The sequence below is a fragment of the Ochotona curzoniae genome, unplaced genomic scaffold (assembly GCF_017591425.1).
Source record: "Ochotona curzoniae isolate NIBS_2020 unplaced genomic scaffold, NIBS_Ocur_1.0 contig_2927, whole genome shotgun sequence".
NCBI classification, from domain to species: Eukaryota; Metazoa; Chordata; class Mammalia; order Lagomorpha; family Ochotonidae; genus Ochotona; species Ochotona curzoniae.
The window spans coordinates 1,614,422-1,755,494 of NW_024465654.1; the positions used below are offsets into that span (position 1 = coordinate 1,614,422).

Here is a 141,073-nt window from a genome sequence, read left to right on the forward strand (position 1 = left end):
AGGTGATTCCAGACCTGTCTCGTGTGTGCTCGCTAGTATGGGGCCCAGCTCTGTTCATCACCCACAACAGCCTATGCACACAGATAATTGCAATTACTGGCTCAGTTGTCTCCAGCCCTGTCTCTTACATAAACCAATGGATGCTGCGGCCCAGCCCAACCCTGCCCACCACACAGTTGGCCCTCATGTGAACCAGCAGGTGCTGCAGCCTAGTCGGAGTGACCCCCCCATTAACCCTTATTCCTGTGCTTACCAGTAATGCAGATTGGTTCATTCTGTCCCACATCCCACTCAGCTCTCATACACAGCAATGGGCACTGAAGCCTAGCTTAACCCAGCTGACTCCACTATCTAGCCAACAGTCTTGCCAGTGAGTGCCACCATCTGTGTAGCCAGGTCCACCCCCAGCCCTGGTTCTGATGCTCACAGGTGAGAGCTGCAGCCCATTCGAGAGGTGCTCAGTTTCTCTATCAGGTCCACTCCCTATCCTGAATCCTGCATTCTCCAGTTGGTCCTTCAGTCTAGCTTGACAGGATTTTCCAAGAGTTGGATCAGTTTCTTGGCCACTTCTCATCACTCTATTCTGCTCCTAACTGCACCGCGGACTCTGAATGTCAGTCGACCTGTGAGCTGAATCAGTCTGCCGCTGCTTGACACTATCCCTGCCCCTGACAACAACACAGTCTCAGCACAGACTCCGAGGGAGGAAAAAACAAAAAAAGAAAACCAACTGTCTTGGTATAATCACCAAGCTCGCCGACAACGAATCTGTCTGATGGACATTCTGCTGGGGAAGATGCCTCCTGACTGTTCTCAGAGCACTGCAGCTTGGACACGAGGAAACCAGGACACTGAGTTATGCAGAGCACTGTGTTTGGACACTGCTTTCTATATAGCTTACTGCATTGAGAAATACCAATAGAGTGTGTGCTTCATGTTTCTGGGATCAAGCTGTGCCATGTCATCACAATGCTAAAAACCCTCCATTTCATCCTTTTGGCTGACCACCACGTCTGCACATTGGTTGGATGAAACTGCTGCTTTTATGAATGTCTGTGTGCATCTGTCAATGGCTTTGTTTAACGTCATGGTGAGTCACGGCGGATGGGTGGAGGAAGGGGTGAAGGAGGGATGCGTCGTGCCTGGGAAGGAAGCACCAGAGAAGGGAGGGAAGCTGCAGAGACAGGAGTGGGGACCCGTGATCGCAAAGAAACGCAAGGAGAGAGAGGAAGCGATCCGAGAACGCAGGAAATAAGACAAGCAAAAATGATTCTCCTTGTCCAATCGCCACAATGTTGACGAGGACTCGAGTGCGGCCAGGTGGTGGTTTAGAATAGCTTTACAGAAGGCCTGCAAGAAATAACACTATTTTCCCAGCCCATGCGATGCTATTAATAGACCAGAGCAGGACACAGAGGGAAGCTGAGACACAGGTAAAGAATCCAAAGCCTTTTCTGCTTCTAACTTACAACGACCTCGGAAAGCAGAGACTGAAAGCACGAGATTCAAGGAGGACAGTTTAAATCAGCACGCCTGTCTCACACATTTGCTTCGACAAGATTTCCACGAGAAGTCTATACTTACAAAGTCTATTTTGGGATCTTTAGATTTTGATTTGGCAAATGAGAAAGGCAGATCTTGCATGCATAATAGCTTGCACCTGACATAACTCAAGCCCATTAAAAAAAAAAAAATTCAAACGTCTCTCCAAAAATGCAGCCAACAGTTTCCCGATGCAGGTGTGTACCTGGCTGAGACACTGCAAGGCGGAATACATACCAGTGTTCAAGGAGGGGCGGTGATGGTAGAAAAGAGAGGTTCTTTCATAAATAAATGTGTAAGATGGGGACTAAGCCCGGGTCCCTGCAGGATGGAAAGCTTCGGGATGCGGAGCAGACATGGGGTGGTGGTTTGATTTGTGGCTCGGGCTGGGTGCCTTTCTCCTGACAGAAGCCTGCATAGCTCGAGTTCCTGGAGAGCTTCGCAGTCCTGCTCTGCCAGCACGTCCACCTCCCAGGGCCTAGTGCTTGGATGTCAGCGTCAGCGTGGAGGAAACTCGGAAGATCTGGGGCAGCATGTTGCTGAGCTGGTAAAACATCTCTTCAGAAATACTCTGTATGAGGTTTAAAAAAAAAGAGTGCATTTGTTAAATCACCACACACTTTTTTTTTTAATGTTAGAAGTACTTTAAAATACGAACTTCGTTCCTGAAAATGGAGTGCCAGCCTCGGGATTTATCTTTTCCGATGGATTCAGTAGCATGGCTGTGGACTTGAGCTGTTTTTCTGGCTCTGTCCTGAGAGTTTGTTTGCTTTCTGTCAAGTGAGACTGATTACTACAAGAAAAGTCTCTAGGGAACGCTAGTGCATCCCTGATTAAAATACCAATCGTGTGGCTAAATTCTAGGCAGCACACAGACACAGTCTTTGAGAACACCCTTAGTTATGACGCTGTATGATCCACACAGCGTATGTGAGGAGAAAACCCGGGCACAATCAATCAAGCTTGGGCGGGGCTGAATGAAAGATCCCTTGACAGTAAACCAAGTGCCTGATGGCATCCAAACGCTTCTCTTAAAAATACAACGAGTGTCAGCCACTGAATGTTGCATTAGGGATCCGGGGCAGTATCCACAGCTGTACATGTAGGAAACAGTCTAGAGAAGACGTTGAACTGGGGAGAGACACGCAGGTCACACACCTGTGGCACCAGAAACTGCACCGTCCTGGAGATGCCGCCATCCCACGAAGCCATTTCCATCATGAATCCTAAAACAGAAAGCGAGTTTTGCTGCGTTGTGGCTTCTGGCCATCACACCTGCCAGTCAGGTTTTGGGCTAATGTGAATATTTACACTGGGGGGTGATTTCGAGGCTGGCCCTTTTAGGCAGCTGCTGGTCACCGGGAAGGCTCCTCCTACAGGACATACCAATCCTATGGGCCACAGATTTTTTTTTTGTTTTGTTTTATTTTGTTTTTGCTAACTTTTTTTTAAAAAGAAATCATTTATTTATCTACTTTGGAAAGTCAGATCAGATTTACAAAGAGAAGGAGAGACAGAGATCTTCCATCCACTTCTTCATTCCCCAATTGGTCATCATGGCCAGAGCTGAGCCAATCCAAAGCCAGGAGCTTCTTCCAGGTCTCCTATATAAGTTCAGGGGCCTAAGGCTTTGGGCGATCCTCCTCTACTGCCTCCCCAGGCCTCAAGCAGGGAGCTGGAAGGGAAGTGGAGCAGCCGGGACATGAACTGGTGCTCACATGGGATGCTGTCAGGGGCAAGGTTTTGATGCAGCCATTGAGCCAAGGTGCCAGGCCCTCCACAGAGGGTTTAACAGGGCTTGGCTGGCACACACTGGGGATTTCCTATTTAGTGCAGAATATTTAGGGCCTGCTAAGTGAAGGGGCTGAGATTATTAAAAACTAATTAAGGACATGGCACGGTGGCCTAGCAGCTAAAGTCCTCACCTTGAATGTGCTAGGATCTCATATGGGCACCAGTTCTAATCCCAGCAGCCCCACTTCCTATCCAGCTCCCTGCTTGTGGCCTGGGAAAACAATTGAGGATGGCCCAAAGCCTTGGGACCCTGCAACCGTGTGGGAAACCTGGAGGAAGTTCCTGGCTCCTGGCTCTGATTGACTGGCCATTGTGGTCACTTGGGGAATGAATCATCGGATAGAAGATCTTCCTCTCTGTCTCTCCTCCTCTCTGTATGTCTGACTTTACAATAAAGATAAAATCTTTTTTAAAAAAAGCTAATTAAATATGTGCTCACTATTTTTTGCTTTTGAAGAAAACAAAAGCCAGAATCACAGCAAAATATACAAAAGAAAACAAAACCTCTTCTTCATTAGTACTATTTTAGAAGGGCTAGAGATTTACTTGTGATTAAAAAAATAAAAATAAAAATAATTCTGAAACATTTTCTTGCTAGACATGTTGGTAACGTCGCAGAGGGCAGATATGACATCCACAGGGCTTCTTCCAGGCTGTTTTACATTCAGCATCTGGAAGAAGGCATTGGTGTTGTGCTGCAGTGGGTTAAACTATGGCCTCTGAGTCTACAGTGCCAGCATCCCATGTGGACGCCCACTTGAGTCCTAGCTGCTCCACTTTCAATTCAGCTCCCTCTTAACATGCCTGGGAAAGCAGCGGAGGACAGCCCAAGTCCTTGGGCCCCTGCACCCACATGGGAGACCTGGAGGAAGCTCCTGGTCCCAGACCTGCTGGGTTCCAGCCTCCGCAGTTACTTAGGGCAGTGAACTGACAGACGGAAGATCTCTTGGTCTTTCCCTCTCTGTAACTTTGCCTTTCAAACCAAATCAATCAATCCTCCCTGTTGGCAAGCAGACGCTGCTGGTGGTCGCTGAGCAGAAGGGTACTCACCTTTGACACACTTAAACACAAGCTCGGCTCTCCTTAAGCACCAGGGGATGGTCATTTCCTAACAGCAGAAACAAAACAAATACTTTGTAAAAAACGAAACAGGGTCAGAATGGGGCTTGCACATCCCATCAATGGATTCCTGTTGCTCCTTGCTAAGTGGGTCTGTCTTGCCTCTAGCTCTTGGATGAGATGTTTTAGCTGTTATAACACATTCGTTACAATGCCAACCAATGCGATTAGCCCAGTAAATATAACCAAATATATATATATATATATATATATATATATATATCCTTAAAACATACATCATTAATTCTGTAGGCAAATGTAAGTGACATGCGGACTTGCTTACCACATTTAGCAGCTGCATTAGTATTTCTGGATAATAATGAAACAAAACGCTTGCTCTGTATATTGTATGCTATTAAAAAATGTAATGTGAATAAGCAGCTCATCCCAGTTATCTCACAAACCAAATAAATTCATTTCTCTACACTTCTTTCTAATGTTTGCCCAGATGTGGGCACCAATGTCCACATGAGACTGCAGACATACTTTTTATAGTTATCCACAATATTAGTGGTTATGTCATTTTAAGATTTACTTCTTTATTTGACAGGTTTTTTTAAGGATTTATTTATTTTTACTGGAAAGGCAGATATACAGAGAAGAAGGGAGACAGAAAGATCTTCTGTCCAATGGTTCACTCCCCAAGTGACTGCAACGGCCAGAGCCGAGCCAATCTGAAGCCAGGAGCCAAGAATCCCCTCGGGGTCTCCCATGCGGGTGCAGGATCCCAAGGCTTTGGGCCGTCCTCAACTGCTTTCCCAAGCCACAAGCAGGGAGCTAGATGGGAAGTGGGGCTGCCGGGATTAGAACCGGTGCCCATATGGGATCCCGGCGCGTTTAAGGCGAGGACTTTAGCTGCTAGGCCACACCGCCGAGCCCTAAATTAATAAATTTAAAAAAAAAAAAAAAAAGATGCTGAATTCTATGCTTGGTGCATGCTTGCATGAAGGAGTCATGGCTGAATTTGAACTGTAATACTGCAAATCTTCAGAACGGTGACTATAAAGTATGATTATTATGATTATTATTTTGTGGTGATTCTTGGGCGGCAGAATCTTCTGTACTCTTAGAAATTAGTGAGGTGTTTTGTTTGGTTGGTTGGGTTTTTTTTTGTAATGATGGGGATTGTGTCTCTTAGTATTTAATGCATGAGAAATTAAAACTGAGCCTGGCACAATGGCCTAGCAGCTAAAGTCCTTAGCTGTTGATTAGAGTAACACTGAAGTACAGATAACACGTACAATGGGGACTTCACTGTATGTCTTAGGGGGAGCAAAGTCTGTCTTTGTTTATCATTTTCACGTTCAAGAGCAACAGAGTAGGTACAACTATCTTGGGAAGGAATGGAGCTATATCCACCAGAACTACATGCGCACACACCCTGAGGCCAGCAGAAACAGCAAAGATACACACTAGAAGCAACATGAGCCATAAAAATCAAAATCTGAGAGCTACCCAAATGTGCAAAAGTAGGAGAATATCTAAATAACTGTGGCTTAATCACACAATGAGATAATACGCAACCACGAGCGTAGACACTGCACGGCCACACACGACATAGATAAACCTCATGGATAATCCTCAACAGAAGGCCAGGAACAAGATCAACTGCAAAACGAAGCCTAATGAACTCAGGCTTTTTGGGGTGAACCAGTGGCCATCTTCGCAGAGGACCTTCCTGGGGTGCTGGGAACGTGCTGCTTCATGACCTGGGTGTTGGCTGTGCAGATGCTCAGACTGCTGACAACGGAAGCTGTGGACTTCTACACAGCGTGTGTGCGTATGTGCCGATAAAAAGTTTGAAAACAACCACACAACCAGAAGCTTTAAGCTCTGACTTCCTCAGCCTCTCAGTGTGAAAGCCAAAAGGAAGGGAGCACGTCCGGATTCCCGGCTTGCAGTGTCGCTGCTCTTAGATCACACGGATTCTGGTAAGACAGTTTTCTCCAGATCACAAGGATGTACAGTGATAAAACTGGTGTGTCTTTCCTCTTGCCCATAGCTTTCTTCCTCACTTTCTTTTAAAATGTAATTATACCCGTCCACAGCTCTTTTTCCTATCAGAGCACATGAACTCTTTCAGACACTGTCATTATCTTACAATAAACAAAATGTGGTAAAATACACGTCCGGCATTTCTGCTTGCTGGAGGAAGCAAGCACCGCCGGAACGTGCTCTGTGATTCTTGCACGGAAGTGAAAACAAATACTACCTCTACATCCTGCGTAGTGTTTGTCCCTGTTTGGAGAATAAACTTCTTGACCTGGATGGATGCTTCAATACAAATATGGGCGCATGGTGGCTCAGTAAACTTCTGTCTGTTGAACTAGACACTTAGGCAGGGAACTTAATGTTCTGCAGCTGGCTGTCCCTATTTAAAACATGTAACTTTTGCAACATTGTGGGAGACGGAATGCTAGCAGGATCAGATGTCTGGAAGTGAAACCCAACTTAGTGGCTTTTGGAAACACTGTTTTTGAGGTTGTTTCCCACCTACATATGACCATTTTTATGAACCGGTTAACCAGGAGTCCAGCTGCATGGATGGCTGGAAGCTCCTTGGGGCAGAATTTGTCACTCTCCAAATTCCCTTTTATAGATTGAATGGACCAGTGAATGATGATGTGACAATGGCTAGAAATTTCTGATGAACTTCAGACTTTACTTAAAATCCTCGCCTTGCACGCCTGGGATCCCATATGGGCGCCGGTTCTATCCCGGCAGCCTCACTTCCCATCCAGCTCCCTGCCTGTGGCCCGGGAAAGCAGTCAAGGACGGCCCAAAGCCTTGGGATCCTGCACCCGCGTGGGAGACCTGGAAGAGGCTGCTGGCTTTGGATTGGCTCAGCTCCAGCCATTGTGACCGCCTGGGGAGTGAATCATTGGACAGAAGATCTTCCTCTCTGTCTCTCCTCTCTGTATATCCACCTTTCCAATAAAAATAAAATAAATCTTTAAAAACAACTATTTAGTTTTGTTTTTGTCACCTAATACTGTTGATTAGGTAGGAGATACAAAGAAACATTCATTGATTAAAAAAAAAGTTGATAAAAAAATGTACAGGAGATCATTATATAATACTAATATCCAGAATATTCAGCCATATTGATAAATCCATAAAATCACAGGAACGCTCTAGCTACTTACCTCAGACATGTCATGCACCAGCAGGAGAGGAATGCTTATGGTGGTGACGTCATGGGTGCAGCACACTTTGAGGATATTTCGCAGCCCCATGATGGCCGGGTCCCGAGCAGTGATGTTCCCCGATTTGACATTGTCGTCCACACAAAGGTGAAAAGCGACGTGGATTTCGGAGAGATTAGAATGCCGGGTGATGTAGAACTCCCCTGGGGAGGACAAGCGCGGGCACGGTGTATAGTGGCATCCTTCACATCCCCCTGTTGGACCAGCGGGGGCGGCAGCAGGGCCCTAGGGGGTGAGAGAGCGCCCAGGCCTGCTGCTCCTTTATTTTCGGAACGAGGGGGAGAAAGACAAGCAACAACGACAACTCCCTCCGCAGTCGGTTCGCAAATAGCCCTGAAGTGACCAACAGGTGGCAAACGAACAGAAGCAGCACCCTGGCCCCAAAGTTTGGTTTCTCTATATCTAACGTGAGCCTGTTGGATGATTTTAAGTGAGAGAATTATTATACAATATGATTTATATTGAAGTTACTGTGGCTACAGCTAAGAAATGGCTTACAGGTGGGCAAGGAATGAAGGCAAAGGAGCCAGTGAAGAGAATGTTTCGGGGTGGAAGCATGAGCAGGCGTGACAGTGGTAAAGGTAGAAAGCTCAAGTCTCACTGTTGGCAGTGGGACTCAAAATACCCGGGGCAGTGATTGCATCGTAGGTGAGGACGTGGGCATTGAGGACTGGGGGGGGGTAGGGTGAAGGGCGGTCTCTGTGTTTCCGTCCTGAATAACTGACTAGAGGAAGACCATGAGGAAAACAGGCAATCAAATGAAAAGTTCTGTAGGTTGAGTGTCACAGTTGAGAGATCCCAGACAAAGGTCTGAAAAAAGAGAACTGGACAAACAGAAGAGGGAAATTAGAGGAAGAAATGACTAAAACATCAACACATTGCCAGTTCAACTTTCTAAGGGAAGCTGCGCCCAGAAGCCTACGAGACTGAGTGAGACAAGATCCCCCTGGGCCCGTGAAGTGCATTTCTCTCCGAAAGTCTTACTGATAATTCACGCGGCACAAGCCGCTGCATTACACAGGGCTGTGCTCCGACAGTGAGGCAGGACGACTCAGTGAACAAGTCAGGTGCTCCTAACCCCCGGACCGGCACTGCTCTGTCTGACCTTAAATGACTTGCCTCTTGGCCTCATTTTACCCAGGAATAAAATGGGCATCACAGATTCGGCAGTGGTGATCACATTCAGGTAACAGAGTAGAAAAAGGAGTATTTAGATGCTAAGAAGTGCTGGCCACTGGCATTTACTGGCTGAGGTCTCTGGGACAAATACATTTGATTTACTGTTTTTGTTGTTGTTGTTACTTTGTGCATGAAATGGGAAAAGCAATGCCTGACTGCTTTCCTGGTAAGGTTGTTGTGACAATTAAATGACATCATTGTAAATATTCAGCTAATGAGAGTAAGCCACTGCTGGCTTAACACCATCAATCTTTGGCTTAACGCCATAGGTAGAGCTTTTTCTGTACAGCGACAAGTTTTAAATAGTTTGTGCTTTGCATCTTTTTACATTTCTTTGAGCTCTTGGTCGTGTCGACATTCTTTAGTTAAGTGAAAGTTCAGATGTTATTACAGTATCTTTCTGTGAATAGTCTAATACTCCTTTTCTAACAGACACACCCTCCTGATTTGGCAGGTGGTAATGAAACACTAATGAGCACTTCACCCCCAAAGAAGAGCAAGGAAACAAACCCAGTCATCAAGGGCTAAGCTGTCATAAACCTGCTCATCGGGATCTCCAGAATAGGAATAAGACTGGCACATTTTAAGAAAGCCACAAAATATGGATGATTGAAATTCTGGATCTATGAGGAGAAACAATAAATCCTTCACTGCAGGTATTTTTAGACGGAGAGGAGGACGGTTTCCTGTTCCACAAGGCAGGCTACCTGCAGGCGGGAGGGAGCTCGGAGGCAAGCACCGCCAGCCGGCTGGCTGCGACAGATGGGGTGAATACCAGAAATGGGTAGAAGACTCACTTACATGAAATGTAATGCGGCCCACATGACAAAGGTCTGGGGAAGGAAATGGAGGAAACTATCTTAAAGGAGAACGGAAAGCTATCCAAATTCTGTAAAACGTACGATTCACTCTAAGAGACTTACCATGTGTACAGCACACAAATAGGCCTTCCTTGGTATACTCCGTTACACAAGCACGACTAATGGTCAACGGCGTGAATTAAAGCAGAAAAAGGGTTGACTGACCGAAATTACACTTGTTAAATAATACATACCCAAGAATAGAAGAAATGGAAAGCAGGGTTTAGATGGGAACACCCACGTTCTCCTACAAGGTCAAGTAATGTGTCATTATCTGTATATAGTTTTTGACCTATTCCTTAGGAAACTAAGAAACAATATAGCAAAGAAAATATGAAAGAGCAAAATAATTACATTTATGCAACTTTCATTGTTTTTTCAGTGAAGCATTTCTTCTTGTACAGAGCTTGGAAGAAATACAAGAATGAAAGATTTACATCAGAGAATATCTGATGGAAGCGCACTGTGTAATGCAAAGTGTTCCTTCAGACTGACATACTGACATTTTACAATGTGCATCATAAGGATTTCTGTTTCCAACCTAAGATCTGAATGAACATGATTAGGAGAACATAGTCTTTTAAAATAAATAACACTTACCAGGTAAAATATTTAAATAGTTTCTGTTAGTATTCTTGGATTTCTCGTCGCTTCCTCCGTTATGGTTTCCGGCATCTGTTCATGAGATAATGCAACACGAAAGAAGATAATAACATGAAAGCACGTGACGACTTTTGTTTCCAAAACAATCATGATGACAGCAAGAATTTCTGAAGGACTGCTGTGGGCCAGACACTGAGCCATAAACTCGATGTGGACGACCAACAACTTTTTTTACGACCCCTATAAGCAGGACCTTGTGACGCAGGCACTACCGCCACCTTCATTTTACCAATCAGCAACAGAGGGCCCGGTGCCATGTTTCAGTAGCTAAATACTCCACTTGCAGCTGCCAGGATCCCACATGAGCACCAGTTTATGTTCTGGCTGCTCCACTTCCCACCCAGCTCCCTGCTTGTGGCCTGGGAAAGTCACAGGGGATGGTCCAAGGCCTTGGGACCCTGCACTCATGTGGGAGACTTACAAGAAGCTCTTGGCTCCTGGCTTTAGGTGGGCTCAACTCTGGCCACTGCAGCCACCTGGGCAATAAACCAGTGGCCAGAAGTGACTTCTCTCTGTAAATTTGCCTTTCTAATAAAAATGAATAAATGCATACATCTTTTTAAAAAATGAGCAACAGAGGCTCAGACAGGCTAATAACCTAAGCAGCGATGTACAGGTAAGTGGTGGAAGTCGACCTGGGCTCACATACTCAGCTTCTAGGTCCTGTGGCCTTCACCTCTTGTCAGCACTCCTCCACCTGAGAGATTCAGGGACTAACTTAAGTATACACAGAATGACTTCATTAGATAGTTGCAGCGTGGCCAGTTCTATTCTTAGAATCTGAGTCACTGTTGTTGATAGTACGTTGCTCAGGACTACAAGGAATGGTTCATAGCATCAGGAGCTGCTTCGTGGTCAGCCCATTCCTGAAATTTATTTTTTATCTGATACTTTATGTATTCATTTAATCTCAGAGAGTGAGATTACTTCTAACGGGACAAACTGTTCAGGTATTCAATAGCTTTTCTTATTTTTTTCTTTTAAAGTTATGTTTCTTAGAAGGATAAAGATTGGTAAAGTAAGTATTATAACTGAACATACATTATTAAGGCTGAATATAAACTACACACATACATACATACGCTTTCACTAGAAGACAGATCTTAATTTCAGAAGAATCCCATTAGAATCCATAAATGCAAGATGAATATTAACTTTCAAAGTAACTATATATGTGTGTACATATATTTTTATTATAATATATATTATATATTTTATCAAAATATATCATAGTCCGTATAAAATTTGACAGGTAGATGAGATAGAGAGAGGGAAAAGGGAGGGTAGAGGGGGAGGGAGAGAGGGACAGAGAGGTCTTTTGTGCTCTGGTTGCCTCCAGAAATGCCCCATAAAGCCAGGACTGAACCCGGCCAAAATTAGAAGCCAAAAACTCCACCCAGTTTCCCACACTAGTGGCAGGAGACCAAGCATTTGGGCCATCTTCCACCGCCTCCCAGGTGCAGATCAGAGGCTGGATCCAAAGTGGAAGTGGGACTCAAACTCTGACATTTGGACAAGAAATCTTCATCTTCTGTCCCCAACCCCGCCAATGGCTGCAATGGCTGGAGCTGACTGGTCTGAAGCCAGGCCCTAGGAGTGTCTCCAGGCCTCCCACATGCGTGCAGGAGCCCTAGAACTCGGGCCATGCCCTGCTGCCCTCCCGGGACCTGCAATGGAAGTGGAGCAGATGCCACTGCCCACAGGCAGCAGCTTATCTGGCAGGTCGCAGTGCCAGCCCCCTGCAATGGGATTCAAGCAGCTGCCTGGGAAGTGAGCATCCCACACTGGAAGTGTCTGTTTTGATTCCTGGCTGCTCTGCTTCTGGTCCAGCTTCCTGCTGATGCACCTGGAAAGGCAACTGCTGATGGTTCAAGTACTTGGGCCTCTGCCACTCTACCCTGGGTGAGGTTCTGAGTTCCTGTTATGGGCATTGGGGAACAGGAGAATGGAAGATTTGTTTCCGGCCTCTGCTTTTCAGACAGACAGATAGATAAAATCATAAGAAAGAATCTCTGTTAAATAAATAAGAGCAGTTTATAGTCCGTATTTTAATCATGATACCTTATTTGGTAAGCAAAGAAGATGGCAACTTTTTTTTTACTTTTTCCCAAAACAGGTATACAGAATGTGTACAAAATACCTTCTAACATGCACTATAAAAATATAAAGGTGCTAAGACAACAATCACAGCAAGCAAAGCAATGGAATGTCTTAGAACAAACAGGTGTTTGCATATTAGAATGTAAACATGCACAACAAACATGCAAGCACGAACAGAAAAGGAAAAAACAGAGGCAATGCTCTCACAGAGTTATTTAACAACACCAGTTTCCTTTGAGAAAGTCACCTTTCATAAACCGACTTGCTTCCCTGACTCACTCAAACCACAAAGTGGTTGCTTGAACAAGAACAAAATAATACTATGGTACACATGCACTGCCTCAACGGCATGTGGGTAAAAACTTCCTGCCATGTACTGTGTACTTTCCATCGCTCATAAATATACTTAGAATTACCCTCTTTCCACGCCTATCATGATCTCAATCTTGATGCTTGTAATCGCCACTAAGAAACACAGTGACATGATCACACCACTGCTGGTCTTAACGAGACGGAGGAAGGGAGACGCAAAACAAGAGGGCAGGCTGGGACGCTCTGCGAGGCCCTTTATCAGAACACACTTGCTTACTGAATTTTCAATATTTGGCCTGGCTTTGACACTTAACAATGTAAATGACTACAGCAAAGTTGGTCATCTCTAGTGTGATTCAAGGTGGTGGGGTCTTCACAGAGAGCTGCGGCTAACACCATGCAATGATCAGTGCACCTGCCTTTCAGCCCAGGGACTCCTCTCTAGGGATTGGTTCTGTGTCTGGCATACTGCTCACAGGGGAAAACAAGGATTACTCATGCACTGCTACTCAGAACACTAACAAAATAAAATTAGGAATTGCTGAAACATTTATGAAGAGAGGGCAGATTGCTAACAGGATACTCCACAGTGGACTAGTATGTGACAGCAAAAAGGTATGACAATGGTCCTTACGAGCTGATATGGGATGATTTCTGAGATAACGTGTTCAGTGAAGAAAGCAGAACACAGAGTGGACCCACACTAACCAAGGGCTGGGCAGGAAATGGCCGAGTGGGCAGGAGTTGCCAAGTTCAAGTTGTAAAGGATGAATAAGTTGTGGAGTTCTAACCTCCAACAGTACAATCATATTTAACAATATTATACTGTTTGTTTAAAATGTGATAACATTGATGTGCTTTTTTTTTTCCCTAAAAGATTTCATTTATTTGGAAGGCAGAGTTAGAGAGACAGAGTGTAAGAGAAAAAGAGAGACAGAGCGAGCGAGAGAGAAAAAAACAATTCTGAAATCCACTAGTTCACTCCCCAAATGACTGCAATGGCTAGGATGAAACCAGGAGCCAGGAGATTCTTCTGGGTCTCCCACACAGATGCAGCGTCCCAAGGGCTTGGGCCATGCTTTGCTGTTTTCCCAGGCCACAAGCAGGGAGCTAACGGGAAGGGGAAGAGAGAGGACCAGACTGGTGCCATAAGGCAGCAGCCTAACATGGAATGAAACAGTGCCAGCCCCAAGTTCTAGGCACACACAAAACAGTAACCGAGATGATACATCAGTTCATGAATTCATAGGGCGTGTGTATGCTGAATCTCCAAACTGCACACTTTAAGTACACAGACGTCAGCACTCAAAGTTGTACATTTTGGAGCAATTGCATTTCAGATTTTCAGCTGAGGGCTGCTTGCAGGAAAACATCCAGGAAGGATTCCAAAATCTGAAACGCTCCTGGTCCCAAGCAACTCAGGTAAGGAAGGGATGCCCGGTGTGAATTTAGTGAGGAAGTTATATTGCAGAAAGACATAGAAAAAACAATCATTCAAACACATTGTGATTTAAAACAAAAAAACCAACTCTCATCATTGAGGCCATACTACTTAAAGATGGAACACAGAAAAGGATTCATTGAGCCCTGCTTTTTGGGGATCAAAAGATGACCAACTTGCCACTGAGTGCCTGCTTCTAGCTTTACTGGAGGACTGAAATCTAAAAGTGATTTTCACTGGGAACCCGGACAACAATTACCCCAGGAAAGGAAAGGAAGAGCAGAGTTCCATCTTCTGATGGTTTAACATTGTGCTCTTAACTTCCTCCTTCCAACTTCCAGAAACACCATTTCCCATATATGATTTCAATGCTGACTCTATTGAATTTGAACAGTATATACCGGAAGGGAAATTTTTAAGAAGTGGAATTTTACTGACCATGTGAGTCCTTCAGTTTACTCCTGCGCTGGGTTCTAGCATAAAGGACCACCTGCTGGACTACTTCCAGTTGCTCTTCAATCCGGGGGAAGTGGAAATCGGTACACTCCTGGCAAACTGTGGCAAAATCTAAGGGACACAAAACATTTACAAACTTCTAAACGTGAACTGTCACACGTGCGGTTTGTTTCTTACAGACATGAGGAACAGAGGAAATACAAAAAAAACCCCACAAAAGTAGGATTTCTTATACTTGTCCTTTCAGTAATATTGCTTTTAATTAGGGCGTAGTAATTTTACCTTTTTAAAAAATGTATAAATATTTATTTATCTTAATAGAAAAGTCACATTAGGTTTATAAAGAGAAGAAGAGACAGAGAGAAAGTAGTAGAAGGGCTAAATTCTGATCAAAATAAAATTACTGGGCCCAGCATGATGGCTCAGTGGCTGAATCCTCACCTAGCATGCACAGGAATCCCATATGGGTGCCGGTTCTAATCTATGAGGAACTCTACAAATGCCGAAATATGAAACAAATCTAAAACAGCCATGGTTGAATAGAACTATGATTGGTCTGCCTGAGTATCTGAGGTGATTACACTGTTTTTCAGTTTTTCCATACTTCCTTTCTTTGTTCGAATGGTGGTATAATTAGAAATTTGTGGAAATAGATACGTATGATGTTAGCTTACCTCTTTTAATACCACTGTATGAGTTAACTCGGTTATCTACTAGTAAAACCAGGCCACACAGCGACGTGGAATAGAGCGAGAGCGCCGTCTGGAGCCGATGCAGCTTCACTCCAGTCCGGTGCTTCCTCTTATGCTTACAGAAGTCCAGCATATCTGCTCTGAGCAGTCTCAGGTTATGCATGGTCTTCAGCTGGGCTCCTGCAAGGGACAGACGACAGGCTGAGGCAGACAGCAAGCAGTGCAAACATTCAGTACGGCAGCATACAGGTCTCTGCGGCGAGGACAGACAACCCGTGCAACACTTCAGAATTAAAAACGGGCTCATCGCCATTGTAACTTTATCTGAAAAAAAAAAAAAATGTAAACTACAGTGGGAAACCTACAGCGAACAAACCACAGGCTTGTTGGAACAGCACAGAATGAGAAATTTAAAACACAAACAAGGGCACACTCGGATGCAAGGGATTTTTCCGTTACAACATAAACTGTATGACAAATCAAAGCGGTAGAGAAGGAAATGATACGCTTACCTAAATGGATGGTAAAACTTTCCTCCAGCTTTCTCTGTTCCTCATAAATCCTTCCGGTTGCTTCTGCAGATTCTCTGTACTGACTTGGTTGAACTTTAATTTCTTCACTGAAATTAATAAAATTATTGATAATGCTTTGTTTGCATGTTTGTAAAAAACTTTTCTTACAGGAAAGCAAGACTTCTAGTAAAAAGACAGAAAACTGAACAGCTGAAAACAGTGCTGAAGTGATTTGTAAACTTTCCTTCCATCTATGGTGACAAGCAAGACTGTAACAGCAGGTTCTAGAATGCCTGCTTGCTCTTTCAACTCCCTACACACAGCAGGTAAAGTGGAGCATTCAGGAATTACAATACGAATCAGCACATGACCACATAATACTTCTTAGTGTCCTATGAGAATGAGTATATAAAATGACTAACTTATTTTAAAATCAGTTATGTACATTATAGCCACACAATTTAACTATACCATGTCTAACTCAGAAGACAGATGAAGTGATAACAATGATAATTTAAAAAGTCAGACAAGATAGCCAGAACGGATGGTGTCCTTGGATGCATACACATCCACTTCCTGTGTCTTAGCCTCCAACATTCCCCTCCCACCACATGGCTCCTCTGTCTGCCTTGTTCTTCAGGTTTCCATGGAGGAGTCAAAACTGTACAACTGTGCATATCTAAAAGATCTCTATAGCTGAAGTTCAATGGGGCAATATTACTATCTTAAAGGAGCCAACAATTCCCCACGTGGCCCTGTCTGCCACCCAAAACAATTCACATAAAAGCAGTAGGAGAAAAAGCGTTAAAAGAAGCATAAAGTGTTCTGGAATGTTCATTGGATACTCAAAGAAAATACACAACTGTTAAGGTTAAATTGTTCAATAACTACACTGTCATTAACATGGACTTTCATATGAATAAGAGCAAAACATGAATGCTTCTACCTGAGGGAGCTGTTGTTGGGGTTTTTAAGGTCTTGGTGAAGTCTAATCACCCATTCCTGATACTCTTGTTTTTGGATGGCCGTTGACTGTTTTAACTCATTCGACCATTTGTTCTCTAAGTCCTAAAAGAGACAGCATGACAAATGATGAATGTTTCACAAAACTAAGCAAACACACAAAAACGCAATCATGCATCTACAAGTCACTGTATTTCACTTACTTGCTGGGATTCAAAATGCTGAGCAGCCAGCGAATTTACATCTTGATCCGTCAGAGATTTTCCCAATTCCTGCATCACCTTCTCCATTTCAATTCCCTGTCTGAAACATAAGTAATCAGATGTATTCACCAAGCTTTCAAAGCCCAGGGCCACTTCACAGCCATTGAACAATCTCTACAAAGTGAAAATAAAAACACTTATCTTACATGCATTACATGCTGGAATGGAAAATACAATAGCCTGAAATCACTTGGAATCCTTGAGAGTGGAGATAAAGCAATAACAACGATAATGTCACGGAATATTAACAGTTGTACAGAATTTTTTTAAAAAGGTTTTATTTATTTGAAAGGCAGAGTTAGAAACTTTCCATCTGCTGTTTCAGCTTCCCAAATGGCGACAACGGTCAAGGCTGGGCCAGGCGCGAGCCAGGAGCCTGGAGCTTCCATGCGGGCAGCAGGCCTTCCCTGCGGGCAGCAGGGCCCTTTGTACCAGGGGCCGTGTTCTGCTGCCTTCTCAAGTGCACTAGCAGCAGGCTGCATCAAAGGCAAAGCAATGGGGACTTGAACCTGCGCACACATGGGATGCTACCCTTGTCATACCAACATGCTGGCCCCTGTACAGCTGAATCTCAATCTAAATTGAATACATAAATTAAAATAGTCATAATCTAAGTGAACTTGCAGATATCATAGCTAATGTTGAAAAGTTCAGACCTATTTTCTTTTTTTTTTCTATTTATTTTATTTTTTTATTGTTATTAACATTGTATTCTGTGATACAGTTTTATAGGCACTGGGGATTCCCCCCACCCCTCCCATACCTATTTTCATCTGCAAATTTCCTCACATTCTACAACTCCAGCTTAAACAGATTTTCTAGTTATTTGTGTAAGTGACTACAACCTCTAAAAGTCTGTTACATCTAGAAGCTGTCTGTGTGGTTCTGTAAGTGAAACTGTTACTAAGTCAAAAAAATTACCCTTTCCAGAGGCTTGTAAAATACGGCCTGAACACGTGCTATCATTCTACATTCTTCATTTACCCAAATAAATCATATACAGAAATTTGCAGGAAGAGCTAACCCATGATGTGAGAGGTATAGGTAGTGATTATTTAGGGAGGAGCAGGTGTAGGGACCAGGAGGGCATGACATATGTTTCTGAAGTATTCTGGAACTACTCTCTGTCTTGACCCAGACGACACTTCCGTGCGCATGCTTGCTTTGTGTAAACTGATCTGCATACACTCAGTTTGCTGCCTTTTCTGCATAAATAGTATATTTTCCTAAATAAGCTCATTAAAAATTTTTCCAATTAAAAAATCATCTTCTGACATAAATTTATACAAAGAGCTTGTTCTCAAATATATTCTAAAGAAACCAGGAAAGAACAGAATGCAGACAAAAACCAAAAGGATTTTTACTCTCATTCTGGTCAAGAAAGTTGTTCTTAAAATGAATTGATATGTATAACTAAGACGCTAATAAACACACAAGCAACAAAGCGCACTCAAAGAAGCTGTATACACATTTCTAAACACACTTTCCGGCCCTCAGTAGCCAGCACCACTTAACCTATTTATTCCCAATGCAGATGATCCTCTTAACTCTAATATCGACCACAGGTCAAGTGAAGATGACTCTTGCAAGTCAAATTTTTACTCACAGATGGAAATAACTGTTCAACATTTATAAGTAAAAACCTATATAGCTATGTGTCAATATTATACATGACACATGTTCCCTCTAGTGGATAAAAAGTATTACTGTCATTTGGAAAGGTAAAAAGATACAGAGAATCTGGTTCGCTGAAAAAAAGCAAATTTCTTCTGAGGAAAGAATAGACAAATGAAACACCATGAGCATCTCTTTCAACTTAATGTGCCCAAAATGCAAGCAGCTTAGACCAGCAATGATGCAGCTTCCCGGTGACCCAAGGGTATGTTATCATATTTCAGATAAGATATTGGCTACAAACTGGCTCAGTGTGTCAGCTGTCACAAAAACAGAGGAAAAAAAAGATCGTTGGGGCTATACTGATGTCGTGCCAAGAAACTGTCCTCCAAAGATGCAAAATGGCATTAAAATGGAAGGAGAAGAAAATGTTTCCTGCGATCAGGAATTACATAAGTAAGCACCGATTCTGCGGGAGCCTCCACGGGCGCTTGTGAATTCCTCCTTTGCAGTAAACAGTTCCCACCTGAGGAACGTAAGCTTTCCCTTGGCAAGCCAACAGCTCAGATCCATGAAAACAAACTAGAAAAATGGTTTTTAAATAGATGCATCTGTGCATTGTTTGTACATTTAGAAACAGAAAAAAAAAAGCCCACAAAGCTCTACCAAGAAATTTGGCTAAAGGACACTTCCAACAAGAAACCAAAACATATCCCTATTAAAACACTTGATAGAAGGGAAAGGAATTCAGAGCTGGGGGCTGAGGATGTGGTGCAGTGGGCTAAGCCATAACCATGGCTTGTGATGAGGGGCCCAGCTACCCCACTGCTGACCTTGCTCCCCTGCTGATGCATCTGGCACCCAGGCCAGAGACCAGGATGGCAGTTCTGGGTTCCTGACCTGCGCCTGGCTCTGCCCCAAGCTGTGGCCATGCAAGCAGCGAATCAACAGGTGATTCAGCCTCGCCCTCTCTCTACCACTCTATCTTTCGAATGAATAAAATCTTTTTTTTTTAAGAATTAAGTATTGGTAAATACAGATAATTAGTTAAGTCAGCTTTCCAACAGATGAAGAATCAGAAAGAACAAGTGTCTTCTTCTGATTTAGAAAAACAGAACCAGCATGGGCTACTGATACTGATAGCCAGACATGGGAACTGGCTGCAAATCCAGCTCGGAAATTCACCGGCTAAATCAAGGTGCTGCAGAGGCAGCAGAGGCAGCCAGGACGGGGATGTACCGACATGCTCCAGGAAGCAGAGTGAGTGTAAGACTCAGAGAACAGAATCAATGCAAGGACATGTTAATAAGGCCCAGCAGAAAAGTCAAACAGATGAAATTTAATGGAAAGCAATTAAGTGTGACAAATTACATATTCGTATACTTTTTAAAAATCTAGTTCTTCATTTTGCTCTTTAAGAAAAACACATTCACAATTTTATTTTGCCACATAACAAAGAGACAGAAAAAAAAAACACTATAGCTTCCTCAAGGACAGTCCTCAAGCAGTCGAGGATGGCCCAAAGCCTTGGGACCCTGTACCCGTGTGGGAGACTCAGAAGAAGCCCCTGGCTCCTGGCTTCGGATCAGCTCAGCTCGGGCTATTGCGGCCATTTGGGGAGCAAATCAGTGGATAAAGGTCTGTCTTTTCTTTGGAAATCAATCTTTCCAATAAAAATAAATAAATATTTTTTAAAAAATAACAACAGAAAAAAAGAACAAGAAATGACATTATATAAGATCAACTGCTTCAGAAGTTCTCTAATCCTACAAGATCTTTCCGGTTGAAATGATAGAATCAAAAGTACCATACATCTAATTTCCAACACTAATGACGTTCTTTTATCTCAACTTTTAATTTTGTAACAAACTACAACAAGTCATTCCAGTAAGCCATCATGCTCACACACATGGCATGGTGTGTCAGTGCCAGCAAGGTCAAGTACCTCTCTCTCAACTTCTTCAGCTCCACGTCTCTTTCGCCAATCAGTTCGGAGATGCTGACGAAGTAATTGTGCTCCAGGTTTAGCAGTGTCTCAGAGGCGGGAGAGTGGATGAGCTCATGGTACACGTCGGCAAAATCCTCATCCCAGCTGGGCTCCTCCGGCCGCGCGTGCTCCAGGGTGGTCTGCAGGGTGACAAGCGGCATCCTTGGTTAACACACTAGGGACAGGACCAATGGGATGCTTTGCTCAGAACTGAAGGCCAGGAGACAGGAACTCGACTCAGTCTCCCACTTGGGGAAGAACCCAATGACTTCAGGCAACACTGCTGCTTCCCCGAGCCTGCATTTTCAGGCAGCCTGAGTCAGTATCTAGAGCCAGGAATGACACCAGGTACAGGACTAAGGCCTCCTAAGCGCTGTCTTATTATGCCAAATGCCTGTCTTGAGCATGCTCGGAAGTACATGAAAATGGTTATCGCCTCAGTGCTGCCAAGGCCCCCGTGGAGAAGCTGAGCTCAACGGCAGATCTGAGATATCTAAGCGGATACAAAGCTATTTCAGCAAGGCGGACAATTAAGTGTGTTGTTGTGGGTGATGGTGCTGTGGGTAAAACACGTCACCTGATTTTCTACAAACGCGTTCCGGCTGTTTCTAACAACTACACAGCCACAGTTCTGCCTGGTGGAGAGCCACACGCTCCTGGACTTTTTGATTCTGCAGGACAAGAGGATTACGATAGATTACGGCCACCAGTTATCCACAGGCAGATGTATTTTTAGTCTGTTTTTTCGCTGTTTCTCCATCCTTATTTGAAAATGTGGAAGGAATGTGGGTGCCTGAGAACACCCACCACTGTCCAGAGACTCCTTTCTTGCTTGTTGGGACCCAAACTGATCTCAGAGAAGACCCCTCTACTATTGAGAAGCTTGCCAAGAACAAACAGAAGCCCATTACCCCAGAGACTGCTGAAAAGCTGGCCCGTGATCTGAAAGCTGCCAAGCATGTGGAATGTTCTGAGCTCACAAAGGCAGGCCTAGAGAACGTATTTGATGGGTCTGGTGATGTAGCAGCTAAAGACCTTGCCCTGAATGTGCCGGGATCCCATAGCAGCACCGGTTCTAATCCCAGAGGCCCCGCTTCCCATCCAGCTCCCTGCTTGTGGCCTGGGAAAGCAGTCAAGGATGGCCCAAAGCCTTGGGACCCTGCACCTGCATGGGAGACCCGGAAGAAATTCCTGGCTCCTAGCTCCAGATTGGCTCAGCTCCGGCCATGGCGTTCACTTGGGGAGTGAATCATCAGATGGAAGATCTTCTTCGTCTCTCCTCCTCTCTGTACGTCTGACTTTGCAATAAAAATAAATAAGTAAATCTTAAAAAAAAAAAAAAAAAGCATGTATCTGATGAAGCAATTTTGGCTTCCCTGGAGCCAAACAGCCCCAGGTGCGTGCCCTATGAAGACTCTCCAGGGCCCTTTCTGCACAGCTGGGGTCGGCGTGGCACTGAAAGCAACGCTGAAATCAAACTAAAGATCAAAAATTAAAATTCAGTTTTGCAATAATGACAAATGCCCTGCACCTACCCACATGCACTTGTGTGAGTCAAGGCCCATAGGCAGGGTCCCTTTCTCCTCTAGTATTAGTTAATTTTGAATAATTGTGGACTGTCAGGAAAGTGATCAGTATACTAGTTTATGTTTTGTTCTTCCAAAACAAGGTGTGTTTTGTTTGTTATTTTAAAAGCAAGCCATGCTTTGTGATGACTCTGTAACAGACTACCTTGAATTACTGGGGCTCCTCCTCATTCCTCACTGGAGTGTAATCTGGGACACCCTAGCGGTTCAGCTTAGGGTTTTTGTTTGTTTTTTCCTTTTCTCTGCTGGTGCTCAGGACTCCACTCCTTGCAGCTGTCAACCATCCCACGTTCAACACAAAACCAACCCGTGATCCTGCACCAACACTCAGCAAGTGCCACAGCCTCCTCTTTTCTATAAACAAACGACTCATCGTGGCTACTTCCACACACTTTCTTAGGGTCCCTGAAATCTAGTTGTTGTTTTTTTTTTTTTTTCACCTACACTCCACAGAAATTTATTCTGATCCTTTCCCGAAGCATTGAATTGATAAGCCAAACTGATAACTGGAGTCTTAACTTCTAGGCATTTTATCAGTTTATCTGGTAATGTTGTTCTTTCTTCATAAATAAAACAGTGATATGCATTAGAATCAGTGCCATTCTAAGCCTTTATGAAAAGGGGTTGTTTAAATAGAAGAATGATGGCATCATATAAACAATCCTAACAATGAAGATAAGTGAGAGGATGAAATTAATCCAAAATTTAAAGTGAGCTACTGTTGATTTAGGGCTGTTAGATAAATTAGAATTCCAGACAAATCTTATATAATTGTTTGGTATAACTACGCACTGTGTAATATGTGGAATTTCTTTACACTAAAACTTACTCATTTGCCTGAAATTCTAATTTGGCTAGGTGTTCTGTATTTTGCAGCCTCTCACAAGTGTTAAATCAGATGTGTGTTGGCTGGGGTGCTCACCTGACCTCGCAAGGAGGGACATCAGCCGAAACATGTGTGGTCCATGACCGGGGGGTGTGCAGAGAAAAAAGCATGCTACTGCAACTACAGCATTATCTTAGCTCTTAAAAATATCCTCGTCCAAGTCCAGCATATCCTCAGAACGTCCAGTCTGACCCATGTCCTCACCTCGGCGTATGCTTTGGCCCACGCACTTGCCAGTTGGTGCAGGTCCACTTCCCCCGACTTCACAGCATCCAGGCAGGCTTCAGACTCGGTGTCGTAATCTCTCAGGGATTCTTCCTCTATGAACTGGCTCAGAGCTTCTTTGAGGTCTGGCACAGGGTCAACAAAGTCATCATGAACCAGCAGAATACATTATACCCAGCTAAACAATCCAACAGGAAATTCTACTTTGTTCAGACTATTAGTATTAATAGAATCTCAAAACAAAAATGGGCTTACAGGGTCATTTAATTAATTATAGCATTATTTTTCTCTACTCTTATAGGTTATGGCATGGGGAAAGGTAAAAATCCTTTATCCTTATGTGTAACTGGATATTAATTAGATAAATTTTAATAACTTAAGTCTGATTTCAGTTTAAAGCATAGCAGGTGTAAGTACATAAAGGCAAACACACATATTTTGAGGGTCTGAAGATTATTGTACTAAAGTGAATAAATTTCCTGTATAACTTTAAAAGGTTTCTTGATGGGCCTGGCACAATGGCTCAATTGGCTTAATCCTTATCTTGCAAGTGCCAGGATCCCATATGGGTGCCAGTTTGTGTCCCAACTGTTCTACCTCCCATCCAGCTCCCAGTGTGTGGCCTGGGAAACTAGCAGAGCACGGCCCAAATCCTTGGGACCCCACATTCACATGGGAGATCCAGAAGAAGCTCCCAGTTCCTGGCTGGGGCTCAGCTCAGCTCTGGCCCTTACTGCCATTTGGGGGGCGAAGCAGTTGATGGAAGACCTCTCTGTCTCTTCTCTATAAATCTGCCTTCGAGATAAAAATAAATAAATCTTAAAAAAGTAATAAAAGGAAAATTGCTACCTCTCTTGAATTTGAATGAGAAACTAACTAGCATTTTAAAACCGATTTAGTTCAAATGATTCGTGGTTTCAATTAAAGGAAAGAGCACTGCAAAACAGAAGTCCTGATGTCTGAGTTCTGGCCGTGGCTCCATCACTACTACTGTTGACTTCGGACAAGCAGTTTACAACTTTCATGTACAGTTATCCGAATGCCCTAGAGTTATTCCACTCTGTTACAACAGGCTGAAGTGCCACGCCCAGAGGTCCTGGCCAATCAGGAATGAGTCGATTCACAACTGCCATGCTGTTCTCTCCCTTTCTTTCTTCAAAAAGATCTTTTTATTTAATGTAAAGGAAGAATTACAGAGAAAGTGGGAGAGACAAAAAGATCTTCCATGCAATGCTGGCTCACCCTTCGGATGGCCACAGCAAACAGCACTGGGCTAGGGCAAAGCCAGGAGCCAGCAGCTTCATCCAGGTCTCCCCGGGGTGTGGCAGGGACCCAGACACCTGGGTCATCTTCCATTGCTTTTCTCAGGTTTATTAGCAGAGAGCATCCGGATTGGAAGTGGAGCAGCTGGGACAGGAGCCACGGTGGCTTTCCCCATGACACCACAGGGTCAGCCCCAGAACTGGTTCTAACAGTCCACAGGTGATGCTGTCGCTGCGGAGTAGCAGACCATGTTTTTGGAACTCCTGCCTTGGGGTAAAGAACTGAACCTCTTTACACCCCAGCTTCCTTCTTGGTACGGTGATAACCGTAGGAAGTTTCTAGGTTCCCTTTGAGTGCTAAGTCCCTATCCTCAATATTAATTTTTTTCCTAGTCTGTGAGAGAACACAGAGCTTTCTAAGTGGCGCATCACAGATTGCTTCACGGGCTCATTCAGGAGAGATAGGTCTTCTTCTATGTGACTTGGAAACTTGATGAACAGAACACTCAAAATGCAGCCAACCAAAGCAAGATAATTCTGTCATGTCAGATTAGTTAAAACTGAAACTCCTCAGGAATCGCCCCCAACCAAATTCAGAGGGTAAGTCCCCCACCCCAGACCTTGTAGCTAATATTTCATTACATAATTTTTATCCTCAATCGCTTTACAAAGAATTGCAAGGGTTAGAGGAGAAACATTCAATCAGACAAAGGTCTGGGGAAGCTTCCGTGTTCTTAGAAGCAGTGAAACAGTTCATATTCCGTGGCTTCTCAGTGCGCCTTAGGTTTAGGCTGTCCAATACAAATCACCTAACGAAAAAAACTGCAGGAAAATAGGAGCGCGCTGTTAGTTAAGAGGTCAGTCCTCACCATTTTCTACGAAGCACGGCAAGTTGTGCAATGGCATCAGGCGTCCATGAAGGTGGCTGGCGTTCTCTTGAATGGGGAATTGGAGGGGCACCCTCAGTTCTAAGCATTCTTTTCCTATTTTGAATTCATACACAAATTCCCTGTCTTTGTGGCCGACTCTTTCTCTGCTTTTCTTCATCGTTTGTGACGGCATTTCTATACATGAACAACAACGACAAAGCAATGGGTTACAAGCACATAAAGGAACCACGATGTTTCAGTATTGCTATAGGATTTCTAAGAAATGTTTCACCATTCTTAGATTTAATCTGCGGGACCCTGATTCAATTATCCTACTTCCCCTGCCCCCTCAAATGGTTAACACTGCCTTTTCACCTTGTGATAAAATAAAGCACTACTTCTTAAAAAAAATTCCTTTAAACTTCCTTTGAGGGAAAAACAAACAAAGCAACCATGCCCACAAACGGCTGCCCTCTCAGGTGGAGGGCTCAGTGCTACAGGAACATGGAGAGGAAGGCAATGTGGATTAGCAGGCAGACGTGCAGAGATGAGGCAGGCATGGAGCTAACAGATCAGGGGTGTAAACAAAGTTAGAGAAATGAATGTGTGACCTTGCGAGCACTAGGGGTGGGGTCATGAGAGGCAATTGGTGAAGGGCCGGTAGGAAAGTGTTAGAAAGACCTGCACATAAATAGGAGAGAGAAAGCAGAGGATGCTCCCCACAAGGCAAACTGGACACTACTTAAAGGGAGTACAAATCAATCTCGGCTAAAGATGTATTCATCAGCATCCTAATGGGAGACTGTGTAGCAAGGCATCCATTCCTTCATGAAACCAGTTCTACAATGAAGTCACCGTCATCCTCCTAAAAATAAATCAGTCCACAACTACAGTCATCTCATCTCATGGTTCATCGACTTAATGTCTTTTGATGGCATCCAGCTGTTCTCAGGGGGAAACGCAAATGCCTTAAGCCAGCTGACCATGTCCCTCCTCGACTCTCCAAACCCTGCAGCCCTCTCCTCCAACACACAAAGTCACACAAGCTAGGTTCTACCCACACTCAACTTCAGCCAACTCCAAACTCCCCGTCCCACCTCCACTTTCCGATTTCCTCTTTACAGCACTCTCACTGGTCTGACTTCTCCCGGATGACAAGCACTTCTCCAGGCATTCAGCTTGTAGGCACCCCACACCGTCCAGAAAGCCGCTGTCAACTTTCACAAACTGGACTGGGTCCCCATTGCAAGCTCTCACATCACCACTCTACAGATCTGCATCACGGCTTCTCTGGCAAGCCGTCTCTCATTCTTGAGGGAACAATGTTTTCCAGTGGTATATTCTTTCTTCTTGAACTCTACTGTGTTAGGTAGGATGTTGGGAATACAATGGTAAGACCCAATAAATACTTATTTAATTCTGCAATGTTTTCATTTTCATGATACTGGGGGAAATGAAGAAAACAAGTATTCTCACTCTTCTCTAAAAAGAAGCCACCTCTTGGGAACGCAGTAGAGGATGACCCAAGGTCTTGGGACCCTGCACCCACATGGGAAACCTAGAAGAAAAAAGAAGGGCCTGGTGCAGTAGCCTAGTGGCTAAAGTCCTGGCCTTGCACATGCCCAGGATCCCATATGGGCGCCAATGTGTTATCTCGGCAGCCCCGCTTCCCATCCAGCTCCCTGCCTGTGGCCTGGAAAAGCGATCCAGGACAACCCAAGACCTTGAGACCCTGCGCCAGTGTAGGAGCCCCAAAAGAGGCTCCTGGCTTTGGATCGGCTCAGCTCTGGTGGTTGTGACCACTTGGGAAGTGAACCAGTAGATCAAAGATCTTCTCTCTCTGTCTCTCCTCCTCTCCGTATATCTACTTAACTACCATTTGTTAAAGGCAAAGCAGTGACAACGTGTACACCAACACAGCTACCAAAAGCAGCTCCTCCATTCAATGATTCAGAAATTCCATTCTGAATCTTGTCTGAATTCCATTAAACTGTCAGACTGATCTCTTATGGCCAATGGAAGCACAACCACCTCTCCATCTCTCCGCTTAAAACGCCGCCCCACCTCCTAAAACTCACTGGGCATCCCAGGCGCCCCACCATCTAATGCCTGCTTGCACCTGTAGCTTCACCTCTACTAGGCTACACCCAGGGCTTCGGTCACTGTTAGAAAGAAAACAGGGTTAGCGCAGAGAATAGGCCCCTGTCATTCAAGCAGTTTAAATTCCGCCGCTACGGTCGACTTGCTTTCTCAACAACTGTCAAATGGAGCTACCGCCATCAACACGCAGCCCTGTCTAAAGGATCCAGCAATACACATAAAACACCTGACAAACTTAATATCAGCAAGTGAAGACAGAAACAGTGGGCACACATCCGTCTGAAAGCCACGGCTCCCCGAGAACACAGAGCAGAACCGAACGCTGTCGCCGGGAATCCAAAGTTCCAGAAACAGAGGCTCCAGACCTCACCGAGCTCACAGAATCAAAGCCACCAGCTCTGGCTTCCACCGGGTCAACATTCAGGCTTGCACGGTCCCTCCTACTTAAATGGCTCGCGGTATCTTTGTGTGCCCTGGCCTCCCCTTGGGCAGCCGTGAAATCATCCAAGGAACGAAAGTGGGAACGGAGGAGAGGTGGACCTAAGGAAAGAGCGGAGTCCGCGGCTTGCAGGGATCAGGGAGACGCGCTCGCCTGCCGCGGGGCTCCCCGTCCGAAGCGGATCCCCAGCTCCTAGCTCCCGTCTCACCTCGCACTGGACCCCAAGCAGTCCGCACCCTCGGAACTGTCAGGAAACCTGGGCAAGAGGCAAACGTCAGCTGACCGCAATGTTGTTTTCACAGCCAGCACATCAGCCGCGGCAGATTCGCTCACAGCTTTTCCGATTTTCTGGCACCTGGTATCAGAATCCTCGATTCCTGGGGCTCCCTTTTGCTCCACAGACCTAGATTCAATCATAAGGGGAAAAAAAAAACCGCAAGCATGTGTATTGCTACTGCTGGAGTGGCTCTCGCAGTGACGAAAGTGCAGCGACAGAGCCTCTGGCTGGCCGGATGCGGAAGGGCGGCGCCTGGGGACGGCGGGCAGCGCGCTCAGGGCGCATGCGCCGCGGCGGGATGGCCGGTGCGGATTGGCGGGCTGCAGGCGGCGGGGCGGGGAGCCGGGGTCTCTGGCTTTGAGCGGGAACTGAAACTGCCGCGGCGGACTGGAAGAAGCGGACCGTTGCTGGTGCCCTGCCTGGGGAAGGGACCATGGTGCGGCCCGTGAGGTGAGTGGCGTCCAGCCTGGATGCGGACACGGAGCAGGAGGGCGCTGTGGACTGGTTCTGCACATGGATGGAGGGACAGGCCGGCGACGCTGGTGGAATGGGTCCTGGTTTCCCGGGAAAACCATCTATCCTAGCGTCCTAAACCTTCCCCGACTCTTGGCCCCACTTCGCGGCTGTGGCCATGTCCTCTGCTGACCCCCTCGGAAGGAGAGCATCTCCCAGCGTTTGGAGAGCGCGTTACCAGGGACCGAACACCCGCCTGGGTGTGACTTCATTGGCACGTCGCAGCTAATGCTTCCATATAGTGTATCGATCTTCCTCTTTGGTCGACTGACAGTTCCTAGGTCCGCGTAGCTGTTGTGGGTCGCACAGCTTGTCACTAACTCAGTGGTCAACCCTGAGCCTCCGGCTCGGGATGCTCCGCGCTTTGCATGAGCTTCCTCACGATCGGATCGTCCATGCCTTCAGTGAGGTTATTGGTTATATCCGCTGCGTCTGTGTTGCCCCTAGGTGCTGGAGGTTACGTTCTCAGGGGTGGGGGAGACGAGAGGTTAGGGGGCCCGAAATAAGCGTTTACAGTCCAGAAGAGGAAAACCGCGATGCAAATAGAATGGTTAGGACGTGCTTTCTAAGGGTAGAGTACGTGTGATCGATAAACAGGAACCAAGAGGGGGAACTTGTCACGTCAAAACAGGGGACACTTCAGGTGACAGGGGGAGTGGGGCCAGGCAGGCTGGATTGTGGCGTTCAAGTGGGGGGTGGGGGGTGTCGGGGATTAGGGTGGAGAACAGCAGGCGTCTGAGTTGGTAAGATCTCAGCGTCAGGAAGTTTCGATTTTATCTCAATTCCCATGGAAAGTCAGTAGAGATTTTTTTTTTCCTAGGAGGAGAGAGGAGTTTAATTTTGTTGTTCCAACGATTCCTGGCAGCTGCTGGAGAATGAGGGGGAGGGTGGGGTGACCTGCGTGGGAGCAGGGATACCACTTGGTAGGCTGTGAGGAGTGGGGGTGGTGGTCTGGAGGGGGTTCTTATTGGTGTATGTGGAATGGAACGTGAAGTTGGGGTAGATTTTGCTGATGGAACCTGGTCGTGAAGTGGAGGTGGCAGTGATCTTTGCGATGAGATGAGGGGGGAAAATCAAGGAGGGTGGCTTAGATTTCTAGTCTGAGACACTCGGTGGATGCGTTTTGTGTGTAGGGTCGTGGGAAACACGAGGAACACGCGGTGTGGGAGAATCACAGCCGTTTTCAATTTGAAATGATTTTCAGACATTCCCATAGCAAAGATTCAGACTCTGAAAAAAAAAACACAGTTGTGAAAGTGTATTCCTCGCACTCCTTGGGGGCCTTGAAAGTCTCAGGAGGTCTTTGCGGTTAAAACTCTTCTCAAAATTGTATCCAAGCCTGACCTGCTCCCCGCCTCCGCTGTTCTGTCACCTGCAAAGCCAGGCTGGAAGGCAGCTGGCACTCCGCACAGGCACCACAGTGGCTCTGCACACGCATGACAGTGGCCTCAACGATGAGCTGTGTGTGATTGCATTCCTGTTTTCTTTTTTTTTAAAGATTTGTTTGTTTTTCTACTTAGTAAAGTTACAGAGAGAAAGAGGGACAGATAGAGATCTCCCATCTGCTGGTTCACTTCCCAAACGACTGCAACAACCAGAGCTGAGCCAGTTTGAAACTGGGAGCCAGGGGTTTGTTCTGGGTGTCCCACATGGGGTTGGCAGGGGCCCAAGGACTTTAGCCATCTGCTGCTGCTTTCCCAGGCCATCAGCAGGGAGCTGGGCTGCAAGTAGAGCAGCCAGGACTAGAGCGGGCACCCACAGGGGATGCTGGCACTGCAAGCAAAGGCTTAGTGTGTTAAGCCACCTTCCGGGCCCCTTCATGATTGCATTTTACTTATTGAATCTCAGAATATCTAAGACCGAGGACTCCACATGGTATGTGCCTGATTTCTTGGGCTCTGCAGAGTAGGCGAACAACCTGAGCGCTCTGTTTTACTGCTGAGTGTGAGGCAGTGGCAGTAGCCCTGAAGCCCTGCACCTGCAGCAGACGGGCCCCAGGAGTAGCACCTGCAAGGTGGGTTGTCAGTGGAATGTGTTTCTTTGTCATGGAACATCATTATTGCGTGAAGGAACAGCCGACCGGCAAGCTTGAATATTGACACTAGAACATTTGCACCTTAGAAAGAGATAGAGACCAAGACTAGAAGACCCTGTCATTCAGCGCTTCGACGCCCGGATGTGGGAAATGCAAATTTTTTCGTTCCAGTTTTAGTATATATGCTGCCGAAGAGAGCACAGATATACCTTTTTGTTTTTTTAATTGTAATTTTTTCTAATACCCTTTCGTGTGGTTTAAAGATTCGTTTCCATTGGCAGGAACAAGGTCACTTACCATTTGAAGAGCCCACTGCATGATGAAAGCAATATTTTGTGGACAGATGAAAAAGAATGGATTGTCATGTGCACAAATTTGTATCTAGTAAGGATGATAGAATGCATATAAAAAACAAAAGTGTTCATTCGAGAGGAACTTACAGATTCCCAGTAGCAATTAAGCAGCATATAAATTGTAGTCGTTAATTGTTAATTATATGGATTTTTCTTACTTTGCCAAGTTATCCAAATGGTTTTTCCATGTCCGGTAAGTCAGGTATACCTTACAGGATGCCTCCAAAAGTGGATGGAAAATGCAGATTATGAAAGAATTCTGCATGGAGTTAAATTTTCATTTTGCATCAAAATCAACTTATCTTTTCAGCTCCATTTTTTCACATAAGCTGGGAGATGCTGTCCTTCCGAGGGGGTCAGCGGAAGACATGGCCGCATCCGCGAAGTGGGGCCAAGAGTCCGGGGAAGGTTTAGGACACTAGGATAGATGGTTTCATGTACTTCACCCTTTGAACTAGTTCGGCTAATATTAAATCCCTGTTGTGAAAATACAGGTGTTTTTGAGGTAGGTATTTTTTTCAGAGAGTTTGAACACATTTTTGATTATTTGAGACTGTTACTTGTCATAGGGAGTGGGGTGCAAGTGAGGGAGCCATGGGTGTTAACGCCTCACTTCTCTCTTGTTCCTAGACAGAAGAAGCCGGTCAACTACTCACAGTTTGAAGACTCGGACAGTGATGGTAAGTGGAACCTGTTGTTGTGTAAAGATGTACAGTTGCATTTCCTCGGAATGTGCAACATTTGTAGCTCACAGATGAAAGATTCTCCGACTGCATTTGAAGTTAGTCTGGCGAGAAGAAGGGCCCTAGGATTGTGAGTAGTGGTGCTGATAAGGACACTGACAGGATGGTGCCCGTGAGTGACAAACGAACACACGGGGCCTGAGCTGTGTTCTCACGCTGTTTCTCGGATTAAATTTCACCTCCTGCTTTCCCCGGAGAAGGAACTGTGCCTTTATGAGATGCAGACGTGTTAGAGGATTTTTTATAAGAATTTCCACTACTTGCAATATAGAACAAGACCAGGAAGAAAGGCTGGCCTTCAGCTTTGCTGCGTGGGTTGTGTGTTTGCCCGTCTCTGCTGCCAGGACGCTCAGAGGGTTGAAGAACTTCACAGTAGATTACATCATACTTTGACGTAGATATTCTGGTTCTTTCTGATACCTGTGGAGCTTTCTGTGTGTAAAATATTTAGAAATTTCTGGGTTTGAAAGAATCTGCTTTTGCCCGGGACACAACCTTATGTATGTACGCCTAGAGCCTGGAAGAAGATACTGTGCAATGTCATTTCTAGCTGTTTGTTACTGTCATTAGTTTGTCAGCAAATACGTGTAAGTTGCCATTTACGTTCCAGACACGAAGCATTGCTTGTGTTCATTTGTCACTCAGTTAAATTTATGCCCCTGCATGGGAAGGCACGTAAGAGGAGCATGTATTAATAATAATGATTAAGCCTACCTTGGCCCTGAAGGTATGGTGTGCTCACACGGATCGTATATGTTTAAAAGCCACAGCAGCAATTCTGCATTGAGTATCCAGGACTCATTCCGAGGACTGGTGGGACCAGCAACGCAAGCCAGCAAGCCCGTGAGAGACAGTGCCGGCCTGGGAACAAGCATCTCTGTGCCAGAAATTAGGAGAAATTAGGAGCGTAGGAAGATGAACAGGGAAGATGCTGCTGTGTAAGACAGGAATTCCTGCCCCTTCCTCCTGACGGGCCTTGCTTCCCGTGGAGAAGCAGGGAATGGGCCTTGGGAGACGTCGGACTGCACTGGGAAGCTGCCGTAAACATAATCTCCTTCTGTTTTGTTTAATATGATAAGATGCCGCAGCCTTCCTAAGGCCTTTGCAAGTTGGTGCAGGTGTATGTTTTACATGCATATGCTACCCTAATTGCCTTTACCATTTTTAAAGTAAATTGATTTTTGATGGATTGCTATTTTTCAACAAGGCCGCCAAAGCACCGAGAGGCTAAAACAGAAGAGTTAGAATGCAAGACAAACCGAACAATGCTAGCCATGATTTTTGAATTGTAGAAAGTATACTTGAATACCCACTGAAACGAACTCAGCTGCTAAAAAATCAATCTTTATTTTCACTTCTTACATAAATAGATGATTTCGTCTCAGCAAATGCACCTCTGCACAAGAAATCCAGAACAGCCCCGAAGGAGGTTAAACCAGACAAGCCAAAGTCAAACGTGAAGAATCTCCAGGTGGAAGACATCCCACCCCAAGAGAAGACCCCTAAAAAAAGGTGAGAGGTAAGACAGACAGGATGTGGGGTTAGAGGCATTCGCTGGGCAGCGACACCGGATTCCAGCTGGCGGTTTACATTAGAACTCATGGAAATGCAGAGGTCTTACCCTGTGTATGTAGGAGAACCTGCCAAAATTTACCCCTTCTGACCAGCTGACTTGAAACTTGAAAAAGGGAAACATAGACTTAAATATTCAGACAATAATCATTGCAAAGCTTACAAGCTGTGCAGGGCTGCCACAAGGCCACAAGCCTGTCTCCAAAGTCCTCCAATCATACCAGAGCGCGTGCTTTAAAAGGGACAGTTCTAAGGACTGAGGTGCGGAGCTTTCTGCAGGGAAATGGTAGTTTTCTTGTTATGTGAGTTTATCAGTGAGGCGGTCTTGGAGTTTCCAGACCAGACACAGAATTTCTGTGAGGGAGCTGAGAGGGCGAGATCCCCAGAGATCCCCAGAAGCGTTGCAGGAAGAGGAGACACGGCAAAACAGGAGTGTAAGTGGGTTATGAACGTATAGTGTATCATTGCATTAGAAGTTAATTAACATAGGGAAACTTACCCTGGATCATGCTGTTGTCTTTCCCCCTCTTTATTTTTAAGACTCTTGCACTGAGTTTGGAATATAGGGAAAAAACAACCCAAGGGTGACAAAATCTGTACAAGTAGTAGGAAAAGAAAATGAGTCAGTATGAAAACATGTTTTTGTGCGGGGTCCGTGCCACTTGTAAGGCTGCCAGCCAGTGTCTGAGTGCCCGTCTGAGTGCCAGCTGCTCCACTTCCCATGCTGCCTCCTGCTAGCGTGGCTGCCAAGGCAGTGGAAGACGGCCTAAGTGCCTGGGTCGCTGCCACGCGCGGGTGGACACAAGCACTTCCTGTCCCCTGCCTGCTCCCTGTCCTGGCCCTGTCATTGGAGCCATTTGGGTGATGGAGTGGATGATCTCTCTGCCATGCTGTCTTCAAGAAAATAATTGAAAAAATATTTTCTTTTAATGTGATTAGCAACTCTTAAATAGTTATCTAGAAAGATCTGAGACTGGGCCGTTCAGCTAGCTGGATGTCTTTGAAAGCCCATCGTTATTTGTATTTCTATTGCAGGATGGCTCTGGATGAAAAACTCTACCGGAGGGACTTGGAGGTGGCACTAGCTCTGTCCGTGAAGGAGCTTCCGCCCAGCACCGAAGATGTGCAGAAGTCTCAGGGGAGAAGTATGCTTTTCTCTGTTGAACTTGGAAACTGACCACTTTTGGGTCTTCACAAACTTTGGAGCCTTAGGGTTTAGGATAACCAGTTGGCTGTGGCTTCAGCTGGATTCCATTGCTCATCCAGCTGTGCATGTCTCGTAACCATTCACGCCTCTCTGCTTAACGCTCAGCTGGAGGGGCTGGACCACGAGCCCACTGTTCAAATCCTGTCTGGATACAGAATAAAAATTGAATTTCTTGGCCAGATGAATTGATCTATCAGATCCTAACCATCTGCCTCCTTTTTCTGCAAATCCAAATTAGTGGCACATGTAACAGTAGTAATTTTTTATTATAACATAAAGATTAGAGGTGCTGGTCGATCTCAGAGCCCAGTTGAGTGACGTCTAGATGTCTGGATTTTGTTGGTGTTCCTGGCAGCCGGGCAAGGTGGTCAGTGCTGACACTGCGCACACATCAGTATCCCGAAAGCACGACTCGCTTTTCAGATGAAATTGTTTGGGCTTAACTTCTTCTTATCTAGGAGGAAGATGGTTTAGCCCATTATTCAGAGGTATAACTTGCGTTTTATACTTTTTATTTTATTTTTTCTTTTGGTGTGTTTGTTTTTCAAATCAGTACTGCCTCATATTTACAAATGAAACAGTTTGATTAGCAAGACGAAAAGGGAAGAAGTGTTGAACACTAACCTTCATGTGTCACATCCACAGTTGAGATGTTGAATTCTGTTCCTCTCTTACAAAGACACTGTAAAAACTACAGTAGGAGTCCCTTAGAAGTATCACTACTCGAGCCTGGCGCGGTAGCCTAGCAGCTAAAGTCCTTACCTTGAACATGCCGGGATCCCCTATGGGCACTGGTTCTAATCCCGGCGGCCCCACTTCCCATCCAGCTCCTTGCTTGTGGCCTGGGAAACCAGTCGAGGACAGCCCAAAGCCTTGGGACCCTGCACCCATGTGGGAGACTCAGAAGAGGCTCCTGGCTTTGGATCGGCTCATCTCAGGCTGGTGTGGCCACTTGGGGAATGGATCAATAGATGGAAGATCTTTCACTCTGTCTCTCCTCCTCAATATACACGTCTGACTGCCCAATTAAAAAAAATAAATAAATCTTTTAAAAAAAAGTGTCACTACTGGTTTAATGACACTCTTTTTGGCACTAGCATTAGTACCGATGATCACAACTTAAATGCCCCTACAACACTTCCGCTTGTGTTAAGGTTATTCTAGTGACTGGGGACTCTTGTTCAGAAAAGCATGAACTTGCCTACACAGCAGTGATTGTTAATATTTATCGGTTGTTTATAATAGGCAGTTTCCACATGAGCTCAATGTTTCATCTCCCATAATAACCTAAGTGGTTTTAATCTCCATATCATGCCTGAAAAAGTCAAGTCTAGAAAAGCAACTTGCTTATGGTCACATAGCCAAGGGTCACGTGGGCGAGCCTGAATCGGCCCCACGTCTCTCCTTTTAGGGCACAACTCCCCACAGGCTGAGCTCTCCAGGGAGGCTCAGGGGCCAGTTGTGCGTGGGAACTGTATGTCTGTGTCTAGATGCAGTTCTATTCTAACACTAATCTAACTTCTAGGTCAGAGGTGGGGAACCTCTTTGTTTCAGCCAAGAGCCATTTGGATATTTGTGACATCATTCATGGGCCATGAGCTTAAAAATTGGCCTGCCACAGATGACAGATGTATTGGATTTTGAGCTTTGTCGGGGCCAGGCTAAAGGAATCGTGCAGGCTTTGTGCGGTCTGTCTGCCAGACGTCCCCCACTCCAGTACATCTGAGTTTCTTTTCTTATTCTTCATATATAGACATGCAGAAATGCAACAGCGATGAAACAGAAGCAATGCTGAAGCCTCCGCGTGTCTCTAATTGCAGTGTGACCAGCGATTCCATAGGTAAGTAGCTTTTTTTATATTAGTAATTATGTTTTCGACAGTGCTACTTTCCTGACTTGGATTTAAAGTCCTGAAGCTGTGGTTAGAAACAGGGGGGTCTCCTTTTCGGGGTCTCCTTACCTGCGAGCCTTTGTGTCTCGTGTGCTGGTCTCGTTCTCTTACACGCAGACTTGGCCTCCTCCCAGCTGGGGGGTTGTAGCTGTCCTGGCTTCTGCTCTGGAGTGGTTGACCCCAGAAGAAAGGGCATGCATCTTCCCAGTTCCGGTTTGAAACTTCCTGAGCTACAACTCAGCGTTGGGCTTGGGCTAATCTTTCAGACCAGCTTGTGTTGCCAGGGTACCGATGTATGACCCAGACTGGGCTACCTAGGTGTGATTAAAAGCAGAGGAAGGGGCAGAGCTTGGCAAAGAAAAGCGACAGATATGTGAGAGTCCATTCTGCTGTTCCCGAAATGATTGCTGCTGCCAGGAGCCTCCCGTTGACTTCTTCTGTCTCTCCTGAAGATTTGGATACGATTACTGAGGAAGACGACGTCGGTGGGGCCGCCAGGAAACGCAAAGCAGCGTCCAGCGCTGTGCTGCAGCAGAGGAAGACTCTCGAGGAAGAGGGTGATGGCGACAGTACAAGTGACACTGAACCAGAGTTTGCAACCAGTAAGTCATATCCTGATTTTTAAAAAAAAATGAGCTCCGAGGAACCGGGAGAACATTCCCCGGAGTTATCGATACACTTAGGGCACCGTGCTGCGCCTTTGGGTGTGCAGAGTGGAGAAACACACGGGACAGGTGGATTGAGCTGTGTGTAGGAGGCACCCTCCAAACCAGGCCTTGAACAGGTGAGTCACATTGAGGCAGACGGAAAGGCTGGAATAGCATCTCGGACTGCTCGAGGTACGCAGGGGAGCAGACAGCACAGGTGCAGAGAGAGGAGCCTGCTGGGGACGAGCGTCAGAGAGGAGGCTCACGCCGGAGGGGCTTGGACCCACGCACAAGTCATCCTTACAGCTAGTAGAAACTCATGACATTTGGCAGCAAAAGTGTTCTGTCTCAGTGTTCAAAAATCAGGTCAAACGGGCTCTTTACTGTGCAAACTGCAGGCTGACGTCAAAGAGTCAAGCAGAGGCGCCGTAGTCTCGTGTGCTTTCTGATAGGATCCAGTATAAAGTACAGGCACTCACCCAGGAGTATGTTCTCACCTCAGAAAGGGCAGGAGTTCATCTAATCAAGCCTTGAGAGCAAAGCCCCAGCCCACAGAAAGTGCAAGATCAGCTAGAAGCAGGAAGGGAGAAACAAAGAAGGCAATGGAAAAACCTCCAGTGGAGGCATTCTGTAGGACCGCTGAGCTGGTTACTTCTTGTCGGAGTCACGGCGAGGGGAAGAAGGTGTTGCTCTGTGCTAGAAGCTGAATGCAGACTACGTAGAACGTGATGCCAAGACCTGTCCATCATGTCGGAATGCCATCGTTGCATGAGAAAGTGTCCGTGTTTTTTTAGAGATTCATTCTATTCTAAAGTATGTGGAAATATAATAAGGTGATGCTTTGGGTTCATTTTACTATTCTGCAGAAGAGAGGAGAAAGAGTGAAAGAAATGGAGGCAGGCCCACTGGCAGGGCCGGACGTGAAGCAGGGCAGTGGAACTTGAATCCACACCTGTGTGGAATGCAGGCAGCGGCTTACCGGCTCTGCCACAGCCGCGCTGGTTATTGCCAGTACTTTTTAGATTGGCTCGATCTGCACAACAGTCCCATTAATGTACTTATCACCACCCTCCCTTTTTAAAAATTTATTTTTATTTGAAGGGGAGAGTTACAAAGAGAAAGAGAGATGGAGAGTGGTCTTCCATCTGCTTCATCCCCTAGATTTGTCTGTACCAGCTGGAGCCGAGCCAGTCTGGAGCTAGGAGCTTCCTCCAGGTCTCCCGCATGGGCACAGGAGCTGTCTTCCACTGCTTTCCCAGGCCATAAGCAGGGAGCTGGATGGGAAGTGGAGCAGCTGAGATATGAACTGGCATCCTTATGGGATACCGGCACTGCTGCATGTGGAGGCTTAGCCTACTGTGCCATGATGCCAGCCCCACTTGTTCTGTCTCTTGAGATGAAGAGGCACAGACACAGAGGAAGATGTAGACCTGTGTGAGGGCATGCCACAGGAAGTGGAGGGGCTGGGATTCAAACCCCGGGTACCCATGCTGTCAGCCCCTGCAGTGCTGTGCCCAGCACAGAGGCGTCCAGGAGCGTGGTGCAGATGGTGGGGTGATGGTGCGGTGTGGAGAGCCGTGCTCTATGGCGCCAAGGTAAGCTGTGCACTCTCGTGTCGTAGGTGAAGATCCCACAGATGACTCTGATTATGGAGAGAGTGAAGATAATGATGAAAACTTCACCGTGAGAAAAAGCAAAGTTAAAGAAATTAAAAAACGGGGAGTGAAGGCGAAATCCCCAGGAGGAAAGAAGGAGAAAGGAAAGAAAGAGAAGAAATCTAAATCCAAGTGCAACGCTTCGGGTGAGCTCGCTCCCAACTATTTAATGTTAATGTTATCAGGTCGGCTTGGTTTTGTCTGGCACGTTCGCAGCATCCGTCTCAACCTGGCCTGTGCTCCTTGCGAGTTCAAGTGCGTACAGGGAAGCAGGAGGGCCAGGCAAGGGCAGAACGCAGAGAGCCGGAGCCTTGCTCCTGGTTCCTGTGCGTGGTCCTTCACATCTCACAGCCTCCCCCTGCTGGCTCTGGCAGAGCAGCTAAATCATTTGAGATTTGAGAATTTTAAATCTGCTGTTTGAACCCAAGTGTGTCATTCAGAGACGAGCTCCAGCCGCTGGACCACGTTTTCTCCCGTCCCCACCTTAGTTCAGGCCCTCAGCACGCACTTGTTGGATTCCCATAGTGGCCCGCAGAGTCATCTGCTTGCCCTGCCCTACCACCAGATCGATGTTTGCAAAAGGCAGTCACTTCATGTCTGGCTGGAACTAGCTCAGACTCCTTTTCTAGGAGTCCTGAGTGATCCACGATCAACGAGACTGATGGCCTGCCGTCTGCTCTCACTCCTTCCTTGCTGCAGCCGCACTGAGTCCGTACTGCCTCTGCAGCTTGTCTCGTTCTTCAGTTCTGCGTGCTCTACTCCCCCTGGCCGACTTGCTCAGCTCAGCCACGTGATTTCAGCCTTGATTTGGCTCAGACCGTGCTCACATCTCCCTGGGACTTGTAGGCATAGACTAGCTTCCTGTCCCCCTGGGCATGCCCCTAGTGTCCATCGTTTTTCTTAACACACTGCACTGGACACATGTCTATTTTCTTATCCTTCTCTCTCAAGTGACCGGTCCATAGAACCTCCTTCAGAGCTGGATCCGTGGGTTAGCACGATATTCTGTCATTCTAGCATAGCATTTCATTGATGCCTACGAATGAGAACACGATTATGTAACGGTTCGAGCACAGACTTTGCAGTCAAATCTGATTTCTAATCCTGGCTCAGACATTTACCAGCGATCACACTACAGGCACTTACGTTAGCCCCTCCATTCTGTGCCAGCATCGTCGGAGCGGGTGAAAGGCAGCGTGTTCTTATCACACCGCCTGGCATATAAATGCTCCCAGAGACGGGTAGCGTTGGGCGCTCAGCAAATGTCTCCACATTTGTGATGCTGCCTTTTGAATTTGGGGTGAGTTTGTGTGATTCTGTAATGCTTATGCATACATGCTAGACTGAAAAACTCTTACCTTCCAATCTAACAGTCTTCTATGTGTATTTTTCCAAATAAGTGACTTCCGTCAGCTCTGCTGCATCTGCCATCAAAACCAGTCAGTCTCCGCCCAGGCAGCCTCACCTCCCTGCAGAGGCCGCCAGGAGGCCGCTGCAGACCCACAACGCTGCAGCCGAAAGCAAGAGGCCCAAGTGGGTGCCCCCAGGTACGGCGCGTGCGTGCGGTCAAGGGCAGGGACCTCTGGCGGATCTTTTTTTTCTCCCTCCAGGTGTAAACCCAAGTATCTGAGCCATTTCCCCAGATTGTTAATATTGTTTTAAAACCAAGCTTTAAGTTGCTAATCTTCACTTATTTAGCCATTCCTTCTTTATTATTATCCAAATTGTTTATTTTTTTCCCCCAATATTAAAAATTCTGAAGTCTAGTCCTTGGCCGAAAGAAGCGCTGTGTCAGAGATCCGTGAAATCCGTATGGTATTTTCTGTTTTGAGCAGCGTTCCGTGCTCTTGGCATGCGTGTTGCACCTGTCATGGTTGGCCTTTTGGTGCCGTAGCTTGGCTCCCAGGAACGAGGACAGATAGACAGTGGTGCTCGCCGGGGCTCTCTCCACTCTTCAGATCCAGTTTATTGGTGAATGTCCCCCAGAAAGCAGAGTGAGGCTTACCTCTGTGTGTGTGTGTGTGTGTGTGTGTGTTGTCTTCTGCTGCTTATAAATTAATGAGGAGGAAGAGGTGTCAGACATGGTCAGTGTCACTTCCTGCTCTCTTTCAGCGGCGTCTGGATGCAGCAGCGCCAGCAGCAGCCCGCTCGCAGGAGCCACGGTGAAGTCGCCAAACCAGAGTCTCCGCCTTGGCCTGTCCCGCTTGGCTCGAGTTAAACCTTTGCACCCAAGTGCCGCCAGTAGCTGAGGGAGCTGGCAAAGAAACCTGCGACGCAGAGGGTCCCAGCTCTCCCCATGTGTATGTACTTGATTTGTGGTCATCTCCGTGTTTGAGGGGACATTGCACCATGGCGTGTTGTGTTGTATAAACGTTCTCTCCGTCGGTGATTCTGTTCTCCATAAAGCTATTCAAGCCTCCAGGAAGAGGTTTGTTTATGACTTACCTGCTCATGCCACTTCCTCCTGAGGAGCACGTGCTGTCTTCTTGCACATCAGAAGTCACTGTTGGTGTGTGGCCTCGGTGTGACAGGGAGGGAAGTCGCATCCCGTGCTGTTCCAGTTACATCCTGTCTGTTCCAGCCAGTGCGTGACACCTTCGCTCTGCCTGGAGCTCCCTGGCCAGGGAAGCATCTCCATGGCTTTCAGGAGACATTTCTGATAGTTTCCAAACTACTTAAGCTTCATTAATGGTCAGTTTTATTGCAAAGATGTTTTGTATTCTACCCAAATCACTTTGCAGTGAGTATCTTGCAGGTCACAGTGATTTAAGTAGTCTGTGGATCCTAAACGGATGGTCACTGTGTAGCGAATAGAATTGACATTTTATGAAGTCGTCTTTGTCAAAGCCTTTAATAAAAGTGAAAGTGCTGTTTTGATTGATCCCTTCTCAGGTATCTGTGAATGTGTGCATTTCCTGAAGTCCTTGCAGGGAATGTGAGCCTGTTGCACACAAAACGGGCGGGGGGGGTGGTGTTTCATAACCTCGTGATGTTAAGATAGCACTCTGAAGAGAGGCTCCATGTACTCGGTCATCTGTGTTATTACATTAGGGAGCACACCTCTTCAGGAAGCAGAGAGCTGAATCTGTTGTAAGAACTGTAATGTGTATTTTGTATTTATGGTAAGAATTTCAATGACCCCCAGTGTGGTAGCCTAGTGGCTAAAGTCCTCACCTTACATGCACCGGGATGTCATATGGGCGCCAGTTCTAATCCCGGCGGCCCTGCTTCCCATCCAGCTCCCTGCTTGTGGCCTGGGAAAGCAGTCGAGGACGGCCCAAAGCCTTGGGACCCTGTATCCATGTGGGGGAACCAGAAGAGGCTCTGGGCTCCTGGCTTTGGATCAGCTCAGCTCCAGCCGTTGTGGCCACTTGGGAAGTGAATCAGTGGATAGAAGGAAGATCTTTGTCTCATTTTCTCTGCTTTCCCCTCCCCCACAAAAAATAAATATAGCTTAAAAAAAAACCGTATTATCTAGTTACAGAGTCCTGAGCTACTCTCTGGTCCAGCTCAGCAGTACACATCAGGAGCCTGTTAGGAGCCGATGCATTGATTGGTCAGCTGGCATCAGCCTGACGAGCCGTTTCTGCCATCTTGCTGCACATTCGTTTTTTGTGATCAAAGCGGCCCGGCTGAAAGGAGCAGTGGTTCCTGTGGCCGAGCCTGGTGTCCTTTGTTTCCAAGCCCCCCTGTCCATCATACCCTGATGGAAGCATCCTACTTCGGGGGTCATGTGCCCCCTTTACAATTTTTCTTCCCACGTCCCTGCCTGCTCATTGCTGTTTGGCAAGTTTGTATTCTTTCCTGTCGCCGCCTACACCCACTTTCTCTACGGTGTGCGCTTCCACTTCCTTATGCGGAAACATCCTCACTGGTTTGTCCCAACAGGTGCAGTGCACACACATTCACCTGCCTGCCTGGCTGCCAGGCTGCAGTGCGGCTGGCTGGCCTCCACCTGCTTCTTCAACCTGATCGCACCTGCCCACGTGCACCTTTGACCCCTTGCCCCTGAGTGCGGGCAGCAGTGGTACCCAGCGTTCTTGTGTGCTCTGGCTCTTCAGATTTGTTCTTTCTTGCATTCTTTCCGTGGCTGACCACTATTTTCTTTTAAGATTTATTTACTTTTATTGGAAAGGTAGATCTACAGAGAGAAGGCCAGACAGAGATCTTCCATCCACTGCTTCACTCCCCGGAAGGCTTTAATGGCCAGAGCTGAGCTGAGAGGCCAGAGCTGAGCTGAGAGCCAGGAGTCTTCCGGGTCTCCCTCATGGGGGCGGGGTTCCAAGGACTGCTTTCCCAGGCCATATGCAGGAAGTTGGATTGGAAATGGAGCAGCAGGGACGTGAACCGGCATCCACATGGATTGCTGGTGCTTCAAGGTGGAGGATTAGCCTGTTGAGCCACAGCGCCTGCCCACTAGGCTCATGTTTAAGGGTGCTTTATTTGGGACCGGACCAGAACCTAAGCCCTTTCAGTCCTAAGAGTCACAAAAAGGGCGGAAACCGTCTCCATGGCGACGGGCAGGGGGTGTGGCCTCCACCAACCAGGTCCCATGACTTGCCCTAGCGCCCTGGGCGGGCGGTCTGCGCCAGCCTCATGCAGCTCCTCCCACCCCCGACGCCCACCGGAACAGAGTAAGGGCCTGGGAGTGGGACGGGGCTTGGATGGGTCGAGCGCTCAGGCCGGAGCTACCTGGGGCCCAGTGAGGCCTTCGGACCAGGGTAGAAAGGCCTCCGGAGTGAGGGGTGGAAGCACGGAGAGGGGCGGGCTTACCTGAGAGCTTCCCTTCAGGCTCGCCATCCTGGGGCGCGCCCCCCAGAACCTCCCTCGGGCCGTCCCCAGTCAACAGAATGTCGCCCCCGGAGTTAGGGCATTCCTCGGGAACTCCTGGCGACCTTCCTGGAACCTGTGCTTCCAAGCCTGACCGGACACTTCGCACGCGGAACTGCGTCCTGCCACTGGGGCCTTCCGTTCACGGGTTATTCACCAGCGGGTCCACGGCCACGGGCCTCAAGGTTCGCCCACGCGCCCGGGGCAGCCCGCTAACGGAGCAGGCAGAGGCGCCCGGGGCACCCCGCTAACGGAGCAGGCAGAGGCGGTGCGTGTTCCACACCCAGCAGCCACGCGCTCGCCGCCTCCCGCTCCGCGGAGTTCCCAGCCTCAGCAATGCTTTCACTTGGAGAAAACCAACCCGCCACAGCATCCGTCAGGGCTGCGGGACCCCTCTGACTGACCGCGTCCCCAGTCTTCAACGGAAAAGACCCTGCTGCTGAGGCTTAAAGCCCTGGCAAAAGGTCGGGCCCATTGGAAGGGATAAGTGTGGCATGAGCCGGCGTGTGGTGGTGAGTATGTGCTAACGAGGCGTTCCAGGGAACCCTGCGAACCTGCGCAGAGGGTGCTGGGTAGCGGACCCACCAAGCCTCTTCCTCACTGAGCCTTCTCCTGCTTTGTATTCCTTGCAAACGGGCTAAATGCACACACTTCTTAAAGCTGCAAAGGACCCACTGGCGGAAGTTAGAAGTCTTAGGGGTGTTTGTTTGTTTTAAGATTTATTCATTCTATTGCAAAATCAGACATACAGAGAGGAGGAGAGACAGAGAGGAAAATTTTCCGTCCGATGATGCACTTCCCAAGTGACCGCAACGGCCAGTGCTGAGCCAATCTGAAGCCAGGGACCAGGAACTTCTTCCAGGTCTCCCACATGGGTGCAGGGTCCCAAGGCTTTGGGCCATCCTCGACTGCTTTCCCAGGCCACAAGCAAGGAGCTGGATGGGAAGCAGGGCTGCAGGGATTAGAACTGGCGCCCATATGGGATCCCAGTGTGTGCAAGGTGAGGACTTTAGCCACTAGGCCACTGTGCCAGACCCAGAAATTTTAGTTTTGAACCCCCATGAGTATGTTGTGATGAATTAAAAGGGCAGAAGTTGACATCGACTGTATTAATGAGTAGATAATTAATAGTTAACTGTAATAGTTAATTGATTTGTAATTAATAGATGGCTAATAGTAACAGCTAATGGAGTCTGGCAAGTTTGTCAAAGTCTTATCGGCTGACTTAGCACTGACTAGAACATAAGCTAGATTCTAGAATACGGTAGCTACTTTAAGAGAGGTCGTTTAGAGAGTTAGAAATAGAAGCAGTCTGAACCTGGCCCTCGGTCAGGCCTGGATTCTCTCTCCCAGGAGGGTATGAAAAGTACAAAGCAGAGAAGCCCCAAGAATGCCTGGAGACGAGCAGGTGCAAAGGAGGGAAAAACACTTTTTACTGTTCAAGTTCCGAGCGTTCTAGAATGCTCATGTAGAAGAGCAGGTTGATAGCAAGGAGTGGAGTGGGATGCTTTGCTCAATAAGGTTTTCCAACACACATTTTACCCAATACCAGGTGTCGTTATTAGCAGAGTGGACAGTGGGTTGCCCAGGAAAACAGCACACTGTGTCATGGAAGTATTCCTGCATAGCCAGGGTCATTGCCCAGGGTGCCGTCAGGAGGCCCACTGCCGTGGGAAAATGAGTAAAATGGTCCTTAAAACCTCTACCTGCTCAAAAGAGTGTGCGGGAATTCTCAAGCGTTTCAGAGCCTTGTGCAGTGGGGGCCAGAAGTGCTTACAGGCTGCTGTGTGTGTGTCAGTTAAATGCATGAATGCATGGCCCCCCAAGTGCAGAAATGCAGGAGGGATCCATGTATGTCGTAAATGGCCACAGCGTGTGCCTCATGGCAGCCCCAACGTCACGACGATCTAATCACAACAGAGCAAACTCAAGAAACCCATTTCCTCTCTGTCATGGAGGTCCTGTCTCCCTAGAAAGGGCATATGTACGGATTAACATGCAGCATGGCGATGTGGGAACACTGTGCGTGTGTGCGTGTGTGTGTGTGTGCGTGCCTTGCCCCAGACTTCCAGCTCCTTGCAAACCAGGATGATGTGCACGGTAGTTCATTCTGTCACAGGTTTTGATTAGTCTCAACTATTCAAGATCTCTTTCTTCAGAAGAGTTGTACAAAACAAGTCACTGTCCTCACTCTTGGAAGACATTTAAACAACAACAACAGACCCTCACAGGACAAACCAAGAAACCAATCAGATTAGTTTCTGCAAAAAGACAGTCACCCATTGATGACCTTCCCAGTAAGCTGAGACCATCAATTCCTGCTTAAACATTAAGCCTGATCCGTTACTGTGTGTGGAGGTTTGAGCCACAGAGTATTCTTAAGGCTGGGGCTAGGGAGGGGGTGTGATAGCCTCATCTCTGAGCATGTGTGATGGCGTCAATAATCATATTATGCAAGCATTTCATATCAATTGCACATGGGAACTGCAGACGTATGAGTTTACTCAGCTTATCAGAACTCTAAAGATTGCAACTCGAAGTGTTCCAATGTTTTTACTTTACAGACTAGTATTTAAATAACCTAATAATCATTTCAAGTCACGCTTGTCATCTTTACCTGTAAGATTCCAAATCAAGGTGAAACTAAAATATTTGCACCCCCAGGTAATTAAAACTGTTGACTGGCAAAAATGAGCTCCGGAGATACACTGTGCTATGGGATTCTGAAGGCTAGAGTTCGGTGTTGAGAGCTAGGCAAACTGGCCTGCGTGTTAGATAAAGAAAATAAGGAACTGGAATTTCCAATGCAGTTCAGTTCAGCTCTCCACAGCAGCACGCACGGGAGCTCTGACACTTCATGTGCAATCCTTCATGCAACAAGATACAAGCAACACAAAGTATTTAATTTTTTTCTCCCATGTGGTTTACCACACGTAAAAGATAAACATTTGCAAGGCTGTGAGCAGGGGTTAAATGTTATTGTCGGAAACCAGATTGATTGTGCCAAGGCACACTCGGGAGTGTTGGATAACCCCAGAACCAGCTGTGGTAGGAAAATGTAGTCCAGCACAGTGATTTCCCCCCCAACCCCCCAAGTTCTAACAATCTTTTCACAGAAGAAAGATTACATTTAGAACTGGAAGGGACTTGAGAGGTTTTCTGGTCCATTCTTATTTTACCATTGTGAAAACAGTTCAGAGAAAGCAGTTGACTCCTTTAAAACGGAGGCAGTCTTTGTGGGGCAGCCCTGAGTCTGGCGTCCAAGTCCAGTGCTTGCTCCTTCTGTTAACCTACAAAACTGCCAGAACTGAACAAAGAGTTCTGTTGGGATAAGTGCATGTGGACTTTTACGGGCTCCCACATCCGGTGCAGCAGCTTCTAATACAGAGTCTTGTTGCATTCGGTTTCCTCTGGTGTCTCAATGGCACAACCCCATGTCCATTCGATGGCCAAAATCCCAGATAAATTCCTTCACCTGCCCCAGTCCTGGACCTGCCTTGGCAGCTCTCCCGGTGTCCTCTGTAAACGCAGCCATCGCTAGCATTGTAATGCTCTGTTACCAGGCTCCTCCTCTCCTGCGTGCCCAGTTCTGGAACGCAGAGACTATCTCAGCAAATGACTGTCAAAAGAAGGGCAGCAGGGAAAAAGGAGGTAGAACTGTGTTTGCTAGCAAACAATGATTATTCCCGTCAGTTTTGTGTACAGTTTTCCATTGTGTATGTGCCGTGCCTTCGGCTTCAATTCGACCTTCCCTTTCACCTCTCCTGGCCCCGCTCTGGCCTGTCGCAGTGTGTTTCTTCCAGTGCCTCCTCTGGACCACATGCAAGCCCCTTACTTTTATTCAAGAAATAATTTGGGTAATACCACACACATTGTCCTACTGTGCTTGGTCAGTACATCGGAGTGTAGATTAAGATGAACCTCATTTCTTAACAACTGTATCTCTTTTATAAATCTCCACTTCAACTAGATTGCATAGAAGGCTGCAAGCTTTTTCATCTTGCTGTAAGTTATTTGCAAAGCTGTCTCTAAATGAGTGTGCGAAGACAGCCAGATGAGGTCCTAGCAAAGCCGTCCTAGCAACCGTCCCACTTTCTTTTTCTATAAACACGAGGTCATCCTAGTAGCCAGCTACTTCATGCGTAGGGTAGGAGAATATCCTCACAGCAAGAGGGTGAGGTTTATTTGGCAATTAGTTCAGGGGAAAGGGGGTCTTTTGGGCTTGACATCTAACAGCTGACCTCCTAATCACCCCTCTTCCTCCTGTCACTCCCTCTGCTCTCCAGCCTCAACCGCAGGCAGGGCGGAGGACAAGTGAAACTCGGCCTTCATTTTAGTCGAGCCGTCTTGCTTTGTTCAGACCAGCCCAGCTTCCTTCCACCTGTGTGCTGGAGGGGCATCAGTCTTTACTCCCACTGCTGGACTCATGTTTTGACTCTTCCCTCCCACAGGACTCAAATGGACGCTAAAAAGCCACTGAAACAAAGTTTGACGACCCTCCCAATTTTGAAAACCAGGAAGAAACAAAATTTCACCTCTGTGAAGGTAAACGTCCTTTCATTTCGACTGGGGAAGAGAGGTGTCCTCATGAAAACTTGAGAACGCCAGACCGTGGGGACACTGCCGGGCCCCAAATATCTCTGGGGACTGTGTGAAGGGGCCAGCTGTGGAGGACCATGCTGGTTGGCAAAGGCAGGTCTAGGCAGGCAGGAGCCTGCAGATGCTCAACTGTGGAACAAGACCTTCATCTAACAGGTGGCTTGTATGTGAGGAGCCCCTGTTGCTTCCATAGTGTCTTTTATTTCATTTTGTTTATTGGGACCACACCAGAGTACAAGAATAGTTCTCAACAAATATTATTTAAGAACTCTCCCAGGAAATGTCAGAGTTTTGTTTGGGTGCATGGTTTTTGCCCAATGCATACATCCTTTTTTTTTTTTTTTTTTTTTTAAACTGCGTCTCAAAAACTATGAAAATGTCAAATGCCAGAGCCCCAAAGGTCAGATAGTGATGTGGTCCTTTTGTGTTTATCAATCTATGAGGATGCTTCAAAAAGTTCATATGAAAATGGAATTAAGAAACAAACTTATTTGAACACAAAATAAAGATAAGAGTCTTTAAAAAGTTCATGGAAACACAGATAATGAAAAAAAAATTATGCATGGGTTTAAATTCTTTTTTGCACCAGGAGAAACTTATATTTTAATGATATTTTCCATAATCTGAAGTATCTTCCTTTAAGATCAACTTCTTTCTCTCTCATCGTTGCCCAATTAGACTTTGCATGGGTTAAATAAGTTTAAGGAAGGAAATGCAAACATAGTGTTAACTGCCCCCCTTTGAGCTCAAGTGGACAATTATGCTATGAATTGGAGATTGTAAATGAATGGTATCAATTATGACCTCTTCACCCAAAAGACTGGAGTAAAAAAATTAATAATCATAGCGTTGCAACTGCCCAGTCTATTTTTAAATTTTAAATAAATTATTGCTGATTTATACATTATCATAGTATTTAATATTATGAATTATTAACAAAATTTGTAGTAAACATCAAACATTTAAATATCTTAACCGGATCTGACATGATAGCTCAACTGGTTAATCCTGTGCCTCCAAATGAAATCCCATCTGGCCAGCGGTTTGGTTCCTGGCTTCTCCACTTGCAATCCAGCTCCTTGTTTATGGCCTGGGAAAGCAGAGGAAGGTGGGCCAAGGCCTTGGGATCCTGCACCCACTTGGGACACCCAGAGGAAGATCCTGGCTTCTGGCTTCAGATAGGCTCAGCTTTGACCAGTTGCAGAATGGATGGAAGATGTTTCTTTCCGTCCCTCCTCTTTGTAAGTCTGTCTTTCCGATATAAATGAATAAATATATTTAAAAAAATACCTTAACTATGGATCTTAGCCAGAGACTTTCGAACATGATTTTTAAAGGCTGATTTCACTTGCTTGTTAGTCCACAATGTGGTCCTCTCTCTAGTAGTGTGGGATTCTTTTCACAAAGCATCCATTCATTTGGCTGGGTTCTAAAAAAAGGGAAAAAAAAAAGTTAAAGTACAATCTACCTGTGAGTGTTCTATGTTTGCCCATGGAGATTTCCCATCCTTGCTGTTTAGCCAGTGGGGCTCTCAATGCCCTGCAGGGGAATGCTCTGTATTGGAGCTTATCCTTCCTGTGTGGCCCTCTGGCCTAGTAAGTGACAGGGCATCTAGCTCCTTAATGTTTCCAGTAAGGAGAGCAGTACCCCCAGGGACCCAAAGAGCTAGTGGCCATCCAGCACCTCAGGTTAGGCCATGCTGGCGGGATGCCCTGGAGGCCTTGGAGCTGGAGGAGAGAGCTCTGTTCGTTCAGGCTTTCACTTTACAATCATCTTCCTGACCATGAGCAGGTGCTATAGAGTGTTTCTGGAATCTAGCCAAAGAGTCATGTTGTGGGTCAGCACAGGACACAAAGGGACTTTTCTCTGTCCATCTTCTTAAATCTAAGTCATTCAACTGCTAAATACCACTTCTTTACCTAGGCCTTCCTTTCCCACCTTTTTAAATTATAGATTTGTTGTCTTGTTTAGTACCTGCCTCATCTTCCAGAACCGTCTGTGTAAACAGCCCTCCACACAGGCCTGTGGAAGTTCTGGCATGTGGCCCACCTGGATGGAGGCTGTGAGCATAAACACCGGAGTTCAAAGACAGAGTGTGAAAACAGTGAATGACAAACCACTTACAAGCAACCCTTTCATGGGGTGCATTTTATCAATGTATACCTTAATAAAATTGAAAAAGTAGTCTTACGTAGATCTATGTGAAAAATATTCTGCAGATGGTGTGCTCAGTAGATAAATGAAGTTGATTTCACATGTTTATTTTTACTTCTGTTAAAGTGGTTACTACACAATTTTAAATTACATGAGTGGGTTGCTTGCCTAATGTTTCTGTTGGAAGGTGCTGTTCTAGATTGGTCGCTCCATGGTGCTGATGGATGGATGGCTCTTTGCTGAATTGTCAGCACCTCGGACAGTGCCTCGTGTGACCCAGCACTTGCTGTGTCTTTGTGGAATGAAAACAATAAACTTGAATATTCGTTTGTCCCCTCTGAATATTTATTGAATGCCAACTTGGTGTTTTTTTTTTCTTTTTAAAGATTTATTCATTTTTTGCAGTTCTTTGTGGCTAAATGGGCACAACTGGAAACTATAATGCTAAGGGAAATGAGCGAATCCCAAAAGATTAGATACCACATGTTTGCCTTGATTTAACCTGTAATTTTTTGTTTGGTTGTTTGTTATTTTTTGAACCTGTCATTGATACTGTCTCAACCCAGATGATTCGAAGAATGGAACTTGCATTATTTTTAACATATTGTTTACCCAATACTATGTCAATTAATTCCATAATGTTGTATATTGATACTGAGGCCTTGTTGGGGCTTTTAACTGACCGGATCTTTACGCTGTTAGACCTATCTTCAGACCATAGAAGGTCTCCCCAAGAGGCCACTGAACTTATCTGGACAATAAGACGCTGAACTTTATGCTAGGCATGTGTTTGCAAGCAATGAATCTCAACTGAACTTGAACTATGGTTATGCAACAAGGTGGAGGAATCCACCATGGGGGGAGGGGTATGGGAGGGGTGGGGGGAATCCCCAGTGCCTATAAAACTGTACTACATAATACAATGTAAGCAACAATAAAAAAAAATTTATTCATTTTTATTGGAAAGTCGGATATACAGAGAGGAGGAGAGACAGAGAGAAAGATCCTCCCTCTGCCAATTCGTTCCCCAAGCTGTGGCAATGGCCAGGGCTGTGTCAACCCAAAACTTAGAGCCAGGAACCTCATCTGGGTCTCCCACATGGGTGCATCCTCGACTGCCCTCCCAGGCCACAAGCAGGAAACTGAATGGGAAGTGGGGCAACCAGGACCAGATCCTGTGCCCATATAGGATCCCTGTGAGTTCAAGGCAAGGACTCCAGCCTCCGGGCCAGGATGCCAACTTGTTTTAAACATTTTCTGTGTGCCAAGGATTCACTGGGCAACCCTCCCCCCCAAAAAAAAGCTTTGATGTATCTTAAAATAGAGATTCTTTGAAGAAAACTAAATGTTTCAGTTTGATGCCAAGCATAGTAATGCCCGGCCCTCATTGTCCATATTGCTAGAATTGAAAATGAATAACTTAGTGGATCTTAACCTGGTTTTTATATTTAGAAGAGGCCAAGGAAAATTTCAAAACCAGAATTTCTAGGAGTCATGGACATTGTTTTTCAAAAGCTCTCTGCTATCATGTGGGATCAGATGTCTTTTAATACATTCATTATGTCATCAACTCTCAAGTATTTGCTGGTTGTAAGACTGGGAACTGTGCGTACATCCCCTGGTGGTGGTTCTGTTAAATGAGGGGTGAGCGCGTGAACACGCGGCTGGCTGATGCTGGGGCCAGTCAGTACTGATTCCTTTGACCTTGTCTTACTCTTTATCTCCCTCCTCTCTTTCCATATAACAAAAAGGGGTTTCCTATAACAGATGGGCTTCTAAGTGAATACAAAAGAGCACCCTTTCTGTTATTTCATCAACACTCCATATTTAAAAATCACAAAACCCAAGCTGACCACTTGGTATTGCAAAGGCATGCAAATTGCAATCAAAGCTGAAGGGAGAGGCTTCACTAGCCAGTATGCTCCAGGTTTTCAAGGTGATCCACTGGGATTTATGATTATTAACCCAACTTTCCTTTATTTTTTATTAGACCTATTTTTGTTTGGAAAGCAGAACTACAGAGAGAAACAGGGGAAAGGTGAGGGAAGGTGAAGAGAGAGAGAGAGCTTCCACCTGCTGGTTCACTTCCCAGATGACCACAATGGCTGAAACCAGGAGCCAGGAACTTCTCGGTCTCCCATGTGGGGCGGCAGTGTTACAATCACTTGGACCATCTTCCATGAGTTTTCACGGGCCATTAGCAGGGAGCAGTACTGGAGGTGGAGCAGCTACAACATGAACTGGTGCTCATCTGTGATGCTGGTATCCCAGGCAGCAGTGTAACCTGCCTTGCTACATCATCTGCCCCAAACTCACCTTTTCAATGCATGTGGGGACTCAAACTAGAAGAACATGTAATGATCCCATCAGTAAAATGTTAAGGCCTAGACTGTATAACCACAAGCAGCCAGTCTTGGCTCGATACCATTGACGGCTCAATGACAAGCGTGTTGTACTGTGAGGGGTTTGTGTTGGGGTGGCTTTGGAGTGCTGGAGGGAGCAGAGTGCTTACACACTTTTTCTCCTGTTCTCTCAGGACCCCGCTCTTCCTCCTGAGATCTACGTTGTAAGTACCGATGCCCTTGCTCTGCCATCCTTGTGCGTGTCCAGCTTTTTTTGCATCTTCTTTTAATCATGTTCTGAGGAGCTTATCACCCCATTTCACCAAGGTGACACTGAGGCCCAAAAGAGAGGAATCAGAGTGCCTAAAGACACTCAGCTAGTACAAAGCCGAAGTCAGGATTGTGATTATTTTCTGCAATTTTGGATGCTTTTTAAAGTTTGAGGTTTTTTTTGTTATTAAATATTGAGTATGTAGAAAAGAATACTTAAGATCTATACCTAAGGTATAAGGAATAATACAGAGGTGAGTGTTTGGCCCAGGGAGTAAGACAGTCACGTCTGCTATCACAGTGCCTGGGTTTTGTTCCTGCTTCCAGTTCCCAATTCCAACTTCTTGCCAGTGCAAACCCTGGGAAGCAACAGATAAAGGCTCCAAACCAGACTGACTTCCTCACCCCCGACGGCTGTCTGGCCGAGCTCAGTCCTTTGCTGGGCGTAAGCCAGTAGATGAGAGTTCTGCTTGTCCCTCTGTGTCACATATATCATATGTACAAGGAAAACAATGAGCACTGGAAGAAGTTCTGTGTGTACCTTCCCCTTGTCCTACTCATCAGCTCTCTGAGATAATCAGCTCTTGAACTTGACTTCTATTAATCCATTGTTTTTCATGGTATGTTTCTCAACCTCTTAAATGATGATCTGGTTGATTTTTGCTAATTGGTCAATATAGATTTGCATGGTATTCAGGGCTCTCTGCCCCTTGTTTTCAATGCTCAGGAGTAAGCCGGCACTCATGAGCATAGCAATTGGCTACCTTTCATTTGAATTGATCAGGTCTCTGTGCTAACCATTATCTCAAAGACTCCTCGCTCTGAGTGTTTAGTTAGTATGAATGTCATCTCTGCAGTTTGATTGCTATGGAGCATTGTATGGGCACACCATGCTTTTTGTCAGCTTAAAGTTGATGGTCATGCTGAGACCAAGGTTGGGAAGTAGTGTTTTCCTACAGTGGTCATCAGTCTGGGTTCCCCAAGAGGCTGAAAGCTGTGTGCAAGGGATAATCCCAGGGTGAGCTGAATGAATCTTTGAGACTGATGAGACTTGGGGGAGGGTACACCCTACCCAACCCCCAAGCCAGGAGTATTTCCCACAGTATAAACAGTGGAGAGCACACTAGCTCATGGGAACTCCTTTTCTATTTATAGACAACGCTGAACTTTTGAGTTGAGCTAGACACTCCTTCTCTTTAATTTTTGCACTTTGATTTTCTTCTGTCCTTTGGACTAGGCAGAATAAATTTATTATGTCACTAGTGAGAGCCATTACTCAGGAGTTTTTTTTTTTTAAGAATTATTTATTTGAAAAGCACACACAGAAAGAGGGAGAGAGAAAGTGAGAGAGAGAGAGAGAGAGAGCACTTCCATTTGGCTCACTCTCCAAATAGACTTTACTTTTGAGAACAATTTTAGATTTGCAGAAAAATTGAGCAGATACTGCAGAGAATTCCTATCGACCACTCCCTAACCCTCTACCCATCTATTCACATATTAGACATATTAGTACAGTGCATTTGTTACACGTAAAGAGCCAATATCAATACTTTATGGTTACTTTTAATGCCTATGAATTTATTTTAATGTACCTGAAAGGCAAAGTCAGAGAGAGAAGAGAGAGGAAGAGACCCTGTTTCCGCTTTGGGCAAATGTTCGTCCTTTTCTTAGGAGTATTCTGGAAGAAGGAAGCCTGTGAATTCTTTTTTAAAGGACAGAAACTAGGATCAAACCACAGCCTGTTTGCTAGACTGGACTCATTTCAGTGCCAGCTTTGTCATACCCTTATGGTACTCAGCTTAGTTTGTTTACTTAAATTGTATCCTTATACTGAATAATAATAATCAAAATTACAATTTAGTGTGCAGGCTGTAATTTTTAAAGTGACTATTAAAATAGATGTGTAACCGTTAGAAAACCATCTATGTGCAGCCCACAATTGTGCCTCCTTCCTCCTGGGTGTGCTCAGTAATACCCTTCAGAACACACTGCTCTAGGATCGGGGTTTCTGCTCCCCAACCCTTTCTAGATGTGAAGTTTCTTCTGATCAACCTGGGGTTCTGGCAGGTTCTCCTTCCGGAAGCTTTGGAGTCATCCTGAGAGTGCAGAGGGTTCTGGGCAAGGCTGCGAGCTTGTTCTGTGCTACAGAGAAACAGCCGCACAGCTTTTATTCCCTCCATGCTGAGGGAGTCTAGATTTTTGAAAAAAAAAATTACAGCGATCTTTTTAAGCATGAAAACCATCAGATGAGCAACACCAGGACTTTCTTCTGGAAAGATCTGGAAGGAGCATTTTCCTGAATAGTTATTCCTTCGTACTTTATTGAGTACTTCTTTGAGTCTTTTTTATTTTTTGGTTCTTTCTAGCTTGGGAGTCAGGAGAACTGCTTTCAAGTATATCTTTATTGTAATGAAACAAACAAAAAAATCTCATAACTTGGGGGGAAGCCATGCAAAGAGCTATTACAGTTCTCATACTTGATCTTGCTTGAGAGTAAATCTTTGACCCAAGTCCCGAAACCATCTTCTAAGATGAAGAACATCAGAATGGCTCAATCCGTGAGTCGGGTGTTACCTTAGTTCAGTCTGCCGTTAGCAAATATCTGGGGCTGAGGTGCTTCATAAAGAGATGCATACAGCCCCGAGTGTTGGCCCCACCTGTTGGCCTCTGAGCAGACCCTTGTGGTGAATGATATCACAATGGTGAGTGTGTGAACCCAAGAGGTCGCATTGCCACAGAGAGGCAGCTGCCAGATTGTCACTTTGCTTTTTCAATATCAACCTGCTATTGCAGGAACTAACCAGAGTCCTGTGAAAGCTGCTTTAGTCCTTTCTCAGAATGGCTCCCCCGCAGTGACCTAACTACCCTTCATTAGACCCCGTTGCTCAAGGGTTCCACCATCGCCATATTGGGGAGCAGGCTTCCAATACGTGAACCTTTGGGGAACACACTTAAACTCTATCTGGATCCTAGCAGGTAGGAAGCCATGGTTAGTGCCTGTCGCTGCAGGAAACCGAGGGCAAGTGGATGGCTAGGGAACCTTTTACAAGCTTTTTTTTTTTTTTTTTTAAGATTTATGTTTTTTATTGGAAAGGTAGATGTACAGAGAGGAGGAACTTCGTCCGTTTATTCACTCCCCAAGTGGCCACAATGGCTGGAGCTGTGCCAATCCAAAGCCAGGAGCCTGGAGCCTTTTCCAGGTCTCCCACGCAGGTGCAGGGTCCCAAGGCCTTGGGCCATCCTCGACTGCTTTCCCAGGCCACAAGCAGGGAGCTGGATGGGAAGCAGGCCACCAGGCTGGAGCCCATATGGCATCCCGGTGTGTGCAAAGTGAGGACTTTAGCTGCTAGGCCCACAAGCTTTTCTTCTTCTTTTTTTTTTTTTTTTTTTTAACTTAGCATCATCCTATGATAACATTCTATTCTTATCACCATACAGTGTCTCCACACAGTTTTGTTATTCATTAATGGTCAGACTATTTTTATTAATCAGTTAACCAATCAATGCAGAAGGGCAAAATTTGGCGGAAGTGGAGCTTATGTTGCACCAAAGAATGTTTGCATCATAAAGAACTTCCCCATGCAAGGGTGGTGAGATATTGGAATGGTAATAATAAGGATTCGCTGTGGAGTACTCCACACTGCCGTCTTCCCTGATCCAAAAGAAACCTCATGATCAGGTTTCCATAGCTGCCGTCCTTGTGGTGATGGAATAAACAAGGCACAGGGAAGAAGTTGACATGACCTCTTCGAGGTCTAGAGATTGTCATGGTGGGGCACAAATTCCAACTCAAAGTGCCCATCACCTAGATTATTCTGTTCCCTGAAACCTGCTTTTCTGAGAACATTAAAAGCAGATTTGAGCCCAGATTTCAAAGAAGATCCATCTTTCCTTTACTGAGAGTGTTAGCAGGTCTAACACCCGAGGACACTTTCTTGCCTGAGAGTTCCATAACTTATCCAATTTCTCCCCATGTAGAACAAAAACACCAGCATTACCTCACTCCCTTTTGTGGATACCAAGGGGAAGAAAAACATGGTTAGCTTCCCATGCATCAGCAACAAAATCCTGCTGAGGCCACCCCTGCTTCATCAGGTGAGTAGGCTGATGGACCTGCCTCGGCAGTCAAGTGAAAGACCTGGCTTTGGTCTGTAACCAGGTTAGAAAGAAGGTGAGCTTGACTGAATACGTCATGGACCTTCGTGTCATCCACAGTATGGGTTCTCAATAAACCACGAAGACTTATTGAGAACATCTGGTATATCAATGATAGATCGACATACAATATTATTTTCCTCCTGTCATTTTTCCTTTTTCTGTGCTAGGACCAAATGAGACATTCTAGGGGGAGTATCAAAATAAAGAGGTGGCATCAGCTCCTAAAATCAAGCTTTGGTGTCGTTGGGCAAGTCAGCTTTATCTCGTGGGGAACTAGCCTTCCCAAGTGAAACCTCGTTGCCCTCTCTGCCTGCAGTGACATATTGCTGAATTTGTCCACTGTATACTGTGATGTACCTGGATCTCCCGGGGCATAATGTAGGAGTCAGACAAACACTTTGAAAAAAAAAATGGAAGATTGAACAAAATTATTTTCTTTTAATGTACCTGGATATGTGTATACTGGGCCAGATAAATGATTTGTGACCAACCCCACCCCACCCCAGAGAAACTTCAGTAGTTCTCTATTGCTAACTTTTTTTTTTTCCCCTTTGGACAGGAAAATCAAACTCACAATCACGTGCTGGCCTCTGAGCTCAAGGCTTTAGAGACATCTTACCACTCTGGCATTAAAAAACAAGATAGCAAGTCAGAGCAGAAATCGCCGAGGAAGCACAAGGTGCCACTGACAGCAACAGGTATGCTTCTGGGACAGCAACAAGATGTGTGCATTTTGGGGTGGTTATGGGTGGTTGAGTTGTTCAGAGCTGAGCTGAGCCGAGCTGGAAAGGGCTAAGCTGCTGGGTGTGAGAGTTGTGAGAGCAAGAAAAAGTAGAAATTAAGTCTTCAATCTCTTCCTGGGATTGTAGAAGCAGCAGTTCAACCAAGAGAAAGTGTCAGCTCTGTACTGCCTTGGGCAAACATCAGATGCATGGGCACTGACTGGCTTCCCAGGGAACTCCAACAGAAGGCTCCTGCCACCTCATAGACCTAGGAACTAGGGAGAAGAGAGAAGGGTGGGAAGTGCAAGTCAAAAATAGAGAAAAATGCCGCACTTTCTCCTTTTGTAGAGGAGGTCTTGGCAGAAATGGCTGAGAAAGCCTTTAGTAGGGCTCCTGGCCTAGGAATAAGGGCATGGACAGCTTAGGGGCCTAGTGTTTGGCTGGAACCCACTTCAGAGTGTGCCATGCCTTGGCTATACACCAGATCTGGTGAGGGAATGGCAGCTGAAAAATATCACACATAGGTGCGTGACTGGGAGGCAGACCCCCTGTGGGAAGCTGTGAGGATCCAAAGGAAGAGACCCAAATCCATGGAGCATCTCCATTGTGAAATTGAAATTTATTGTGCTGCTGCTGGTTAGATAAGAACAAGAGCTGCCCATGACGGCCCACTTCCAGTTCTGAGCTAGTGCCAGGTGCTTTTACAAAATTGGTATCTACCTCCATGTTCTTTTGTGTGGGTTCTGCTTTCTTCCTCTGGGAGAACATGATGGCTACGTGACTGTGCAGCTCCCATGGGAGGCCAGGGGTCTTATCCCTCTTGAATGTTATTGCTTCTCCTCGAGGTTCCTTCTATAACTCTCCAGGGATTCATCAGTCACATGATCATGAGTTCTCTTCTGGGAACACTCCTCTATTTAAGTATGAATTTCATCCCCAACCCTTCACCCCTCCGGCTAAATATCAACATCCTGCTCTGATCCGAGCAATGCAGAGAAGAACCGAGGCAACTCCTTCCTGGTAGTCTGAGCTTCCCACTAGCTGATCTACTGGTCTGGATGGGAGCACTTCCTGGGTCTTCCAAGTTGCGCTTCTGTTACCCGTTTGGTCTTTGAAAACGATCATGGCTTCCAGACACTCTCGGTATAGATCATTTGTGTAGCCTGGTTCCACATTAGCTTGAGCAGATGCCTCCTTGAGAGTGTAGGAGAAAATTTCACAGACTTTGCATGCAGCAGGAACTTAACCTAGCAGCTAAGATGCCCACATAGCATACCGCATCATAATACAAGGATTTAAGTCTTGACTTCCTTTCCCAGCTCCAGCTTCTGGCTAATATAGATGCAGGCAGGCAGTGGTAATGACTCAGGTAACTGAGTTTCTGTCCTGTAATTGAGTTCTTGGTTCCTGGCTCCAGCACTGACCCATCTGTCACCCTTGTGGGCATTTGGCAAATGAAACAGTGCGTGGGAGCACTCTTGGTGTCTCATAAACATACCAACATTTAAAAGTAGAATGTGTGGAAAATGGGATTAAAACATACATTTATTTTGGTGCAAAATGATCTTGAAATCCATGCATGTAGAGGTGTTCAAAAAATGTCAATGAAAATGCATAGTATGAAAAAAGTATGCATTGATTTAAACATTTTTATACTGAAATAAATGTATCTTTTAATTCCATAAACAATATGATATATGCTCAGACTATTGTTGATCCTAAGTTTACTTTTGATTTTTTTTTTAATGCATGCTGCTGCAACCCATAGTTCCTTAAGGGTAGAAATGACCCCTTTTCCTGCCTTTGGGTTTTGCTGAAATAAGCACCTGGCCTTGAGCCTGGTCCTCGTGACGTTGCCCTGTATGAGGTTCTTGCTGCGTGAGTCTCTATAAACCACCTAGCTGAGGTCAGGCTCAGGAAGAGGCAGGGAGGCAGGCCGTAATCTGTACCCCAGGCAAATCCCTTCATCCCCTCAACTGACTGACGGCTGTAGTGTTTTTCACACAGAGGCCCTAAAGTTTTTTAAGAACCAGCTGTCTTTTTATGAACGAAGTGAAATCCTGGGCTATACAGAGCTATGGTTCCTGGGGCTTGAAGCTGACAAGCTCAACATGGCTCCCGAGAAACTGAGCAAGACAAGTTTTGATGATGAAAATGGCTCCTACATGAAGGTAATGGGGGAAGTGGATTGTGGGAAACGCGAGGGCTTGTGAGCAGGGTATTGCCTGGAAAGGAATAGTATTTCAGGGTAAGAGATAGAAGGGACCAGTAGGTACTAGACCAAAGAAATGCCATGTTTAAACATAGAAAGGTGTGCAAAGTAGTATGCCAAATGCATTATTGACAGAACACTGATTTTGTTGAGGAGTATCTGGGATAACAGGTGCACATCTGGATGACCTCTCACAGGCAGAGCACTGCACTCACTAGGAAAGACCAGGTTGGAGTCAGATGATCTCCCCAGTACTTGCTTTGTCATTGCCTCCATATAATTCCACACTGTGTGATTAGATGCACACTCTTCTATTTTACAGTGACTCTCCTTCTCTGCCACTCCCAGACAAAAACATGTTGGTCCCTGAAGTGCCTAGTGTTTAGTACTTAACTTCAGGCTGCTTTCCAAAACCTGATTCCAGCAGCTCTTCTTTTTGTCTTGGACTGTGTCTCTGGGGTAGCATGAGGTTCCCCAGGGATAGTGCAGTACCTCTTTCCAGCCTGAAGATGAAATCTAGGCAGTGATTTCCATTTCTGAGAGTGTCTGAATGTGTGAGGCTCGGTTCACAGGCTGTCAGCTCTGGGAAATTTCCTTTTCGGCACGTTTCTTCACAGGTTGGTTTTAAGAGTCAGCATGACTTTGTCGAAGAGGTGGATTTTCTTAATGGCATTCAGAGGCACGTTTCTAAGGCTTCACTAGTACACACACCACTTGGAGGACTTGTTAAAACCGGCAGGTGTGAAGGGACAGCTGGGATTTAGTATGTCCAAAAGGTTTTCCAGATGACGTCTGGATTTTCAACTCTTTGAGCCACACTTGGAGGAGAACCAGGGATTTTGTCACCTACCCTCCATCTGCAGCCATGGTTCTCAACATTTTTGAGTCAAAGATTTTTTGGGGGGGAGTCTATAAAAACTACAGAGCTTCATGCCAGAAAAGGCAACCTTCACATACAGAAAATGTCATAGAGTCAGCAGATCCTTGCTTTAGAATCCTCAATAGAATCCTGCCCTCCACTTTAGACACACTTAATCCCTTCATCCCTGCTGCATCCCTCACCCCAACCTACCTGAGCCCGAGCCTCTAAGAATTCTCTAAGGATGTCGGTACTGCCTTCTGTTAATTTACTATAACTCAGTCCCTCAATGTCCAACCTTAGAGAGCTGTTCTTTCCAGCGGGAAGAGGGGGATCATGGATGCTTTCCATAAGCCCCAATTCTCCGTCTGCATTGTATTTCAGAGCACACACACGTGCATACTGCACATCACCACGTTCTCCTGTGTGACTAGATCCCAACCGCACATTTATACTCCCATCTTGAGAAACTGTGCACAAACATCCTCCACACCCCCAACTTCCTGGGTGCAGTGCTAGCCATCAGAAAATCACAGAGCTTGAAGATTTTAAAGATTGTCTTATCCAGATTCTTTAGTTTTCAGATGAGCGCTCTGGCCACCCATGGGGACTAAATGGCTCATCTGAAGCCACCTTGTTTTTGATCAAAAATGACCTGTGAAAAATTTTTGACTAATCAATCGCCTGTTCCCTAGGAGAGAAATGGGTGATTCTGGCTCTTGGAAAATATTTTCCTTTTTAACCAAGAAATGTCAAAAAAAAAAAATTGAATTACTGTCTCTGGGATAGGGCTAAATCTGATTGAGCTTAAGCGACAACCAAATCTGATCAAGAAGCAGCAAAGCAGACATAAAGTGTCTTGATTTGGTGACACATCAAAGGTCAGAAATAGAACTCCAAGGCCTGCCCTGTGGTATAGCAGGGTAAGCTGCTACCAGAGACACTGTCATTCTGTGTAGGTGCCAGTTCAAGACCCAGTTCCTCCACTTCTCGTTTAGCTCCCCAATAATGTGCCTGGGAGGGCAGCAGGAGATGACCCAACTGCTTGGGCCCATGCTACCCATTTGGGACACCCAGATGGAACTCCTGGCTCATGGCCTTGGGCCTGGTCCAGCTGTGATTTGTGTGGACATTTGGGGAAATGAATCAGCAGATGGAAGATCTCTCTTACTGTACTTTAAAAAAAAAGCTTCCCTGCTTCCCCTCAATTGGAACTCTATTCAACTTTAACAATCATGGAATTTCCTAACAGGAAGATACCTTCAGAGCTTTTTTGTTCAATCCTCTTACACTGTAGGTCCTAAGATATGGAGAAAACTAGAGGAATACAACTTGAATCCAAGTTTACTGAATGCCATGTGAAGTGCTTTGCATCCTTGGCCATGGACAAGCCTGTGGGTAGTCTGGGGCCAGGCAATAGCCGAATCATTGCAGCAACAGTGAGGTGAGGGTGAGGGTGGTACAGTGTCCATTGTGGTTCAGAAAACTCCCCACAGGCATGAGCCATGAGCCAGCTGGGGATGGGTCCCCTGAGTCAGGGACTCCCCAGGTCCTGGAACTCTGCTCCTCACACCTGGCCTGGCTTCCACAGGTCCTACACGACCACATCGCTTATCGCTATGAGGTCCTGGAGATGATCGGGAAAGGGTCCTTTGGGCAGGTGGCCAAGTGCATGGATCACAAAAACAATGAGTTGGTGGCCCTGAAAATCATCAGGAACAAGAAAAGGTGTGGGCTCGGTGGACAGTGTAGGTCAAAGATGCGGGGACCCTGCATATGGGCACCCTTTTCCTCTGGTCTTTCTCTTCCCTTTCATCTTTCACTGCCTCTGCCTGGATGCTTCCAAGAAGGGTCAAAGAGTAAATGAGAAAGTGGCGAGTTTGTGATGCTTTCTGTTACCCTAGACCATCTTATTGGGATCTCAGGGAAGAACTAAGGACCCGGGCTCAGAGCTAAGGCATAACTTGATACCTGTATTTTCTGTCTCCATGTCTTTTTTTCCCTCTCCCACCCCCTCTGCCATTGCCTAAGATTCCACCACCAGGCCCTGGTGGAGCTGAAGATCCTGGAAGCTCTCAGAAAGAAGGACAAAGACAACACCTACAACGTGGTGCACATGAAGGACTTTTTCTACTTCCGCAATCACCTCTGCATCACCTTTGAACTCTTGGGGTCAGCTGCTATGTTTAATAATTTGCTTCCATTTGAGAAGTTACTTAAGTGACAGATGGGAAACTTAGAGGTCAGGATACTGGATTTTCCTGGGTGTGACTAGCATTGGTAATGAGTTAGAGTGGACACAGGAGCTGCTCACCGATCCAGAAATTCTAGAAGTAAGGATGCTGGGACCAAAAAAGTTGCTGTCTCACCTGGTCCTTCTGTCTGCCTGTCCTGGGTATAATGGCCTTCGATGTGCTTCCCTGGGCTGGATGCTGACTCGATGAAACAGCCAGAACAAGTTCTGGGCTCCCAACAGCTTAACTGAAATATGTGGGAAAACACTTTATTTGTCTGCCATTGGCTTCCCAACTGAAGAATCTGGATAAGACAATCATTAAATTCTTCAAGCTCTGTGATTTTCTGATGACTAGCACTGCACCCAGAGCAGAGCTTTAAACCCTAAGAAAAATGCAGCTAGGTATTCAGAAAAAGGGTTTTGAGCCTCACCAAATAAGGACAACTGCAGGTATTTTTAGTAAAAGGGTAGAACGCTGATAATTAGATGGCCTGGTCTGACTGAATATTGAAGCTGAAAAGTTAACACTAACTGTGGAGGCATGCTAATTTGATGACTTCTCTCTGAAAGGGTTGCCCGCTGCAATTTAAATAAAACCCAAAAGCCAGAGTGCATTTAGCCAAGGAGAAGAATGGTGGGTGAGCTCTCAGACGCCAGTGTTACTGGATTCACTGAGCTCTCGCGATGGCATTGCTGATGGTGAGATTACCTAGCCAAGGGAAAGCTGGCATCTCACCATTTCTGTTGCTTACAAAAGTGTGGTTGATTCTCCAGTGGGAAAAGGTGAATTATCTTCTTGCTGACAAACTGGATAACCCAGGTTGCCCTCCTAGGCCCTTCATCACAGTGTCCAGATGGTTCTCATGGTACTTAAATGAATTCTGAGAGGTCCAGATATGGGGACAAGAAACTAAATTCCAAACAGGCTGATGAGCCTCCCCGGGGTTACAGGTCAGAATGGAATCATTTCTCCAGTGCATCCCTCGCTAAACCCTGGAGGTCAATTCATCATAGAAAATGGAAGGCTGGGAGGAGCCAGCAGGATACAACACACAGGATCATTTCTGGGTTCTGTTATTTCTTGCATATCCCAAACTGACAGCTCAAAATAAGGCTTTCTTTTTCTCCTGTGTCTTCCATTAGCATGCAACAATTGCAAGGCAGAGGTCTCTTTATAATATCTCAGACTCCAGCCACCCTGGAGAGCTGGTTCTCTGGAATGAGCAAGCACCCTTTCCTGGACAGCCATGCTAGAACAGGATCCAGCAGCTGTGCCTGCTTATGTTGGGGCAGGAGCTCTGCATCTTGTCTCCATCCCATCTTTCCACTGTCTTGCTCCTTGTCCACATGGCCTTATTATCTGGGATGGGGGTAGGGGGTGCTGCTGGATCAAGTGACATTTATAGGCTTCCTAGATTTGTGCCAGAGGCCCGAAGAATGGCTAATATGACAGAAGTCTGCTCCAACCTCTTGGCCCACAAGCATAGCCCTGTGCTTGTTACATAAGGGGACATCTGAGAGGCCAGCCCTGTTGAGCTTCATCCTGGGCCTGCCATGAATCAGGAACACTGAGTAAACAGGACATAAAAGGCCTATCTTCCTGTTGAGTTGACTCTCGAGGGAGAGCAGGTGGCAGGTGCGAACTCAGTCCGATCCTTTGGACACCTGTAGCATCAGCTTCTCTCTCTTTTCCCCAGAATCAACTTGTATGAGTTGATGAAGAACAACAGCTTTCAAGGTTTCAGTCTGTCGATAGTTCGGCGCTTCACCCTCTCCCTTTTGAAGTGCTTACAGATGCTTTATGTAGAGAAAATCATCCACTGTGACCTCAAACCTGTGAGTACAATCTCCATCCCACCGCGGGAACACATTCCCTCCATTCGCTGGCGGTGGCTGGAGCAGGCAGCATGGCTGAGATCCAGACTGGAAGCCACGCAGTCCTACAGATGGGTTCTGTCAGTCCAGTGGGCTGCAGGGAAGCCACAGGCCCAAATCCTGAGCAACAGAAGAGAGCAGGGCTGTCATGGAGACAGGGGTAGCAAGGCCTGAAGGTTGGCCTCCAGAAGGGTTACGGAAGTCTAGCAACCTGTTTTCTTGACTGCCTTTTGTTTTCTGTGAGAAAATTGACAGTCACCAACAGCCCTTAGTGCTTGCTGGGTCCTTGGGTTCTCCTTTTTGTCTAACTCCTCACCAGAGCCCTCTGCCGCAAACCCCACGCAGACCAAGGTCTGTTCTCCAAGTGTGTGTGTCCCTCCCACAGCTGTCCCTACAGGCCCACTCCCTTGCTTCCTTATCTGCCTCTCCCATGGCACCACCACGAGCTCCCCCAAGGTCACTCTCACGGCCCCTGGATCTCACACAATACTCAGTAATAACAATGATAAGCAAACACGTATTAAGGGAGTTCGTGGAGGTGTGGGCATTTGGTCTGTTCTCCAAGATTGATGTATGTTTATGAGAGAGTCGCAGGGAGAAGGAAGGAAAGAGAAAGAGATCTCTCCTGTGCTGGTTCATTCTCCAAATGGCTGCAGTGGCTGAGGCTGCGGCTGGGCCAGGCCAAAGCCAGGAGCCAGGAGCTTCCTTGTATCTCTCGTGGGAGTAGCAGGGACCCAAGAACTTGGACTATCTTTGACTGCTTTTCCGAAGACATTAGCAGGAAGTTGAAACTGCTTGTTTGACTTTGAGATCCTTGAGTACATGAGAGCACAGGCAGAATATTGCCTTCTTATCCACGACGATACTGAAACACTTGGTTTCACATTTACCCATAATCAGCCCAGGAATGGTTGCCTTTGAGACATGAGGAGTCTTCTGCTGTCCTAGCAGTATGCTAATGAGGGCAGATAATGGAAGCATTAAAGAAATCTAGGCAGTGGCATTCGTCTGTCCTTATAAGAGTAAGATGCAGAACCAGATGTCAAAGCTAAAGCCACTGTCTTCAGGAATTACGCAACTGCTAAAGAAATGCAGCAAATCAGTGCTGACTGGGTCCCAGTCAGGGGTACAGATTATGTGTCAGTTGGGTGTCAGAGGAAGGGGAAGATCATGAGATGTAGAGAAGATGGGGAAGATCTTTGGAAGTGGCCATGTTTGAACTGGGCTCTGAAGGATGGACAGAATTTGGGTAAATAGAGTTAGAGCAACCTAATCCAAACTTGATGAATGTCTTATCTTGTTTCTAGGAAAATATAGTGCTCTATCAAAGGGGCCAAGTCTCCGTCAAAGTTATTGACTTTGGATCGAGCTGTTACGAACACCAGAAAGGTAGGCCCTATGCCAGTGCCTCGGTCTGAGTCTTCCCTTCACACCTGAGGTCACCTGGTTTCTATGCTCAGCAAGAGTGTGTGATTTTTGAACACAATACTTCATTTGTTTAAACTCAGGTTTATTCATCTATAAACAGAAGGTTGGGTTCAAACAGCTCGGAAGCTCTCCTAGTGTGTGGGTTTTGAATTATCTAAGAACACTGGGTCCTAGAAACCAACTAGATGTGTATCAGAATCATTCAAGGACTCTGACAAATCCTAGTTTTCAGGGTCGCATTCCAGATGTTCAATGTCCAAATATGTGGGAGTTTGGGCTGTAGAAAGTAAAACCATTCTAAAGTTTGACTGCTTTGGCCTTACCAGACTTTTAAGATTTTTAAATTTGTTCATTAATGTGAGAGAGAGGATGGGGAAAGAGACAGAGAATCTGTCCACTGGTTCACTCTGAAAATGCCCTGGGGCTGGGCCAGGATTTCCAGGACCTTGGGACTTCATTTGCATGTCTTCGGTGGGTGGCAGTGATCCCGGTACTTGAACCATCACCTGATGCTTCCCAAGATGTGTGTTAGTAGGAAGCGAGATCAGAAGTGGAGCATCTGTGACTCAAGCCAGGTATTGCAGTGTGAGGCTGTGGGATGTGGGCATTCCCAATGCTGACTTATCTGCTACACCACAACACCCACACCCAGATTTAGCAGGCTTTATAGGCTTTGCCAGCTAGAATTCAGCGAGTAGCCCTGGTGGATGAGGACCACAAGACCACATTTCCACAGGCGTAGAAACAGGAACTAAATCCAGCAATCAGACTCCAAAGTGATCATTTCATTTCATTGCTGTATTTTTGTGTGTGTGCATTTCTAAGTTCACTGCCACATAGCAGAGAAAATATTCAATATTTGTCCTTTTGGGACTGGCTTCTCTCTCTCTGTAACTCTGTCCTTCAAATAAAATAATCACAGCAGCCTCTCTAAGCTTTTAGAAGGACCAGATAGATGTTTCCAAGCACAGTGCAAAATCGCGTTTGAGGATGTGTCACTTTTTTCTTTTGTGTGTGGATCCTATGAGAAATCCCAGCTAGAAAACATTGCCCCCCACAGAGAACTGCGGTGTTTATTTTTCTCAGGTTCTGGAAGCTGTGTAACCTGCTAGACAGCATTCGTTCTGAGTCCTAAGATACTCAGATCTGAACACTATGCTTCTCTATGAGTTTTCTGAATTCCCTTTTGATCTTAAATAGTGAGAGTTTACCTTTTTAAATATTTAGTTTTTATTTGAAAAGCAGACTTAGAGAGAGAAGGAATAACAGAGAGGGTCTTCCATCTGCTGGCTCATTCCCCAAATGGTCTCAACAGCCCTGAATGGAGGTAATCTGAAGCTGGGAACCAGGAGCTTCTTTGGGGTCTCCCACGTGGGTGTAGGGACCCGAGGACTTGAAACATCCTCTGCTGTTTTCCCAGGAAATAAACATGGAGCTGGATAAGAAGTAGAGAAGCCAGGACTAGAACCAGCGCTCATATGGGATGCCGGCACCACAGGTGGAGGATTAGCCCATTGAATCACTATGCTGGCCCCTGACTTACTTTCTGTATAGGATGTGGCCACTAGCATTAGATTGTCTGATTTTAAATTTTGGCTTTTGGGCCCAGTGTGGTGGCTTAGTGTCTAAAGTCCTCATCTTGAAAGTGCCAGGATATCCCATATGGGCGCCCGTTCTAATCCTGGCAGCCCTGCTTCCCATCCAGCTCCCTGCTTATTGCCTGGGAAAACAGTCGAGCATGGCCCAAAGCTTTGGGACCCTGCACCCATGTGCGAGACCTAGAAGAATTCCCAGGCTCCTGGCTTTGGATCAGCTCAGCTCCGGCCGTGGCGATCATTTGGGGAGTGAATCATTGGACGGAAGATCTTTCTCTCTGTCTCTTCTGCTCTCTGTATATCTGACTTTGCAATAAAAATTAAGCAAATCTTAATTTAAAAAAGAAATGCACTTCTAAAAATAAATAAATAAAAATAAGTTTTGGCTTTGTCACGTAGACCCCCTGTCTCCCCAGGTTCCTCATCTACAAGATGGAGACAATGATAGTACCTGCTACAACTACGACAACTCAGGGTTATTGTTGGGACTGAAAGCATTTTTGTATATAAAGCATTTGGAATCATTAAATGCTACATAAATCCCATTAAATTCATAGTTCTAGAGCCCAACACAATAGCCTAGTTGTTGATGTCCTCACCTTGCACGCACTGGGATCCCATATAGATGCCAGTTCTAACCTCAGCAGTCCCGCTTCCCATCTAGCTCCCCGCTTGTGGCCTGGGAAAGCAGTTGAGGACGGCCTAGGGCCTTGGGACCCTGTACCCATGTGGGAGACCTGGAAGAAGCTCCGGGCTCCTGGCCTCAGATTGGCTCAGCTCCCAGGGATGGGTGACAGTCCTTTGATGATGCCCCAAGATCCTATGTAGGGAAGAGTCTTCTGAGGTGTTAATTGGTGGTTTTGTTGCTCCAGAGTTGAGAAAATCTTTCCAAAGAATATTGGTTGACCAGGTCCACCTCAGTGTATGCACCGACCCAGACACTTGCTGCAAAGCTCGGCCAGGAGAGTTGTCCAACCTGTTCTGCTTTTCATCCTCTGATGAGGAGCTTGACATCTGCTGCTGGTCTAGATGAGCTGACCGTCATGTCCCCCATGTGCATATGGACATGCTGTCTACTGCACAGGTATCAGCAGCTGAGGAGACCTAGTCCTGATGCATGCACTCCAAGGGCAGACCACTACATATGATTTTCCCTGAGGCTGGGGTACATTCTGTTTTATTTCTTATTTTTTTATTAATTAATTTATTTTATTATTTCATTATACAGTTCCCTAGGCTCTGGGATTTCCATTTCCCCTTCCTCACTAATTTTCCCCATGTCATTACAATATCATAGTTCTCCACAGTCAGTCATAAGTCCATTTTTCTGCTATTTAAGTGTATCCTGACATTGTAGGCATGGGCAATGACAGAGTCGAGCATCCTATTCTCAAGATACGTTCAGCAGTTTCATTAAGCGTCCATCTTTGATTTGGAAGTAGTGATGTACACTGCACTATATCTTCACATCTTTATGTGATAGTCTATACTACACAGTTACTAGACATCCCTTTAAACAACAAGCCATGAAACAAAATCAACAACAGAGAGAAAAATAGAAAACTTACAACATGAGGTTAAATGACCTGCTACTGAATGTGTCATTGAAGAAATGAAAAAGAAAAGACTTTCTTGAAGCAAACGATGCAATTGTGTGACTTATGACACAAGAGTCATTCAATAGCGTGTTAATTTAACTTGGCCGACTTAGTTTCGCATCTCTGAAATGGGTGCTCCTTTGGAACTCCTGTTAAGTGGGAATAACATCACTGAGTAATCAAATTGCTAGGATGGTTGGATGTGACATCTCCCATGTGACTCGTGAATTCTGACCTGAGGTCACAAGTCTCTCTAAAAGCTCATAGGATAAAACTGGGCTGCAATCTAAGTTCTCGGTCACCCTCCACCATGAAGCTATCCATGAGACTAGAGAAGAATGTTCTGGGAAAGGAGATTTTTTTTTCCATGTGAGTTTTTCTCCCTCTTAACTCTCTCAGTCTATACCTATATTCAAAGCCGGTTCTACCGGTCGCCAGAAGTGATCTTGGGCCTGCCCTACAACATGGCCATCGACATGTGGAGCCTGGGCTGCATCATGGCGGAGCTGTACACCGGTTACCCTCTGTTTGCCGGGGAGGATGAAGTGGAGCAGCTGGCCTGCATCATGGAGGTGAGGAGGTGGGCTGGCCACTAGCATGGTGAGGTCTGCACCATGGCGTCCCTCAAGGGTTGGCTTCAGCACACACCTGCCGAGGGCTGGTCTGGGTTGACTGTGCTCTCTGGTACATTATTGAGTTGGCCTGTAATATTTTCACTGAGAACTTAAGTAACCGCAACGAATGTCAGTTGCACCATCATCATCTAAATAATGACATTTTAAATTCAAGCTGTTATATATGTATTTCACAAGAAAAAGTATGTGTGTGGGGGTGTGGCAGAAGCTGATAGAAAAACTCAGAAGTATGTGAACAAACTCTCCTTTAAGAGTTGGACCTTTCTTTTTCTTTTTTGTCCTCGACCTAACTTTCATTTCTATTCGACTTATTCCATGTGGCATTCTTCCAGTTTCATTTATATTTTGAAGTCTACGTATTACTGAAACATAAACATTTTCACATCACCGTACACTCCACGTGTGAAATATTTGCTTCTGGTGAATGATTAAAATACAAGTAATGTGCAACTCTTGGTAAAAACAAAAAACTTACCAAACATAAAATATGAAAGTTTATTGAGTGGAAAAAAAAAAAAGGTAGGCCAGCTTTTCTCTTTTTCCACCTGATTCCTGTACCAACAGGTGAACACTACTTCTGGTGGGAATCAACAGCCGTAGGAGTAAGCCATTGCAGTCAGTCAGCCACACAGATGGGAACCCTGGAAAGAGACCTACTCAGGGGGTCCCCTAATTCTGTCACTCCTTTTGAGTTCCATGTAAACAACCAAAGGATTACATCATCAAAAATTCTTGTATGACCTGTCAGCTGACAACATGATCTTTTTGAAAACAAATAACTGGAAATTATCTTCTTTATAAATGTATTGTTCAGTCATTGACTATTCACAATCTTTATGAGTATCAACTCTGCTATGAAATGATGCATCAGATGGCCTTGACTGGTAACTCTTGCCGTTCAGTTAAACAACTTGCTGTTGCAAATGTTACGCTTTACAGTTTGCCCAGTAAAGAAAGATATTTTGACAGCAGAAAGTCTTTTTGTATGTAAGAGACTATTTTGCAATATTTGTGAAAAATGAAATGAAAACATACCTAGTTTGGTGCAAACATTGTGGAAATCCATGTATATAAGGAATCTTCAAAAAGATCATATGAAGTATACATTGTGAGAATTCTGTGCATGATTTTGACATTCTTCGCACCAAAATGAGCTTGTCGTATTAATTAAACTTTTCTGTTAGCTTTTTGAAGTTGCCCAGCATTTATCTTTGTATATGAGACATTTCTGTTATCCGGATTGTGACAAGAGACAAGCATACCCTTGAAAATCACCTGCTCTGAGTAATTTCACTTATGGATGAAACGAACAATAAAAGATCAAAGGAATTTAGGTACACGTAGCCTTTCCACAGTAGCTGCATTGGATTGAACACTAATCCAAGAACCAGCAAGCCTGGGGTCTAGCCCTGGATGTGTCTCTTTGGCAAGTTACTGCCCCACCTTGGGCTGTAAAATGAGAGTTCAAAGCAGGTAGCTTCCAAGGTTAGAAATGAGTGATTCTGAGAAACATCCATGAGCTGTTGTTACTCCCCTAGCCGGGAGGCGAAGTCTGGCCAAGGTGCCGCCTAGCTCTAACAGCCTTTGAATCAGTGACTCCACAGAGAGTGAAGCAGCTTTCTGTGCTTGTTGAAGGTGCTGGGCCTGCCGCCAACCAGCTTTATCCAGACGGCTTCCAGGAGACAGACGTTCTTTGGTGAGTTCCAAGATCTAATTCTCTTTCCTGTTGTGTCCAGTGGGGGAATCATAAGCCTTCAGGACATTCCCCTATTCCTGGGTAGTCACCACTCCACACCAAAACAAGCGATCATTAGGAGCTCCTCCAAGAAACGTCATAATAATAAATATGTTGAGAAATGACACCAAATAGGCATGGCAGAGATGGGGTGCAGTTGGGATGGGGGGCTGGGATCGCATCGGAAATGAGGACCCAACAATGAACAATGAAAACGCACAGAGCAAGCCGTGGGCAACCTCATGCCCAGACAATTCATCAGCAAGCATTAGGAAGTTGCTCCCCTTCCCCAAGCACCTTGCCCTCCCGCACTTTGCCCTGTGCAAAAAAAGCAAGAGCAGAAGCTTGCTTTCAAGAGCAGTGGAAAATTCCTTTTTTTAAAAAAAAATTTGTTTATTATTTTATGATAGTTCTATAGGCTCTGGGATCTCCGCTCCTCCTTCCCTATGTTTCTACCCCTTCCCCCATTTCCCCTATAGAAAGATTCCATTGTTACATGCTGTCATTAACAGAGCACCCATCTTTCACCCCAGACCTTTACTCCCAGGTTCCTTGCCTCCCTGCTGTAAAACATGTAAGCAATGGCTAATGAGGATAGTTTTGCTTAGATGTGTTGTGGCCAGTGGATAATAATCAGGCTACCTGTTTAATTGCTGGAATTAGGCCTCATTTATAGCCTCCTGCTGCCCCTCTCATTATAACTTCCCGAAGCAATAGATAAAGTAAGTCCCAGGCTTAAATCCCTTTGGAGAACTACAAGAAGCTGAGGGATCTCTGGATAGAAAAGGGGCCAGTGGTCAGGTGGAGCAAAAGCAGACATGAAGAAGGGGACTCCACAGATGGCAACTCTTGATCACCTGGAACAATACTGCTGAGCGGCAGCTGTTGTCAGCTTAGCTCACAGACACATCGAGCAACCCCAGTCATTCCTAACTCCATTACTTCTTATCTCCAACAAGGGAGCTCTCAGAGGCAAATTCTGTCATCTCTTTCCACTTCTCCATGAATACAAGGATCAGTAACATCCCTTATGAGGATCTTCCAGGAACGTCCTGTGGGGTAGGGAGTTAAGCTGTAGATGACTTGGTCTAATTTGGTAAAAAGCCACAGCCTGAAGTCATGCCACAGCTGCAAGCTCCCCTAGTCCCACTCTCAGGAGTCCTTGGACCTCCCATGATCCTGAAACTAAACGTTGAAGGCCCACCGACTCCACGATTCTATTTTCTTGCTAAGGCTGTCATGCACCCTGATGAGCCATCCCATGCCAATCTAATGGTTGAATCTTTTAAAATCACCCTGTAATCATGGGTGGGGCTTTGAAGACCTTGCTTCTGGGCAGGGCAGTGTCCAGGTTGCCTTAAAGCCATGCCTGCACACGAAGATTTCAAGCAGGAGTGTAAGATGGGAAGCATAGGAACCGGCTGACTTTTCAGGATAACTTATCACAGAGCAATGCGACTGCTCTGTTGATCCTCCATGTGCTTTCCCCACTCACGACTTCAATTCAGCCTTTTGAATTTTGAAGGAATTGGTGGTGAGAAAGCCTAGCCTGAGGAAAAATCAATAGCTCAACTTTTTTTGCACCAAATCCTTCATTGCATCTCAACAGGAAATTGAAGATAGGGACTTCAGTTGGGAATATGAAGAAAGTCATTCCCCCCAAATAACTCTTTTATTCTACACCGTGGGGGTCTCCAGTTCTTACTTTATTGGACTAGAGGAGAAAAGAAAGGGCAAACTCAAAGACAATCTGAAAATGGACATTATCCTTTTTGTTCAAGGCTGAGTGTTTCTGTCGCTTCAGATCTATTTTGTTACCTGGATTAATGTGAAACAATATAAATGGTTTTATCTGGGGAGAGGTAATGGGATGGATAGAGAGAGCGTAATGAATTACAGGGGAGAAGTGTCTCCTAGTTTGTCATATATACTGATTAGTCTGCATATGGTCATTTCAGACTGAGACTCTGCGTGTGTGTGTACCATAGACTGGGGGTGGGAATGCCTGCAGGAGCAGGCGAGGGAGGCAGAATGCCTAAACACTGTAAAGCCACTCCAACTCCAGGGGGCAGCTGGGATGTGACCACGGATTACCTCTGCCTGGAACTAAACACAAAATGTTGTCTCTCTCAAGATTCCCAAGGGTTTCCTAGAACCATAGCCAACAACAGAGGGAAGAAAAGATATCCAGATTCCAAGGATCTCACGGTGGTGCTGAAAACCTACGACGCCAGCTTCCTGGACTTTCTCAGAAAGTGTTTAGTGTGAGTTTGTTGGCCTCTCTTTGCCTCTGGCTTTCCGGTTAAACACTGAAGTCTCTCACACCTCTGCCTGTGGAAGTCTGAGGCTGGAAGAAACTTCAGAAAAGTGTAGACGATAAATCCTGATAACAGAGTATTTCAAGTCACCCAACTGCTGTCACAGCTGCTGTCTCCCCACACGGCTCTCTTCCTGTGTGCTTGTCACAGCAGATGATCTTCATTTTGCCAAAATGCAAATGGATTAGGTAACTTGTCCTGGATCCCACAGTGTGTGGGGGAAGTGTGCCATCTTTCTGGCCTCAAGCTGCATGGGCTCAGTGGCATCGTGGGCAAATCCTAGATGCCTTCTGTTCTGAGATCCGAAGCCAGTGTCTTCAGCGTGCCTCGTCACCCTTCTCACACACACACCCAGTGTCAAGTGGATTTGGAGCTTGTTCTGTTTCTTCCCAACCTTCCCACCCTCCCCCCAGCCAAGGATTTTGTGTTCCACTCTTGCATTGGGGAATTAGAGAGGAGAGTAGGCTGTAAACCATTTGTTGTGTACAGCTTTTTACACACTGTTTTGCATCTAATCAATTGTGTATTATGTCTTTGCAAATTGGGTCCTGTGCCTAATGTCAAATCTTTACTGGTTAGGTCCTATGCGTTAGTGAAGTCATGCCTTAGTGAAGGAGAAAAAAAAGGATCTGGCATATAGAGTGCCCAGAATAATGCCCAGTATAGAAGGTATTTGGAAAATGCTGGCTTGTATTACTGTTTTACTACTGTTAAAGAAGTTTTACAAGTTTGTGTCCACCGAGTGGCAGGTCAATTAGCTGTATAGTCCTTGGCAAGTCATTTCTCTTTCAGTTCAGTCTCCTTTTCTGTAACATGATAGAAGTGGGTTCCTCGCAGGGACTCCTGAGCTTTGTCAGTTCTGTGACTGTTTAGTATTTTTACAAGACTATCTTTTTACTCTGTGTTATAGTGGGGCTGCAGCAGTGGTAGTAAACCGCTCTCCTGGCATTTGTGCACTCCAGAATTGATGGAAGGAAGCTATCTGGTTTGCAAAGTTGCCACCAAAGAGGGGCATGTTGCACACTCACTCGAACAATCAGGGATCCTGTACCCTACCTTTACCCCGACCCTGCCTCGGCCTCTTACTGAAGCTCTACTTCCCAAAGGACAGAAACTGGTTCAAGAGACGAGATATTCAGAACCATCTGGAACATAGCTCCCTACCAAGAAAGATGATTACTGCAAAGATCTCTCTCACAGCTTGGAAGAGGCAGCCAAACTGATGTGACCTGCTTCCTTATCTACATTTTGCTGGTTAGCAGACCTTGGGCATGAAAGCAGTTTTGAGTCAAATCTGATGATAAGGATAAATGAAAGCCTTGTGTCTAGATTTTGTAGGCCAACTCTATAGCGCAAGAGAGGGGAGATGCTGCCTACTAGCAGTTGACTTGGCGGCGGAATGGGAGCTGGAGTCATTTAAGGCCTGAGGGAGTGTGGGATGTTAATGCCCTCTCTCTACCATTAGAAGCTAGTCCCAGTGCAGCAGACAACTGCTGACATTTCCCTTCTCGGAAGGTGATCAGCTGGTGGAAACCATAGTACGTGATCAATGGTCCGAGAAATGTTTTCAGATAATTGAAGGACTCTGGCATGAAGGATTAGTTATTTGATTCTGTATAGTGCCAATGGGTAGGCTTAGGACCTATTCAAACTTACCAGGAAATAAGCCAGTTTTGACTCACCAAAAAATGGAAGACTTTTTTAAAGAGTTGGAATTTGGGAAAACAGAACAGGTGCTTCTGTGAGTTAGCATCACGATGCTAAAAAGAAATGTTATTACTGTATTAAAAGTTTGCCTGAATTATACCTGGGACCTCTTGTAACATCCTGGGATTCTGTACTTTCCCTTGTGGTTTATTTTGAGGCCCAAATCCTGTAGTGAGAGGGAGTTGAACCGAGGTACCTCCTCGTTTTTATCTTCTCAGTCTATCACACTCTATATTTCATTGTAATCATTTCTTAGAAGGGAGTTTTGCAATCTTAGAATTCCTAGGAATTCTGTAAGATTGAGATGCTAATGTACTCCCCATCTTGTCTTAAATTTTTATTTTCTGAAAAGAGTATTTCTGATAGTTTTTTCCTAGGAACCTTTCAGATGTATGTCATAGTCTCTTGTCTGTGATTGTTTTGAAATTGCTTTGAATTTGAGTGAAAATATACTTACTTGGTTTAAAAATGTTTTAACCTTCAAAGTAAGGCAGTGCATCGGTGCACAGCGCTCACCCCGCCCTGGGCTTTGTCGGTCCTGCAGGTGGGATCCTTCTTTGCGAATGACCCCCGACCAGGCTCTCAAACACGCTTGGATTCATGAATCACGAAACCTCAGAACACGAGCCAGGCCCCAGGCCCTGAGGAAATCCAGCTTCTGCTTCCCCTCTGAGACAAGGAAAGACAAGGTCCAAGGATCTCAACTCTCCAGTAAAAAAGGTACAGCCCCCAAGAACCCCTAGTCCAGGCAGCCAGGCCTTCCTGGAAGCTTTGCAGGCTGCCATCGTCCCTGAATTTTTTTTTTAATATCTTTTTTAATAGGAAAGTTAGATATACAGAGAGGAGTAGAGACAGAGAGGAAGATCTCTCCTCCAATGATTCACTCCCCAGCAGCTGCAACGGCCAGAGCTGAGCTGATCAGAAGCCAGGAACTCGGAAGCCTTTTCTGGATATTCTACTTGGGTGCAGAGTCCCAAGGCTTTGGGCCGGGAGCTGAATGGGAAGCAGGGCTGCGGGGATTAGAACTAGCACCCACTTGGGATCCTGGGCGTGTAAGGCGAAGACTTCAGCTGCTAGGCTACCGTGCTGGGCTTAACCTGGGATCATTCTTCTAGCTCTATCCTATTTTGGAGATTTTCCACTTCAGGGAACTTGGCTTATTGTTTTATTTCCCCCACCTCATCATTTCCCATTGTCCTCAATTCCTTTACTCTCCCCTCTTTCACTGTGTGTAGTAAGTTTATGTCTTATATTTACATTTTGAATTTTTCTCAATGACAGATTATGGCACCTTGCAAAGCTTTTAATATGGCAGAGAGCCCAGTGGTTAAATACAGGTCCTTGGTGTCAGGGATTAGGTTCTGGTTGTACCGCTCTTCCCAGGGGCCGTGGGCAGAACCTGCTCTCTGTAGGTCAGTCTGTTCATTAGCCCTCCAGGGAGGCTTAGAGTAACACCCAGTCACAAGGTGTGCTCTACAGTGAACTAGTTTTTAAGAATATTTAATCTTCACGTACTTGAAAGCCAGAATATGAGGAGGAACCACTTCCGTCCACTGGTTCACTGTCCAGGTGACCTCAACAGCAAGGATTGGGCCAGGATGATGGCGGAAGCCCATGATTCCACCTGGATCTGCCACCTGTGCGGCTACCTGCTGTCTCCCAAGAGGCGTTAGCAGGAAGCTTCACTGGGAAGTGGATCACCTGGCTTTGAACAGGCACTTGACAGGCAATGCTAGCACCCCAAGCAGTAGCTTAGCTTGCTGCGCTATGCATGCCCCTTATATAGCATTTCAACCATGACTTCCCCAAGGGGATTTACAGCTTGCTGGACACCCAGAATATATAACAATTACATTTGCACACATGCTTTTCTTCCCCCCATCTTTCTCTTTCAAGCAGATGAGAGGAACAAGGAGAAGACGGAGAAAATAAAACACGGAGCCACTAAGCATATTCAGAATTCAAGTGATCTGCAGGACTCTGGCCAGCATGCCACAGACACAGTCCAGCTGCCTCAGCTGGCAGAAGCGTCTAGGAAATCAGAGGTAGTCATCGGGTCAGACGCAGCTGTGACCTCTGCAGGACAGCAGAGCAAAAGCTCCTCCCCCAAGAACACGAACATTTTACCACCCATTGTCTGACTCCTGCTGAGGGTGTGTCCAGTTCCCTTCCTGCGGTATCCTGCAATACTCCAAATTGTTGCTTTTTTAAAAATGCATAAAGGTTTGTTTGAAAAGGAAGAGAAAACTCTAGTCACATGGCCAATTGGCATGATCTCCTTAAGGAGAGGAGTGATGTCCTTGCACTGAAACTCAATCCTTATTATTTTTTTTTTTGGAGGAGGTGGGATGAAGGGATAGTTTTAAATATTCAATGCTATGGCACAATGCTATTAACAAAACTCTGAATAAAAGGCAAAAAAAAAAGTCCTTGTCTATGGCTACCAACCTATGTCAGCTAGGATTTATGACATTACTATAAATGTCTACATATATATATATATATATATATAGGCTTTCATTCATGGTTCCCGTCTCATGACTTTCCTCCTCTACCTCCCAAGTCACACCCTAGAACCAGAATTTCTCTTTTCCCAGGGCAGGTCAAAGAAACTACAATATTCCTGTGTTTTTAGCTGGATATGAAGAAATTCTCAGACCTCAGTTGGTCTGAGCGAGCTGTGTGGACCCTCATCTTGGAAAGGGGTCCTTTCTCATGCCTTGGGGAAAGCAGCAGCGCTCAGAGGCTGCAAAGAGCTGTGCTGGGCGTCCGTAGCCAGTCTGTTAGCGCAAGGGTGTGTCTCAGCAGGTAGCCTGTCTGGGTCCCACAGACAGCAAGCCACAGAACCGTCAGCGACAGAACCCAGGCCTTGGGATCACTGCAGGGGCTGCTGTGTAACCGTGGGCAAAGCTGGAAATGACAGTTGTTTGGAGCTCGACAGAGAAAAGCCAGGAAGCCGAGTCCTTGGCATCATAATTAGAATGATTTTGATTGGGTATTAGGAACTACTGTCTTCTTCTCGTGGTTATAAAAGGCTCAAGTGAATTCTTGAACGTTTTTGGTTTCTTTGAAGGGGAGAATTTCATTTGGGGGCAGGGAGTACAAAGGAAGAGGCTGAAAGCTGTGGCATAGGGACAGGCCACACATCTGACCCAGTGCCCTTTGCCAGTGGCTACTGGCCCAGCACTAGTTTGCCTCTGCCATCTGATTCATTTTCTCCACTCTTGAGATTTTTTTTCTTTTTTTTTTTTTTACCTTGTGGTCCCACTGGATCCCAAGGAAACCAAACACCTGGAGCCCTTGAATTGTAATTTTTTAATTTTATGTCCTTGCTCGCATGGACAGGAAAATCTGCAAAATCCAGTGACTAGCATAAGATGACATGTCTCTGACGTGAGTGGTATGGAGATAATGTGAGGCCTCTGAGAGGATGTGGGGAGAGAAGGATGGGAGTGAGGAGAAAGGAGGGAGGGAGGGAGGACTGGGCCCACCACTGCAAGAGGAGGAGCAGTGTGTGGTGCCGCTCACAGGTTCAGCATCAGCCAGTCCAGCAGCTGCAGCCGCGTGACGTTTCCCACCGCCTCATCCAGCTGTCGCTCCTTCTCATAGCGTAGCACCGACTGCAGGACCTCACCCACGCTGCGGCCTTTGTCCACAGCGGCCGCCGAGAGCTGAAGCAGCTGTGCAAAGGAAAGGAAACAGGAGTGGAGGGCCAGGGCATCCCTACTAAGAGCCGGAAAGGACTTGCCCAGGGTGAAAATCAAGGGGTCAGGACCACTATGGGCTATGTAGCAGCTTCTAGAAGGGACACAAGTCAGCTGTCGAGACGATCTCCTTAACTGTTAAGTATGCTGGGTTCTTTGACATAAGAAAGTTGACGAGGATACCTTGAAAGCAGAGACATTAACACCCAGCTGTCTACAACACAGAAAATGAGGCTCCTCATTAAGACTAAATTCTCTTGGGTTTTTGTTGTTGTTTTGTTTTGTTCTTCCCTACAAGGCTGTGCTTCCATTGAGTTGTGTATCAAGGGTGTTCTTGAACTCCACTGATTCTAAGGCTCTGTGTTTTACTTGATGCCATAACACCCCCCATCATTGCCCTAAGATTCAAGGGTGAGACGGAGAACATTTCAAGGACAAATGTAGATGCTGTCATCCATGCCTGATAGACCAGAGGATCCTGCAATGTTAGAACAGGAAGACTGTTTCCAAGTATACAAAAGGAGAAACATTAGTCAGTGCAACCATTGCATGAACATAGTAGACTGCTATTCACATGGGTTATGAAGGTCTCAAACTATCTCAGGTAACAAGGTTGTGGGTTTATGCTTGCTGTTCTTGACAGTTGATGAGAAAGGACCAAAGAGCCAATGAGCCATCTGTTAGGAGCCTTTTTAGAAGGAAAACTTTGCACCTAAGAAACTGAAGTCCATGTGAGTAGTACTGAGCAAGACACAGAGAAATAAAAGGTACAAATAACAGCCAAATAGAAATTTTGAAACTAAAGAAAAAAGGCAGTAAATCTAAGACATGTTCTGTGCTCCAGCATGAATGCGCGCACACACACACACACACACACACACACACACACACACACACACACACAAATCCCCTGGATATTTTGCTAGAAGGGAGACTCATTGAATAGGTCTGGAGGAATTCTACACTTTTCACCATCTCCCTGGTGATACCTTTGTGCAGCAAGCATTCTCTTGCTAAGACTAAAATCAAGATCACATTAGCCCAATCTGAATGCATATAATCCAGGGTCCTTCTACTCAGCAGATCAACCCAATAATGAGAGTTACCAATATCACTTATAAAAACAGAGAAAGCGTCTTTCTCCCATCTGCTGGTTTCTATGATGATGAGTTTTTTTCCTACATAATCTTGCCTTCCTCAGTCACCTCTCAACTATTTAATAGCAGTCGTTGTCCAGGAGCAGATAAAGAGGGAGATCCGCTTGCCATGGCATGGAGCAGCAGCAGCTTGGGGGAGTGTGCCTGCTTTCCAGACTCAAACCTTCCCTGGGGTGAGGAATTCCACCGGGTAGGAGCAACCACTCGGCAGGTTTACTAATTCTTAACAGTAACAACACTGACAAGTTGGCTTCACAGCCTGTCTTAAGTATCAGCTGATTTGAGACTTACCGGGGTGGGGAGGATCTCTTCCAATCCCAGCACTGTTCGGACGACAAACTAAGAGGGTAACGTCGGACTCAAAAAGGACGTAAGGTCCAGGCTTCTCATCCATGTACCCAACACTTACCCCAGGATTACTTTCCAGTAGCTCCATCTCATTCACTAGGCAATGCTGTCATATTGAAAGGCCGGCCTACCTAGCTCAGAGTCAAGTTAATTCCTAATTCCGTCACCACGTTTCTTGCAGTTTCCTCTTCTACAGCCTCCCACCAATAAACCGAGGAAAGCATCGTATTATCTCATCCTTTACCCTGTTCTTACACCCCTATGGGGCCAAGTCTGATTTTGTGTTATCCATTACCTCAGCTGACACACACAAGCTCACTTTCCTATTGTTCCTGTTCTACCTATCACTCCTCAGGCTGTCTTCCCATTCAGAAAGGAAACCCAAAGGACCCTTTCTCATGCTTCCCTTATGCCGCTCACTTTTCATCCTTACCTTCTCCTGGATCCCTTCATCATCACCAGCAAAGTACAAAATCGGCACGTTGAGCTCCGAGGCAGCTACCCACTGCAGGACGGCTTGGAGTTGCTTGTTCTGAACGGTATCCGTGAGGTTGTGGTTACTGACTATCACCTTGGGTGCACATCCTTCGAAGGGCTGTCCTGAAATGCCTCTCAATTCATTATGGATGGCTTGGTAGGCGTTCTGCAGAAGAGCTTCTGCCGTCTCTGTGCCTTTGACTGGCAAACACTCATATAGATTATCGGGGAAGGCAGAATTCGGCCTGCTGGCATCCCCGGACTTGTCATCGGACAGTTCTGCTAAGGGCGAGTCACAAGAATTGGCAATGATGAGGCACAACTTCATCACGGAGTCCATCAAGTGTTCGACCATCTGCCCGTTCACTTGGCCATCAGGCTGGTTGGCGACCACCTTGGTCAAGCCAGAAAAGGTACTACTGGTCTCACAGCTTTCATCAACTTTGATGGGAGAAGGTGTGACAGGTCTCTCACAGTAGTGCCTGACTTCTTCCTTAGCTGACTGTTCTGGTGTCTTGGGTTCAGGGTTTTTGTCACTCTTGAAGATGGTCTCACTGAGTAAGTTTCGGATAAAATTGAAGAAAACACTCATGAGGTCCTTCTTTTCTGCTTGTTCTTGGTCACATACCACATGAGGGATCTTAACACTGGGCTCATCAGGAACTACAGGGCACTTTTTGGTGGGAAAATTGGTGGTGCTCGCAGCTTCAAGGAAGCTCTGGGGATCCATCTTTCCACCCTGGGCGAGGTGGTACTGAATCAGAAGTAGAGCAGATACAATCAGATCTTTGGCCCAGGAGTCTGACTCACACATGAAATTTTCAGGATTCTCTGGGTGTTGCAGCAGAGGACTGAGGCAGCAGTTATCCTGAGTGATTTCAAAAGGAATGTCTGGTGTCAGCTTACAGTGTTTGCTGGGATCCAAAAATGCTGCACGCTCAAAGCCTGGAGATGGGCATTCTTTACGTTGACTTTTATGCCACATGGAGAGTCCCTCTTTGATAATGTGCTCACCCAAAGTCTCGGCACAAGACTTCTCCTTCTGGGGCTTGGGAGCAGAATACATCTTTTCTCTCAACTTGGCTTCAGATCTCATTGCAAAGTTGACATTGCAGTGTCTAGGGTCCCCCATTCCTTTCGTGGACATCACAGAATAACTCTCTTGCTTGTCTTTAGTTTTCTGGAGGTTCTCAGGGAATTTCTTAGTGAACATCACCGTGTAGAGCTTGCCCAGCATGGCATCCATGATGTCTGAGGCCTTCTGGCTTCCGTGACAGAAGAAGCTTCTTTTCACAGCTGAGACAAAGTCCGTGTCCGTCATGAGGGTCCCTGTGATGTTGTGGAGGTTCTTCATGAAGGAGTCAATGAGATCTGAGACCACTTCTTTAGCATGCTTGATCAGGACCTTCTTCAGCAGGATGGTGGCAATGGTTGTATCTTTCACCTGGATCCTCAAGGTCTTCATGATGGAGACCATCATGTCAGACACCACGCTATTGGCATAGGTCATGATCCCTTGACTGATGGATGTGGTAAAGTCATCAGGCCTCTCCTGCCCCCTGAACAGCCTTCTCTCACCAAGTAATCTTCCACCCTCTCGGGCGTCCCCTGCATTACGAGACTCAAACACTTCCTTGTAGAAGAAAGACTTTCTGGAAACAGGCTTGTCATCTGAACCCTTGCTTTCCCTGGTGGTCTCCTTGATCTTCAGAGTGGACTTCTTCTTCAAGCTCGGGAGACTAGAAGATCCGGCTCTGTCCCCGGAGCCGGGAGCCTTGTCCGAGTCACCGCTCCTGGAACACGCAGACACGGTCTCGTTCACCAGCTCGGACGCTACCTTACTCAGGCTTTTGGTGGGTGTGGGCTCATCCCCCATGTACAGGGACTGATGAATACATTTTTTTTCTGAGCCATCAATCTTCTCGTTGATCTCTTTGCGGGCCATGGCTATCACTAGATTTGTAAGGCGGTTGGCATAGAAGGAGACTTCATCTACTGACTTTCCATTGCCAGGCAGAGCCCCAGGGCCCTGGGAAGGGATCTCTTTGTGGGTTACCTCAAAGTGCAGTTTCCCTGGGATGCCCTTGCTGGTGGTGTTGTAGGCATCCATGTAGAAACCTCTTTGTGAGTCTCCTGCGTTGGCCATGCCTTCAGCCAGTGCCGATTCTCCAGGCTTGAACCTAACATCTTGGAACCCTGCTGTACTTTTCTCCAAGTCTCGACGGAGCCAGCTGAGCACTCGCACGGGATCTTTGGAGACTTCCTTGAGAGCAGACAAGGACTCCTCTGACTATGACAAAGATAGGGAAGGTTCAGGACAACCTCAAAAGTCAGTTACCAGACCTTACTACTCCTTTCTCCCCCAATCACTGCCCTAAGCTTGCATCATCACACGAAAGAGTCACCAACATCTACATATGTTGTACAGCTTACTATGTATCAGGAACTGTTCTAGATTGGTATCTTAAGACCATTATCTCATGTAATACTGTTTTCACAACAAACTTGAATGGTAGCTCTCATATCATCCTCATGTGGACCAGAACATGAAGAACTGCCAGGTTGAGTTACTTATCTGATGTTGTCGGTGGAGCAGGATTTCCAGTTTGGCCAGCCTACCTTCAATGCCTACTCTCTCAGCTATTACATTATATTGCTTCTCATAACATACAAGTGGTCTTCGTGGAGAGTCAGACATTTGGCATAGAGGTTAAGACATGGCTTCAGAGACCTGCATCACCTGACTCCATGTTCTGGCTAATGTGCACCTTGGGAGGCAGTAGATAATGACTCAGGTGGTTGGTTAGCTCCTTGCCACCCAAGTCAGAGACCCAGATTGAGTTCCTGGCTTCCTCAGGAGTGGTTCTCATTGAGCAAAAAACCAAAGGATTTTTGTTTCTTTGGTTTACCACAGAAATTGACCTGCCTCCCTCTCCACCCCACAAATCACAAAACAAATAAAAAAATAAGTAGGAGCAGTTTTAGTTGTCTTTTACAGTCATTGAAGATGGACTAGAATAACTTAATATTCCTCTTTTGGCAGTAGAGGGCATTGGCGGGGCAGTGCACAGCAATGGGAAGAGGCAGTGGCCTCCTCTCTGGCAACCCTTGTGGGGCTTCCTGTGGCAGGTGGAGCCTGAAGACAACCTTGGCTGGGGGAAGAGGATACTTGTATGAATCTGGAGTTTCTTTCTTTGCAACTTTCTCAGTCTAGTAACTGTTCTCTGGTTGGTATTTCTGGAGCTCCCAGAGAGCTCTTTCATGCTTCCAGTAGTTACACAGCAAATGATTTCTTTCTTAATAACTGGTACAGTTTCTATATTCTGACTTGACCCTGACTTTACAGGGCCTGGTACTAACTAAAGAAATGTTGAATGATGAAGACACAATGAGAATGTAACTGAAAGTTTAGCACTTTGACAACTAAGGCAACCCCACATTTCAGAAAATCTTTCGTGGGCCCAGTGCAGTGGCCTAGCAGCTAAAGTCCTTGTCTTGAACACACTGGGAATCCCATATGGGCTCCAGTTCTAATCCTGAAAGCCACACTTCCCATCCAGCTCCCTGCTTGTGGCCTGGGAAAGCAGTTGAGGAAGGCCCAAAACCTTGGGACCCTGCACCTGCGTGGGAGGTCCAGAAGAGCTCCTGGCTCCTGGCTTCAAATGAGCGCAGCTCCAGCCGTTGTGTTCACTTGGGGAGTGAATCATCAGATGGAAGATATTTCTCTCTGTTTCTCCTTCATTCTCTCTATATATCTGACTTTGCAATAAAAATAAATAAATCCTTTTTTAAAAAAAGAAGATCTATCCTGTGAGCCTTGCAGTCATTCATTTTTGATTTCTATCTGATGGAAAAAACAAAATTTTTATAGCTCTTTTTATGAATTACAGCATATTATTGTCTAAAAATATACATATGATAAGCATTTTAACAAAACTTTGTCATAGAGAAACTAATTTTTCTCCTAAGAACCATACTTTCAAAAATAAAATATGGGACCCTGTGACATCCCCACATACTACTGGTGTGAAAAAGAAGTTGAACCTGGGCCCAGCGCAGTATGCTAGAGGCTACTTGCATAGTACGCACCAGGATCCCATACGGGCGCTGGTTTGTGTCCCAGCGGCCCCACTTCCCACCCAGCTCCCTTGCTTGTGGCCTGGGAAAGCAGTCGAGGACAGCCCAAAGCCTTGCGATCCTGCACCCGTGTGGGAGAGCCAGAAGAAGCTCCTGGCTCCTGGCTTCAGATTGGCTTGGGTCTGCTCGTTGCAGTTGCTTGTGGAGTGAATCAATGGACAGAAGATCTTCCTCTCTGTCTCTCCTCCTCTCTGTGTATCTGACTTTCCAATAAAATAAGTTTGGTTTTTTTTGTTTGTTTGTTTGTTTAAAAACTGGTGGTTGAACTTTACCATTTTCCAGTCTTGGATTTGATTGTCTCCAGGTGAATAGACATCAACTTTGCATACTCCATTTTGGCTTTGTAACCAGTCCACCCTCTCTGACATCTGGAAGAACAAAACAAAAAAAAAAAAAAAATGAAGAAGGCTCATCTGGCAGGCAGATGATATGAACCTAAAAGAGAGGCAAGGTGAATTGTGGAGGAGTGAAAAATAGGAGTCATGCACATCCTGGGAGGCATCAGGTGCTAACCAGACAGCTGAATCCCTGACACCCATGTATGTGGGAAACAGGGATTGAACTGCTGGCTCCTTGCTTCAGGAGCTGTTGCAGGTACTTGGGCAGTGAATTTGCTCGTGGGAGCTCTATCTGTATGCCTCTCTGTTTCTCTGTTTCTCTCTGCCTCTCAAAGAAAAAAATTCAAAAATTAAAATAAATCAAAGACAGATCAAACACATGACTTAAACTTACATATGAAGATGTACTGTCTTTGTCATACACAGTATTAAAAGGAAAATGTCAGATCTCTAAAGAGCTGTTTGTCTCTGGGTAGAAACCCTTTTCTCTTAATCTGCGTGATTACTGATGTGCCTCCAGAACTGAGAGTTCTGGACCAGGGCTTGTCTGGAAAGACTCTTCGGGCAAGACAGCTCAGGTCCAATCTGAGGATCACTCACTCTCCTTTGACATTTTTCTCTGAGATGAACTTCCTAATGTCCTTTTGATCTTATTGAACGTTCATGGCTTTAACAAGGATGTGGTTAAGGTCTATGCAGTAAATTCTTGTATTGCCCTCAGCAACTCAGTATTACATGAAAACATTTTCATGCTTATGTGAGAAGGAAGGGGTAGTTATTTGGTCTAAGAACGGGAAGTCTAAGAGGTAAGTTCTAGATTGCGGATAGTGTGGGACCCAGAAACATATGTCTTAATGTCTAGTTTATATTTCATCCAAATGAATTGTCTGTAATGGAAAAACAACAGAATCAACAGGACATACTGCTTTAGTTAGGCTCTGTGCTGCAATTAAAGAGGAAAGACATTAAGCACAAAAGGCAAGGAAATCTCTGATCACTTACTCTTATCGAGGACAGGTTCTGAGACAGGAAGAACGCTCTTTAACTAGCTTGCTGTTGAATTCACAATCCCCAAGTTTACCCACCCCTGCTGCCATGTAATATAAGGAATCTGCAATGGAAAAGCACACACACATAAAAGGGGACCAATTTTACATTTAAACCTTGGTTATTTTTATTATTACATAATGATTTTCATTTATTCATTATGTTCATATGCACATGCAGACAATGAGCACAAAATAACATTCACATTTCACAAAGGGAGAGGATTCGGATCTAACATTGCTACATCCTGAAAGTTCTCCGATGACAAAAAAGTGGTTCTTCCTGGTAAATGATTTTTTTTAGATGAATATTCTTCATCTCCACTTTTTGAATCACTCATATAGAAACTTATTTAGCCAGGAGGAGGACATTGCAAAGTTTTTATGCTAGTCTCAAATTTGCTTGAATAGAAAGAATCAACAGCTACAGTGGAGAAAAGCAGCCTTGATTTCACAGATCACTAACACTTGAATAGCAGGCCTTCAATAGAAAAACACATCATTATGCTGTGAAGGGAGTTCATAATTAGTATATTCCAGATCAATTAACTGACTTATACTATCTCCACCAAGACTTTTCACTGGATGTTATTAAACTGTTATGTGCTCATTTTAGTATTTCCACTCGGTGCCCACTTCCAATTACGCCTGTAAACCACATCCTGAAATTTCCCATCAATAAATGATTTCCTAAAATACCTAACTGAATGCAAGTGCTCCTTCATCAGACTTTCCACCACATTTAGTTTCAAACTGCACTCTCTCAGGTATTTTAATGACTTGTGTATAGTTCATCTCTTTTACTAGATGGCTTCCTGAGAACGGGGGCATTTTCTTATTCCTCTTGGTGTCCTTCATATTGTTTTTAAAAAAGATTTATTTATTTTTATTGGAAAGGCAGATATACAGAGAGGAGAAGAGACAGAAAGATCTTCCATCCAATGGTTCACCCCCAAACAGCTGCAATGACTGGAGCTGAGTCACTCTGAAGCCAGGAGTTCAGAGTGTCTTCCAGGTCTGCCACGTGGGTGCAGGGTCCCAAATCTTTGGGCCATCCTCTACTGTTTTCCCAGGCCACAAACAGGGAGCTGGATGTGAAGCAGGGCTGCTGGGATTAGAACTGGCACCCATATGGGATCCTTGGGATTCTGCATCAATGTGGGAGACCCAGAAGTTCCTGCCTCCTGGCTTCCAATCAGCTCAGCTCAGACCACTAAGGCATTTGAAGAGTGAACCAGCAGATGGAAGATCTTTGCCTTTCCTCTCCTGTTCCAGTAAAAAAATATATATTTTTAAAGGAGAGAATACATTTATTGTATTTATAACTCTTTTGATCGCTCCCTTTTTAAAGGGGATTCTATAATGTAGTAATTTAGTACATGTTACTTAAATCAGAATTTTGATGGGCTGTAAGTAAAAATGAAAAGTGTTTGTGTTCCTTTCAGGCCACTTACAGTTAAGTCTTCCTGTGGCTCTCTTTTCAGTCCATATTCCCCCAGTAACTGTGTCTTTCTTTGGAGCAACATCAGCACCAATGCAGACACACACTACTCCTAGGCAGACATTTCCTGCCCTTTCCCAGTCCCGTTGTCTACCCACAGCTTCAGAAATAACAAGGAGTAGCAGAACATGGATGAGGACTGAACTGAGAGCTATACCAGCCTGAGATTACTCTTAGGGCATTAGAAAGAAGAAGAAAAATATCTTGGATTAGGCAAGCATTCACAAGTCAACCAAGCCTGCTCCTTTAGTGTAAAACTGGGAATCAAGGACTAAACTCTCATGTCACCAAAGGATGACCAATGAAATCTGCACAAGCTCATACCACAATCAACAGTTTCCTAGCAGATGGTAGGCCTGGAGGCAAGGCTGCTGATGGACCCATTTGCTTCTAGAAGACTCCGAGGTGAACTGTAAACTACTGGGCAGAAAAGCAAGGTCAGGTCGCCCATCCCTCATCACTGAATTCTTTCTAAACACAGAGGGTCAGCAAATGGGCTATTTGGTGAGTGTGAGGGGGTCTTCTTACCTCTGTAACACTGGAGTAGTGAAGCACAGAAGACTCCAGAATATATTTTTAAAGTCAATGAAGATGCTGGGATGTTCTTACTCAGCTCAAGATCTTGTTTTCTCCCAGAGCCTTCCATGCACCTCCCCCTTGTTGGGACCAGGGAGTGACATCAGAATCACAGCTCACGATGTCACTGTCTCCACGGTAACAGTGACATGTGTCAGAAACTGACTTGTGGTCAAATGGCTGAAAGGAGGGATGATGATACATTGCCAGTTCCGATGTTCAGTGTGGAAGGACTGTGCATCGTTTGTCTTGACTAATTCTCCCCTTGGAGTGTTTCAGATGGGGAGTTGGAACAGCAAAATTTTCTCATCAGGTTTTATCTAACACAGCAGGGTGACTAGGGAAAAACAAACCCTGATCGCTTCAGGTAATAACACAAAATTAAAAATCAAAAAAATATATGGAGGATTGACATCAGCTTCTTCTGCAAAGTCCCAGGAACCACTTGTACTTTGATTCTTATTGTAAGCACCTTGCCTTTTGTAAAACACAAAAACTAGAAGAATTTATTCCATCATATTTTGCTTGAAGTGACCATCTCTAGAATAAAATGTATCATCATTGTCAGACACAGTAACATCAATCCACTTTGGGATCAATCTTGCCAAGGGAAGCTTGGCTGAAAACTAATTCTAGGCCTACGGAGAAACTTAACAGTGCATTCTCTTTGGCAATGTTACCTTAGGTCCTGTGTATGCATTAAATATAAGATTAACACATAGGAGAATATGTCAATATGTTTATGAAAAAAAGATAAGTTTACTACTGTGTGGGAATTTTTGAAATACGTGTGATTTTTTACAAATGTGCAATATCCATGAACTTTTCCATGTACCCTCACACAATCTTTAGAAAGCAGAAACTTCTAATTTAAATTGAATAGATTCCAGTTGATGGGCTTACCACAGACTTCCTTCGATGAAGTTATTTAACTGTTGATCTTTTTCATTAGGTCTCAATTTCTTCATCGTTTAAAATAAAGACATTGGGGTCAGTGTAGTGGCTCAACAGGCTAATTCTCCACTTGCAAGTGCCAGCATTCCTTATGAGTGCCAATTCGTGTCTCAGCTGCTTTGTCTCCCACCCAGCTCCCTGCCTGTGGCCTGGGAAAGCAGTGGAGGACGGCCCAAGGCCTTGGATCCCTGCACCCATGTGGAAGAACAAAGAGAAGCTCTTGGATTCTGGCTTCAAATCAGCTCAGTTCTGGCAGTTGCGGCCATTGGGGAGTGAACCAGTGGATGGAAGATCTATCGTTCTCAGTTTCTCCTTCTCTCTGTAATTCTGCCTTTTAAACAATAATAAATAAATCTCTACAGTGAAATCAAGATGTTGGGTGTGTTGATATCTTTAGACCCCTTGGGGCTGTTTGATTTTGAGGTTTTGCTGACATTTAGACGGCAACGCACATGCTTGCACATCTAGCTGACAACACACCTTCACATCCGTGTTATCATGGAACTGTCACAATAATGTCCCGAGGTAACAGAGCAGTTACTTTCCCTGTGACTCACCTGTAAAAGCTTATCTAGGTTAAAAGTAACAAATGGTACAACTGGGGCTGCAACTTAACATGATACCTCGAAATCTGAACTGAGAACCCAAAACAGTGTCTGCTGTACATGGATGGTAATGTTATACAGAGTTTAGGAAGTTGCTGACAATAGAGGGGGACTCGCACAGTGTTAAAATTCACAGTGAACCCAGAATCAAGCACATTCTAAGTACTGAGCGAACGTATGATGAAGCCAACGTGAAAGCGCAACATTACTAAGCTGACAAAAAGGGTTTCTTTCTTCTTCCGATTCAATTTGGTGGGTGACACTTCGATGAACAGTAGGGCTGGGGTAAGTGGAAATAAGTTATTTACAAGTCTAGAACAACTAATTCAACTCACCAGCGACCTATTGTCTATTTCAGCAACACCCACTCTGAAAATACTAGACATGGTCAGACCGCAAAGTCTAGAAAGATTCCCCTCAAGTAAGTTATTTCCTGGCAAGCTCAAGGCTTATGTCTTCTACTCAGAGGTCTTAAGAGGCCGGCCAGATTTAAAATGATCTTTCTAGAATCTCCTCAGGATCCAGAATACTGTCGATTTCCAAAGGGATTCACAGTTAAAAACACAAAACCACCAGCTGCCCTGGAGTGTGCTGTGCAGTCTTCCCAGCTGCACGGGCACCCACAGCCATTGGCATCAGCCTGCTTTCAGCAAGTTCAGATTCTTCCCGAGGCTCGCGACTCAAGGATTCCTGGACTCACAGGTCAAGTGGTGATGACGTTGAGATAAACACAGGGAACAAAGCCAACCCTGGGCTGGGTGGATGCTCACCACTTTGCAGAGGAGGCTGAGAAGCCTCTATATGCAGGGCTTTGAGCTAGAAAAAACACAAGCTGCAAATGCAAAGTCTGCGAAGAGAGAGGGGGCTTGCGAACTCGAGCTACATTTGCTAATTTGGGGGCCTGGCGCAGTGTCCCAGTGGCTAGTTACTGCCCATTGGGGCACCGTCTCTAATCCCGGCTGCCCCGCTTCCCGGCCAGCGGGCGCATTCCGCACGGAAGGTCTTCCTCTCTGTCTCTCCTCCTCTCTGTATATCTGACTTTCCAATAAAAAAGCATCTTAAAAAAAAAAATTGGCTAATTTGGGACAGAGCCCCGTCATTCCTCATTCCCACTTTCCCGCTCTCTGTCCCCGCCTCCGGCTTCCCAAGGTCTTCCAGAACGGCTCGCTTTTGGCATTTTCAGGCAACTTGGAACTGCTGCTCCACCACTTTCTGAGAATTCGTAGACGCTGCAGAGGTCTTGTGACCCCTTCCTCGGCTCTCCTCAGCCTCCTCCCCGCAAGGTCTCACTCTTCTCACAACCTGCGGCGCGCCCCCGGGACTTCCGGCAGGCGCATGCGCAGACAGTAGGCCCCGCCGCCGTATGACCCAGCTGAGGAGCCGTAGCTCTCGGCTGCCTGGCCGGCCGTGGGGGCTTGTGGGAGAAGATGGCGGCCGCCCTGCACCTCAGGGTTGTCCGGGCTTGGCCAATGTCACGTAAGTGTTAGAGAGGGGAGCGGTCGTCTTGTCCAGAGGGTCCGAGAAAAGGGATATCTGGAGTTTGCTGCTGGGCAGGCGTCTCGTCGAATCCAGCGCGCGTTATTGTTCCAGGGCCGGAGCTGCCTGGGGCTGCGCGTCTTGTCTCCGGCTCACGGTTGCACCCTTGGCAGGCGGACACGAGACCTTGAGCGGCTGGAGGGAGAGAGGAGGGACGCGGGGTGACACGGTCATCTAGAGAACCGGAGTGCGAGACGCTCGTGCGGGGCGAGGGGTGGGCGTCTGCGGCTGCTGGCGAACGCGTTCACCGAATGGCTTCGGTCTCAACTTGAGGCTCTCGGTGCCGCAATTAAAAAAAAAAAGGCAAAACCGAGTCTGTTAACACGTCAGAGGATGAAACCCAGTGATAATTGTAAAAGTGATACGTAAAAAAAAAGCATCCCCACCGGTCAGGTGCGGAACTGGGCTGGGAGAAGAATGGAGACCTTAGAATTTGTCTGACGGGTTAATTTGTCTTTTTCTTCCAGTCTAAAAACCTAACAGCTTGTTGTTCCAGAGGCTGGGAAAGCAAGAAACTTAGCAACAGAGTAGAACTTCGCTATTCTTCCTTTACCCTGTCCTCTTCCACAAACTCCCCCGCCGTTGACTTTCCCCGCGTGTACCTGTCTGTGCTTTGGCGTTTCAGAATACCACGTCCTTAGAAACTTGCGCCATACGCAGTTGCTCATGCATTTTTGTAAAGAACAAAAGTGGGGGCTCGTTTGTGCAGCCCCTGAATCAGAAGTGTTGAGATGAGATGGTTACAACTTGGATTTTTTTTTAAGGCATCCAACAGAGTTCTGATGTGGAGGGTGTTTTTTTGATTTTCACTTTGGGCGAGATTCTTACGAACCCCTGGGAAGGTGATAGTGCGTGTCATTTACTTATACTTGAGGAAGTTCCTGGAAGAGAGGTTAAAATATAAGGAAGGGACCCCTACTGTGGTATTGTAGGCTAAACTTGGCATCCCATATGGGTGCCAGTTGGAGTCCCAGCTGCTCCATTTCAAGTGCAGCTCTCTGCTCACGCACCTCAGACAGCAGCAGAGGCTGGCCCACAGGCTGTGTCTACACCCAGGGGGGAGACGTGGAAGAAGCCCCTGGCTTTGGACTAGCCAGGCTCTAGCCTCTGAAGCCATTTGGGGAGTGAGCCAGTGATGGGGGTTTCTCTTTCTCTCTTTCTTTCCCTGTGCCTCTTTCAAATAAAAAATACATTTTTAAAATATGTTGAAATTATGAGTATGAAGGATCTTCAAAAGTTCATGACAATGTATTAAAAATGCATGTATTTCAGGGTTTTTTTTTTTTTTTTGCATTAAGCATCTTTTAATTCCATTTGCATGAATTTTTTAAAGTACTTTTTCCTTCATTTGTGTGTTTTAAGGTTTATTTTATAGGCCTGGTACGGTAGCCTAGCAGCTGAAGTCCTTTCCTTGTATGCTCTAGGATCCCATATGGGCATCAGTTCTAATCGCAGTTGGCTCCACTTCCCATCCAGCTCTCTGCTTGTGGCCTGGGAAAGCAGTTGAGGACGGCCCAAGGCCTTGGGACCTTGCACCCATGTGGGAGATGCAGAAGAAGCTCAGATCGGCTCAGCTCTGGCCGTTGTGGCCACTTAAGGAGTGAACAAGCAGATGGAAGATCTTTCTGTATCTCCTCTATGTAAATCTGACCTTCCAATAAAAGTAAATAAACCTTAAGAAAGATTTATGTGTTTGAAAGGCAGAGACACAGCGAGAGAAAGGTCTTTCATCCTCTAATCCAGTGCGAGCTGGCTGCAGCAGGCAGCACTGGGCCAGACTGAAGCCAGGAGATTTTTCTAGTCTCTCATGGGGTGCAGGGGCCCAAGACTTGGACCATCTTCTGCTGCTTTGTCAGGCCCATCAGCAGGGAGTCGGATCAAAAGTGCAGCAGCTTGGACTCGAGCCTGGTGCTCATATGCTCATATGGGATTCCACCATTGCTGATGGTGGCATGCCATGCCCCTGAAACACTCCTTTTAAAAATATATGTGTTTGGGACTAGTGCTGTGGCATAGAGGGTAAAGCTTTTCTGTCTGTTTTACCAGCATCCTTTGTGGGCGTTAGTTCAAGTCCTGGCTGCTTTTACAAAAGATTATTTATATGTTTTGAAAGGCACAGTTAGAGAGGGAGAGACAGAAAGCTTCCATTTGCTGGTTCATTCACCCGATGGCTACCATGAGCTGCCAGCTGAAGTCTGGAGCCATGAATTTCATCCGGGTCTCCCACGTGGGTGGTAGAGATTGAAACACCTAGAGCATCCTTTGTTGGTTTTCTGAGGCCTCCAGCACAGAGCTGGATCAGAAGTGAGGCAGCTGAGAGGAGCTAACATGCAAATGGCATGCCAGAGTCACAGGCCATGGCTTCGCATGCTGTGCCAAAAGGCCGCAAAGTCTTGCAGTGGATGGATTTGTGGCCGTGAATTTTTTACAAAGGCATTTGCTGGTTCTTACTATTGCAATGGTGTGACAGATTAAGTGGCAATAAGTATTATTTACTTATGTTTTTACAGTTTTATTTCATTTGAAAGACAGTATTACAGAGAGAGAAGGAGAGTTAGAGAGATCTTCCATCCACTAGATTGACTCCCCAATGGCCGCAGTGGCCTGAGCTGAGCCATCTGAAGCGCTAGGAGCTTAGAGAGAAAGAGATACCTGACAGTTGTTAGTTGACTGCCCAAATAGTCTCAGCAGCCCAGGCCCAGGAGTCGGGAATTCTTAGGTCTCTCTGGTGCATGGGGCCAAGCACGTGGGCCCCCTCAGCTGCTGTCCCAGGCACATTAGCAGGGAGCTAGGTGAGAAGTGAAGTGGCAGGATTAGAACTGGCTCTCACGTGGGATGCCAGAATCTCAGGCTGGGCTGCAGTGCTGGCTCTGAGTTCTAGTTATTTCCGTGTTTACTCTAAAGTGTTTCATTTTAGTTTTTGCTTTGGTGAGCATAGCGTACATTCTTAATCATTCTGTTCCACTGTGTTTATTATACTTTTAAAACAATTCCAGGGGCAAAGCTAGCTTGCCACATCATCGAAATACCAAAGGAAGAAACTCAGCAAAGTGATTGTACGTGGCTAAGTGTGGCAGGACTCTGGCAGTGACAGAGGTTGGGCGTTGTCCACTCACAGAGGCATCAGAGCCGTACCAGGCGCCGTCGGGAGCAGTCAGTGACCTCCAGTGTGTCTGGGAGAGTGGGAAAGAGAGAGCTTGAGTGTGTTAGGTGGGCTCAGGGAATGCAGGGCTTCAGAAGTTGGGTAGAGTTCAGTGACTTCCAGCGTGCTGTGTACAAGAGGGAATAGTGAGTTACGAAAACGCTACATCCACACAGTATAACTTTCTGGAATAATCACAGTGGCTGCATACCAGACATTTCCAAGTGCTTTAACAAATGCTTTATAATCTCTGAATATGTTGATACTACATGGAACATGAATTGAATTTTAAAATAAATACTTAGAAAAGGAGTGCATTGTTCACTATGTTAATCTGGACTGTTGACTTATATGTTGCAGTTAGAAAACAATGTTGATTTTTCAACAAACATAATCAGTACATAATGTTACATGCATTAGCTTTTTCAGAGCTTTTCCCAAAAACGCTTTGTCCAGGAATCCTTCCTTCTCCATGATAACATGACTTGTCACTCCTTTACTTCATTTTCTGGACTTCTTTCACTATGGGGTTTTATAATGTCCTAACCTGTAATTATTTAATGTTTCTTGAAAAATATGATTTCCCTCCCTAGGTGAATTTCATGTTGTAAGGCATAAGGTTTCCGTTCTAGTGGTTGTATATTCACTCGGGTCCTTTGAATTCTGTGTGGCAGTGGTCTCTGCTTGTTTTTGTCCTTGGTCCTTACATTGGTCAAGTCCAGAGGGCAGGATGCTGTCACAGGTGTGGGAGAGAAGCACTCAGTAGGCACAGTTACTTCCTTGCTGGCATTTACCCTTTTCGTGTGCTGTGGATCTTTTTTAAGGTTCTGCTGTCACTGCACTGGCTACCTCCGTATGTCACGGCCCAGCCCGTCGCCTTCTTCACCACGCCCTCATACCTCATGGCCAAGGCGGGCGGTCCTCGGTCAGCGGGCTTGTGGCCACCGTGTTTGGGGCCACAGGGTTCTTGGGCCGATACGTCGTCAACCACCTGGGTGAGTCTGAGTAGCTGTCTGTCGTTCCCTGGGTGTCAGAGCCACTTATTGGGAGTACCTCATGAGCAGCCATGAGCTGTGTCCCTTCATTTTAACAATAATACAGATCACTCTTGTCTCCGATTTATGTGATTTTTACAGTATGCCCAAGTTATGACAGAGGGTAAGATGTCGTACGGAGTGTAATGGCAGTTCAGTGATCGCACTAAAGCTTCGGTGTTTACAGATCACCGCTGTATACTGCACCTCTACGATGCTCATGCTGCCCTTGGTTTCAATCCACCTTTTAGGACGTATGGGATCCCAGGTGATCGTACCCTACCGGTGTGACATGTACGACATCATGCACCTTCGTCCCATGGGGGACCTGGGCCAGATTATCTTCCTGGTAAGAACCCTCCTGGCTGGGTTTGTAAAGTTGACATAGTGTCCATCACTATGACGTTTTTCAGAAAGAGTCCATTTTTACTGACCCCATTTCCTCCCAAAGTGGGTCAAGGGCATTTCACGTTTAAATTCCTGTGTTTTTATATTTTGGTGTAGGATTTCTAGATCAGCAGTTGGCCTGGCAGTTCTTAGAGTTTGTCACAATTACTCATTTCTGCCTGTGTGAGCCCAGAGGCAGCCACAGACAGTAACTGGATGGCCGCAGCTGTCCTGTTTTCCTGTTTTCTGTCTTACCCTTCTGCCTTCCATTGCACTGATATATGCACATATACTTAGTATTTGGCCTAGAAAATTCTTACTACTTGTTTTTTAATACTGACATAGCATTGACTTTCCGTTTTAAGACGGATCCTGGCCTGGGATCACTTTGCAGGTTTACTTAATGCAACCCAGCTGCTATTGTGGACAAATGTATCACTTTGACTTCAGTGCTAAATGAGCTGTGAATCTACTGAGTCCCCAGACCCGTTGGCTGATTTTAAAATTTTATTTTATTTTTATTTTATAATCCGATTCCATAGGCTCAAAAATTTCCTCTTTCTCCTCCCTAGTTCCTCCCTCCCCACCAATTTCCCTTTTATGACTACAGTAGTATAGTTCATTTTGCAAATTTTTAGCAGCCAGCTAGATTGAAAATAGAGAAGGCAGGAGGACTTGAACTGGTGCTAGTTTGGGATGCTGACAATACAGGTGGCAGCTTAACAGGCTGCACCACAATGCCGGCTTCATGTTTCCCAATTTTTAAAGTAGGAGTAACTAATTCAGTTATAAAAGAGTGAAGAGTAAAGAGAACTAGAAAGCAGTTGTGAAGACTCTCCTGTGTTCGGTCAGCTGCCAGAAGGGGAAGTGTACTTACTCCGAAGTAAGCCTTGGGTGTTTGGCTTTTGAAGGGAGACTAGACGGCTGGGTTTCCTTATTTGATGAGTGGGAGAATTGGGTGGACAAAAACCAGTGTGCTTCGTTAAGGAGAAACAGTGACTCTTCAGTTCTCCCAGTTCCTTTGATGAGTCGGTCTCCAGCACAGTCAGGGACTCGGCCTGGGCTGTGGCCCGAGCAGCCTGCGTTCAGCAGCACTCTGTGCTCCCGGGGGCTGCGGAGGTGTGGCGGGCTCGGCGTCACTCCTGGGGCTTCACCTGCTGGGCTGCTGCTCCTACAGGAATGGAACGGCAGGGACAAAGACTCGATCCGGAGGGCGGTGCAGCACAGCAACGTGGTCATCAACCTTGTCGGACGGGAGTGGGAAACCAGGTCAGCCTTGGATGCACGTGTCTTTGCAGAATCCCATCTTGGGGTCCACTGGATGGTAACTGAGCACCTTGTAGGTGCTTGTTTAGTCCCTTAGTCAGGGCTGATGGAACACCAGGGGAGCTCCTTAGGAGCGTTTCACTTTTGTGTGGGTTTGAATGTTTGTATTTAGCCTTTGTATGGGCTGTTTATGTACAAACTGATGCATTTCACTTTAAAGAGACAGAGACAGGTTATCTGTTTACTGGTTCACTCTCCAGATGTGCACAGCAGCCGGGGCTGGGCCAGGCTGAAAGCAGAATCTCAATACATTCTAGGTCTCCCACATGGGTGACTGAGACCCAGGTGTCTGAGCTGTCACCTGCTGCCCCCTCAGGTGTGCATTGGCAGGAAGCTGGAGCCAGGAGCAGTGCCAGGAGCTGGACCAGGCTTGCCACTATGAGACATGTGGCAGGTGTCCAGAGCAGCATCGTAACCACTGGGCTGGATGCTTGTCTCTAAACAGAGTTTTAATCCTGTACTTTCACAGTACTTTGTTCCCAGTTTTCTTTTCCCCCCAGCACTTGGCTAATGTTTGGCTTAGATTCGTCTTAGATTGATTTATGTGTATTTGTCTCATTAAATATGTTTTAAGTCTTGGATGACACAGAGCATCTTACTCATCTTCATATCCTCTTTATGAGTAGCACAGTGGAAGCAGTAGTTATGGTACTAACTCGGTAACTGCTGTTTAGTATCTTCCTTTTCCAGCCCCCAGTGCTTCCCTTCTGTTTGCTAGCAAGTGCAGCGCAGCTTGTTAAAGAGCCCCAAGAACACAGAGTTGTCAGTGCCGAATAGATGAGCCTGACATTGTGCTCAGGAATGACAGCCGGGCTAGAAAACTCGGGAAGACCGTGAATTTGGACTTTAAGTGAAATCATTACTGTTTAAAAGTGCAGCTATTAGGAATTTCAGTATGGCTAGGAAAACCAGCTTACCACAGAAAAGTTTGAAATCCCGGGTCCCATTCCTAACTAATCTCATTTGTATTCTTTGTTTCAGAAACTTTGATTTTGAGGATGTTTTCGTGAAGATTCCCCAAGCAATTGCTCAAGTGTCCAGGGAAGCTGGGGTTGAAAGATTCATCCATGTTTCACATCTGAATGCTGATATCAAAAGTCCTTCCAGATACCTGAGAAATAAGGTAACAAGTTGATGTGGGGCATGTTTCAGAGAGCTAGTTCCTAAGGATCTCGGAGCTGATTGAAGTGACAAGTGTTTCTCATCTGACCCTGCATGTTCCCAGTTGAGTGATGGTGTGTGTTGTCTTCTGACTTCCTGGTTGACTGCTGTCCAGGGCATTCTGCTGAGGGGTCCCCAGATGGATTGATATTGTTGGCCTATCTGCATAGGCATCGGGTAGCTCTGGGATGTGGTAGGATCAGGCAGAAGCATCATAAAAGCTAGAGTAGGCCTTCTGCTAGGGAGTCAAACTTGTTTACCCTCCTATGGTTAAAGGACCATTTTTTGTTCTCCGACTCCTTGCCTAATTGTGGTTTTTATGCGCTGTCCCCTCTTCTTTAAAAAGTTTATTTATTTGAAAGGCAGAATGATAAAGAGAAAGATAGCATAGATCCACTGGTTCAGTCTCCCTAAATGGCTGTATCTTCCAGGGCTGGTCCAGACCGAAGCCAGGAGCCAGGGACTCCATCCAGGTTTCCCACGTGTGTATTAGGGGCCCAGGTATTTGGGCTGGATTGGAAGCCAGGGCAGATGGGACTCAAACTGGTGCTCCCAGATGGGATGCCAGCATGGCCTGTGGCAACCTAGCTCACTGTAGCACAACACTTTTACATGGGTGATATGAAGGCTGGCCATGGCGGGTAAGTGCTGCCAGGGGAACGGCTGTTCTTGTAGCACTTCCAGTTCTCTAGTTACCTTCTAGACTAGGTGAGACAATCTCCAGGGGCAGGCCTTGCACATCAGTAGCTTTAAACTTTCCTTATGTAATTCCAAGCGATAATTTCAACATTGAGGAACACTGTGTAACTCAAGACAGAAGAAGAGGGTCCAGCTGGGCACTTGGGCTTCAGGTGCACTGCGCATGTGCTTTCTGCCCAGACAAGAGTGGCCAAGTGGTGGTTTAAGATCCTGGGGTTTGAAACAGAGATCTGGGAAGAAATGAAAGGTTTGGAAGTCAGCGGCCTTTGATGTTCATTGAAGTAGTAGGGGAACCACAAGGTGTGTTAGTAAGGAATTGAGGTTGAGAAAAGACCCAGAGGCACATGCAAAAACCAAACAAACACAGAAGATTATGGCAAGGTGGACGTGGTGAGGTAGAAGGCAGAGCAGGGGCGTGTGATGCGTTGAACGAGAACTGTGAAGTCGCTCGTTGACGTGGAGGTCAGCTGTGATCCTAAAAAAATCGTTTCTGCACAAACCTTGAGGCAGAGCCCGGTGTACAGGTGAGTGAAGAGTGACTTAGAGCTGAGGCAGTGAGAGTGAGAGAAGCGTGTTTTCAAGCACACTGGTTGATGAGACGAGGAAGGGGGCTGCTTGGGAGGCAGAGAGGTGGGGACATGAGACGGAGGGTTGTTCCGTTTGCCTTGGCCGATGCTTGCGGGGAGGTGCTGGCCACGAGAGCGGGACTGAAGCGGGGGGAAAGAGCCAAGTGGACAGGTTCCTGACGAGCTGAAAGGAGGTGAGCTCTGAAGCCTTGGCGACTACATTGCTGGTCCTGGAGGAGAAAGTGTTCCTGGGCTTGCTGGTTTTTATAGTGAGAGCTGGAGGCATCTTTTTGTCTGCTGTGTTAATTTTGTGTTTGAATCTGAATATGAAGTTATTTTCTGACAGGAGAAATAAAGGAAGTCTGAAATTGTAAGAGCATAGAACATGTGTGAAGCCGTGAGGGGCCACGTCAGCTAGAAGGAGCTCTGTTCCTGGCAGGGAGCTGGGCTGTTGGCAACAACCAGAGCTCCTCCAGCCAGGAGGGCAACAGGAGCTGCAAACACTCTGATTTTTCTTCATTCCCTTATTTTTATTTTTTAAAAAAGTATTCTTTATTAAAGATTTATTTATTTTTTGGGGGGGAAGGCAGATATACAGAATGGAGGAAAGACAGATCTTTTGTCCAATGGTTCACTCCCTAAGTGGCTGCAATGGCTGGAGGTGAGCCAATCCGAAGCCAGGAACCAGGAGCCTTTTCTGGATCTCCCATGCGGGTATAGGGTCCCAAGGCTTTGGGCTGTCTTAGACTGCTTTCCCAGGCCACAAGCAGGGAGCTAGATGGGAAGTGGGGCTGCTGGGATTAGAGCTGGTGCCCATGTGGGATCCCGGTGCGTTCAAGGCAAGGGCTTTAGCCACTATGCTATCTTGTCGGGTCCCTTCCTTCCTCTTTAAACATCCCTAAATGCAAACAGGAAGAAACCCACCAGCAGCCACAGAAGGGGCAAAGCATTAACACTGTAATACGGTCTCACATGACTATCTTCATATGGAGAAAGAATAGACCTTTGAAATGCAGGTTGTGTCCTGACAGTGCAAGAGGGATGCAAGTTTTGCTCACTTGTCCCAGAACTTTGAACACTTACGACAGATGCTTTGTTTTGTTTTTTAAGGCTGTTGGAGAGAAAGCAGTGAGAGATGTATTTCCAGAAGCCACTATCATAAAGCCATCGGACATCTTCGGAAGGGAGGACAGATTCCTCAACCATTTTGCTAGTACGTATTCTTTATAGTTGAAGAACGGTGCCGTCTAAGTAGGCTTGACTTGAGTACAAACCAATTCTTCTCTGATTCAACAGGCTGGCTATATTCTTGCCCATTTACCTTTTCATCCCCTGATATTATATTTCCTTTTTTAAAACATTCTTGATCTTTTTGTTTTAGTTGGCCATCCTCCACAGGCAGGTGGCTGGACAGGAAGTGCCCCATGTAGGATGCACATGCAGGATGCCGCCGCCTGGAGGCAGAGGATTATCCAGTCGAGCCAATGCACTGGCCCCAGTGTTAATTTTCATAGTTGATGAATTCCTTCTATGATCTTTGCGACTCAGATGAATGGAAAGTGCATGGCCGAGGACATCTGCGGCTTGAGTTTACACTTTGGCCTAATTAACTTCATGACTTTGTCGGGATAGTAGAATATTACTCAGAATTACTCTTGCTGCCCTCACATCCGTCGTGTTTCCTGTGCTGTCCCTTCCTCCTCCTGGCGTGATTGACCACAGTGAATCTGGGCAGTATCTCCTAAGTTTTTTCTTTTCCAGAGCATCGTGGAGTTGGGATCACCCATATGACTTGTAGCCTTAGGAGATTGGCTTTCGTGCACTAGGGCTTCTTTGTGTGGCTGAGTCATACTGCCTTTTATGGATGTGCCAGTTTACCTAGTTCTGATTTTTTTTTAAACGGTGTAATTATTTTTATTGGAAAGTCAGATTTACAGAGAAAAGGAGAGACATCCACTGGTTCACTCCCCAAGTGGCCACAGTGACCACAGCTAAGCAGATCCGAAGCCAGCAGTCAGGAGCCTCCTTCGGGTCTCCCACGTAGGTGCAGGGTCCTAAGGACGTGGTCCATCCTCGACTGCTTTCCCAGGCTACAAGCAGGGAGCTGGATGGGAAGTGGAGCAGCCGGGATATGAACTGGCACCCCATATAGGATCCCTGCACATGAAAGGCCAGGTCTTAGCCACTAGGCTACCTCACTGGACCCTAGTTTTTTTTGTCACATTGCTTTTATCACTGTATTCTTCATCTGTCCGTTCTTGTGTGGGTTCTTGGAGTGGACTGCTTTTGTGGTGTGGTCTTGTGGATGGTCGGGCAGTTAGCATCACCGAGCAGGCGCTAGTTGGCAGGCCGTTGACTGCTCTGCTCTCTGCATCATTTTCATTTGCATGTGTATCATCTGAGGAGCAAGTGGCTGCTCCTTTTAAGGTCCTCAGCTTCCTCAGAATCGACGACACTGGTCTCTCGTGTGCTGTTCTGTTGATCTGTGTATTGGTGCGTAGCAGCACAGGCCTCCTAAGGGTGGTTCTTGTGCCTTTCAGATATCCGCTGGTTTGGCGGTGTGCCTCTCATCTCCTTGGGCAAGAAGACAGTGAAGCAGCCAGTGTATGTGAGTACCCTGGGTGGAGCAAAGTACAAGCTTGAGCTCAAATTGGGTTTGGGTAATTGATTTTCTGGTTTTGTTCTAATCCAGTAGCCATCCTTTTCTTCTTTGTCATGTTACTTTCGTTGGCTTCCTCTTAGCTAAGAGTACATGTTTTGTCAAAGTCTCCCCTAGTTTATTCCTTCAATAAAATGTATTGAACCCTCAGTGCACCCAACACGGGGCGTGTCACTGGGGTTATCAAGATAGTGAACTGCAGGAACACATTGCTAACCTCAGTGGGGCTAATGTGATGATGTGATGTGAGAGGGAAAGGGTTTATTGAAGTCAGAGGGATGCCTGATCTATCCTTGGGCCCGTCAGAGGAGGTGTTCCCTGAGGTGACCCCTGATGGACTAGCGACAGTCGTAAGTCCAGTGAGGGGACTTGAGGGAGTGTCCTGCAGGGGAGACAGGTGGCCTGCGTGCGCAGGGGAGATGGTGCCACCAGATCCCGTCGGATGCTGAGTCACAAGTTCTCAGTGCTAGCACCTTTGGCACTTTTCCCCCAGCTGTTCTTTGTGTTGGGCCTGTCTCAGGGTGGCAGCGTCCTGTCCTCCAGCCTCTAGATGCTACGGCACCACCCACAGCTGCAACAACCAAAAATGTTGGGTGGAAAGCCATGCTGCTGCTTTTGAAAGTCAGAATGGCAGAGTGTCAGCAGGTCTGTGTCTCTCGACTTGCATTTAAGATGGCTTTGGGGCAGAGCTTGGGGAGAGCAGGGAGGGACGTTGTGGCCCAGGCCAAGCCAGGGGGGTCTTGAGCCTTGCGGTGATTGGTGTGTCCTTACCAGGAGAGTGCTTCTCAAAGCAGTCGTTGAGCTCTCTTGCAGAGATAGTGTGTGTGTCCTTTCTCTTGTAAGAAGCTTTCTGGAAACAGACAATTGTGTTATTTTCATGTTGTCACATAATCAGTATGGCCTGCTCTCCTTTCTTGCTTTGTTCTTTTCCTCCCTTCTTACCTCACTGTGCTGTTTTTTAATAGTTGTTGTAATTTGTTGTAGGTTGTAGACGTGTCCAAAGGAATTGTGAATGCAATTAAGGATGCAGATGCCAAAGGAAAAACCTTTGTCTTCAGTGGGTAAGTGCCCAGAGCTTGACTTTAAAGTTTTCCGCCAGTAAGTAACAGGAATAAATGGGCAGAACTGGCTCTTGGAACATTGCCTGCTTGCTCCTGGGTTGATACGGTTCTAAATCAGAACTGGTTGTTACAGTCTGTGCGAGGCTCCAGCAGGTCACTCTTGGTTGACGTAATGCTGGGACGAGTAATACTAGACATGTAACGCCATCGTTTTTCCCAGAAAATTATAGATTGTTATTTACACTTTTCTTCTTGTCTGTTTAGCACTAGCAAAATTCCTGCTTATTTCCCCATTTTTTAAAAAGATTTGTTTGTTTTTGTTGGAAAGTCAGATTTACAGAGAGGAGGATCTTCTGTCTGCTGATTCATTCCCCAAGTGGTCATAATGACTAGAGCTGAGCCGATCTGAAGCCAGAAGCCAGGAGCTTCTTTTGGGTCTCCTATGTGGGTTCAGGATCCCAAGGCTTTGGGCCGTCCTCGACTGCTTTCCCAGGCCACAAGCAGGGAGCTGGATGGGAAGTGGGGCTGCCAGGATTAGAACTGGTGCCCACATGGGATCCTGGTGCATGCAAGGCAAGGTCTTTAGCCACTAGGCTACCACACTGAGCCCTTCCCTGGTGTTTTGAGTTAGACTCAGTAGCAGCTGGGACTGAGCTAGCCTGAAACCAGGAGCCAGAAGATGCGCTCATGTGCCCCTCTGGTGCTTGAGCCGTCCTGTTCTGCCTTCCAGGTTAAGAAGAGCTGGCCTGGAGGCACAGTCACCTCTCTGGTGGCTTTCAGGTCTTCCACGCAGGGGCAGCCCCACGTAGTACCTGCTCTGCGAACTTTTGTATTTTAGATAACACCATTAAAAAAAGCAAGAACCCTGACACAGACTGAGAAAGTGTTTGTTAATTTTAACATTCAGATCCAGGTTTATTGGGTTATAGAATTTTTTTCTGTTTAAAGATTAACATATCATGAAAGTCAGAATTCTGGAGAGGGCGACAGAGATCCCTTCTACTCCTTGACTCCCTGGATGGTGGCAGTGACAGCCTGGGTCAGGTGGAAGGCAGGAGCCAAGAGCTTCGTCGGCCTGCCCCACGTGGATGCGAGGGCACAGACACTTAGTCCGTCTTCCACTGCTTCTCTCTGACCATTAGCTGGGCAGCTGGCTCAGGTGGAACAGCCAGCACACAAACCGGCACCCGTATGGGATACTGGCTTCCTGGGCAGTGGCTTTCCCCATGTGCTGCAGTGCTCATCTCGGTTATGGAATTGTGGGAGTCTCTTCTCACTGGACTGTGAGAAGGCTGTTAGCTAAAAGTGAGGAGGAGGTGGGGCGGAGAAGGCCGTAAGTGTAGGATTACCAGGCAGAACTCAGCGTGCCATTTGAAAGGGCTGATCGGAAGTGTGAGGCTGAGGCAGTTGACTCAGCAGTCTCCTCAGTTGTATTTTCCATGTGATTCTGTCCTGCCTGGAGTTCAGGCCCAGGCAGATACTGGACATTACCCAGAGCCAGGCTTTGGCTGGCTGAGTACGGTGCAGAAGAGCAGTTGATAAACACTTCAGTGTTTCAGTGTTTTTACTCCACAGAAGCCTCGCTGTTTCAAAATATACTTTGACCCAGTTCTGCTTCTAGAAATTTATTTTAAATGCAAGGTATCTTCTAAATACATGATTGTGGCACAAATATTTGCAATAATGTTTATTAAAAATACTATTTTATAGGAGAAAAAGATATTAATAGCTTAAATAGCTGTAAACTGTAAATTGATAAAGCAATTATGATTATATTCAATGCAATAATAGACAATTGAATATTTAATCACATAGAATGATTGTGATGTTAGCTTTGTTCTCTTTAGTAGTGGGATCATGGGTGCTAATCTGCTTATGCTCATCTGTTTTTATTGCATATATATTTACCTTTTCATCATAAAAATGTTGCTGTGGGCGTTGAGCAGAGTGCTTAAGCTGCTGGTTGGAATGACCGTGTCCCGTGTTTAAGAACCGTCTGTTTGCTCTTTGAAGGCCAAGTCGGTACCTGCTCTTTGACCTGGTGCAGTACATCTATGCTGTGGCTCACAGGCCCTTCCTCCCATACCCCATGCCGCACTTTGCCTACCGGTGAGTACAGTGCTGCTTTTCTGTCCCCTCCTTTAAAGAGCTGACTTGACACATTTGGAACTAGTGCCTGCCTAGAAGTGCAGGGGTCTGTCTGTAACAGTGCAGGGCCAGGGTCTGAATCAAAGAGGGGCTCCTCGTGCCCCGATGCGAGCCGAGGGACGAGTCGGGCGTCTAGGAAAGGGGCATGTAGATTGGTGCAAATGACAGAAACTGTGTGTGCAAGGGAGCTGCAGCTACAGTGTCTTCAAACTGCAATGGAAATTTGGAACCGGGTTGTAGAAGGAAGCCGTCGGCAGAGAGCGCCTCTTGGTGAGTCAGTGTGGCTGCAGTCGCTGGAGGAGCCAGGACAGTTCAGCTCTGTCCTGTGTCCTGCCTTGTCCTCCTGGTTTACTTCTTTGCAGGTCTGAAGTCTTGAACTTAATCATGTCATACCGAGTGGCCTGATCAGGAAGGTCTTCACATTTGTCAGAAACTGATTTATAAACCAATGTGACAATTCACTCTTCTCATTCGTATGCTTAGTCATTCCACAAATGTCTGGTATTCTTAGGCAGTGTATTAAGTCCTAAGCAATTACAACAAACCTTCGAAAAGCCTGTGGTCTGATGTGGGACTCAGACAATTAGGACACAGAGTGGTGACTGCTTATTCAGTGGTCTATCCTTTGGGCTTTTTGACTTGATCTCACTTGATCCTCACACTGACTGAAAGCAGACGCCACAGAATGATGCGGACTGCCTCCTCTAGAGGACCAGCTGAGTGTGAGAGTCAGTCAGAGAGGCAAAGGAAGAGCGCTCAGACAGTGAAGAGAAGGAAGAAGACGGAGTGTTTCAGGGAGGGACTGGATGTTGTAAGAAGGGGGCATTGCTGTGTTCCGTGTGTTTGCCCCAAAGCAGAGCCGGGCCCGTAGTGGGTGCTCTTGTTGATAGGTGTGCAATAAAGCGCTGCAGAAAAGTCACGGATGTGAATGGACCAGCACCTGTCCCGTGAGCAGTGCTGTAGAGCAGATTCCAGGGCTGCTGGTGAGAGCCCTGGAAGGGATGCTCTGTGGCAGGCATGTTGGTCCGGAGCTAAGCTGTTATTGTTGCTGGAGAAATTCTGGGCGGTCTTTTTTTCCCAAAATTTATTTACACCACTTATTAGAATAATGGTTTTCTATTTAAAAGCTACAGAACCCTGTATTCAATGAATATTTGTCCAGAGGCCCTTCTGGTAAATCAGATAAAAAAGTAGAAGTGATCTAGCTGTAGTGAGGTGCTCAGAGCGTGTACTCTCAACCCCTGACCCTTCAGGGCTGGTTGGAAAGTCACTGCCCTGAGCACAGTTACGGCAGGCCTAGGGATGACGTGCCCACGCAGCCCTCACTGTTCACTAGAGCAGAGTGGAGTCCTCAAGGCAGGTGGCCCCTCTTGTCCTCCTGCTGACTTGACTATGGGTCTTAGTTTTTTTGCTGTTGGTATTTTGGTTCCCAGGGCCACCACACCCAGAGTTGTATTTCACAGCTGGCGCACTGTTCCACTTGCCCTGTGTCCTTCATGGCAGCGGGCTGGCATGTCTGTGGTTTAGAGGGCATTGGTTTTCACAGACTTGGTTGAAAGTTGGATCTTGTCTGTCGGCTTTGTTGGTTTTGGCTCTGTGTTTAAGATGCACAGTCTCTCCGGGAGAACAATGGTGCCAGTAATTACAGTGGTCACGTGGGTTGGCTTGATGGGAAACAGACTAAAAAGCAGAGGTGGCCTCGAGGTCGTAGCACCCAGATGTAAGCTATTTACAAAGACCTCAGACAGTGCTTGCCTTGGCACAGGCCTGTGGCCATTAGAAATTGGCTTCAGCATTGGGCAGAGGGACACTTAAGCATCTGTGCCATCTGCATTTATTCTCCCAGGATGATAGCAAGACTCTTTGAAATCACTCCATTTGAGCCCTGGACCACGCGGGACAAAGTGGAGCGGGTGAGTGTGCATGTGGTTGGCATCGTAGAAGCTGGGCAGACGGCTGCGGGCACTGGAGAGTCAGGATCTTGCTTTGCTTGCTTGCTTGCTTGCTTGGAGTTTCCATGCTCTTGTCTGTGATGTTGCTTTTGGCTTGAGCCAGTCTCTCTAGTCACGTGTTGCCCCTCATCTGTCCACCCCTGTGGTGGCCCAGGAAGCGGTGGCTCTAATTTGTTTCGGCCTACCATTTTTAAAGATTGATTTATTTTTATTGGGAAGGTGGATTTACAGAAAGAAGGAGACACAGAGAGAAAGATCTTCCATCTGCTGGTTCATTCCGCAAGTGGTTGCAAAAACCAGAGCTGAGCTGATCAGAAGCCAAGAACCAGAAGCCTCCTTGGGGTCTCCCATGTGGGTGTGGAGTCCCTAGGCCTTGGGCTGTCCTCAACTGCTTTACCAGGCCACAAGCATGGGGGCTGGTGGGAAGTGAAGCAGCGTGGACATGAACTGGTGCCCATGTGGGAGGCTGGTACTTGCACACGCAGATTAGCCAGTGGAGCCGTTGTGTGTGTCCCGTCTCTCTCTTATTTTAAGGGCCAAACCACCTTTGTGGTTCCCGACCAGCTTCGTCTGCTAGAACTTGCTGCAGTGGCAGGAGTGCTCTGTGCCTGCCTTGTCACATAGCCATCAGCAACATGTGACATTGAGCACTCGACATGGGACCAGTGTGACCGCAGAAATGAAACTTGAATTTTAGTTAATTTTAACTAATTTAAACTTGAATTTAAAGTGGACCTTTGGCTCATTGCTTGCTGTGTTAGCACAGGGCTAGACCTGCAGCAAGGGCCCTTCAGACAGTGCGTGCCAGATCTCACTCCGCCGTGTTCCTACTTTTTTAAAAAAGTTTTAATTCTCAAACTTCATAATCTTTTCTTTTTTTCTTCTTCCTTTTTTTTTTTTTGGAAGACTTATTTATTTATTTGAAAGAGGGAGAGACAAAGAGACTTTTCATTCATTAGTTCACTTTCCCAGTGGCTGCAATGGCCCTGGTGGTACAGGCCCACGCCAGGAGCCAGGAGCTGCTTCTGGGTCTCCTGTGTGAGTGCGGGAGCTCAAGTAGCTGGCCCATTGGCATGTCCTACACGAATGCGTACTTAGCATTAACCCAGTGTTGATGCAGTGGGCTGGTTCAGAGACTGCAGTGCTTGATAAAAGAATGGCAGACATTTGATGAAGGATCAGTGCTGTCCCCACTTGCAGATTGGTTCTGTTAATTTGCTTTATACAAGATCTGGGAGCTTTGGTCTTATATTTCATTCCTCTTAGCTACAAAACAAAAGGGGTTTGTTTGTTAGCTCTGTAGAGAGCGTTGGTCCCCCAGGCTGAGTTCACTGGAAAGGCTGAGGAGTACGTGGGCTGGCTCCACGGCGAGGAGTGGGTACTGCCTGCTCCTGTTAATGGAGGTGTGAGATGCTGAGCACAGGCACAGCAGGCGCTGGGGAAGGAGCCTGCTCTGCCTCGCCGCCTTTGGCTCCCTAATCCCCCTGGGAAGCCAGCCCCGGCCCATGCCACCGGAGACTTGTACATCTGGGATGCAGATGGGCTTGGGTTTTATTTATTGGGTGGCTCATCTGCGGTGTGTCCTGTGCTCAGTTAGGGAGACTTGGTAATCTGACTTTTTCCCTCCCTCCACTCCTCCTTAAGCCAGGAGTCTCTCCATGTGTTCTTAGAAGGCAGTGAGGTCTCAGCTGAGCAGTAAGAGTTTGCTGTGGGGGCATTTTGTGTTCCTGATGAATGTTCAGCATCCTCTCTGGTCCTTTGTTTATTCAAAGAATTACATCACAGACAAGGTGTTGCCACATCTGCCCGGCTTGGAAGACCTCGGCATCCAGGCGACACCGCTGGAGCTCAAGGCCATTGAGGTGCTGCGGCGTCATCGCACTTACCGCTGGCTGTCTTCCGAAATTGAGGATGCAAAGCCGTCCAAGATCGTCACTGCCCCCTGAGCAGCCCTGGGGCACTTGGCTGCTGACCAGCGGCCGACCTACATTCTTTAGGGAGTCTATACGTAGTCGTAAAGCTCCCTCTATTAAAATGTCTGAAGCTAAATTCTGCATTGTTTTATTTATTGATCTGTAAAATGAGAAATCTAGTCACACTGCAGACTTGAAGATAATTTTCTTTAGGCAGTCACCCTTCCTTCTGTAGGCACCATATCCATGGATTCAACCAACTACAACAAATCAAAAGCAATTGAAAAAATTTGCTTCCATACTGAACATACACAGAGGGTCTGTTTTTCTGGTTATTACTTCCTAGATGATACAGTGCAACAACTATTCATATGACGTGTTATATTAGGGGTTATAAATAATTCCGGGATGGTTGAAGGTATGGGGCAGATGTATATGGGTTTTATGCAAATGCTGCACCGTAAGGGACTTGGGCCTCCACAGATGTTGGTATCTGGCAGGTGTAAAAGAGGACTCTGGACCAATCCCCAGAAGAAGTGGAGGGACAACGTGGTGTACTTAATAATGATGTACAAATCTTTGGCTTTTTGAAATGCTGTAAGATTTGAATTTCCCTGTGCCATGCCACTTCTAGCATCTATTCTGGAAGACAGGGACCCCTCTTTAATTTCAAAATATTGTGACGAACTGAATACGTGATTGTCATTTCTTCTTCATTAGTTGAGAAAACTACAGTGTATTGTAACCATTCTGAATTTAGTCACACTGACGATCTTAAAATTTATTTAGTGATATCTGCACACATTTGAAAAAGCAGTGTGCAAAGGACGTGAGCGTTGCCTGGAGACTGGATGGTCAGGCCTTTCACGGGAAGTTGTGACTGCTGTCCTGGTCCTGAGCTCTTGGAGACCTCCATCCGCCTTGCTGGGGGCACCACTCTTGGGTCTTCCTAGACCCAAGCACATGCCTCAGTCTCCATGTCAGCGGTGCCCACGAACCCGAGGAACAGTTGGTTCAGTGCTGGCAAGCCCCCACCACAGCCTCGTTCCAGACTCCGTAGTTCACAGTGAAGTCAGCCGTCACCATCGAGGTGGCTCGGGGCTGCTCGCGGTTCCGTTGGATCTTGGCCCTTGCTCTGTGGGACGGGAAGGTCAGCACAGACCCTCTTCAGAGAAGGGCCTGGGGGGTGGAAGGCGAGTCCTCACCTGTCCTCTGTGTGCCCGAGTCCCCACAGGGCATCAGTGCCACCCGGGAGCTTGTCTCAGTGCAGGGTCCCCAGCCCTCTCCCTGGTGGAATCCAAATCTGCCTGTTAACCAGGTCTGCAGGAGATTTGTGTGCACAGTAGCGTGCAGGGAGCTGGGACGTGCAAGAGCTGTGCCCAAGTTTAAGGTGATTGTGGTCACGAAGCTGGGTTGTCGAGCCGCACCCCACAGCTATAGAATCAACATTCCTAGGAGGGCCCAGGAATTTCATTTTCATGAACTCTACTGATTTATACTCATGTGAGATCCAGTTTAGTAGACAAAGGAGGCCAACTCTGTATTTTTTCTGTCTTCTATTACTTTGGATGACACCCCATAAGCCAGCCCGGTAAGCACACAGATGGGCAGCATTAATCTGATACAGTGATTGATACAAAAGTAACGGACTGTATCTTCTCCTACAATGTCTAACCTGCTGCTAGTGCCCATTCTCATCTCTGTAGCTTGTGGTTGAGAAGCTACTGTCCTCAGCCCTGACAGTGGAGGCTGACCCCTGTGAGAGCAGGTTAGCAGGCATTAACATGTGCAGCGTATGTCACGTAGGGAGCTGGATGGGAACGGGGGGCAGCCAGGACACAAACGAGCACTCATGCTGGATGCCAGCAAATGCAGGTGAAGGATTAGCCTGTTGAACTACCACACTGCCTCCTCAATATAGATTTTTTAAGCTTCCTGGATGGCAGCCTATTAGTACAGACGTTTCAAATTATGTAATTTATTGCAGTAAAAATACCATTTTTTTAAGGTCATAAACTCAACCCGGCAATCAATTTATAAACAGTGGATGTAGCAGATGCTTTTAAGGAGTTCCTATAATTGAGTTACTTAAACTTCCTTAGATATTTTAAACTGCATTTTAAAATAAATTCTCTAAGTTTGTAACTGACTAATATACAAAACCTTGCCATGTACTGAACGACATTCTAGTCAAACAAATTAATAGCATAGATAAGAATCATAAAGTCTGGTGTCACGATACTGTTTACAGACCATGAAACTCTCACATTTTAAAGACTAAATTAACGAAGTACGTATTTTAAATTGGAATCACAAGCACCCGCTTTGGCAACACAGCCACTCAGATTGGAATCAGAAGATGAATCAGATGGCAGTGCTAAATGTGGAATGTGGCGTGGTGACGCTGAGGGTGAAGCCACTGCCTGTGGTACCCGCACCCCGTGTTGGAGTGCCGGTTTTGCTTCTGATCCAGCTCCTGCTAACGTGCTAGGAAAGTAGTGGGAGATGGCTCTAGTACTTGGCGCATCTGCCACTCCCATGGGAGACCCAAACGGAGCTCCTGGCTCCTGGCTTCCACCTGCACTCGCCTGGGCTGGGCAGCCTTCTGGGGAGTGAAGCAGAGATGGGAGATCTCTTTTTCGCTCCCTCTCTTTTTGTCACTATGCCTTTTCAATAAATAAATATTTAAAGTGCATAAAAGTATTGGTTGCATTGTAAATGCTTTAAAGACCGTAAGCATGAGACAGCGATGGTCTGCATTATTCATGATCTGCTAAGCCTTTCAGAGTCTGCTAGGCAAGGACTGTAGCTACTAGGCTACTGTGCCGGACCCAAAAGGACTATTCTTGAAGCATTGAGTGTTTGAAAAGTTCATGAAAAAGCGTGTTATGGAAAAACTATGGAGGGTCACATTTCAAAAATGTTTTTTGGCACCAGTTTCCATGAGGTCACTGTAATTCTCTTGTGTGAGAAGTGATGGCATGGGCGGATGATGGTAATACCTGCATTTGCCACGAGTCCAGAACAACGTTTTATACTTTTTATCATGCAGAAAGAATTACTTCTTGATGTGTTAAAAATGCAGATTTTTGGCAGCTTTCCCTGCGCATATCTGCACTTGACTCAGGAATTCTGATTTTTAGTAGATAAGAGGATGAGGCTGTTACTCACATTGTTTGATAATCACAACCAGTGATTCGGAAGTGATTGATTCTTGGACTACATTCTGAAAAAAAAAAAGATTGTCAATCTCTTCTTTTTAAAAGTCCATTTATTTATTTGGAAGACATAATGAAAGAGAGAAGCAGGGAGAGAGAGAGAACATTTATTCACTAGCCTTAACATCAGATCTGAGCTAGTCTGAAGCTGTGAGCCAGGAACTTCACCTGAAAACTTGAACCATCACCCACCGCTCTCCGGACACATTAGTAGGAAGCTAGCTAGGGAAGAACATCAAGGACTTGAACCTGGACTCATATGGGATGCTGGCATCGCAGCGGTGGCTTATCCACTGCATGCCCATGCTTTCCTTTATTGTCTATCTTAGATCACAGCAGGTCAGTTCCTAAGGAGCCTCCAAGGTGAAGGGCAGGGCTATTGTGATGGAGCTGGGCAAGAGCTCGGAACATGAACCATTGCAAGGATATCAGCCTGGTTGGCAATGCCCGGGCATCTGGGAGTTGACAAAGTGTTCCTCCTTACCCTTTTCCTTGGCAGGAGAAAATATGAAACGGACTGTAAAGCAAAGGACGGAGCATGAACAAAGAAGGGCACCCCCATCAACCTGCAATGAATGACAAGACCAACCCCCCAAAGATAAAGCAGCACAGACCCCCAGAGAAGCTCTTTCCACACTCGATGCTCTTCCGGCAGTGGGGCCAGGAGCTCTCTGAGGCCCAGCAGAAGGAAGCGCAGGACCTGTTTGAGAAATTTGGCTACAACGTGTACCTTAGTGACCGGCTGCCCCACAGTCGCAGCATCCGTGACACGCATGATTCCAGTTGGGCCAGGCCGGGGTCCCTCGGGACCTTGATGTAGGTGGGGGTGCACTTTGGGAACTGTGAACATCAAGGGTTGAAGGAATGGGGATTTGGTGATGTGGGGGTTCAGGCCGAATAAGCAGAAATCCTGTTCTTAACCTGCTTTATTGCTGGTAATTGGCAGGTGACCCGCCTACAGACAGCTCCTGGGCAATAAGCAGAGTTGTCAGCAAAAACAGTCTAAAACCTTCTGAAGCCTTGGGCCTAATGAGTAGTTATCTCAGTGTACAAACGAAGGCTGTGTAAGGATTAGCGAGAGTCACTTCCAGTTAGCAACTCTGCAGCCTTGAGTTTTCCTCAAATTCTCTGCTTGGATTCCTCTGTTCTCCCACCTAATTGGAAGCTTCTTCTCTCTCCCCAGGCTGTCTGCTTCTCCCATTGTCTTCTGTGTCTGCCTCTACCATCTTCCTTTGCCATTAAAAATGAATAACAGCTTTGTGCAGCTATGATTCATACACCCTACATCTCATGCATTTGAGGCACACAATTTGTGGTTGCAAGTTTATGTGCATAGTTGGTCACTGTTACCACAATGGAATTTAAAAATGTTTTCGTCGGTTCAGAGAAAACCAAAGCAAAACCCCAAGTCCATTAACAGGTGCATCTCATTGCCCCACAACTTCCTTTTCCCTAAGTAAGCCCGAAACTTTTGCTTTTATCCTGTTCCTGGGGACTTATACATTCTGGATCTATCCTGTAAGTCCTTCTGTGACTGGCATTTCCTTTTCTCTCATAATGATTACAGGTGACATCCATGTTATAGCATGTCAGGTTCATCTTTTCTGTTGTTGCATAATCTTTAAAAATGTTATTTGTTAATTCATCTAAAAGGCTCGGTTGCGAGAAGCAGTGAGAAGAGCGACTGCTCATCTACTGGTTCACTCCCCAGATGCCTGCAACAGCTGGGTCTGGGCCAGGTTGAAGCCAGAGAAATGAAAGTTTGCTCTGTGTCTCCTATGTGGGTAACAGGAGGCCAGCTACTTGGGCCACCACTGCTGCTTCCCAGAATGTATTGTCAAAAATAACCTGTTGTAAAGACACAGTGCATTTGGGTTGATTCTCCACTTGGTGGCCATTTGGATTATTTCTAGTCTGGGCTAGTATGAATAGTACTGTGATTAGGATTCATGTTCAAGTTTTCAGCGTGGACAAACATTTTCTTTTGTCTCAAGTGTACTTTGGGGGTAGACTTCCTGGGTCATTTGATAACTCCATCATCCTTCCCAGGAAATGGCAGACTGTTTTCCATCTAACAATGCATGAGAATCTTGCTTAATCCACATACTCGCCCACAAATATTGACTGTCTGTCTGGTTAGTTACCCTGCTGAACATGAAATGGTATCTGTGGTTTTGATTTCAATTCCTTGCCTATATTCATTGCCTATTGGTCAGTGGTGTGTTCAGACTTGCTCGGGTTTTTTTGTTGTTGTTGTTGTTGTTGTTATTTTTAAGATTTTTATTGAAAGGCAGATTTTACAGATTTTACAGAGAGGAGAGACAGAGAGAGAAATCCTTCACCTACTGGCTCTCAAATGGCCACAATGGCCAGAGCTGAGTCGATCTGAAGCCAGAAGCCTCGAGCTTCATCTGGGACTCCCATGTGAATGCAGGGTCCTGGCGACCTGAGCCATCCTCTGCTGCTTTTCCACCCCCCAACAGGGAGCTGTGTTAGAAACAGAGCAGCCAGTACAGGAACTGGCACCATTTAGCATGCCAGTACCCCAGAGAGAGACTCAGCACCACTGCACTGGCCCCTGGAATCCCAAGAATTTTACATTTTGATGATGGCCACTCTGTTTTCAGCTGCTTGTTCTTTTTATATCATACCTAAGAGATCATGGATAAAAGTAAGGTCACAAATATTTATGCCTGTGCTTTAGAATTTCTGTCTTATGCTTTTTGTTCATTTAATATGACCCTTTTGATAAACGTTTATTTTATTTATTTGGAGCGGAGAGCTACAGACTGAGAGAGGAAGAGACAGAGAGATCTTCCATCTGCTGATTCACTCCCTAAAAGGCCACAATTGCCAGGGCTGGGACAGACAGAAGCCAGGAGCAAGGAGCTTTTTCTGGATTTCCCACGTGGGTGCAGGGGCCCAAGGCTTTGGGTCATACTCTGCTGCTTTCCCAGACCATTAGCAGGGAGCTGAATCTGAAGTGGAGCAATAGGACTTGAACTGGCATTTGCATGGGATGTGAGGACCACAGTGAAGGATTAGCCTGATATGCCACTATGTCAGCCCCAATTATGTGATTTTGTCCACTATATTGATATGGTGTATGGCATAATTGACTTTGCGATGTGAATTTAATTTCAAGTACTTGTCAATTTTCTTTATTATTGGGGTTCTGAGTCTGGCAGTTTGATTGAGTAGATCCTCAAAGAAACTTCATCTGAAATGATCCCAGACCAGATTCTTGGGTGTGCTTGCCAGTACAGGGTCTGGCACCATCCGTCGCCCCATCAGCCTATGAATATGCTGGTGGTTGCAATAGCTGGGTCAGTTCTGCCTCCAGCCCTGATTTCTACACAAACCGATGGGTGTTGGAGCCCATCCCAGTCCTGCCCACCACACACTTGGCCATGTAAACCAGTGGGAGCTGCAGCCTACTTGGAGTGACTCCCAATAATCCTCATCAGGCTCCGCCCCTCGCCCTGGTTCCCATGCTTGTTAGTATGTACAGCAGACTGGTCCAGTCTATCCCACATCCCATTTAGCTCTTATACATGTCAATGGGCACTGAAACCTAGTTCAATCCAACCAGCTCCACTATTCGGCCCACACACCTGCCAACGAGTGCCACTCTGTCTAGCTGTGCCTGCCTCAGTCCTGGTTCTCATGCTCACCAGACGGAATGACAACCCAACAGGAAGGTACCCACTGTTTCCCTGCTGGGCCCACTCCCAGGTCATGCACTCTCCAGGTGGTTCTGCAGTTTGGCTTGACAGAATTAGCCCCCAGGGCCAGGATCCAGCACACACCAGTGAGTTCTGAGACTTGGGGTAGGCTGAGTCAGGCCAGCTACAGCATCCAAAGGCAAAGGTCATGACAGGTAAGGGACTAGGCCAAGCTGAGTCAGAGCAACCACTGCCAAGTGCAAGATCTATAGCTGGGAACAGACCTGGTTGGGGAGCTAAGGGGACGCCCTGGCTTGGTTGTGGTTCCCACTAGTAAGCATGGGTCTGGAATAGGAGCTGCTTTCTGGTCTGGACATGGCTGAAGCATCCCTTGGCACAAGTGTGGACTGGGGCTGAGTGTGCCAGACTGGGCTAGACCACATCACCCACTGGTGCTCATGAGAACCAGGGTAGGTGTAGGACAGGCTAGTCTAGGTTTTTGCCCCTGCTGAGCTGGGTGTGAACTGTGTCTGTGGGTTGATCAGGCTAGACTGGGATGTAACACCCAACAATAATAATCAGAAAGGGTTGAAGACAGGTCCGAAAGGCCATTGGTTCCTGCTAGGTCGGGAGACTGAGTAGGGCTGGCCCATGGGCCCACCCATGTGTGCGAAATCTGGCACTGGGAAAGGTTCTGATGGAGGAGCCTGGGAAACTCCTGTGTCGGGACAAGCACATGCAGGTGAGTGCAAGAACAACGATAGGGAGCAACCCAGACCAGGCCAGGTTGGGGTGGTCCTGGAGGCCTGTAGAGCCTCCCTCCCCCAAGGAAGCCAGTGTGCTCGGCTGTTTGTGCCTGCGCCGAGCTGCTCCCCCAGGGCAGCGCTGTGGTGTTGTTTAAGGCTTCATTTCCTTGTTTCTTTTCCACCTAGTCATGTCAGAGCAATAGGGTTTTCACGTCTCCAGCTATGGTGGAATTGTGTATTTTTGCCTCTAGTTTTGTCAGGTTTTGTTTCACACCATTTAGGACTCTATTGTTAAGTGTATGTACTTAAAATTGCTGCATCTTTTTGATGGTTTAGCTCTTATCATTATAAGAGGAACATCTATATATATCTTATCATTATAAGAGGAACATCTCTAGGAACATTTTAATTTTAGCATCTGTTTTTCCCAGTGTCAGGAAAGCTGCTGTAACTTTCTTATGGCTGCCATGTACATGGCAAATGACTTTCCATCCTTTTACTTTAAATCTATTTGTGTTCTTTTGATCTAAAATGTGTTTCCCATAGACAGCACATGAGTTTTTCGGACAATTTTCACTTATTGATTGAATTGAATATTTTTACTGATATAGTTGAATTTGTGTCTTCCAGTCTATTGTTCTCCTTCTTAAAAGTTTGTTTCACTTTACTGGAAAGAGAGAGAGAGAGAGGGAAGGAGGGAAAGAGAGGAAGAGAGAGAAAGGTCTTCATTCACTAGTTTGCTTCCTGAATGCCTGCAATGACCAGGTCTGGGCCAGGTCCAAGCTAGGTGCCAAGAACTCCACATGGTCTCCCATGTGAGTGACAGGGGCTCAGGAATTTGGACCATCACCTGCTGCTTTGCCAGGCACATTAACAGGGAACTGGGTTGAGAGTGGAGGAATACGGGCTTGAACTGGTGCTCTGGTTTGGATGCCTGTGTCCCAAGCAATGCCTTAGCTCACCATGCCCACACTACACACTGTTTTTATACTATTGCTTTTAAGCCAGTAAAGAGAAGAAAGACTGTAAGAATTGTGTAATTTTTCTGGTGTGTGTGTGTGTGTGTGTGTGTGTGTGACAAAGGGAGAGAGAAAGAGATAGAGGGAGGGTTGGAGAGAGGGAGAAATAGAGAGAGAGAGAAGGGGAGAGAGAGAGGATCACAATTCTTTTTAATGGTTTAGTCCCCAAATGTCTGAAATGGCTGGTTTGGGCCAAATCCAAGACAAGAACCAGGAGCTCCACTGGGGTCTCCCATGTGGATGCAGGGGCCCAAGCACTTGGGCCATCTTTGACCCTCTACCAGGCACATGAGCAGGGAGCTGGATTAGAAATGGAGCAACTGGAACTGAAACAAACACCCGCGTAGGTGCCATTAAGTCACAGTGCGGGCTCCCAGACTTAGTATTTCTTGTAAGCTGACTCGACTAGCCACAGGTGCCTTCAGCGCTTCTCTGTTCGTGTCTTTATTTTGCCTTCCTGTAGGAAAGATGGAAGACCACAGATGCTTGTGACTGTTGTGTTTCCTGAGGCATTTTAACTGTGTCCCGCTGCCTCTCTGACCTCTGGTTTCTGATGTCAGCTGATGATGATCTGTGGGGTTTTCCATTCTTTTTGCTTCTTCCAAGATGATGATCTCATTCGCGTTTGTTGTCTTTTAGCCTGTGGACTATGATGTGTTTGCGGGTGCATCATTTATTCTACTTGGGGTTCATTGGATGTCTTGAGTGTTCCTCTGAATATGAGTATTGGAGGTAGGAAGCTAAGAAATCTCAAGGTGTAACCTTTGCAGGCCAAGATGTTACCACTGAATTGGACAGATACCAAATGAACAAGGGGTTGGGATGAAGCAGCTCATTAAGTTTTCTCTTTATATAAACTTTAATCATCAGAGCGGAAGAATTTCCCTTCAAGGTACAGCTTTTTATCTATGTAGTGCATGGCAGTGGCCCAGTGTGTGGGTTCGCCAGCACATCACGGCCAACTTTCCTTGACTATCCTCCAATGCACTATTCTGTAGGGGAGCCTTCACTCACACATAGATACTTTGATTAAAAGGAGTGAAAGTTAAAGATTTTTGGCTGCCTTGGGAGCACAAGACATGCTGTATAGTCCCAGGAGCCTAGGGCCATTAGAATGTTTAACACAGACACATTGTCCATTGGGAAAAATTCTACGAGGCCTCGCAAATCTACGTCTTCAATGCCAGGGGCCAAGAGGATGGCAAGGTTGGTCTTCTTGGTACTGCAGGAGCCAGAGTTGCTACCTTTCTTGAGAGAAGGTAGGGAAGACAAACTGCGGTGTGATCAGAGGGAGGGTTGAATTCACAGCTTAGAAAAATCCTCCAATGGGTGCCCGGGAAAAGAGGAAGTCTGAAGTTCGCCAACATGCTGCAGCTATGCAGATTAGAGAGGAGAGAGGGGAAGCTGAGTTCTAATTAGTCATCAATTTAACATAATTGCCTATTCTTACCCTCAGTTACGTATGTATTTGTTATATAACCCTTCTGTCCCAGACAAGAAGAATTTAAAGAATTGAAAGTTCGTCTTTGGCAGGCTCATCTGCTTCAGCTTTAAATAGTGGTGATCTACAGCCTTCCCCACAAGCCTCCTCCTGTCTGCAGCTTGGCTGATTTCTATCCGCATATGAATTCAGCCCTCACTTACGTGGCACCAACTCCCGAATCCACACATCTCTAATCCAGACCGTTCTGGCGACATATATGGAGACCATATATGTCCATGGTTTGCTATAGAGTGCCAATGATGGGATACAGAGGCATCTCCCATCGGGGGGAGCCAGACCTCTGCGTGTCCCTGTCTTCTTTTATGTTCTTATTGCCTTCCAGCTCAGGGAATGATGCCATAATCCACGTGTAATTGCACACTTGCCACGAAAATAGGAAGAATAGTAGGTCACACTTAATTGAGCTTCTTTTAGTCCAAGCACTGGATGTGCATGACTGCATGGGTATCTTGCAGGTCAGGGAGGGGAAGCACCCAAAGGATCCCCCGAATGGGAAGTGACAGAGCTGTTACTTAAGGGAGGAGGAATCTGTCTGGAGACCTTGCACCTCTAAGTCTGCATTCTTGCAGCACTGTGTCAGTTGGGAGTCTGCTATAAACTCAATCTTTCAAATTGCAACTGCACCTGTGACTTGGAACCTGTCCTTGCAATTAGGCCAACCTCTTATTTCCTTTTCTCAAACCCTGTAATGCAGAAGCTCTAACGTGACCGAGACAACTGTGATCCCATCTGCTATCCAGTCCCAAATGGCTGCAATTGCCAGAGCTGAGCCAACCAACCCAAAGCTGGGAGCCAGAAATTTCTTCCATGTCTCCCGCATGGGTGCATGGTCCATCCTGCTTTGGGCCATCCTCCATTGCTTTCCCAGACCATTAGCAGGGAGATGGATGGAAAGTGGAGGACGGGGCAGAACCAGCACCAATATGTAATTCTAGTCCTTGCAGGTGGGAAATTTAGCCTGTTGAGTCATTGTACCAGCTGCAACAGTGGAATTCTTAGAGGAGAACAAGTAAGGCGTGCTCTTAGCTTGATGATACTAGAGGTACCCAGCAAAAATGGTTGGCCAATCAAATGTTTAACAGGGAGAAAGAGGGTAAGACAGCCAGGATGAGACCTCTGGTAAATCACACCCATCCTGGGCTGTTTGGGATGCTGTGTAGAAGCACCAAGTGGAGCTCGATCAAGACCAACCAGAGCAGTGTGAGAGCAAGGCTTCAAATCATGCCGCAACCTGCACCCACATCTACCCACAAACAGCAGAAGCCTCATGGCTCCAGGGGGCTAAAACTCAGTCTCTGAGCAAACACCAATTGAGCAATGAACTACTCTGCATCAGGGACCACTCCTAGCATGCCAGGGCTTCTATGTAAATCAAGTCACATATCATGGAATGATGTACCTATCATTATTTCTTCAATATATGTTTCCCAAGTCTCCATATATATGGCCCTTCTCCATGCCCTCATTTTCCCTATTGGACTCCCGCTAGAGTTGTGTACTGCTTAACAATGAGATAAGTTATGAAAATTGCACTATCAAGTGTTTTTGTGCAACCATAGCAGAGTGTACCTAACACAAACTAAGATGGCCGTCACATCACTAGGTGATATAATCTTACAGAACCACTGTTGTAAATGTGTCTGTTTTTGACTGAAATGCCATTATGTGGTGTTCTATGGAAGAAATGAAAACATATGTCAATACACAATTGTGTTTGAAAATGTTCATAGCGGTCTCATTCATAGCAGCTGAAGGGTGGAAACATTCTAAATGTCGATCAGCTGGCAAACGGATAAACAGTGTGTGGTATATTGTTTCAATGGCTTATCATTTGACAATTCAGAGGGAATGTTGATGCATTTGAGAACATTATACCCACTGAAGGAAGGCAGTCACAGGAACCCAAATATTATGCTTCCATTTATTTGAAAAGTACATAATATAGAAATATAAATTAGATTAGCAGCGGCCTATAGTCAAGGGGGCAGGTGTGAAACAGATTTAGGACAAATGGAGGGTGACCGATAATGGAGATGGAATTTCATTTTGTCTGATAAAAAGATTATAAAAATTAAATTGACTATGGTTTGTCTCCTTTACAAAGCCTATTAACTTTTTCTTTGAAAAGATTTATTTCACTTACATGAAAGGAAGAATTGAAGAGAGAGAGGAAGAGACAGAGGGTGAGATCTTCCATCTCTTGGTTCACTCCCCAAATGGTCACAACAGCCAGAGCTGGGCCAGACGGAAGCCAGAGGTTTCAGCTGGGTCCCCCAAGTGGATGCAGAGGCCCATGCACTCGAACCATCTTCCACTGCTTTCCCAGGCACATAGACAGGGAACTGGATGGGAAGTAGAGCAGCTGGGACTTGAACTGACATCCGTATGGAATGGCATCACTGCAGGTACAGCTTTATCCACTGCACCAGTGCTGATCCTTAATCTTAGTATTTCTTGTAAGTTGGCTCAGATCTCCTTGGTGATTACCTGCCAGTGTCTTTGTCTTCCTGTAAGTAGAAATGAAGCAACCAGGACGTGAACCTGTGCCCACAGGGGATGCTACTGCCGACATTCAATGTTTTTTAGTTCATTCATTTGAGAGGAGGGGAATGAGAGCATGTGCACATCTATTGATTTTTTCACAGTGGCTGGGGATGGTTCAGGCTTAAACCTAGGAGCCCAGAGCCTCAATCCAGACCTCCCACACAAGTGGCAGGAATCTGATTATGGGCACTGTCATCACTGCCTTCCAGGATTTGCATTGGAAGGAACCTGGGGTCAGGAACCAGGCTGGGGTCCAAACTCAGGCATTTTGATGTGGCTTGAAGGTGTCCTGTTGCGTGTCTAACAGCTAAGCTAAATACCACCCTGCGTACTTTGTTTTTACGTGGGTGAATATTGTTGTATGTGAGTTACATCTCCATAAAGATGTTTAAAAAATAGCGTGATTGGGCTGGCATTGTGGTGTAGTGATTAAGCCCTGGCCTGCAACACTGGCATCCCAAATGCTGCTCTATATCCTATCCAGATTCTTAATAACGTGCCTAGGAAAGTAGTGGAAATTGGTCCTAGTCTTTGGACCTGGCACCCATGTAGGAGACCCAGATGGAATTCCTGGTTTCTGGACGCTGGCTTCAGTCTGGTTCAATCCTGGCTTTTGCGGGCATTTGGGAAGTGAGCCAGATCTTGCTTCTCTCTAGCACCTACACTGTGTTCTCAGGTTAGTGGGAATTAAAGATAGTATTTCTCCTGAATTAACAATGATGTGGGGCCCGGCATTGTGGTGTAGCAAATGAAGTCATGGATTACAATGCAACGTCCCTTGGACACTGGTTCATGCTGGTCCACTTCTGAGCCAGCTCCCTGTTAAGGCACCAGGCAAAGCAACAGAAGGTGGCCCAAGCAATTGGGCCCTTGCAGTTACATAAGAGACCCAGAGGAAGTTCCTAGCCCTGGCTGTCATGGCCAATTGGGAAGTGAACCAGCAGATGCAAGATCTCTCTCTCTCTCTCTGTGTATATATATATATATATATATGTATATATATATATGTAAAATATTATATTATACATGGTCATATATAATGAAGGAGTGCCAAGGAGGCCAAGCTGAGACGGGCCCAGGATTCCCAGACCCCTGGATGCCATCTCTGTCAGTGTTCACTTGATGCTTCACCCCAGGAGGGGTTGGCACTGTTCTCAGAAGCCAGCACAGCATCGCAAGGAGGGCTGGTTTGCACCAGAGCTGGTAGGGAAGGCATCAGGCGATCTGGTCCTGCACGCTGCCTTTTTGCCTTCCCTGGGCTCTCAGACCCCAGCAGGAGGAGCAGGGACATGCACGTTGATAACTTGTTAATGTCTTCCGGCATCTCAGTTATGTCCTTCTCTTCTCCAGGGAGGCGCAGTCATGAACAAGGACACTGGTGCCTGGAGCTAAAGAAGGACCCTTCAGGCTCATTCATGCTTGTGCTGCAGACCTGTACTTCCCAGTCATGGGCGATCCAGCACACCCTCAAAAACTGGGGCCTCCCCCAGACCCAGAGATCCTAGCAGAATCTGCCTTTCGGGACACCAGCTCTTCCAACTAGAACGGCTTCTACTCTCAGCGCTGCTCGGAGTGTGAGAGCAGGAGAGGAAACAGGTGTGTGTGTGTGTGTTTATTGTGACTTTGGTGTGCAGTATCCTGCAGGTGCCACCTGTGCCTATGTTGGGCATCTCTGCAGGGGACCAGCGAGGCAGCTCTAGTGACTCCTCCCTCACTTCTCCTGGAAGGTTGTGATGTATTTCAAAATGCCATTCTTGGAAACTTGAAATAACCAACATCATCTGGCTGTCTCCTGGAGAGAGAAGGAGGAGGGTGGAAGTTTATCTTTGACTTCTGCCAACGCTGTTTAGCCTTCCTTCCCAACAGCTACTCTCACCACCTGTCTTCAACACTTCCTCCCACAACCCATGTGTTCGGAGACACCCCAGGGTGCTGTGGGCGGGGTGGGAGGTGTTCCACGTGAGAGACCGGGTAACCCTCAGCCTGCAGCCTTGCACCTGCTCAGGTGGCACCAATCCCCCCTCCTTCCTAAGCTGAGCTGAAGGTGACATAGGACAGACAACTAACTCAAACTGCGCCCTCCCTCAGTAGTTTTCTTGGGATTACTGAAGTCCCCCAAACCAAAGGAGATGCAGGGGCTGTGGAGGCAGGAAGATCCCACAAGCAGTTACTGCGCTTCAAGGCACAGTGCAAAGAGAGCAGGAGGAAAGTCCAGTTCTAGCTGAGTCTTTTTCGAAGTGGGTCATGATGTTTGTTGACTCGATCAGCTGTGGCCCCTGGAAAGGATGGAGAGAATTATGCTCAAAGCAAGGGGACTTCGCTTCTGGAGGCACCAAGAAGGAACAACAGGCAAGCGTTTTAAAACCCATCCAGTCTCTGGGTAACCCTTCCTCCCCGTTGCTGAGTTGGGCAGGTGAGTCCAGGGCTGACTTTTGGGAAGATTTCGGAGGAAGTAGAAGGTCTCTACGCACACGTGTGTGTGTGTGTGTGTGTGTGTGTGTGTGTGTTGTCTTGGAGGTTTATCTATCAAATAAGCACTGCTTCAGACAGCTGCATTTCCCCCCTCTGATTCCCACATCAGGATTACCCAAACAATCATGAAATTCCCTCTGGGTCTTAGGTAGGAAAGACACTGGCAGATGAACCCAGGATTAAATCAACCAAGACTGCCCCTACCTTTTTTTTTTTTTAGTAACTTTTCAAACTATCCAAGACTTGAGTGTGTGTCTGCATAAAAACTTCTCAGTGAACACATGCATATTAAGAACTGCAATGAAATCACAGATAAGATTTCACCATAAAATGATTAGGGCACAAGGTAAATGTTCAGCAGATGTGTCAGACAGAATGCAAAGTGCAATTGGTAGTAAAGTCTGAAAAGGTCATGAATCTAAGAAAAAAGTAGATGCACTCTCCTTAGACATAGGCAGAGTTGTTTAACCTCTCTCCAAGAGAAGAGTAAGACCCCTGAGAGCACTTTTTGCTTCCACTGGGAGATGGTTATTAACCACTGAGGAACAGCACATGGAAGCTAGGGTGAGGGGCACTCTTCAAAGGCATGGTCTGCTGCATTTATCTCACAATGTCAAAGTCACAAAGGAACTGTTCCAGGAGTGTGATCCTGGATTGGGTCTTGGACCTGAGGGAACATTTTCTCTTTGGTTATAAAGAACAATAGTAATCGGTGACATTTGAAAAAGATGTATGATATGAATGCTATGAAATAGTCATGAGGCACCAGGGTTGTGGCAAAGCAGTTAAAACTGACACCTGTGATGCCAGCATCCTATACAGGCGTCATTTCAAGTTGTGGCTGCTCCGCTTCCGATCTGCTAATGGGCCTGGGAAAAGCAGCAGAAGACGGCCTGAGTGTGGGCCCCTTCTGCCTGCAGGGGAAACCCCAAAGAAGAGTCTGATTCTGAGACCTGGGGAGTGAGGCAACAAATGAAAGATTCTTTCTCTTTATTTTGGTAATTCTAACTTTCAAATAAGTAAATTTTAAAAGAAGTCATGGGATGAGGTGGGGGAAGGTTATGACTGCTGAACTTTTATAAAGACACAGGATAGATTGCTCGATCAGTGGAGGAGGGAGTGATACAGAGAGCAGTCGTGCGTATAGAACAGCACAGAACATACAGGAACTCTGTGCTCTGCTCGCAAGTTTTTTTGTAAATCTGAAGTTGTTTTCAAATAACAATATTTAATCTCAAAAATTGCCTGCTTAGGTAGACAGTGGTCTCTCATCCATAGTTTTGCTTTTCTGCAGCATAAAAGTATTACACAGGCTATTCCAGAAATAAGCCCTTTGTACATTTTAAATAATGTGTATTACAATATATTGTCACAATCAGTATTTTATTGTTAGCTATTATGAATCTGTTAGTGTGCTTAATGTATGAATGACATTTGTCATAGAAATGTGTGCGGGTAGAGGAAAAAAAACCCATCATGATTAGCTTCTTTGACCTGGAAACCTGTCCTTTCCTTGTCCAGTGTCCTTCCAACCTCCGCTGGCCGGGACACATGAAGAATGTCTCAGTTACTGTCTCTAGTCTGGTCAGGAAGCTGTTGCCTTGGCAACCCAATTAATGGTTCACTGACTGCTCCCTCATTTAGAGGAACAGCAAAACCCTGCTGTCTGTTAAAGTTGCCTTGCAAGCAACGGTAAATAGGGCCGATGTTTGCTGGTGGATGACCTTGGAGTCAGGTTTCTGGAGTTGTGGTCTCGGGGTGGCAGGGGGTGAGGTCCAGGGAGGGGTGATGCCAAGGACACCTTGTCCCTGATGAAGGATTGTCCCTGATTTATGCTTCCTGGGCCCCTGGGAGAGGTGCCATGCCTGGAGCAGCCATCAGGAACCACCCTGTGCTCTTCTCAAATACTTCTCTTGTGTTGGTCCTCAAGCAGCAGGCTCATTTCCGCTTCGACTTCCACCTGCCAGAAACTCAAGTGCCAGACAGAAAGGCAAGGGATCCAACTTGACACTTGACCCCTTTCTGGGTTGGAGCTGCTGTTGCCAGGGCACTGTGGAGCCACAGCCCAGGAGGCCCACTCGTGTCTCGAAGCCCCGAACATCATCCATGGCAGGCTTAGGTCTTCCACCCTCCTTGTTGGAGTGGGAGCTCAGGATACAGGACCGAGGACTGCCCCTTGACCGAGTGCGGTTCTCACTGCTCTGCAGCTAATCTCTTACCTTTCATACCAGAACTTTTTGTGCTAGTTCCTTGTGTACTAGTCATACATTTTTTACAATAGGAAATGTGCTCTTAGTGAATTTCCTAAACTTAAAGACATTTGTAAAGTCCCTTTTATGGAGATTAAACGAAACAGAGTCAGGGCAGTGATGCCTTGTCAAGCGAGGGTGCTATCATCAGAACTGATGGGGAAAGTTGACTCTCGGGACTAGGTCTCTCCCACAAACTTCTTAAAAAGCCTCATTTCAAGGAACACGTTTGTTTTAAGATTACGAATCTGGGTCTGGTGCAATGGCTCAGTGGCTAAATCCTCGCCTTGCATGCACTGGGATTGATCCTACATGGGTGCCGGTTCGTATCCTGGTTGCTCCACTTCTATAGCTGCCCCTTACTTGTGACCTGGGAAAGTAGTAAAGGGTGGCCCAAAGACTTGGGATCCTGCACCTGTGTGGGAGACCCAGAGGAGGCTCCTAGCTCCTGGCTTCAGATCAGCTCAGCTCTGGTTCACTCTCCAAGTGACAGATCTTTCTGTCTCACCTTCTCTTATAAATCTGCCTTTCCAACAAAAATAAAGGAATCATTTTAAAAATATTGGAACTATAAAAATCAAATCTCACTACATCTATTTGGTTTGGAGACAGAACAAGGAAGTGAGGGAGGGAAGAGTCCTGGCATCTATTGATTCGCTCCGAGATGCCCACAAGGGCTGGGGCAGGGCCACACTGCCCCCTGGAGCCAGGAGCCAGGATTGCAACCCAGGTCTCCCAAGTCAGGAACCCCATCATACAAGCCATCTTCCTGTCTCCCAGGGTCTGCATTGGCAGGAAGCTGCAAACAGGAGCTGGAATCTCGGATCAAACCCAGGTACTTGGATGTGTAAATGCGAGGCTAAACTCCTACTGCTCTTTGGCCTTCTCACCAAAAGAACCCACACAGAATCTAACTTCAGGGTGATGAGTAAGAAATAGGTTTATTTTGAACTGAAATCGATGAAAACAGATATGTCAATATTCCCTGTTGTTCCTTTCCCTAACAAGGCATAATGGTTAAGTTAGGACTTTCAAAGTGCCTCATCAACCTTCTTCCTTTCTATTTTTTTGTGGGGTCTTCATTAACTGCTACACCAAGCTGGTGACTCTCTCCAACACCTTTTCTAGCCCAGGGTAAGCTGACGGTGGCTAAGTGATGCTTTCCTCTGCTCATGAGACTTTATCCTAGGATTGGCTGCAGCCCCAGGTTGGCCTGTGTGCCCCTCACCATGCCATGCCACCCCAGTTGCCTTTTCAGAGCCTCTTTCCTACACCCCGCCGGGAGGCCTTCCTGTGGGCCTGCACAATATCTTGACTAATTTTTCCATGTGAAAATTCCTTTCCTTCCCAGCATTGCTTGGGAAATTCCTACTGCTGTAAATCCTCAATTCTAAGAAAAGTTAAAACCTTGGGAGAAGAGGAAAGAACCTTATAATTCTCCTGCAAGAATTGAAGCTGTGCAAGTGACATAAGATGTCATTAGTTTTAAAGAATTCATTCATGTCAAATGGAATGCAAGAGCAGGAAACATTGACACGGTCCAAAATTAAGGTTAATATTTTTAGAAACCAGGACAGGAATACGAAGAATGAAACAGTCACGATCACATCGCTTGGTCGTCTTTATTCATAGCTTGCACCGCGTTACAAACGTGTAACCTGCCTCTCAGATTGAGTAATTCTTGAAAATTAACATATCAAAATGTGACATTTTATACCTGATACATGGGTACCTCAAAATTTCAAGGAAAGAATTCAAAGATAAGTGTATTTTGGAGCAAAAAATTTAAAAATCATCTAGCATTTTAAAAAATACATATTTTCCTTGCATATGTTGAAAAACCTCATATACATCATATGCATCTTCCTGCAAACCCTATGAACGGCATTCTGAGAAAAAAAGCACATTTTTAGATAAGCTATAATCATGAGTAAAGGACATGATTAATTTTAGAAATATTTCAAGAACAACTTCTGCTTTGAGGAAGTCCAGGTCTTTACTGTTCGTTTCTGGGTCCCGGTGACAACATCACCCTGGAATCTGTTGGTACAGTTTCAGGATAGGTGCCATAAGTTGCTACAAGGTGTAAGACAGGTGTTGTGGGTTGGTACCAGGGTAGTGCCATAGATTGTTGCTGCATGCAAGATGGGTGCCGTGGTTGTGCAGGGAACCGGAGATGGGGACCAGAAGTTGGTGCAAGGTGTAAGACCCTCACAAGTGGCAACTACATAGTTGATCCCAGATCTGTCAGGCTCTGTGGCCTGGGCATGGCTGGAAGCGAGGCTATGTAGGGGACCAGCATGGCCATTGAGTAGCAGCCTGTGTGTCCTGGGCAGGGTCAGCAAAAGGGCAGGTTCTGTGGATGCTGCAAGGGTCCTGGAGGTGATTGGTTTTGTATCTAGCAGGTGTAGCTACTGTCCAGCAATTTTGACTGATGGCAGGGAATGGCTCAGTGTGGAGAGCTCTGCTGGGGAAGCCTGGGCTGGCTGTGAAGGAGTTGGGCGGAAAGGTCTCTCTTAGTTGCCAGCCTGAGGGAGGGCCCTGACTCTCAGTATGTGCGAGGTTTCCTGCCTTCTCATCCTCAGAGGTTAAGCTGTCATAGCCAGTGTTGCCTCAGTTCTGGCAGGGCAGACACGGGCTCCTGATCTGCTAAGATGCAGACTTTCACTCTGTTGGGCAAGCCTTGGGGGGCTTCAGTCTTGATCATAGTGCCAGGAGTCTAGACTCGTCATATTCAGGTGAATCTCCATAAATCAGAGTTCTTCGGGGGACTCAGGAAGGTTCTCAGTTATGGTGCTCACCTGTGGCCCATGAACCCTTTGGGAATGGAGAGAATTTCTTCAGACCAACAACTTTATCCTTATAAAGTACATGCAGCCTGGGGTTGGTGTAGTGGCAAAGCAGACCAATCCTCTACCTGCAGTGAGTGCCAGCATCCCATGTGAGTGTTGGTTTGTGTCCAAGTTGCTGCACTTCCAATTCAACTCCCTGCTTATGGCCTGGGAAAGCGGCAGAGGTTGGCCCATGTGTTTGGGATCCTGCACCTTCATGGGAGACCTGGGAGAGGCTCCTGGCTTCGGATCAGCTCATCTCCGGCTGTTGTGACCATCTGAGGAGTGAACCAGTGATAGTTCTCTCTCTTTCACCTCTCTGCAAATCCACTTTAAAATAAAAATAACTGGCTAAATAAAAGTGCATGTACCGCCCTGTCTACCCTACCCTGAGTAGAGTGTACTGTCTGTAGCTAAGGTGAAATCTCTTAAAGAGGAAGGGGGGTAGGGCAAAGGGGGGAGAGAGAGAGAGAGAGAACTGAGGAGGATGCAGAGTTAGGGCAAAGGCTGTCTCTATGATCCTGATCATCTTGGCCCTTTGAATAAGAAAGAGAATTAGGGACCAACACAACAGCCCCTGGCCACTGTGGGGAACAGAGGAGCTTGGCAAAAATCAAAACCAAGTGGGGATGCTTTCACCCCAAAGCCAAGGAAGGGACACCCTTGAAGGAGCAGCCAGGGTGCCCAGGGAAGGGTGACTGTGGCTGTGACCAGGTGGGGCCCCTGTAGCCAACAGACCAGTTGTTTGCCTGCTTCCCTGAATGTGATGCAGTCCCACAAAGAGACAGCTTGTTCTGTGATGTAGCTTGTCCTAGCCTGCAGTGGGGCTGGCTGGCAAATCCAGGCGTGGACAGACTTCACCCAAGCCTGTTTTGGAAAAACCCAGCCCTGGGCAGCTGCCCTCATCCATCTCCACTCCGTCCTTAGAGCCTTCTGTCTCCAGACAAGATCAAAGGTGCCTGGTCTTCTTGGCTAGCAGACTCAGAGAGAAGAGAGAGAGAGGGGTTTGTAGGAGTCTTTTCATTAGGGGCTCTTGGTTACTGGAATTTGAAAACCTGGCTGTGAACACTTCTTCCAGGCTAACTGTCAGCACTGCTGTAACAAGGATCAACTTCTACTTTTGCCCCTTTGAAGTCAAATATGGAAAAACTCCATTTGACAGTTCTCTTTCCCTTAGAATATTGCCCATGAGAGAGAGATAAATACTCTTTTTTTTTTTTAAAACCAAACTTTACAGAGAATAAGGGATTGACGGAGGATGTTATTTTTAATGTTGAAGTAATACTTTCGACTCAGTTCATAGTCCTTCCAATATTTGTGATTATAAATATGTCTCCAGCCTGTATTTAGATGGCAGTTTTAAAACCAGAGCCGAGATTTTTTGTTTAAGTGCATTAAGAGATACAAGGCCAGAGAGCAAGTTTAATGAAGTCTGTGACTCAGAATGTGCCAGGCCAGGGTAAATATGTGTCCTTCAGGTGTGGCTCCCGGGACAGGAAAGGGGCTCACGGCTCACCGTGAGGCTGGACATTCGCCAACCTGCCTGGAGGAGATCTTGTGTTTCTTCGGAAACTGTGTGACCCCAGAGAATGGACACCTTGTTTATCCTTCCAGACACACACCCTCCTGCCTCCTGCTACAGGAGCTAAGAGAAAAATGGGACCCTCAAGTTCCTTCCCATTGGCCTTTGAGGCTTCCTAGTTGTTGGATGCCCAGCCGTATAGAGGAAGGGTATATGCAAATGCAGTCATGTGTCTTTTGCATTTTATAGATTTCTTCCTCCTGCTTCCCATCCCACCTACAGCCCTGCTTGTCATTTCTTCCTGTCTCACTTGGCAGAATCAAACTGAATGACGCAGACAGGGAAGCAAGACCAGTGGAGATGAGGAATGGGGCTGGAGGGCTGGAGAGAAAGCTCTGGTTCCAGACTTCAGGCTTAGCTGACTTCCTGTGAAAGGAGGGCTTAGGGGAGCTGAGTTAGCGAGGGTGGGGAGGGGATAGGAAAGGGATAGGTTGAGACTTCCTGCTCAAGAGGCCTGAGGTTGCTGTAGGGCTGTGGCTAGGAGTGGACAGGTAGGTGAGCTTCGGAACAAAGGGCCGAGACTGTCTGCCTGGATCATTCTCTGCAAGAACAAAGAAGCGGCTAGGATGAGCTCAGTGAGAAGGAGTGTTGGATTACAGATGCATCAGCCTTCTCCCTGAGGAGCGCAGAGTAGCACACGAGTGGATAACTCTGGCCTTTTATTTTCCATTGCAACAGGAACACATGCTCATTGAAAGCATTGCACAGCTGCACCAACACAAGATAAAGCCATATGTACATAAAAACCATGCATGCTCTTAATGCTTCCAGGAAATAAGGATACATTTCTCTCTGCTTCCTCTTCATCCTTTTTTTTTAACAGATGTGTTAGAGGGTATGTTTACATTTTATTAAACAAGAATAATACCTTATATATACAGTTGCAGGTTGATTCATTAACGGTATATTTCATACAGGAATCCCACTTTATATACTTATTCATTATTTATGGATAGAGAGGAATCATCTGCCAAAAGACAAATTGTAGTGCAGATTTTATTTTTCAAAAGCTTTATTTATTTGTAAGGCCGAGCAAGAGAGAGGTTGAGAGACAGAGAGAGAAAATCTACTGGCATGCTTTCCAAGTGCCTGAGGAGCCAGGGATGGGCCAGGCTGAAGCCAGGAATCCAGGGCTCTCATGGGGTTGGCAAGGACCCAAGTACTTGGGTCATAATCTGTTGTCTGTCTCCTAAGGTGCACATTAGCAGGAGTGGAGGCGGAACTTGAACCTGGGCACTCTGAGCAGGCACACAGGTGTTCAGAGTGACATGTTAATTGTTCTAAATGCAAATCTCCAGACACGCATATGGAACAGGGCACTGCCTCTGTGTAGCGGTGCAGCAGAGGAAGGCAGATGGGAAAACATGTTCTCTTGGTGCAATGTTGTGAATGATGGAGTCAGTGCCTTCCACCTGCATCCCAAGGAAGTACGTCCCAAAGGAAGATGCTCTTCAAACTTGTCACTTACTGAGCATCTGCTATGTGCTGAGCACCACAGGGGGAAGAGGGAGCCTATGCAGATACACATTGCCACCTGTCATTCTCCAAGCAATTCAGCACCTTCCACTGATGAGTATACTTGGTGTACTTGGTCCAGCTGGTTACAGATGGGATGAGGACTACAGCTTGGTGTTCCAGAGGCTGTTAAGGACAGAAGAATGCAGATTTTGACATAAATATGAAACGTGCATTTGAATCACTTTTGTTGAAACCTTTCTTTTCGTGGATAAAGCTATGCATATTTGTGGCAGACAAATTGCTGCGAATCTCCACGTTTTCTAGTACCTTGATTTGCAAAGTCTCTGTGTATTTGACTATATCAGGAGTCTACATTTATTCATTCAACCAGCATCTACCTTTCAGTTAGCAGGCAGCAGTCCCTCTCAAAGGGAACAAAACCTCAGCTGTCAAGAAGTAAAAAATGCAACGAAATAGGGCAGACACATACACGTGCTGCCATCTGTAATAATGCAATAAAGAGTGAAGAACGGCGAAAGGTCCACGAGTGTAAAACAAATCCATCTGGTGAGAGATGAAGAGAGCTTGGAAATGAAGCTGCCATGCTTTCTGTGCATCTTGGTCATCTCTGCAGAGTGAGGAGTTGGATCGTAGTGACTTCTGCTTTCACAATCTGCAACTCGGATTCCCTTGTCTTCTGTATATTGGACACAGATAATGTTGCGAGGACTAGGCACAAGGGGTGGGGGAAACCTTGGTTTTTGCCCCACATGAATGAAGAATTTTCATGCGGACAATCTTCACTGGGCAAAAGCAGGATTTATGAAGTTGGAAGACCCTCCTGCTACAGTGGTCAGGAGGAGAAGAGGGTTTTTAAGAAAGACTTGAAACTTTGGTGGAGATGGAGTCTTTTAAGGATAATTTTGTTTTCTGGAGAAAAAAAATTAAGAACAGCAGCTAACAATCAGAGGGTGGAGATGAAACTCAAGACCCTCAGAAAGATGTGATGGGTCAGCTCTTGGTCCTGTTCTCATGATAAGCCCAGAGCCTGCCGCCTTGATTTCTCCTGATAAAATCGGAAGCCCAGACAGAGGTTGGTGTTTTGATTGGCCTAAGGTAGATTTGGGGGGAGGCAAGCACTTTTCTCTACCCCTTTTGTGTAGTTTTCCTGGACTTTCATTGCCCCTATTGGCTCCCGGTGCTTTGAGGACCTCAAAGGAGAGTTGCAGCCTCTCTTCTCATCTTCTACCCAGGATCTGGCCCGGATTCTGTTCCCACTTTAGACTTCTTTTCCCCAGAGCCATCTTCATTAAGGTCCTAATTAGGACAGCCACAGTGAACCGCGAATGCGGGTGTATAGAATGAACGCTGGTTTCAGCAGATTCTTTTGCTTCCTTGAAAGCAGCAGCAGGAGCGATTATGAAGCAGCTGTGGCAGGATGGCAAAGCAAGGGTTTCCGCTGGAAAGTCTGGCAGTGAGCCCCGGCTCTGCCTCTTTCTTCGTCTGGGGAAGAAGTCTCGGAAATTCTTTTGAGTCTCAATTTGCCTCAATCTCTTAGACTTTAGAATGGGGATTGTATTGGGGTGGATAAGGGACACAGCACTTTCCTAGATTCAGAAAGTGAGGATCTGTTGTGGAGTGGGACCCTAGGGCATTTGGTGGCTAAAGGAGATAGAAGTTCCCCAGCTCCGCCCAGGGATGCACATCAACTACCTGGGATATCTTCTGGTTCTATCAGAAATGCTCCCTAGCTGAATGCTATTACAAGAGTACTCCTGGGATCATAGGCTGCGTTGCGAAGGACAGCCTTCAGTGAGAAGGGACTGCCACTGAGGAGTACCCTTCAGCTTAATCCACACTGAGGGAGTTAGCTTTATGCCTGATCCATTGTGCTCTCATCCTGAGCTCAACAAACCTGACACTACTCTGTGTGGTGGTGAATTCTTTCCCATGGTCTTGTCCTATACAGGCCACTTCTCATGTCATCTACGTTTGCTCACCCCGCTGTAGGGCGTGAGTGTTTTTGGTCAGAGGTCTCCTTTAAAGAGTGATGCTCAACCTGCAACTCAAGGACTCCACATCCTCCTGTTTGGATTATATGTAGTTGGATGGGCCTGGCCAGGAAGTGGCCACTGGGCAGAACCCTGGCCCCTGTCTGCATCTAATTCATTGCAAGGAAACTGGGAAGTGTAGCCAGGCTGTGTGCTCAGAAGGTGGGGGAAATGGCTTATGGAACAGCCAGCCCGCCATCTGACTATATGGATAATATTGTTCCTAATGTTAAATTAGATAAGCAAGTTTCTGTGTTACAGGGAGGGCGTGGTGAGTGCTAAGTGTTTAGATGCCTTGCACAGAGTACCTCAGAGAGCAACAGATGCCTCCGGAAGGCAATGCAAACTGTGGGCTGTGAGGGCAATCTTCCTTAATGCTTTCTTTCTGAGTGTGTCAGGAGAGAAATGCTCAGTAAGAAATGGAGCATTAGCATTGGTTAAAAAAAATAATAACAACAACTTCAAAAGTAAATGCAGCGCATTAGCTGTCTGCACTGTTAGCAAGGGGCTCTTTGTCTGACAGGCCCAACATGGCCTAGGAGCTTTCCTGGCAGTCCCTCTCCTCCCTCCTCTTCCTCTGCAGCTTCCAGTCCTTCTAATTGCTGCTGCCCACTCCCTCCCTCTGCCCCGCCTCCTACTCAGGCATGCTAATTCCTCTCCTGGAGGATCACCCTGCACCGTGTGGGAGACCCAGAAGAAACTCCTGGTTCTTGGCTTCAGATCACTTCAACTCTATCCATTGCAGCCACCTGGGGAGTGAACCAGCACATGGAAGATCTTTCTGTTTGCCTCTTCTTCCCTCTGTATATTTGCTTTTCCAATAAAAATAAATAAATCTTTTTAAAAAAATTGATTCAGGGCCCTTCACCACATGCAGCCCAAGTGCATGCCCAGAGTGGTTCCATAGGAATGATATATGAGCAACCTGGGGAGGCAGCAATGAGCAGCACTGCCCATTCTGAGTGAGTCTGGTGCAAAAGCAGCAACAGCATCTGTATACAACACTAAGTGGGGTGCAAACCAAAGCATGAAACGAGGGGAAGAACCAGAGGAGAAAAAGGCTCAAGCTTTACCTTGCCAACTCAGTAAGAGCCATTGTCCAGCGACCTTCAGGAAGCCAACTGGTGGAACCTCTTCCCGCCATGCTGTCTCCTTGTGCTCAAGCATAAGCCCCAATAAACCTGGTCTGAGTTGAATAATCTTGGCCTCTTGCAAATGTCTATAAGGAGAAGGATTTTGGGTCAGTAACCATATCATTGAAAAGACTCATCATGAAAATACAGCTCACAATTTTTTGGTAAACCTAAAATTGCTCTAAATATTGATTAAGGAAAGACAACCCACCAGTTGGGAGGATGTACTGCAGATCCAACAGGTCTGATGGAAAGACTTCCATCTAGAACACATCCGTCGCTTGTTCAAAACGGGCAAAGTGTTAGAATAGATTTCTCAAAAGAAGAAACACGCCTGGCCAACAAGCGTATGAAAAGATGCTCGTCCTGAACCCGCAGGGAAATGCAAATGAAAAGCATGATGAGATGCCATTCATAGCCACTGGGATGGCAGTGCTTTTAGACTGAAACACAACAGCAGCTGAAGATTAGACCCCTCATGCACTGTTGATGGGAGAGCAAAATGGCATAGCCACTTGACTGAAAATCTAGCCACTCAAAAAATGAAACGGCGAGGCAAGTGATGTGGCAGAGTGGATTAAGCTGACACAATGTTGGCATACCATATAGGCACCAGTTCGTATCCTGGCTTCTCCATTTCTGATCCAGCAAAGAAATCTGGGGAAACGGAGCAGGATGGCCCAAGACCTCAGCTCCGTGAACACGCATGAGAGATCTAGAGTTCTAGGCTTTTGGCTTGGGTTGGCACAGCACTGGCCATTTAGGCTATTAGGAATGTGAAGCAGGCAATAGAAGATCTCTTCCCCTTCACCCCTTGTCTCTCCTTCTCTGTGCAACTCTTTTAAAAAAACCTGCTAAACAATGGGCGCCGGTTCTAATCCCGGCAGCCCCGCTTCCCTTCCAGCTCCCTGCCTGTGGCCTGGGAAAGCAGTCGAGGACGGCCCAAAGCTTTGGGACCCTGCACCCTCGTGGGAGACCCGGAAGAGGCTCCTGGCTTCGGATCGGCATAGTATCGGCCCGTTGCGCTCACTTGGGGAGTGAATCATCGGACTGAAGATCTTCCTCTCTGTCTCTCCTCTCTGTATATCCGCCTTTCCAATGAAAAAATAATAAAAATAAATCTTTAAAAAAAAAAAACCTGCTAAACAGAGGGTAATGTTATGACCTAGTGGATTGGGAATGAAAATTCATATGTAAATGTTCCTAGTAGCATTATTCATGACAGCCCAAAAGAAGCAACAAGCCAGTTTTCCAGCTGATGAATGGATAAGCAAAATGTGATAGATGCCATGATGGGATGTAATTTGGCTTCAAGAGCAAAGACGTCTTAATCCATGCTACAGCAGAAATGAGCCTCGAAATTATTGTGCTAATGATAGAAAACAGTCACAAGAAAACCATACATCATATGATCTAATTTACAAAGAGTCTTCATGGAAATTCATGGGAAATGTGTACTATGAAAACAACACATTTCATCATTTTCTTTGCATGAGAATAAATGTGCTTTTAAATTCCATTTTCTACAAACATTTTTGATGTTCTTTATATAGGAAGCATCCAGAACAGGCAAATATGTAGAGACAAAATGTCTGCTTGGGGATGGTGGGGACTAGAAAGGGGGCTTTGGGGAGCTTTAGGAGTGATAGGCAAACAGAGTTCTTTTAGAAGTGATGAAAATGTTCTAGAAGCGATTGCACAATGCTTACATAACTGTGCATATATTAAAAACCATTGTGATGCACACTTCAAGTGGGTGAATTGTTTGGTTTCTGAATTACATCTTAACAAAGCTCTTACCAGGTGAGTATAGATTGCTTCACTACGTCTCAGTCAGATGAGTATTGGCAGGAGGAGTTAGGATCGACTCCAGAAGGTCTGGGGTCTCAGCTGGGGGAGGGGAAGGACGTGAAGGGCTGAACATGGAAACAGCTTGACACAGGCTGGGGATTCTCTCTAGACATGTATGAAACATTCCAAAGAGTTCATGAAAAATGTGTGTTGTGCAAAACACTGTGGAGTTCAAATTTTCCTTGAGGGCTGGTGTGGTGGCACAGGGAATTAAGGATCATGTGATTTGATCATTTCATGTGAATACTGACTGGCTCGAATTCCAACTGTTCCACTTTTGATCCAGTTTCTCTACTAGTGTGTCTGGGGAAATGACCTCTGTGCTTGTGCCCCTGTCCCCTGCATGGGAGACCCAGATGAACTTCCAGACTTCTGGCTTCAGTCTGGCCCAATCCTGGCTATTTAGGAAATGAGATAGTCAGTGGAAGACTCTCTCATTCTCTATCTCCTCTTTGGAACTGTCTTTTGAATAGAAGTATCTTTAATAAAGATAAAAAGCAATTTAAAAAAACCCAAAATTTGTTACATCAAAAATAAATTTCTGCTTTAATGCAGTTCTTCTGTGAAGTTAATAAAGTACTCTGATATTTGTCTGATACTTGGGGTGTGGAGGTAGCATGTGTGTGTGTGTAGGTTTATGTCTCTGTGTGTACCTGTGTACATATGTGTGTATTTATATAGACATTTACCTACACACGCACACACACTGTTACATATACTACAGCCTACACACACTGCTTCATAAAAGCCATGTATACACTGATGCTATATAGACTACATAAGACAGACAGTGCTTGGAGGCTGGGGACCGTGACTGTCTTGTTTTCCATCCTATATACCCAGCACTCCATGCAGTAACTGGTGCACAGAGATGCTCACACTCGTTTGGGGACTAAATGAGTGATTTCCTCTCAAGTGCCCAGAATGTGTGCGAGCAGAAGATACGAGCCAACAGGAACAAAAAGAGTCAGGGTGAGGAAAAGTGCTCTCTATGGGGGCATTTTGTTTTGCCCACCTCACAGATACACCCCGTGCCCCTGTCACCCTTGAAATAGGGATGGGGTGGGGAGCATCCTGTGTATTTGGCAGTTGAGGAGGTTTGAGGGACACTGGGCTCCCAGATTCTTACCTCTGTTAGCCTAAAAGGCAATGCCTGTATTCATGGCCTTGGGCTTTTCTGATGTGTAGGTTCTGGATAGAAGTGGGAGACACAGCGTTCTTTGGGATTGTCAGCTGACCCATCAGTTGTCCTCACCGCTCCCTGTTTTGGCTGTGAACGCAGGATCCTTCAGCTCCCGTTGTCCTTCATGTGATCTGCAGAAATGACACTCCCGATATAGAACACGGCAGGAATGCATTACTTAGCTGCCAGGATGGGGGAAGGACATGGGGGTGATGAGCTGTTGGTGGCCCCTCTCGGTGCCTCTGTGTGCACAAGGCACGGCTCCCAGGCCTCTCTGAGCATTGGGCTGTGGCTCTGCCCAGGAGTAACGCCTCCAGCCCAGCCTCACCCAGCAGGCAGGATCTATCCAGTGATATTCCAGGCAGGCAGGACTTGGGGAAGCCTGCTGTTGTCTTGTTGCTGCTTTTCTTCGTAGGGGAAAATGTGATTCTTGGTATTAGACTGGGAGCAGGTGCCCAAGGATCGATCTCCCATGGTGAAAACCTGGAATTGGGAGTTCACTCAGACCTTGAGGTTCATTATAGCTTACACCTGACGGTAGTCCTCTTGTAGGAGACCCAGCTGGGATGCAGGCTCCACCTCTTCCCACTTCTACATGGAGATTTGACGTTCTAGATGTGAACTCTTGTAAGCTAAAATACCCAGGGAGGAATGTCTCTATTTACCTTGCTGCATTTATGCATCCCTTGGACACTGGGGTGGCAAGCAAAATGGAAGGAAGAGGCAGTTCCTGTGAAATCTCCCATCTCTCCAAAGCAGCCTCTCTCTCTCCTTCTCTCCCCGCAGCCGAGGTTTCCATTCCAGTCTCCCCCACCCACGGTTCCTCTCCTTCTTTGTACTTTGGCCATTGCCCTGAGGCCCTGCATCTAGGCTAGGCTGAAAACAGAACACAGAGATGTTAAGA

At 46.2% G+C, this 141,073-nt stretch overlaps 5 protein-coding genes and 1 pseudogene across 9 annotated transcripts; 4 read left to right on the plus strand and 2 right to left on the minus strand.

The window, feature by feature from the left end:
* Positions 1–1,560: 1,560 nt before the first annotated feature.
* On the minus strand, positions 1,561–28,526 carry CUNH12orf4 (chromosome unknown C12orf4 homolog). Of its 2 annotated transcripts, XM_040978756.1 has the most exons (14): positions 28,279–28,526; positions 25,532–25,726; positions 23,380–23,525; positions 20,662–20,843; positions 17,043–17,142; positions 16,823–16,944; positions 15,877–15,983; positions 15,347–15,544; positions 14,655–14,783; positions 10,301–10,375; positions 7,602–7,804; positions 4,387–4,444; positions 2,701–2,768; positions 1,561–2,113 (listed from the first exon to the last, which is right to left on the minus strand). In XM_040978756.1, exons 2-14 carry the CDS (start codon positions 25,722–25,724, stop codon positions 2,021–2,023), a joined length of 1,674 nt encoding a protein of 557 aa, XP_040834690.1. In that variant the 5' UTR covers positions 25,725–25,726; positions 28,279–28,526; the 3' UTR covers positions 1,561–2,020. The 2 variants fall into 2 exon arrangements, with proteins under 2 accessions (XP_040834690.1, XP_040834691.1); XM_040978757.1 differs by lacking the exons at positions 1,561–2,113; positions 2,701–2,768; positions 4,387–4,444 and adding an exon at positions 5,984–6,383.
* LOC121155604 lies at positions 21,042–22,199 on the plus strand (annotated as a pseudogene). The gene is made up of 3 exons (XR_005883682.1): positions 21,042–21,051; positions 21,108–21,718; positions 22,066–22,199. The product of XR_005883682.1 is annotated as a cell division control protein 42 homolog (transcript).
* A 178-nt stretch (positions 28,527–28,704) lies between the features above and the next one.
* RAD51AP1 (RAD51 associated protein 1) lies at positions 28,705–41,907 on the plus strand. Its single transcript, XM_040978763.1, has 9 exons — positions 28,705–28,797; positions 31,879–31,928; positions 33,362–33,503; positions 34,599–34,708; positions 36,524–36,610; positions 37,114–37,263; positions 38,930–39,109; positions 40,364–40,510; positions 41,076–41,907. The coding sequence occupies exons 1-9, from the start codon at positions 28,781–28,783 to the stop codon at positions 41,210–41,212; spliced, it is 1,020 nt and encodes a 339-aa protein (XP_040834697.1). The 5' UTR covers positions 28,705–28,780; the 3' UTR covers positions 41,213–41,907.
* A 1,652-nt stretch (positions 41,908–43,559) lies between these two features.
* Positions 43,560–78,519, plus strand: DYRK4 (dual specificity tyrosine phosphorylation regulated kinase 4). Of its 3 annotated transcripts, XM_040978760.1 has the most exons (15): positions 43,560–43,597; positions 48,245–48,344; positions 55,651–55,716; positions 57,137–57,253; positions 57,876–58,014; positions 60,046–60,209; positions 62,701–62,837; positions 63,141–63,281; positions 65,043–65,181; positions 66,528–66,609; positions 70,241–70,413; positions 72,112–72,172; positions 74,346–74,475; positions 76,781–76,956; positions 78,133–78,519. In XM_040978760.1, exons 1-15 carry the CDS (start codon positions 43,560–43,562, stop codon positions 78,375–78,377), a joined length of 1,908 nt encoding a protein of 635 aa, XP_040834694.1. In that variant the 3' UTR covers positions 78,378–78,519. The 3 variants fall into 3 exon arrangements, with proteins under 3 accessions (XP_040834694.1, XP_040834696.1, XP_040834695.1); XM_040978762.1 differs by lacking the exon at positions 43,560–43,597 and having other exon boundaries at positions 48,252–48,344; positions 55,651–55,736; positions 57,151–57,253; XM_040978761.1 differs by lacking the exons at positions 43,560–43,597; positions 55,651–55,716 and adding an exon at positions 53,083–53,112 and having other exon boundaries at positions 48,252–48,338; positions 78,136–78,516.
* A 1,088-nt stretch (positions 78,520–79,607) lies between these two features.
* On the minus strand, positions 79,608–86,427 carry AKAP3 (A-kinase anchoring protein 3). Its single transcript, XM_040979002.1, has 3 exons — positions 86,332–86,427; positions 81,879–84,185; positions 79,608–79,916 (listed from the first exon to the last, which is right to left on the minus strand). Exons 1-3 carry the CDS (start codon positions 86,425–86,427, stop codon positions 79,761–79,763), a joined length of 2,559 nt encoding a protein of 852 aa, XP_040834936.1. The 3' UTR covers positions 79,608–79,760.
* Positions 86,428–92,487: 6,060 nt separating this feature from the next.
* On the plus strand, positions 92,488–110,799 carry NDUFA9 (NADH:ubiquinone oxidoreductase subunit A9). The gene is made up of 11 exons (XM_040978764.1): positions 92,488–92,555; positions 96,582–96,752; positions 97,043–97,140; positions 98,356–98,447; positions 99,486–99,627; positions 102,041–102,143; positions 103,471–103,538; positions 104,574–104,650; positions 106,664–106,759; positions 108,645–108,711; positions 110,523–110,799. The coding sequence occupies exons 1-11, from the start codon at positions 92,507–92,509 to the stop codon at positions 110,694–110,696; spliced, it is 1,137 nt and encodes a 378-aa protein (XP_040834698.1). The 5' UTR covers positions 92,488–92,506; the 3' UTR covers positions 110,697–110,799.
* Positions 110,800–141,073: the final 30,274 nt, after the last annotated feature.

Excerpts from the sequence above, each read along its gene's own strand:
- CUNH12orf4 (XM_040978756.1), bottom strand. The coding sequence starts at position 25,724 with ATGCCGTCACAAACGATGAAGAAAAGCAGAGAAAGAGTCGGCCACAAA. Across the intron at positions 10,376-14,654 it reads TAAACTGAAGGACTCACATG|ATGCCGGAAACCATAACGGA; the intron begins GTCAGTAAAATT and ends TCTCATGAACAG. Across the intron at positions 2,114-2,700 it reads TGCAGTTTCTGGTGCCACAG|AGTATTTCTGAAGAGATGTT; the intron begins GTGTGTGACCTG and ends AACCTCATACAG.
- RAD51AP1 (XM_040978763.1), top strand. Across the intron at positions 31,929-33,361 it reads TGAAGACTCGGACAGTGATG|ATGATTTCGTCTCAGCAAAT; the intron begins GTAAGTGGAACC and ends TTACATAAATAG. Across the intron at positions 33,504-34,598 it reads GAGAAGACCCCTAAAAAAAG|GATGGCTCTGGATGAAAAAC; the intron begins GTGAGAGGTAAG and ends TTTCTATTGCAG.
- DYRK4 (XM_040978760.1), top strand. The coding sequence starts at position 43,560 with ATGCAGCTCCTCCCACCCCCGACGCCCACCGGAACAGA. Across the intron at positions 43,598-48,244 it reads CCGACGCCCACCGGAACAGA|GACTCAAATGGACGCTAAAA; the intron begins GTAAGGGCCTGG and ends TCCCTCCCACAG. Across the intron at positions 76,957-78,132 it reads TCAACTCTCCAGTAAAAAAG|CAGATGAGAGGAACAAGGAG; the intron begins GTACAGCCCCCA and ends TTCTCTTTCAAG.
- AKAP3 (XM_040979002.1), bottom strand. The coding sequence starts at position 86,427 with ATGTCAGAGAGGGTGGACTGGTTACAAAGCCAAAATGGAGTATGCAAA. Across the intron at positions 84,186-86,331 it reads AAATCCAAGACTGGAAAATG|GAAGTCTCCAAAGATCCCGT; the intron begins GTAAAGTTCAAC and ends TCTGCTCTCAAG. Across the intron at positions 79,917-81,878 it reads ATGAAGGGATCCAGGAGAAG|CTGCTTCAGCTCTCGGCGGC; the intron begins GTAAGGATGAAA and ends TCCTTTGCACAG.
- NDUFA9 (XM_040978764.1), top strand. The coding sequence starts at position 92,507 with ATGGCGGCCGCCCTGCACCTCAGGGTTGTCCGGGCTTGGCCAATGTCA. Across the intron at positions 102,144-103,470 it reads ATTCCTCAACCATTTTGCTA|ATATCCGCTGGTTTGGCGGT; the intron begins GTACGTATTCTT and ends TGTGCCTTTCAG. Across the intron at positions 106,760-108,644 it reads ATGCCGCACTTTGCCTACCG|GATGATAGCAAGACTCTTTG; the intron begins GTGAGTACAGTG and ends TTATTCTCCCAG.